This window comes from Platichthys flesus, chromosome 1, assembly GCF_949316205.1.
Source record: "Platichthys flesus chromosome 1, fPlaFle2.1, whole genome shotgun sequence".
Classification (NCBI taxonomy): Eukaryota; Metazoa; Chordata; class Actinopteri; order Pleuronectiformes; family Pleuronectidae; genus Platichthys; species Platichthys flesus.
In genome coordinates this window covers 10,054,078-10,163,944 of record NC_084945.1, presented here as the reverse complement: position 1 = coordinate 10,163,944, position 109,867 = coordinate 10,054,078, and the positions used below count along the sequence as shown (strand labels likewise).

General features: G+C 41.9%; 5 protein-coding genes across 9 annotated transcripts; 4 read left to right on the top strand and 1 right to left on the bottom strand.

Annotated features, from left to right (window-relative positions):
• The first annotated feature begins 4,896 nt into the window (after positions 1-4,896).
• On the top strand, positions 4,897-48,216 carry LOC133943105 (ephrin type-A receptor 6-like). Its single transcript, XM_062381855.1, has 20 exons — positions 4,897-5,154; positions 13,816-13,880; positions 19,596-19,724; positions 20,302-20,451; positions 20,542-20,703; positions 20,792-21,020; positions 30,079-30,234; positions 31,066-31,416; positions 38,493-38,617; positions 38,859-39,021; positions 40,463-40,568; positions 41,451-41,521; positions 43,039-43,164; positions 43,615-43,800; positions 43,910-43,971; positions 44,837-45,046; positions 45,149-45,298; positions 45,439-45,632; positions 46,148-46,297; positions 47,189-48,216. Exons 1-20 carry the CDS (start codon positions 5,076-5,078, stop codon positions 47,301-47,303), a joined length of 2,979 nt encoding a protein of 992 aa, XP_062237839.1. The 5' UTR covers positions 4,897-5,075; the 3' UTR covers positions 47,304-48,216.
• Positions 48,217-48,796: 580 nt separating this feature from the next.
• On the top strand, positions 48,797-53,905 carry arl6 (ADP-ribosylation factor-like 6). 3 transcript variants are annotated; one of them, XR_009915903.1, is made up of 9 exons: positions 48,797-48,968; positions 50,190-50,343; positions 50,591-50,652; positions 50,752-50,820; positions 50,916-51,010; positions 51,170-51,299; positions 51,534-51,589; positions 52,030-52,105; positions 53,698-53,905. XR_009915903.1 is itself a non-coding variant. In XM_062381839.1 (8 exons), the coding sequence occupies exons 2-8, from the start codon at positions 50,224-50,226 to the stop codon at positions 52,053-52,055; spliced, it is 558 nt and encodes a 185-aa protein (XP_062237823.1). In that variant the 5' UTR covers positions 48,797-48,968; positions 50,195-50,223; the 3' UTR covers positions 52,056-53,905. The 3 variants fall into 3 exon arrangements, 2 of the variants coding, with proteins under 2 accessions (XP_062237823.1, XP_062237815.1); XM_062381839.1 differs by having other exon boundaries at positions 50,195-50,343; positions 52,030-53,905; XM_062381831.1 differs by having other exon boundaries at positions 52,030-53,905.
• A 3,257-nt stretch (positions 53,906-57,162) lies between these two features.
• Positions 57,163-62,179, top strand: LOC133958462 (high-affinity choline transporter 1-like). Its single transcript, XM_062393262.1, has 8 exons — positions 57,163-57,377; positions 57,631-57,744; positions 58,062-58,217; positions 58,325-58,473; positions 58,758-58,901; positions 59,044-59,197; positions 59,928-60,145; positions 60,262-62,179. The coding sequence occupies exons 1-8, from the start codon at positions 57,194-57,196 to the stop codon at positions 60,934-60,936; spliced, it is 1,794 nt and encodes a 597-aa protein (XP_062249246.1). The 5' UTR covers positions 57,163-57,193; the 3' UTR covers positions 60,937-62,179.
• Positions 62,180-72,145: 9,966 nt separating this feature from the next.
• LOC133942635 (BTB/POZ domain-containing protein KCTD12-like) lies at positions 72,146-73,958 on the top strand. Its single transcript, XM_062381818.1, has one exon. The coding sequence runs from the start codon at positions 72,255-72,257 to the stop codon at positions 73,044-73,046; it is 792 nt and encodes a 263-aa protein (XP_062237802.1). The 5' UTR covers positions 72,146-72,254; the 3' UTR covers positions 73,047-73,958.
• An 8,392-nt stretch (positions 73,959-82,350) lies between these two features.
• Positions 82,351-109,474, bottom strand: lmo7b (LIM domain 7b). 3 transcript variants are annotated; one of them, XM_062381790.1, is made up of 29 exons: positions 109,442-109,474; positions 109,206-109,300; positions 105,998-106,068; positions 105,582-105,651; positions 104,173-104,279; positions 102,978-103,008; positions 99,655-99,768; positions 99,402-99,567; positions 98,767-98,914; positions 95,692-95,751; positions 94,865-95,033; positions 94,164-94,324; positions 93,827-94,010; positions 92,908-93,492; positions 91,805-92,122; positions 90,654-90,768; positions 89,842-90,003; positions 89,534-89,700; positions 89,349-89,412; positions 87,460-87,485; positions 87,229-87,336; positions 87,030-87,119; positions 86,071-86,258; positions 85,874-85,918; positions 85,694-85,746; positions 85,439-85,610; positions 85,155-85,340; positions 83,650-83,725; positions 82,351-82,948 (listed from the first exon to the last, which is right to left on the bottom strand). In XM_062381790.1, exons 2-29 carry the CDS (start codon positions 109,272-109,274, stop codon positions 82,895-82,897), a joined length of 3,759 nt encoding a protein of 1,252 aa, XP_062237774.1. In that variant the 5' UTR covers positions 109,275-109,300; positions 109,442-109,474; the 3' UTR covers positions 82,351-82,894. The 3 variants fall into 3 exon arrangements, with proteins under 3 accessions (XP_062237774.1, XP_062237783.1, XP_062237791.1); XM_062381799.1 differs by having other exon boundaries at positions 83,628-83,725; positions 109,442-109,473; XM_062381807.1 differs by lacking the exon at positions 95,692-95,751.
• Positions 109,475-109,867: the final 393 nt, after the last annotated feature.

Below are 109,867 nucleotides of genomic sequence, written 5' to 3'. Positions count from 1 at the left end.
ATTACAACACATTTTATACTTGGCACCCCCTTTTTTAAGGGACCAAAAGTAATTGGACAAACTAACATAATCATAAATGTAATTGTCACTTTTAATACGTGGTTGCAAATCCTTTGCAGTCAATGACAGCCTGAAGTCTGGAACCCATAGACATCACCAGACAATGGGTTTCGTCCCTGGTGATGCCAGTCCTCTACTGCAACTGTCTTTAGTTCCTGCTTGTTCTTGGGGCATTTTCCCTTTAGTTTTGTCTTCAGCAAGTGAAATGCATGCTCAATTGGATTCAGGCAAGGTGATTGACTTGGGCAAAGAATTACATTCCACTTCTTTGCTTTAAAAATTCTTTGGTTTCTTTTGCAGTATGCTTTGGGTCATTGTCCATCTGCACTGTAAAGCGCCGTCCAATGAGTTCTGAAGCATTTGGCTGAATAAGAGCAGATAATATTGCACAAAACACTTCAGAATTCATCCTACTGCTTTTGTCAGCAGTCACATCGTCAATAAATACAAGGGAACCAGTACCATTGGCAGCCATACATGCCCACGCCATAACACTACGTCCACCATGCTTCACTGATGAGGTGGTATGCTTTGGATCATGAGCAGTTCCTTCCCTTCTCCATACTCTTCTCTTCCCATCATTCTTGTACAAGTTGATCTTTGTCTAATCTGTGCATAGGATGTTGTTCCAGAACTGTACAGGCTCTTTTAAATGTCATTTGGCAAACTCTAATCTGGTCTTCCTGTTTTTGAGGCTCACCAATGGTTTACATCTTGCGGGGAACCCTCTGTATTTACTCTGGTGAAGTCTTCTCTTGATAGTTGACTTTGACACAGATACGCCTACCTCCTGGAGAGTGTTCTTGATCTGGCCAACTGTTGTGAAGGGGGTTTTCTTCAACAGGGAAATAATTCTTCTGTCATCCACCAAAGTTGTTTTCCGTGGTCTTCCGGGTCTTTTGGTGTTGCTGAGCTCACTAGTGCGTTTTTTTCTTTTTATAAATGTACCAAACAGTTGATTTGGCCACACCTAAGGTTTCTGATATCTCTCTGATAGGTTTGTTTTGATTATTCAGCCTAATGATGGCTTGCTTCACTGATAGTGACAGCTCTTTGGACTTCATAATTAGAGTTGACAGCAACAGATTCCATTTGGATGTTAATACCCTCAAACTAAAGCTGAAAGTTTGCACTTAAAGTACATCTTGATTGTTGCACACAAAATCCATTGTGGTGGTGTACAGATCCAAAAAGGTGAAAATTGTGTCAATGTCCAAATATGTATGGACCTAACTGTACATCACCCACAATGCAACTCTACCACTTCAGTCAGAGAGAATACTGCTACTACTACTACTATTGCTACTACTACTACTGCTACTACTTATAATAACATCACTAATAATAATAATAATACATCTGGTTTTTAGCTGCCTTTCACAGCACAAGGTCACTTTACAAGGCAGAGTATAAAAAAATAACAAAAAAATAAAAAAATATCAAAAACATTTTCCAGGATCTGGGTGTGTTCTGCTGGTATCAGCCCCCATAGCCTCCAGCTGTGAGCCTCCAGTAGAGATGAGGAGAGATCTGCAGAGTTGTGGGGAGTCTTTCAAACTTCACACCCTGGGGTATTTTCAGACTTGCAGTCCTCATATGCCCCAAATGCTGCGGACTCCAGTGACTTCACTTCAGGCAATTTAAGGCAATTTCCTGACCCGTTGACACATCTCAAGCCCCAACCTCATGTTTTCACCTCCTGTTTTATTTTCTAGTAATTCTGTTCTCCCTTTATTTCCGACGTCATCACTTCCTGCCTGAAGTGTCGGTGTCTCTGCGTCTGTGTGTTTCTCTCAACTCGTCACCAGTTTCCCAGCTGGAGCTTATGAATATCCAAATTTCATGGATCTGGCCAACGTTGTTGAGATGTCGTGTCTGGACAAGTAGGCAAAAAAACAAACAGTTGTCAAACAGTTGTCCAAGAAGATGATCCATTATCTCTATATATACTTATTTTATTCTGCCAAGTTTAGCAGAGTGCCAACATTAGTCCCTGGAAAGCAGAAGCAGCAGTATCACAGCACTTTGATTTCGTTAGAGAAATAAAAATAACCTGGAATAGGAGGAGAAAGAGTTTATGGTTTATTTTGGACTAACACTGCCTGTCCTAGCAGATGGCACAACACACGTATTCCTGATTTAAGATCTGAACACAGTCAAACTTTAAAACAACTATAAGGCAAAAAGTTTCCACAGATTCAAAGCCCTGAGTCGTCTGGTGTCTCTGTCCGTGGTGCTGAAACGCTGCAGTGTCCAAGCTGCCAGCTGCGATGTACTCAGAGAAGAGACAGCCTCTATCTTCGATCTTTTTCAGACAAGCTAAATTGTCATTAACATACATGACGCTACCCTATATCTTTATTTGTCTTGAAAAAAAGACAGACTTTTCTATAATATTGTTACCACAGCTGACTTGTGACTTTTTTCTAAGCTTTCAAAAAACACATTTGAAGTTTCTTCTGTGTGTTCAAGGTGAATACAATCAAAAAAGAAAACAACTTAGACTGGAATGCAACAGGAAGGCAGTACAAGTTGCTGGATTCACAGGAAATGTCTCACAAAGACATCAACATTGAAACTTTTGGAGCCCCAGTCGGCAACAAGTCAACTTTTAAAGTCAACTGGATATAGGTCATTCTATCTGTGTCTATCGTCACCTAAATGTCGACATTCACTGGGTATTTACAGCAAAAAAAAATTATGTAGAAGAGCAGTAACATACAGCGAGAGCATTTCTTCTTAGCAACCACATAATTGAGCGAGACTTGTGAAGTGGTCTATTTAAGCCGCTAGGATTTTGTTCATCTCTCCCTTCGCTTGTCAACGCCTCTGATGCCCCAAGTCAGCGTTACGTCGACTAAGCCCCTCCGCCTCCGCAGCATCAACCAGCAGGCTCCGACAGGGTGGTAAAGATAATGGCTCATCCCTCCCCATTATATCAATGATAGTGAATTCTGTGCCCATCAAAGTCTGTGTTCTGCTGCTCCTGATCCCAAAAATCCCAACGTGAGTGGTCTGACTGAACTAGCATTGTTGAATTGTATGCACTGAATACTGCAGTGCATCCAGGAATAACTTGAGCCGTCACTTTAACAGACAGTAACTGATTGATGTCACCCAGCGGTCCAAGCAGCTGAGCTGTGACTCTAGTGGCGGAAAGGTTATTATACGTTCACCGTGACTGTGGGTTGCCTGGGAACTTCTATTGTGTTAAAGCTCACAGACCATTAGTCAGGACAGGCAGAAGTATTGGAGGGAGGGAACTTGTGGGTTCAGAGGGTTTGTTATTGATGAGCAGGAACTGCAGAGACCTATCAACTGTATTGTGACATAAATGTAAAACATGGACATTCACAGAAGCAACTTAAAAGAATAAGTGTTGGTAATAGGTGATACTGTTTTACCTTTTTTTGGAAATCATCAAAAGTAATCTCAAACCTAAAATATAGAATGTGACAAAGGGCGAAACATATTAATGAATTAATGTTGTGCTGCACAAATGTATTATGGTGCGAGTTACATTCAATTACACTCCATAAATGAGCTGCATTTTTACTTACAATGCATTGAAGTGATTCATAATAACATGTACATGAGTGTTTGTGTGTGTGTGTTTGTGTGTGTACTTGTTTTTGTTACCTCATTAGGACCTTCTCCTGTACAAACACTGAACACATTGTGGGAACTTGTCCTTCTTGTCGAGCCCCTAATGTAAATTAAATTAAATTGTAAATTAGCTGAGAGGGAAGACACGTTTAGATTTTTAGGTTTACATTTAGGTTAATGTTAGGTTTTGGTTGGTATAAGTTTCGGTTTAGATTAGGTTTAGGTCTGTCTCCAGGAACTCAATGTAAGTCAATGTAATGTCCTCTAAAGTCATGGAGACAGGCTTGTTCGTGCGTGTGCATGTGTGTGTGGGTGTGTGTGTGTGTGTGTGTGTGTGTCTGTGTGTGTGTGATTGTGATTGTGTTCCTGTACGTGCGTGTATACCTTCAACCCCCACCATGCCCTGTATCATCTGGTATCTGTCTGTCTGCTCGCCTTCCTCCCCTGCCACCACAAATAGGAACTGGCCCAGACACATTACTATTCCTACAACATAATCCAAAGCAGGTATAACCTACATCATAGCGCAGGGGTGATACAGTCGGCCAGTAATGGCTTCATATTTCCTTTCACCACCACCACCTCCTCCTCCTCCTCTTCCACCGAATCAATAACAGAGCAGGAGCCCACACATGTCTGCTCCTCCTCCCCCTCCTGCTGGTTCTGGTGCTGGGGGAGGAAACGGCCAACCCGCGCGTTTTATGTGATGTAAAGTGAGGAGTGAGGACCAAGTTTGATTAGAACGCATTGACTTTGCTCGTAGATCTCAGACCGCTGTAGAGGAAAGTGTGTCTTCTGCGCCAGAGTGAGAGAGAGAGAGGGAGAGAGAGAGAGCGAGAGAGAGAGCGAGAGAGAGAGAGAGAGAGAGAGAGAGAGAGAGAGAGGGAGAGAGCGATGCACGCAGAGATACACAGAAAGGGGCGAGAGAGAGATGTCGGTGTCAGAAAGTGAAGCTGGAACTCCGGGATTCTCCCTCGTTTTGGGATAAACACGTTAAATGACCAATTTACGCACTTTTACGCAAACACTCCAGGGAGAAGTTCGCTTCTGGGCACTTTCGGGACAGTCCGCGCCTGTAGATGTTTTGAGATTTACAAACAGCTATACTTCACGATTATTTCTTATTTTGTATTTGAACTCCCTGCACCTGAGGTCGTCGGGGTTTCCGTGCGCAATGGCTTGTTGTTTACGTCGTGTGTCTCCCCGTCTCCGCATGGAGGGATTCGGGATGCTCGGCTGAGAGAGAGACAGACAAACACAAGTGCTGTGGATCCGAAAGTGACCTTCTGAGAGTCGATACCGGGAGAAGATCTCTGCAGCCTCTTTCATGAAACCTCTTTACCTTCTCATCAATTTCGGAGTCTGCGCTGCGTTTTAGTCCAGAGCGCACCTCCGTGTCTGACTCAACGATGAGCTCCGTTGGGAAAACCTGCGTGTTTCTGTTGCTGCTCAAAAGTGTCCTGTCGGACCCTGGAGCCACGAACCAAGGTGAGTGTTGAATCTACCTCCGACCACAGACAGGGAGCAAGAAGCATCCATTAAACCATACTACAGCTCGTATTCCTATAAAAGTGATGGACACGTGAACAAAACACAAACTTACACAACACAATGCAGTCTCCTTAGTGCGCAGTGATAAAACATGGAAACCATTTGCTTTTTATAGATACAATTAGCATATGTATAGAAAATCTCATAATATTAGTACAGACTGTGTATTTTTCACAACTGAAGCTGTGACCACTTGGTGTCTAATGGGATTTATTTCAGCTCCTCATGTCTTTGCCCTCGCATGTTGTTGGTCGATAAAGGATGACAGCTGGATCAATCTGAAGTTGGTGAAATAACATCAACAGAAATCAAATTAAAATTCTCAAAATATGCAATTTTTCCCAATTTGTTGGTGGAACAGAAATATTCAGTCTTATCTTCAGGAGATTTCCCAGTTGTCTTAATCATTGATACTGTACAGTTCACAGAACAGAGTGAACGTGCAGGGATAATACTGTTTTGCTTCTTTTTTTTTACCCCAACTCTGCTTTAAAATCGATTTATTCACAAAGAATTCACCTTTAAGATTAATTTGCAGCCTGAACATGAACCTGAAGCTGCCGGGTTGCTCTTGTCTCCTCTCTTGGTTTAAGCAGGAACTCACAGTTGATCTATATATACTCCAAATCATAAATACTGTATAAACATTCACCATTGACAGAAACATCAATGTTTCAGTTTTTTCTCCTATGTACAATGTCCAAAGTAAACCAGTCTGACGGTGAATTTATCAAAGAACACACATTATGATATAAACAGACTCACAATCCATGTCGTGTGAATCCAGCCTTGCTTGTGGTAGTGTTGTGTATATAATCACAATCACTGACATTGAATAGTTGACGACAGATGTCAAAGAAGCTGAATATGCCAATGTTTAAGGAATCTCTTCAACCCAACTGGACTTATATTATCTTTGTTCTGAGATGTATAAAATACACACATTAACATGTTTAAAGAATCAACATACATGAGAAATAAAAAGCTCACATTCTTAGTGACCACTGAGTGTCACAGATAATGTCGGCTCTTCTGGTGCTTTTGAGCTCCGCCTCTGTCTCTGATGAGTCCTTGTACTCATGGATGAAAATGTAAAGACCTCCGGCCCCTACACAGTCCCGGCAGGATTCCTCACACGCTCTTGTTTCTATACTTACTGCGAGAAACATGAATTTCATTACGCTCATTCTGTGGCTGAAATTAATTACGTGAGAATAATTTCCCACTTTTCAGAATCCATTTCCAGTCACACGGAAACATATCAGAACATGATAACGCTATCTCCCCACATGAATCTCATGGGTAAATGGTTTTCACAGAATGTAATCGCTTCTTGACATCTTCCACTTTGCACGTTTGCGGGGGATAATTTAATTCTCCTTCCTGAATGTTTAATGTATAGGGTGCACGTTTTCACCGGCACACATTTTAAAATCTGCTTCAATTGTGTGTGTGTGTGTGTGTGTGTGTGTGTGTGTGCGTGTGTGTGTGTGTATGTGTGTGTGTGCTATATCCAGAGGATGTCTGTCTGCCTGTGGTGGTGGCTGATTTGAATTGAAGGGGAGGAAATGCACACAGGGGAAACTTGAAAAAAAAGGAGACAGGTTTAATATATGGTGAGAGCCGGCTGATATATGCTCAGTTAAGGTGAAATTTATCTGAGTGAGTTTTGTAATGGGTGTGAATCCCTCCTGGGCTGAGAGAGACTGAGAGGGATGAGATGCAGTCTTCATACAACAGCTTATTTATTGTTTGTATTGTTGTTTGAGGTCAATATAAAGATAATTGTACTATAAATAATGTCCAAAATATTGGGGAATTCTCCTCTAAAGCTACGCAGTTTATGTGATGTCTTAAAATCGACTGTTCTCTAAACTCCCGACTCCTTTAGCTATTGTCGAACCTGTTTGACTTTCTACGCTCGCACAGTTTCTGGTGATGATGCAGATTCACCATTGGAATTCTCAGTTATGATTAAAACTTTAAAGACTTTTCCAGCGGGCGACCCAATGAAGTTGAAACCTTCAGGGATCGTGTACAGGTACTTGTCTCCTAGCGTGTTAAAGCACAAGGTACTAGAAACTGTGTGTACCAGGTAAAATGTCTAAAGAGCAGTTGATACAGCTAAAATAGAATAAAATAGTAAGCAATGTTCATTATGAGGGGTAGTTACACTTGGACGACACGACTGCTCCCCAAAAGTGAACCAAAGCATCTTGATCGCCATCTGGTGGCTGGCGCAGTATATATACGGTAAATCCTCTAATAGTGGCCTGTATTCCATTAGCGGCCGGGTCTCTAACATTGACCGGGCTTGCTATCGGCGGAGGTAAATAAAAGCCGGTCTCTAATAGTGGCCGGGGCTATTAGCTATAGCTAAGCGCTAAGCGGCTCTAGCGCTAGCGTCAACAAAGCTTGTTGAATCCTCTGCCTTGCAAACAAACATGTCCTTCAATCCGTTCAGAATGTACTATAGTAGACTACAACATTATCAGCTCAACAGGATGCGTTACAACAAAATGTGTCCTAATGGAAACAAATGCAGCAGAGGTGTGTGTATATGGTACCTGTAGCCTACTTTTTCAATAAATTAACCTAGTATTTTATAGGTTCAAATAGACACAAAATCTCTTTTTTATTCATTCTACTGGTAGTCTATTTTGCTCAAATAGAAATAGAGGCCTGCCTCTAATTCTGGCCTCCTTCCAATAAAGGCCTGGGTCGCGATGCACTGGAGTCAAATAAAGGCCCGGGCATATATTAGAGGATATACGGGACATGTTTTATATAGGTTTTATAAAACTATACTTGCTATAAAAAAACTATACTTGCTGCAATATATAGGTTTTGGTCCGTTAAGTTCTTATTAGACTGAGCTTTGTTCAAGTGTCAGTTTTCTGATAAGTTTGGTTTTAGAGGGATAACTCACAGAAAGATGAAAAATCACTCATTATCTATTCACCAACAGATCTGAAGACGGTGTCATTTAGACCATGTTTTTAGCATAAATATACGGCATGGTACCAGAGGAGGATATCTGTGGACATTTAGATTAAAAACAAAGTGTAAATGATATAGTTTCAAGACTAATTTGACTGTCAGGGCTTAGGGACACTTGGATGACACCACAGGATCAGTATGGAGGCATTTTATGTTATTGATATTTTTTTTTTTTACGTTTGATTAAGTGGTTGCCATTAATTTCAATTGTATTGGATTTGGCTGCAACACCTGTTTACCCCTGAGACTCCAAACGTGTTTTGTGGACTCAAACACTTCACCCATCCATCCATCGGCATAGTGGTGAGGGGATAATAAGTGAAGTTTCTTTTTTGGGTGAACTATCCCTTTAATGAGCTATTTTGATGTAACACAAAATGAAGTGAGACTGACTCATGATTGGTCGAGCGGGTGTCACTCACTATAACAGATCCATCCCATGATCACTTTACTGCACAGACTAAGATAGCAAAGTAGTGGGATATATTTTGGCCTCATTTCATATCCTCATAGTAGGAGGAGGTGGAGACGTGCCATCTATCTTAATACACAGTCTATATTCCAAGCCAGTTCTACAAACAAGATGTTTCAGTCTCATTTTCAGTTACTCGTGTGTGATGGAACAGAGGTGCTCCAGCTGACTGCACAGGTTAGATTTGGCCCATGTTTTAATGCTGTGACATCCACAAATACAATGAACATATTTCAAAACCACTGAAACCAGCTGCCTTACTGCACATGTATGTGCCTATCCATGCACCATTGGGATAGGGGACAAATATTATAGCACTAATCTAACTTACCGAGTGCACTTTTCAACACCGTGGAAGCCGTGAACGCAGCACTTTCATAGATGAGCTCCTCACAAAGGAAGGAGTGAAGACCAATTTTCTCTTCGGCATGACAGCTAACCGTTAGCATACTAACAGCTTCTGTAGGAAGAGTCTCTGGGACACGAAGGCCAGCAGCACATTGTGTGATTGACACATAGACACACCAATCAGTGTGGACTTAGGACATGTGATGCCTTGTTTCTGTGTTTATTTTGATTAAGTGATAATAAAGGGGGACAGAAGAGGATGAACTTCTGTGTTACAGATTCTGATTAAAACTGGGATGATTTTGAAGTGAATGTTGAAAACCTGGGACATTTTAAAAGGATGAGTCTCCCAGACAATTTCATCCCAACAAAGCAGTAGCATTTATGCAGACACTGCACAGTCTCCCTCTTTAATAAGAGGAGGCCACATCACCCGTGTGTCAGGTTCAGGTGTATTAGTTGCTGCTGTCGACTTTTATTTTCATGTCGTACAGAAAATAATGATTCCTCCTCTCACAATGGCTCCCTGAAACCACATCCTGGAATCTGCAAAAAATAGAAACAAGATGCTTCACAGAAATGTCCGTCTCTCCAGAGGAGCTCAGCCCAGCGCTTGTCTTCCCGAATATCCTCAGACAAACTTTTATGTAATTGAGGACTCTGACTTAATGTCTGGCTCTTCCATTCTGCTGAGGCCCAGGTTTCAGGGAGGTGTCATCCAGCAATACACTGCAATTTTCTGCAAACTACTGCTGGGCTGTGAAGACTGTTGTTGTTGTCAGCGGTGTAAACGAAAAAAGTCTACGTGATGCATGTGTGACCTCCCAGTGATTATAGTGTGTATTTTTTGGGAGTTGTGTGTTTTTCACATGGTGCAACTGGAACAAATCCATGCCCTGCACTCCGCTGACATAACAAAAAGATTTGTTGTTATTACACAATAGGATGACAACACAATAGAGGTCAGGGCTGCAATAGGTTATATTATTACAGCACAGTATCAGGGTAAATGCTGAGATTGAAGATTGATAACACTGCCAGGTCGGTATCAGAATTGTGAGGCTTGAGTCAGGAGAGGGTTAGCCTAGCTTATTTTAGCATAAATCCTGGAAGTAAGGGATCTTAGTCTGCTTTTCTACAAAGACATTTTTTTTTCTGAGCATCTGTACCTCCACACTAGTTGCATGTATATATATATATATATATATATAATAATTTTTTTTTAAATCATTTTCATCTGTACACAAAGGATGAGAATTTCAGAAAACTCTCAGACCTTTCGCTTTCAAAGTTAAGGAGAATATTGTCTGGGTCAGACACGTTCACAACAACAGGGAAATGTCTGGATCATTCAGGCGAGGAGCGGCGTCCGGGCGGGGGATGCAGGAGACAGAACATAACGTTTGAACTCCGCTGCGGACATCACGTTTTTTTGTTCACTTCAACACCGTTGACAGATCTTTTTGTCCAAAGGGCTCAAATCTCAGTGTCCCTCCAAGTTGACATCTGACTCTTTTTCCTCCAGATATTTGTATTCTTCCCGTTTCACGTCGGCCAAGTATCAGTAACGTCATCAACTCCCCGACTCGCTCACTGTGAATTTTCCCAACCTTTTTCCTGCTGCGTTCCCACATGGGCTCACTCTGACATTTCTTTGACATTTTACAAGGGGGCCGGCAGGAAAAGATCCGGAAAAATGTTCAGAGCAAGTGACTCAGACATTTCTCACTCGCAGGCCCTCCAGAGAATTTCCAGAAAAGTTTGGTGCACTCCAGCGGCTACAGTAACTTTCAAGAGTCTTCTCGTTACTGTGAGTTCATTGAACAACAAGTAGAGAGAAACTGATGATTCAGTGAACTGAGGTCAGTTTGAGGATTCAGTATTAAAAAGATAAATTCCCTCACTTACTGAAAACATCAACTTGTAATATTGGTGACTGTCTCTGTTCTATTACATGTCACAAAATAAACTCAGCCAACACACTGTTAGACAGATCACTTTAACACACTTTATTTTCTAAAATGTGACAATTTTCCTGTGGTCAAGAAAATTCAGAGAGGAGAGTTCTGCATTAGTTTGTTTCCATAGACGATACCCAGACAAGAGTAATATGATTTGGCCTCCTGATAAATGCTGGTCGATGTGGTGTGTGTGTGTGTGTGTGTGTGTGTGTGTGTGTGTGTGTGTGTGTGTTTGTGTGTGCGTGTGCAATTTGAGTGAGAAAATCTGTGTATCAAATTCATCTTGGGTGATATATTATTTCCTGCCTCCAAGGATAGTTGCAGGAATTTAATTATTTTATGTCTACATTAGTCTCTGTGCATGTGCTTGTGCATGTGTGTGTGTGTGTGTGTCTGTGTGTGCATGCACAGTATGTCATGGTGCGTGTGTATGTGTATAGGAGATGAACAGAAATCAGTGAAGGCAGTTGCTGGAAAAAATTGGCTGCTGTCAAACATGGTATAGAACATTACTCATCGGTCTTGAAAGATTGTTTTTCTGACTTTGTCAAAAATCAATGTCTCTGTCTCACCTCCTCTGTCTCACACTCTCTCTCCCTCCCTTCCCCTCTCTCTCTCTCTCTCTCTCTCTCTCTCTCTCTCTCTCTCTCTCTCTCTCTGTGTCCTGGTTTTGAACCGAGCCAAGGCCAAGTTATTATAAAACCAGCCCTTAATTACCAGCAGGGGATCAAGGCTAATTGAAGCCTCGGTAAATATTGAAGTGCTTCATTTAGTCTCTCCAAAGTCTCTCTTCTCCTGTATCTTAACTTATTCTGACAGCTGAAGCGACCACGGTCTAGATTTGGCAGAGTCCGCCGTGCGTTTAAATGACAGGTCGTCTGAAGATTCGACAGTTTTGTCTATAATGTGGACCACTGAAGTTGGATGCACTTTATTGATAGAGATTTTAATTAACCGCCTGTGTGGAGACAAAGGAAATTGCACATTCATCATATCAAACTGATGCAAAGGCTGAGCTGTGACCTGAGTGCAGACAGTGGGAGACTGTGACGCTTGTATGTACAAAGATAACAAGCCCCCCATAGACTGTAAACACAGCTGGACGACATGTGTATTCACATCCTACCACTTTTCATGAAAAGAGGCCAAAATATCGGAACATGAACCAACAGATAAACTTAACCAATCACAAATCAGTCCCAGAAAACAACATGAACAAACACCTGTGTGACAAGAACTACCTAAAGCAACAGAATCCCTCTTTGAGAAACATTTTTCGCGTCCTATCCGTAAACATGGAGCAGGCAGGGTTTATGACCTATACTGCAGCCATCCACCAGGGGGCGATGGATAACCTTTGGCTTCACTTTTTTGGAGCTGTCACGTCCTGTAGTTAAGTGCTCTCCCAAAAGACACCATCACACATCTGTCTTTCTAAAGGATCACTGGCGTATTTAATTATACTAATAAAACTTTATTTCTGTAGCACTTATAGACACATGGTAATAAAACAACACAGAAGAAAACAAGACAAAAGAAAATGCTCACAGGATGACATCACCGCCATAATGTATTGATTCTCCTGACCAGAGGGTAATAATATCAAGTGGTCACAAGTTTGAACATATAAAATATAATTTCGTTTTTTAAGAGCTGCTGTGCTGCCGTGTCTGAATTCAGCCGACAGACGTGAACCCACTCTTGACCCTGAATCAAAGATAGAAGTGAGCCTGAGTGTCTCTCGTCATGAAAATCACGAGATCCATTCAAGCGTCTATCGTTTGCATGTCGGGCGTTTTATCAGTGTGTCACACAGGAAACCGATCTGATTATCAAGTGACCAGAATGATGAGGGACACTGGGCTGCCAAAATAAGCTGCCATTCACCCATTCAAACAGACACTTACACAGTTCATGCATGTGCAATGCAATGTGTGTGGTTTCAGTTTGCCCAAGGACACTTAGGCACACAGAATGAAGGAGCCATACATCCACCCGCTGTGCCTCCTGATGCACAGACGCCCGGTTACATGGTTACAACAGATTAATTACAATTACTAAAACGCGACAAATGTGATTTCAGATCTGTGACATGAGAAACACTCCTGCGTCTTGAATGAAAGATGTCCCAGTCACCTATCACCATCTCAACCTCCACACTCATCACCTCACTGCCTGCGCAACATCATACTTCCTGTAACTGGGACGTAAACTGGCGTGCAATCGTCCAACCATCATAGGTGTTATTTCTCTGGATACTGAGCTGTGCTTATGCACTAACTCACTCTTTACTTGTCTATTTTCTGACTGTATTTCTTTTAAATAAGTTTTAATGATGTCGTATTGTGTTTAGTTAAATATTCAACGCTTCCATACAGTCCCTCGACCTTTCTCTGCTATTTATCTTTGGCTCATCTTTGACGTCCCGGCACAGAAAACTGCTGACCTCTGAGAAGGAGAGCACTAATCTTCCAGACTGCACCTATAGATGGAGGGCGGGGCTGCACTGCCCGGGACTCTCCTAAGAGCTGTTATTTCATAGGTGGTTGAATCTGATAAGGGCTTTACAGCTCTGTCAGCTCCTCATTGACAGTTTGATAACTGTTGTGCGCTCGCGTCCTATTTTGTCACCTCCATTTCTCTCCTCTCTAAATTCACTGCCCAACCTCTCTGGCACTCTCCCTCTCTTCCTCTTTCCCTCGCTCGCTCTCTCCCTCTCTCCTGTCACTTTCTGTGCTTGTACTGTCGCTCTCTCGCCCTTTCTCCTCCATTTTACATGAATCTCATTTTATTTTTTCTCTGCCCCGCTCTCTCTAGTGGTTCTGTTGGACACTACAACAGTGCTGGGAGAACTGGACTGGAAGACCTATCCTGTCAATGGGGTAAGTGACTTTCCGCATGTTCTAAAAGGCTGTAAGAAGATGTTTGTCTCTACTTTAAAAGTGACCAGTCAAACACATAAAACAAAAATTAAATGAATCAATGAAATGAAACAACACAATTTTTTAGTTCAGTAGAGCAAAGATTAAAAACCAAACCCTCCAGGCAGATTAGATAAAGTTTATAGATGTAATAAGTAACACTTCTTCATGAAAATGTCTTCACATTTTATTCAAAGTAACGTTTTAGTCTTCTTTGTCATATCCGCTTCTCCATATGGTTTTACCCGTCTCTACTTCTAGGACAAGTAAAAACTAGCCAGTTTGCCAGTCAGCTGTTTTTTTACCTTCACTGTTTGTACTGGTTAATTGTAGTGGTTAGTTGTCATGTTTATTGATTGCTGTCGGCTGCCTTACATGAGCAAAGCTTCATTGCCTCGCCTATGAATGTGATCTCCACCTGCTAGATTTTGAGTGATGCCAATGAAGACAACCAATCCCATGATCCTTTGCTGCTGTACGAGACCCTATAGCAGCCGCAGTCACATATCGTACATTTAACTCAGATAGAGACAGGAGACAGCACAAGCAGAGGGAAGATACCAGTTCAGTTGTCAGATCATGACCGGATCAAGTAATTTTTCAGAACATGAAAACAAATCTATTTATATTGAAATCTATCAACTACTTATATTTCAGTTTTTGTGTTTCAAAATTAGTACGTAAAATCGAATAAACCAAAGGTACAAGGACCACTGGGGATTCAACTTCACTTGATAAGCTGTTTAAACAATCACATTTTAATGTAGTCCTTCTCCTTTCGAACTCCTTATCTCCAGACTGATACTTATTGGCTGAACTTCCAGAAGTCTCGACAAACATCAAGCTTGATAGTATAATCTCCTGTCATTCTTAAATGGCACCGCAACTTAACAAATAAATTAACTTCTCCCAACTCCAGAAGAAAATAGAGTGGCCTTTGTTGGTGGCAGCCTTAAAAAAATATTTTTGTCATTTAGTCAATTCTCATTTTACGAGCCCCAAACTTTAGTTGGTCCTGTTGACCTGCTTCTCTCAGCTCCATTAATGATTAAATCACATTAAGCTGAAAACAATGTTATTGATTTCACAAGTTAGACTGTTCCTGAAACACAGAAGATGAAATAAAACTCTTCTATTCGTGTCTCATTATTAAAAAAATGAAACACGACAGTACGACTGTGTGGAATGAATTCAGATTCAATCAAGCTTTTAGAATATCTAGAGATTAAACTAATTTAACTGTAGCAAGTAATTCTTACAAGGCTCAGCCTGCAGGGGAAACGCTGTAGATTTCTCTCTTACGCATATTTCAGCCGGGATTGAGCAGCAATCAGCAACAACAATAACTTCCCCACAATGTTGTGTCTAGTTGAGTTGAGGTGGTAGAACGACTGCTTGTGCTTTCAGGCTATTATTAAAAGTGTAATAAATCCTTCACAGCAAAACCAATAAATAGAAACAAAATATTGAGATATTTTCACGGCCAAATGCCAGGATTGAAACAACTTCTCCTCCCTTGCACGCAGCCTGAACGGGGTTTTTTCTATGGGGAGCAGCAATGCCATTAATTGCTTGAACAAAAACACACAAGCCAATACCAAGATTCAAATCAATAATTCATCACAACTACAGAGATTTAATGATATTTTCATAACACCTCCCTCTCTCTGTCTTCCCTTTACGCTGACAATGACAAACTGTCTTGTTTTAATCAAAAGCTCAGCTTTGAACCGGTTGAAGCTTCTCCGCCATTGTTGTTAATACAACAATAACTGTCTGTGCAATGTGGCAGGTGTGTGTGTGTGTGTGTGTCGGTGAGCTTTCTTTACAGCCAGATGTCTTCTTTAACACCTAATGACAAGAACCATTGACAACCAGACTAGAATGTCACTGCGCAAAATTTTTTCAGCGAGTTCTACAGATACGGGGGAATTTTTCATCCAATAAACTTATATGAGAAAAGCTTTTTCTTCAGGAAATTAGTTTGTATGCATCTTTTTGGAGTTTGTCACTACAAGGCTATTCAACTTTTACGCTGTTGCAGTTAAAGTCAACCGATGAAAATCACGGTCGACTGATATTAGATCTGCTCTTCAACCAATCGATTGGTTCCCGCGAAAAAGAACTTCTAATCACACTCTCCACCTGGTAGACAAATGAGCCCAAATGAATTTTAAATATGTACTAAATTAAGCTTTGTGAGCAGATCCCTCTGCCAAGGCTAATGCACATCTCCCCATGTCGAAGCAGTGTCTTCCATCGTCCAGACTGTGGCGACCCACCATTTTCATCTTTGTCCCACCACAGTTTCATAATGAACCGAAAAAAAGTTCTCATAAAAACACATACAAAATCTCTGACTTGATGTTTTGCTCTATTAATACATTGTATAGCTATATGAAGCGTGCTTGCTCATGCTATCATCCACAAAGTTGTTACCGTCCATGCAGACAGTTACACCACATTGTTTCTACTGCAGTTGTAAGCAAACCTACAAGTGACATGCAAGTGTAGTTCTGTCTTTCTTCTGCACGTGAGAGTGACCTTCATGTGACCTTCATGTGACCATAAATTGAATAGCACCTGTGGGAAAAGCTGCAAAGAAAGGGATCCGCCCATTTAACAGTATTCTAATGTCTTCTGATGTGAAATAATTTTGGCAGTTCATGTCTCATAGCAGATAATTCACAGACACTCCTCTTCACCTCTTTCTTTGTTGCAAAGCTTGTTAAAATCCATTTCAACCTAAAGAAATATAATCCTGCAGGTCTCATTGTTGTGTGAGTGTCGTCGTGACAGGTTTTATTTCCTTTTTGTGTTAAGTCATGAATCCAAATTATATATTAGGCTCGAGAGTGCATCATCTGCAGTTTTCCAGATCTCCAGTATTTCCTCACAGTGTAATTGTCGAAGCTAAATCAAGATTTTTCTTTCCTCGCGGTTTCCAGAAAACCTGCTGTCGCACTCTGATATTGCCACATTAGCGTGAGTTCAATACCTTAATTAGTCCCACCCCTTGTACTTAAAACCGGGTTTGTGTCGGCTGCAGTCTGCTGAGCTCGGGGCCATTCGGCAGAGCGATTAGCGGGTGCACACCTGATTGCCTCGAAGAGCGTGGGCTGCAGCCCATCTTTCAAACTCGGGTTCGCATCGGTTTTCTCTGCTCCGAACTGTGCCACATCCCAAGGGTGCATTTTAAAACACTGAAGCGCCCCAGAGTGACAAATCACCATTTTTCTGGCGTACGAATGCATAATGGAACGCCAATTACTTACCGCTGATCTTATGCAAACCAGAAAGTCTGCTCCCGTAACAGACACAAAGTTTCTGTATCAGGGTCTTTGAGGAGAGTCAGTGAAACAATATGATGAACAAGTGTATCTGCTGAAGTGTGTGAGTCTTACAATTCTCTTCAGTGACCTCTGCAGCATTTACACTTTTATGAAGTAGCAGAGAATCGCAGACATGGCAGGCAGGCTGGAATGTGGCAAAGCAATGAAGACATATACAGTATTGAATAAATAGATAAATAAGATGTAAACAAACATGAGACAATATTGCACATATTGGGTGAAATTGCATACACTAATGGTCATGGTCTATTGTAATGTATTGTGAAAGTAGATCATACTGTTTATTGAACGCAGTTGATGGACACAATACTTAATTACCGTTATTCATATACTGTAGTTACCAAAGGGATTCATGGTTTTAGACTATTACAGACTAAATGACTCAATCATAAACCAAGACATTCTCTCCATTTTTATATTCTGCTACTTTAACTTTAATATCTCCCATTGTATTGATAGTATGAGTCCACTTAACATCATAAAGACATGAGCTCTGTGGTATTGTGTGGCTGGAGTTCCAAATGAAAGAGGCAGCGATTATGATTGATTAATCATTTGGCCCTTGGGTGTCACATAGAGCTAATTTAGATACAATAATTAACCAAGATTAATTGCCTTTTCACACTCCGGTCAAGGTTAAAGTGTTATTTAATAAGTTACATTTGAGAACGCTCCACCTCGATTGTTTCAGTTTCCTCTGGGTCAACTCATTCTGTCTGTCAATATACCTTTATTAGTTTTTATTTAAGTACATTCAACACAATTAAGAACCGTGACTGTATGTCTCTCTGTGTGTGTTTCTGAGTGTGTGTAAGTGTGTGTGTGTGTGTGAGCACGTTAAACACAACATGCAGCTTTGGATTATTTTCTCCTATCTAATGCTCCATTATGATGATATCCCAGATGCTAAACAATTAGTTTTCTACAGTGTTTTCCATTCAGCAAACCAGCTTTCCTCCATCTCCAGTGTGTGGTCTGGAAATCAGGGAAGAAGGTTCAGTTTTCTGAGTCTCTGAGGAAACTGCCAGAGAAAAAAAACTTCCAGAGGACGTTTACATGTCCACTGAAGAGGTGGATCATGACATATTACTGTTTCGCACTTTTGAGTGCAACTTCACTCTGCAATTTGGTGTCAAATTGTATTTTTTAAAATGTTGAACTTGATGAGAAAGACACAAATGCTTCATTAGATTGTTGAGATGTGGCTGCATAGTTTGGATTATTCAGCCTCTGATGTGACTCGAAACTGGGCACCCTATAAGACAGAGTTGGGGGTGTTATTGTTACATTAATATTGCATCAATGCACAAAATAAAAAAATTTAATAAAATAATTGGTTAAGCAATACCATGACTGAAAAACACCCGCGTTCCTTTTTAGTTAAGTTTATTATAACAAGCCTTTGCAAACATGTATGACATGTATCTTTTGTATATGATGCTGGAATTGGATGTTCTGTTTCACAAGCTAATAGTATCTCCACATCCACAGTTTTATCTCCATTTGAAACTTAATCTATGATTTTCTAACACTGACCTAAAATAAAATAATATTTTCATCAAACATATTTGCAGAAAAATTGATTTATTATAATATTTTTCATGCAGTGTATTTCTCTACCATGGCCTTCACGGGACAGACTCCAGCAGAGCAGTTCTTGTGTCTCTCATGTTCCTCATGCTCTGGAGATATGATTAAATGTCCCGCTGTGTAACTGACACAATCTCGGCTGTCGTGAGAAAGTTCTGTCAATAAACGTTAGGGCTTCTGAGGCTCTGATCATCACAGCGTTAAAGCGGAGCAGACAAATGAGAGAGTCTGGCTGATGCAACAGCTTGAAAACATTGATGAAGCCATAACGTCTCCGAAGCGTCATGTTTCTTGAGAGGTTTCAGTATCGTGTAGAAGAGGATGCACAGGTTGATCATTTCACTCAACTGCTATAAAACCAATAATATGACTATATAGTAACCCACAAATAACTGTTTTTTAAAAGGTCACTTCACCCAAATAATGATATTATCTGCTAATGCTGGTAGGAAACTTGTTGTCAGGGACTGTCAAAGGAAATATTAGCAAAGGATGTATTACACCCAAACATATTAAATGCTAAGGAATGAAAAATAAGCAGATAAGTAGAAAACTGGGCCCATTAAAATAAATCAACCAAACAGAACTTTAAATACAGCTTAAAAACACAGGACATCAACAAAATCAACTGACCCAACATATGAGTCAAAGGGGAAACAAAATAGAAGACAAATAGAACTTGTACAAAGATAGTTTGTCAACGTACCAATATTTGTTTCCTATATGTTCACAGTGGGATGCGATCACAGAGATGGACGAGCAGAACAGACCCATTCACACCTTTCAGGTCTGCCACGTGATGGAGCCAAACCAGAACAACTGGTTGCGGTCTGGATGGATCCAGCGGCAGGCGGCACAGAGGGTCTGGACCACATCACTAACACTTCCTCAGACTTATGTCTTAGGACAGGCCAGGCTGTGTCGAACTGACAGGGGGGAATGCAAACTTCTATTTACAGAAACATATGGGGAGGAAATAATGGCAGGTAGATGCGCCGTATAGTAACAACATGACTTCACTGTGATGGAGAGAGAGGTGGATTTCCATTACAGTCCAAACACAAGAGCCCATGAGAAATCAAAGATAGTGCAGGGCTGCTTTTTTTTACACATTGCCCGGAGTGATGCTCATTATGAGCTGATGCCACCACCACATGTTCAAATAACCTGCCTGTCTAGTTTTTTTTATCCGTTTTATAATTGTTTTTAGGTATTCTACCTACTATATGTTTACCCTATAGACGAAACGCTACGATGCTTTTCAACCAATTGTTTTTGTGGAGTCTCATTGGTTATATTGTTATAACACCAATACCAGATGTTATAAATATCAGACCATTAGGATTTATTCTACAAACAGAAATTTGTCTGTGTAAAATGTGTAATCACCCTTTAGTTAATGTCAGATCATTTGTCTTTTTATGTCCATTTTAAATCAGGTCTACGTGGAGATGCGTTTCACACTGAGGGACTGTAACTCCATCCCCTGGGTGTCTGGCACCTGTAAGGAAACCTTCAACCTGTTTTATCTGCAGACAGAGGAGTCTCTCCCCGCGGCGACAAGGTTTCGCCCTCTCGACTATGCCAAGGTTGGTTAACTTATTGGAAGATAGCTCTCTGCTACGTTACATTCAGTAGCAAGGACCTGTGCTAATGACGTGGTGGCTGTTGGCTTCAAGGTGGACACCATCGCGGCAGATGAGAGTTTCACACAGACAGATCTGGGAGACCGTGTGCTCCGCCTCAACACGGAGGTCAGGGAGGTGGGGCCCGTGACACAGAAGGGCTTCTACCTGGCGTTCCAGGACGTGGGCGCCTGTATTGCTCTTGTGTCCGTGAAGGTCAGTGAACATCGTGATGTGACTCCTCTTTGCGTGAACTACAGCCAAGGAAAACTTGAACCTCACACTTTTCTCCTATGCACCTCAGGTCTTCTACAAACGCTGCCCATCGACTCTACGGAACCTAGCAGCCTTTCCCAACACGGTGCCGCACATGGACTCGTCCTCTCTGGTGGAGGTGAGGGGAGCCTGTGTGGAGAATGCAGAAGAAAGGGACACACCCAAACTGTACTGTGGCGCTGATGGCGACTGGCTGGTTCCATTGGGCCGCTGTGTCTGCAGCATAGGCCACGAGGAGACGGACGGCTACTGCCGGGGTAAGAAGCTCCTTTGGATCATTTGTATGTGCATGTGTGTGTTTGTAATAATTTCACTAGCACAATTATAAACTGGAATAACTCTCAGTACCTCCACCAAGGCCCCAAAAAAGTCAAAGCCAACTTTTTTGATCAATTCTGCCACGTGCACAGGACATAGACGGGAAATGCTGTTTCTCTCTAATCCCTTTCGTAAACATTTATGTAGGGAGAACATATAAGTATGCAATATACTAAGTATACTCAAAGAAGAACACAACACAGTACGCAATCAGAATGCACGGGGTAGGACAGATGTTGTGCAAACCGGATTTTGTGCAAAAATGGTTTGAAAAGAGCAAAATACAAAAAAGACACAGATGTAGTATAATAGCAGCATTTGCAGAATCCATGTAGAGTTCAGTTCTTGTTGTTTCAAGGTGGTGAGTTGTGTTAGTTGATCTTGTAAGTGGGGTGCCGGAGTGGTAAAGTAATTGTGTGGGGGGTTGTTCTGTTTTAGTCCTTATTGGCTGAAAAAAAATCCTCTCCAACCCCCTGATCTGGATCTGCATCAATATTTAATGAGTACCTCCTACATCACATCCTTCCACCAAGTTGCATGGAAATCAATTTTGTTGTTCTTGTGTAGTCTTCCTTACAAACAAAACAAACATGCAAACCAATGTACATGGGTGAAAACATTACCTCCTCGGTGGAGGTAATAAAGCTGCGGATAGAGAGAGGGGGACAGGAGGAGAAGAGAGGAGAAGAGAGGGGGTTGCATCACACTGACAGATCTCCAGGGTCTCCCCAGTCATCTGCAGGAGTCTACAGAATCGCTATTCCCTCCTCCCATTCGAAGATCCTTCATCCTTGTCTGATCCTCTCCATCCTCATCTTCCTTCATCTCCTTTCAGCTCCACCTCCCTGCATCATCTTCTCTCCCCTCTTGTCCACTTGGTTTATTCTCACTTGCCCCCCCCCCCCCCCCCCCCCCCGTTTTTCCATTCCTTTCTTTTAACTCTCACTCTCTCGGCCTTCCTTTACTTCTGTGAGACCCTGAACAATGTGACGAAGGTGAAGAGATAAGCAGTTTTTCTTGCGACGCCTCCTCTCCAATTTGTTGTATCAGCATTGCCTATAGTTGTGGCAGATTACCAGCAGCACAGATTAAGAAAAAAAAAAGAAGTCAAAGCAACTGTTCCAGATAGTGGCTGGCCTGGTTTCTCAATTAGACTGTGCAGACAGACTTGGAGCTAGCAGAGCTAATTGCCTCCATTTGTTACTTTCACAGCTAATTTATCTCACACCTCGTCTTTTCCAAAACTCCTCCAACTCTTTTTCATTTAAACGAGGCTCAGACTTACTGTAATTAAGGCGAGAGCTAAATTGAGCCACACTGCACGATCACAATCAACTAGCGCTCTGCATTGCTTACTACATTTTTGCAGATTTACAGACATCTCCGCCGGTCTGGGTGAAATTCACGGAGTGCCCCCGTGGAGATGTGGTAACTCAGGTTATTACAGAGGGAACTGCAACAGTCATTAGTGCAGCAGATATGTAGGACAGGCTGTAATATCTCCTTTATTTGCTCTTCGGGTGCAATTTCTTCTTTTTATCCTCTTCACTTTTATCTGCTTCGTACTTATACTTTTTCTTGCTCGTTCTCAATCATTTGAAAGATGTGGTTAAACGACACAGACGTCAGAAGCGATCACTGATGTCACAGCAGCGGAAGAGCAGGGCTCTAATGGTGTCCCTCGGATATATATGTCCTACATCTATACTCCCCATTCATCCCCTTTGGCCGACAGTGGTTGCTTCTCTCGGTTGAGCTGTGGCTGTGGCAGTTTCAGGGGGATGTTGACAGCCATTGCAATGAATAGTCAATAGTCAATAAATCTGACTTTGAAAACAATGTTTGTCTGTTTATTCAGTCATATGATCTGAAAACTATTACAACTTATGAGCCTCAATTGACTGACACCTCAAACTGAGATAGAGTTATAAGGTACTAACTTTAATATATATATATATATATAACTCAAAATGCTTTACATTACAGTTTATTGCTCTTCATCCATTCACATACACATTCACAGTGTATCTATAGGCAGCACTTTTTTCTAAGACTGGAATTTTCTTGAAAATCAATTAGGAACCTTTAATGGATTTAACTCGACATAAAAATCATTGATTTCTTGTAAAGATTTTTGACATGGCTGCTCCCAATAAGTGAAGCCAAAGTGATTGCCCCCTGGTGGCTGCCTAAAGTATAGGTATTAAATCCTGCCTCCTCAGTGTCAGCGCCAAACATCATGATTGCCAGCTGAGTCTTACTCCTGATTAGTCGAGCATGTGTTTGACGGACCTTGCTCCTGAGACTTCATCCCTGACCCTCTTATTTCAATATTTTTGTCCGAACCTTGTGTACCCACACTCCAGCACAGCAGCTTTGACATCTTAGACAAGCTGTTCCCCCTTGTGTGACTGGTTTCTCTACCTGTACCGGACGTTCAGGTTTGTAACTAATATCAATCGTATCTTCTGACAATGACTCTGAAAGAAAACAAGTGTGTTTCCCAAAAAGGTTGTTCCTTCAAGATTCAAGCCTTTGTGAGAAATAACACTGTAGCATGCTGACTAAGGGCTGCCAGAGATAGGACTATGCTGTATTTGCTCAGCTGTGCAGTATTATGCTGTGTTATAGAAATACAAGGTTATAACCATCAAAAATGTCTCAAACAGCATCTTTAAACTCACTAAGATTACGGTTAAAAGAAGTGATCAATAGTAACGACACCTCTTGACCTTGTAATCAATGATTTATGGCTTCGATTTCTCTTCCCCTCGTCAACTGGAGGTCTTGCAGAGCCGGTGCTGCAGTGACGATGTGCACTTTGCAAGTAGTTGCAGGAAGTTTAGACGTGAACTTGCGGTGACTTCTGCTTTCTCCTCGTTTTCATTTTGGAACACTGCTTCAAAGGCTCCTGTGATCAAAGCTGTCTGAGAGGCAGCATGGGGAAGAGCGAAAGAGGGGGAGAGAGAGAGAGAAATGGAGGGAGAGAAAGAGAGCGCGCGCGATAGAGAGTGAGAGAGAGAGCGAATAGGGAAAACCCCAACGCTCCCAAATATGAGAAGAGCTCTGCGCCTGCACGTACATCTCTCCCTCCCAGCTGCCTAAACAAAGGCGTCAGCGCTTATCAAACCCGGCTTTCCACCCCAGCAGCGCTCTGCCAGACTGTTTTGACATCTCAATCGAGCGCTTTATTATGCTATTCCTTTCATTCAGTGTCAACAACAAGAGGATTAGTCAGAGATGGGCTGGTTATATCATGACCTAGATAAGGCGACATCATAGTACCAATGCTATTTGTTCCACGTCCTTTTGTCACAGCATCATATTCAGGACGCAGTGAATTGTGGGGGAGGCTAATAGAGACATCTTTAGAAAATATATATATTTTGTCAATCAAATCTCGGTTATTGCACAGACAAGAGCCACAACCCACCGGCAGACGTTCAGGTGCTGGAAAAGCTTCTGAGTTCAAATATTTTGGTTTCAGTTAATACCTTTAAAGTGACAATTCTGCCGCTAACACCTCCGATAGCTTTCATAACAACACAGCCTGGCTTCTCCTCTTACTGTACAGATGAATAGTGAGGATCAAACTAACAAACTAACAAACGGAATCTTTTTAGAGTCACAAGATTAAATCCATTAGTCTTTTCCCGTTTTCTGTTTCCCCATGACGATCCAAGTCAAAGGTCCCCAGAAATCACCTCTGCCGTCTCCAGAGGTCGTCAGGATTGATTCAAGCAGGCAAGGTGTAAACTTAGATTCAGGTAGAAGTGGAATCGGAAATGAGGGAGTCAATACGGATCCAAGTCACCGGTTCCCTCTTCTGTCCATTAGGGACTCTGTTTACTTTGGCTTTTAACGCCGCTCAGACCGACCAGAGCATCACTCATTCTCTGTGAACTTCCCATCTGCACATCAAAGCTGAAAGACCAGGGTAAACACAGTCTCTGTCTCCATCTGTCTCTATCACCGTCAGCCAAGAGACAATTTTCAACTCAGCACACCCAAACAACTCCCGATCTCTCCTGCCTTGTTTTTCAAACTGGAAAGCAAAATTCAAACACTTCTGTCATATCAGATCTTCGACACTGACCGTCTGCACTGTTACTCACAAGTGATCGGATCGTACTAGTGTCCAGACCATCACCTACGTGGGTTGCTGTAGTAATCATGAAGATGTCAGTATCTATACAGACACCCTGGATTCCACATTGTTGCGTTGAGAGTGATTCATTGATATTTTGAAGCACAATCTGAGCAGCCAGAGCATCTGGACTTAGATACATACGCAGAGATGTGATTGGAATCACATTTCAAACCAACAAATGTGGTTTGGATCTAATTTCTTGTAGTTTTTTGCTGCCCTCAGAATCAATCCAGAAAGACACACAAGTCTTAAGTTGACATGTCATTACAGTCCTGCGAATGTGCAGCTGCTGTGCTTCCTTTGACCAAACTTCTGTCACTCATCTATTGAAACTCAAATCCGATGCATGCTCTTAACCTGAGGCCGTAGTGTAAGCTCTGCAGAGTGCTTTGAAAAGTGTCTTTTTTAAAGCTCCTGTGATCAATATTTATATGAATCTAATTGCTATGTATAATTCAAGAGGGATCGCTTGTAGTGATGAACCCGGAGAGAATTATCATCCGGCTCTGCAGCTCTCCTTCACTCTCTCCCTCTTTCAGATAATTATTTTCTTTTGAGTTTTTACTTACTTCCTGCTCCTGTACCTTGTGCGTTGAGACGGCAGGCAGCTTTTTTTCAACCAAAAAGCAAACTTCATTGCAGATTACCAAATAAAGCACACAATTAACTACTGTCTGTAAACATAGTGGAGAATATAGCTTCTGAAGAGCCGAACAGTTTGCTTAGGAGGTGGAGGAGACCAAAACAGAGCAAGAGACTCACCTCATTACGGGCTCGTTCAGATTTGTCTGTTGTCTCATGACACTCGATGTCAAAAACTGAAACTGTTGTTTACAGTTCATTGTATTGCCAAATATGACTGCAGGTTTCCTTACTGAAAATAAACTTCAATTTTATTGTATCAGCCACTAAATGAGTGATTTTCAATTTGTGACTAAAGAGTCAAAACAGACGCCATACCATCCATACTATCAAAGCTGGTAAAATGCCATTATCTTAGAAAATAACAAGCTATTTAAATTTACAAAATAAATGTGTTGCATTTTTAGTTTATGATTAATAAGCCATTATTTTTATTTGATTGTTTTTCAGGGAAAAAGTATAAATTAATTTTTCTGGTCTGCTTCTATAACGTGAGGATTTGCTGATTTATTTATCATGTGTATGATAGTTAATTGAAAACTTAATTGATTTTGGACTGTTGGAAGGATCAAAGACATCTGTCCATGTCTCCTTGGGCTGGAGAAAAAGTAGAACTGACACCATTTTCTTTCATTTCATCAGCCTGACGACTTGTTAATTGATTGTCAAAATAAGTCTTAGAATAATGGATGATAAGGCTGGTAAAACAGAGTCTGTACTGTTGTTTTGTTTTTTTATCTCTGTGTCTACAGTGTCTGCTCTGAGTAGGAATATGTATTTTGTGCCAATATTGTTCCTTTCATGAATAAGAAAGCCAAACAACTGATAGTGACCTAATTGAATTTCATTAAATCTGTGTGTGTGTGTGTCTGTTTGTGTGTGTGTGTGTGTGTGTGTGTGTGTGTGTGTGTGTGCGTGTGTGCGCGTGCGTCTGGATGTTTTCAAAACTATAAGTATTATAATTGCTTTTCGGTGGTGATCTTCCCAGTTCATAACAGAGAGCAGCAAGTAGCTGGAAACTGGAATAAAGGTGTGTGTTTGTTGCCTTTGGCAGGAGCTGTGTTTAGGAGGAAGGTAATAACCAAGTGGATGAGGTTCCTCAAAAATTGGAAGTCGAGTGAAAAATGACTGTTCCTCATTAGGAGCTTACCGGCAATGTGATTGTGGAGTTGCATTCTGTCTGTGTTCATATTTTCTCTCATATACTCAAGTATTTTGACTTGTCCATGGAGATTGTACATTATACGTATTTGTTTTCCTTCTTGCAGGTTTGATTTTGACTGAATCTTGCATCTGATCTCTCATTCAAAGTGGTCATTGTCTTTTCTAGTAACTGATGTTTGACCTCTTTAAGGAAATATAAAAGAAAAGTACACAATATATAGCTGTGTGGAAAACGAATTGGAATGGACCGACACTAATTTGATTAACTGATCAAATATACCCATAATCATGATGAGAATAATCTGCAATAAAAGTGACTTTTAGATGCAGCTATGAATCTCTAATGAGAGATTTTTGTTTTAACTGTTGAAAAAAATAAACTCAAAGCTACCATTGAAATGAATCTTGGTTTTAATTGTTTTATGTTTTGCCTCATTTGGACGAATGAATCCCATTCAAAATACAAAAAAAATAAATACTAACCTGTCGGAGTGTGAACCAGACAGTTATTGTATCAAAGCAAACAACGATGTGCATCACTTTAGAGGCTCTGGATTATTGACACGATATTATTAGACGTGCATCATTGGCATGAGCTCAGAAATTGAAGTGTTGAATCTTATTTTTTAGTTATCGCAGTTATCACAAATACTGCTTGGAAGTTGCAGCTAGTTAAAGCTGAGAATCCATAAATTTAACAATTTTTTTTTTTTTTTCTATCGTGCACAGAAAGGCCAGGCAGTTCATCAGCGGTCAATTAATTCAATTTCACTCTTTGTAATTCACAGATTTATTATTGTTGTTTCTGTTGCTTACAATACACTACACAGATATTTAATTAGAAGCCTATTAACATAATATCAAGCTCTGTGATTTATGCACACTCTTCCTACCAGGAGCAATTTACTTTAATGTTGACTTTATTTCAGCACTATAATAGTAACAGTAGCACTTTACAAGGAGTCCTTGTTGCAGTACTAAACACAGGGCAGCAGTTGGGAGTTATTCATGGGAAACAGTATGAAACTGTTCATACTGTTACTGAATACTCTTACTCACTATTACATCTTGTGCTCCTTATGATAACATCTTTTGAATATATTCATTTTATAACGTGATTCACAATATCCCTCTTTACCGCGAGGTCTTGACTCTAGTCTGTCTTATAAGGGGGGTATTTATTTTCTAATTTTGAAATTATTACCCCACCCACGCACATATATTCTCATGCAAATCACTATGCAATGAAACCATCCTGAGATTTCCCAGAATATGAAATAACTGCACCATTAGTACTTTATATATTTGTATTTCAGTCAGGGGCTAAAGCGACAATCTGTAATGGTTCTGCCATCTTCAGATAAGTCTCAAGGGAAAGAGAGCAGGGACAGAAAAGTGGGAGCTGAGATGGGAGAAGGAAAGATTATGGGAAAGGAGATGAAGAAAAGGAAAAATGTCAAGGTGCTGAATATTTAAGAGAAAAACTGCAGTGATAAGGACGAGGAGCTGGTTCAATAGATGGCAAAGGTAAAATGGAGGAAGTAATGAAGTAGTAAAACTCAGTAATACTCACGTCAGCGGGAGATTTTCAACTGAATGCAGCTTATAATTGAATTTTATAATGCATTATTTGTATGTTAATAGCTCTTTTTATTATCTTCCTTACAAACAATGCAAACTCTTCTCTGTTTGTATTAGAAGAAACCTGAACGTGGGGACTCTATTAAACCTGCTGATTCCAACAAATGGACTCCAGAGTCTTTTCCATGGCTTTAGATTGTTATTGTATCCATTTAAACCTAAATTCACCGTCTGGACTCCTGAAGAATGTGAAATCCCTAAACATGTGTATTGTTCATGCATTCAAAAAACAAAAGTCATATCACACATATCTTAGAGATTCTCATTCCAGTTTATCCTTGCAGCTGTACTGAGACTTTATTCCAGCAAAGATTCACATGTTACATCCTATAATCTAACTAATTTGTCTTTTAGGTAAAAAGATAATTCTGCCAAACCCATTGTTTATCACAATGTATATTATATCTGACTTTGTAAGCCCTCTGACTGGGAGGCGTGTGCGTTCAGCAGAGAAATTGTTCCAGGAACAAACATCGTGCGAGGGCTCTGGTGGGAGTGAAGCCGTTAGCTCACTCTCACACCTTCTTCAGTCCAGACCTTTGGGCTGCTCGGTTCAGTCCAAGACAAAATCACTGACGTGAAACTTCAGACAATGCTGTGGACCAAACTTTTGCCCAAAACTTATACACCATCAGAGATTTGATGTGTTTGCCGTGTGAATTCATTTTTGTTCAACAGTTTGGACTCTCGGACCAGCCAGCATTAAATAATAGAAGAAGAGAAAGACGCAGATGCAGGAAGTCCAGTAGTCTTCTCCTTAATCAATATGGTGTTTCAACGAGGAGGACGTTCATTAAGCGCATTTGAACGTATGGCACCTGAAGTCATAGTGATGCTGGTATAATAAGCTATTACCATAATGATATGGGTATATACTGGTATCAAGTGATAAAGTGATGGTGATATTATGAATTAAGCCAGGGTGTTGTTAATGTGCAACCATGTGCTTTTAAGCCTATTCAACATGAAATCTATCTTAATGTTCAAACTGTATTACAGTGTATGAAGCATGAATGTGGTGCAGTGAAACTCTGCTTGCACATAACTCTACACATTAGTACCAAGATTTAGTTGTTCTTATTTGGTAACGTGTTTATTTTAAGACTTATCTGAATGTTTGCGTTTGCCATTCCTTATTCCCCAAATGTGCCTTTTACAGGTGTGTGCTATTTGTTAGACAGGACAATGGGCAGCACCATTAGCATGTGGCTTAGTGAGCTAATAAGGATTTGACAGTGATTCATGGCAGCTCGGGAAATGGGGTCAGACCACAGGTGAGGAGCGCGGCAGCTGGAGCTGTGAATTAAATGTATGTGTGCTGAATGGGAATGCAGTCGCATGGAGAACATTAACATTGTGTAACCCCCCCCTCTCTCTCCTGTGCCTCGCTCTGTCTCCAGCCTGTAGGCCTGGATCCTTCAAGGCGTTCGCCGGGAACACTAAATGCTCCAAGTGTCCTCTGCACAGCTCCAGCCATGACCAGGCGGCCACCATGTGTCACTGTGATAAAGGCTTCTACCGGGCCATTAAGGACCCCTCCACTCTGCCCTGCACAAGTTAGTGGATTACTCAGAAAACATCTGTCTGCATGAAAAAATATATCTTTTGTGTTGGTTTTGTTGGTTTTGTTTGTTGCTGTGTGATCGAGCTCAACTGTGAAATAAATCATCTCTCATAGTCTACCTTTTTCCGTGGATATGAAACTGTGGAGCTGTATCCACGAAATTAAAGAAAGTTCCGCGCGGGGTTGTAACACTTCAGGCACTCTGAAGTCTCACACCACCCGCACTCCCACACGCAGATTTACAAAGACACCCTCACAACTTATGCTCTGACTACTTTGAGAAATTTGAAGAAAAAAAGAGAAAAAATATGGACATTTTTGTCCAAGAAACTGACACGAGATGCTGGAATGAATTCCCGCAGGATGTGTTGAAAGTCCACCGCCCACGCACCGAATGTACCTACAAACCATCACACACACTTCAGATTCAAATTCTGCTCGCTGGCTGCTCGAGGGCCAGACTGTGGTGATCGTGTGGCCGCTGTCGCCTCTTCCTCTCTGAGGTCAGATGAGTGGTGTGTTCTGTGTTCTGAGACTTTTAAGTTTGATGCTGATACTTTCATATTTTTGCAGTAAGGAGTTAGGAGTTTTGCAGAATTAAGAAAGCCGACAAAACAACTGACGTTCAAATCCAATTTTTTTGATAACAGCTCTGCCAAAAGGTCCACGGCTCTTCTTTCATTCAAACAGACAAAACACCTTATATTTATAACAACAATTCTATCTGATCTGCTTTAAAAAGAGAAACTCTACCTTTTAAAATTAAGTGGTTATCAGTGAGTTAATTCTTCCTCCCCTCTAAACACTCTTTCTTTCTCTTCAGGGCCTCCGTCAGCTCCCAGGAACCTGGTCTCATTGATCAATGACACGGCGCTCTTCCTGCAGTGGATGCCTCCCGGTGATACAGGCGGAAGGAAGGACCTCACTTACAACATCTTGTGCCAGCGCTGTGACGGAGGCGACGGCGACAGTGGCGTGACTCAGTGTGAGCCGTGCGAGGCCGATCTGCGCTTTATCCCACGGCCACATGGTCTGACCGGAACCTCTGTGGCCATACTGGATTTTGCGATGCACACCAACTACACTTTCCACGTAGAGGCCATGAACGGTGTGGCCGGGCTGGGCGTGGCCCCGCGCTCACTGGCCAATATTACCGTCAACACGCATCAAGCCGGTGAGTTGTATTATATTTCATTTTTTAAAGTTGGGATCACTGGCAACTTTTTTACATCAACCCCCAAAAATCCTTATCGGTGAGGCTCTACAACAGTATATTTATCTCTAAAAGGATAGTAAAGGTTATATTCTGCATGTATTTGCAGATGTTATACTGTATTACCTGGTCCATACGTCAGGAATACTCTGTTTGCATTGCAGCTTGTAGCAGCTAGATTTGTGTTTTCTCTTCCTTGAGCACCCTCCACTACTGTCACTACTGTCATTATCTCCTCTTCCAACTTAATGTGTCAGTAGGTGAAGCACATTTCTGACCTCTGAATAGCTGACAAAGCCACTGTCACCCGAACCAGATCTTAATTAGCTGAGCTGAGCTGACCTGAGGTCAACCGCAGCCCGAGGTCCTCAAGACACCATTGTCTTGGGCTTGAATTAGGGAAAATAAGAGATCTTAAGTTCAGCGACTGAAACCTGAACCTTATATATCAAGGGCAAGAAAATTGATGGAAAAATTGATGGAGAAGGTGGAGATGAAGGGAGGAGGGAGAGTGGATTAATAAGTGATGGGAGGATGTATGTGCACATTTTCTTCCCTTTCAGCATGAGCTGCAAGTCAGTGGTGAGATGAATCTCTGATGAGAACAAGACTGATGCTCATCACTCATCAGCGGCTCAGATATAAAACAGGGAATTGCGGGTATATCGGTGCTAAATCATCTTTGTGTGCAATAATAGGCCGCCTTAATTGCATTATCATGAAGATTGTCAGAGATTATCATTTGTATTCTGGCTCACCAGGAAAAATAGATCAGAAAAAGATTTGATGGAGATGAATGAGACGAGTGAAGAAAACAACAAAGTGACTGAAAGACGCCTGGTCTGAATTACAAAGTCCTCCTTGTGGATCAAGTGTGGGACAGAGTGGGGAGCAAGCCAGCAGTGGACACACTGGGAATACAGATGTCCCCAATAGGTTTATTATTTTTTCAGTAATTAAAATGTAAAATCATGAATAGTTAAATTTTCTTCCATTCCTTACCAGCCTTTCTGCATTGGAATTTCCACAGGGATTTACTTTAGTTGTGTTTACGCTCAGTTTTAAGAGGTCATCTCTTGTGGCTCCGTCTCTCCTAATAGACACTGCATCATTGAATTAAAGTCTTATTTTGTATAAATAAAACGTGCTGATAGGCTGTCGTCATGCCACGGAAACCAAATGTCACATCACATGTGTCGAATCATACCTACCTCTCTCTCTCTCTCTCTCTCTCTCTCTCTCTCTCTCTCTCTCTCTCTCTCTCTCTCTCTCGGGTGAAGGCAGCCAGACTGATGCCAGGAAGTTGAAATGCTAAATAATCTCAGCGGAGGAGGAGCAGCTGCCTGTGGGGCTGTTTCCCTGTGGATGTTTAGACTGGATTAACTTGTCAAACTGCCTTTCCTCACGGAGGGTGTGCACCGACAGATTCATGCACCTATGACATTTACATGCACATTTGCTTCCTCCATGTACTTGAAGCCGTGCATATGCTAGTCATTTCCCAGCTCTCCCCTTGGTGCTGTCCGCCCTCTATTTGATCTATTTATGCACATAGTGGAAAATCCAGCAGTAAGTTTCTCACTACAAAATAAAACCATTTGAACCCTTCACAACCCTCTATGCGGCCGTACTCGTGATTGGACAGACCTGCGATTGACAGGCTGCGAGGTGATTCATGTAATTGACTCTGATGTGATGTCAGTGATGGAATGATAACCAATCAAAAGCAGAAATAGCAATTAACTCGCTTTTTCTTTTTCCAGCCAGAAGCAGTGAGAGGATTAACTTTCTGTTGCCATGTTATCTGTTTGTAAATTGCGTATTAATGCCTCATTATGCTCTTAATTATTCCGAGCCTATTAATCAGACTTACTGATAATTTCTCTTCCCCATTTGCCCGAGTGCTTGTCTAACTTTGATAAGTTATGATGCTCAGTAAAGTAAGATGTATGATTTGTCATCAAGCAGGAAGCTCACTGCCTCTGACAGTGTGGTTTAGTGGATTTATCGTCGGGTTGTGTCGCTGCAAGAGCCGAGCGATATCCGCTTTGTCACGGAAAAACACCTCTGATCATTTCGAATGCCTCTTTGTCCACACTCCTCCACACTCGGGCTCACTTTGGAAAACAGGATACGGGTTTCTCTGATTTTTGCCGGTGCTGTTGTCCCACCGGCTCTCGGAGGCAGCAAGGCAAAGCCGAGTGAGCGGGCTGATCTGTGTGTTTATGAACAGTGAGCTGCACTCGGCTCAAAATACACTGTAGTTATTGCTCAGCGGAGCGTCGCTGACTGAAGATTCCTCCCACAAAGTGCACTGCAGCAGTCTGAGAGAGGCACAGAGAAATCAATGCAGATCTGTGTGAGGCTGCTGCACGGAGGTGATCACAAAAATAGGTCTGTTAAAAGTGGAGCTTATGCAAGGTTTGAAAAAACAATACCAACCAGGACCAATGTTATTTTCTGCTTGACTGTTTGGACTGAAGATCAGACTGAGAGACTTTACATGTGTTTTTGTTCAATGTTAAATCTAGTTGTTGTGTCGGTGCAGGATTCAAATATAAGTTGAGTTACTAGGGATCAAACCCTCATCACAAATGTGCGAAGTAATGAAACGCATCTTTGCAGGAACAGCTGCTGCTTCAAATTGTTAAAGTTTTTCAGTTAAACTCCAATCTTCTCATTTTTAAATTCAGCCAAATACTTAAAAATGTCCCGTAATTAATAATTACTTACATCTAATTCTAAGTGATACTTCTATATTGTTCTCTGACTGGTAACTGGTAATATGTGACTTATGTTTGCTCAATGGTCCGAAAAGTCAATTACATCCATATACATACATGTGCAGCCTGGGGTGTACAGTGTGATTATAACTTTAAACTTTATTACAGGTGGGATCAACATATTCACCTCCTGATTTGACAGAGTCTGCTGGTGCTGCTTGTTGTGTGGTGGCTGCTCATGAGTTCACTGCTTTTCTTCTAACATCTTTTTCTTCCTCCTCGAGAGGAACTGGTGACCTTGTCCTGTCAAAGCCTCTTTCCAGATCTGGAGGTGTAGCTTTTTTCTTCTGCAGACTCCTCCCTGATTTGTACTTGGAGCATTACGTGAGACTGTTTAAGCAGATCCACCGGGGGCATTCAATTAGATTGGCTCGTTTGCCTTGTTTGTTTGTTTTTTTCCGATTGACACCGAGGTTTGGGAGAAACCATTCACACTTACTTTCACACCTCATTTCATTTAGAGTCTCTAACCTTACCCAACCCCAATCTTAATATCTTTGGACTCTGGGGGGGGTGGGGGGGGAGCTGGAGAACCTTGAGAAAACACACGCACACATGAGGAGATCATGCAAACTCTTCAAAGAAAGACCCCCGGCCAAACTGGGATATGAACAAATGGGGTCCTGAAAGATAAACTCCCTTGTGACTTCTGAGTCAATTTAATGCTTATAGCACCTTTTTCTTCTGTTTCGAAAAGATCCCATTAGCTACCTTGTCGACCTCATGATTATGTCAATCAAGATCGAACAAAGTTCTCACATGTTTAATCCACGTGTGAACACTTCCCAGTGTTTTGCGGTGTCCTGATTCAGGAGATTTTGTTACTTGGCTCTTTCCCCCTTCCCTCCTGTGGATTCTCCTCTGTTTTCATCTTCCCTGCTCTGGGAATACGGCCGACTTCTATTTATATGCCAGGGAGACGCAACCTCCTGGGATTATAGCTCTTTACAGCTCTCTCTGCTCTCTCTCTATCTCTTTCTCTCTCCTTCCTCCCCATCTGTCCTTTCTGTACACGTTTGAGCTCGTATAGTTGAGGGTTAACCTATTTTTACATGTTTCCAATAAACCAATGAGACCTTATAGATTCTCTTGAGCTGTTTGAAATGTGATTGAACTGTAATGACAGTGATTGTTCCCTTTGAACCGCTCATCTACAGCGAGGGGATTGATTTCTCCTCAAGCTGGGACGGCGTCACGCATGAGAGATTGTTTTGGGGAGTTTCCCCCTTTTTTGCAAAAAGTGTCAATACTCACAAAGATGGAAAAACACAGTGACACAGTGACAGATACACAACATCATACTGCATTGTGCAGATGGAAATCACCTCCTGTAATGTGATTCTAACCCTGTAAGTGGGTTATACATATTTATCTGGCTGGAAGCAGCTGATGCCAACCGCAAAATATCACCATTCCTAGTTTGAACATGACATTTATGGGAGCTGTTGTTGTTTATATATGTTATAAACCGATTCAGTCGAATGGAAAGCGCATGCACTCACACATTTTCTCAGGAGTTTACATTTCGAGGTGGATTCGTGCTTGATTTTGTGGATTTTGTGCTTCTATGGTTTGAAATTGAACACATGTACTCATGGTATGAGTTCAAGTCTCTGTTGATACATCACTGGTGACCAAACGTGACTGGTGCTTAGACTCTGGACATCTCTGCTGGTCTGAACATGCATTATGTATGTCGGAGCTGCTCCTGCAGATTAGACCATGTTCGCCTCAGGTCTCCTCAAAGTCTTTTGCTTGGATACAGATGTTTCACTGTGTGTTAGTACTGTGCACTTCAGCTGAACATTTTTTTCAAATACATCCACCAAGGCAGTCTTGTCTGTTTGTTGGTTGGTGTTTTTCTTTGAAGGACTAGCAAACCATTTGACATATTTCCAGGAGACGTTGTGGAAGGAAGCAGTATGAGTCAGGGAATCAGGGGATGGATCCAGGATCTCTTTATTACTTTCTTTAACATTGGGAGCTATGGTGTTTTGAGATTTAGTGATCGGGAGCTCAATGAAAACATATCAGGCACATTTAGGGGAGCGACATCCATGAGTGTGTGTGTAGTTTGCTGCATGTTGATTGGATTTCAGGGGAAGGTAGGTGGAGGTGTGCACTCTGCTGAGTTGTTATCGAGTTCCAGCTTGCTCTTTCGGTTTCTGGAGAATGTTTTTTTTTTTTACTGTTGCTCAATTATTCTGATTATGTCAAATTGACCTTTAGGAAACTGCGAGTGGCATGTTCTACCAATTTTATGACATTTTCCCGGCAAAACATGAATTGATTGACGGATTAAAAATAAATGCTGTATTAACCGATCATGACAATAATCTTTGTCCTACCGTCTGAATTTGCTGTTGTTCAGGAACACAGTGTAGTCTCGTCAACAGATCCACAGCACACTCACCTGTCCATTCTTTCACCTGATAGAAGAGAAGAACAGGTTGTAATAATGAGTGCAGCCGACACCCCGCTGGTCATTATTACACTCGAACCTGCAGTTATTCAGATGTGACTCAGATGACATTTGCAAAACAACTCCCTGGAGTTTGTTGTTGACTTGCCTGGGCACCTTTGCGCTGCAGTGCTCTGTCAGTGAATCCTGTTTGTGGATGTGTCTGCTGTTGGCCATTAGGAACTGCAGCAGGCAGCCAGACTGAGATATTCCCACTACACATCCCGGCGCTCCGAGCGGCTCAGCTACCACCTGCTAGCAGGAAATAAGGGCAAATGTTACCTGGAATAACATGGCTGACAGCAGATGTGTGATCTGGCGCCGCAACTTCTCCAATAGACTGCACGGCCCGATGACTGAGAGCCAGTCCAAGAGTGAGTTAGGAAGGATGCTCACCATAGTTTCTTATTTGCTGTGAGTTGCTCAATCTATTTGTATTAAACTCGGTTTTCTGTGTGTGTTTGTCACATACAAGACATGTTTGGAAGTTTCAGATGCTCGAAGGAATGCACGTTCAAACACTCGAGTCAGGAGTCTGAGTTTTTTTTTATTGTAATGTAAAAGTCAGACACACCTTAAATCTACATAATTGTTACCTGGAGAGCCCATTTTTGCAGCGGTCAGCATCAAACTCTTGCCTCCTGCGTGCACCGTTCTCCTTTTTGTTCTTTTCTGTTTTGTACAAGTTAAATTGGTTGAGCTGCTGGACCTTGAAGCGTTCGTCTCTGCTCGAAAATCCTGACTTCCTGACCAGCTGTGAAAATTGTATTTCACCCCAACCCCTCATGTAACACAGTAACTTTCTGAGGTGTCCCAGCCTTCTTTGTGTCTTGCACGAGGACAGTGTGAGACATCTCTCTGGTCGGTGTTGGAATTTGTATTCCGTCAGTGATTTGTATTCCAGCACTGATCCTCCAGACAGCACACTAAACAACAGAGGGACTGGATCTATTATTTTGCCAAATCTCTTCAAGCGGGGGCTTAATGAATAATTAATGGTAAATATTTGAATCTCCGCGAGGTGATTTTTATGTCTCCTTAGCAACCTTGTGTAAAATGCTCCCTCCAAATTCAGCAGTGACGACAGGAATGATGAGCAGCTGCAGTTTGGTTAACAAAGATGTTTGTCTCAAACGTCATATTAGAGCAGGGCCGTGAAAGGTTTATTTCTTGGTTTACCTTTCTCTTTGGGTATTATCCACTAAGACATTGTTCAATGTTGAAATCCTTCAAACGGTGACTGGAGACACATTGCAGTCGTGTCCCTGAACTCAGTGTGCTCACCTCTCTTAGATAAGTGACCATCGGTTCCTCATTCCTGCCATAAAACCTCAGATCAGTTTAACTTTATTTGCATTGGTGCAAAGTCACAACACATCTCTCAAGGTGCTTCCTTGAGTAAGGTCCTAGATCTTACAATACTTTAGAGAAACCCAACAGCTTCCACAATGAGCAGGGAGAGAAACCCTCCAACAGAACCACGGCCATCTGCCTCAATTGGCTGGGGTGCAAGGAGAGAATCTGTTTAATTGTTATAACTGATAACTGTTGCAAAGACATTATCAATTATTATCCAGCTGAAGTTTCTCTCGTTTTATTTACTTTTATGTCAAAGTTCCCTCTTTGGCACATGCAGGTTCATTAAGGAAAATCTAGGTCAAATAATTTTCCATATTTGTTTTTAGTTTAGAAGTATCGTGAAATGACCAGTGTGCACATGTATACTAGTGCATCAGAATGTGGATTTTCTCTTCTTGGCTCAACCCCCTGCTTCGCTCTGACTGCATCATCAGGTCCAGCTCTGGTGGGCGTCATCAGAAAGGACTCGGCCACTCAAACCAGCATCGCTCTCTCCTGGTCAGAAGTGGAACTGCCTCCTTCCGACATAGTGGATTACGAGATCAAGTACTTTGAGAAGGTAAGGACGTTTTTTTTTTTTTGTGAAAATACACAAGGCCCTTTACAAGCAATGTTACAGAAATTGGAGAAAAAAAATTTCCCCATCCACCCCCTGATCTAGACATGCATCAAAATGTAAAAGAGGTAATTCAGTAATGTGCCTTGTGCAATGATCTGCCTTCATAGCTTTTGTTCAAACATTTAATTGCCAAAGAGTACTTTTGTCTACCAACTCTTATGATGTGTTGTTGCTTGTCCAGGATCAAGAGCAGCTGAGCTACTCATCGACACGCACCAAGTCCCCCAGCGTGGTGGTCACAGGCCTCAGACCATCCACTGTGTATGTCTTCCACGTGCGCGCTCGCACTGCTTCTGGTTACACCGCTTACAGCCCCAACTTTGAGTTCGCCACCGCATTAGAGGGTAAGACAGCGTGGGGGGGGGGGGGGGGGGTGTAAAGGAGCAGCGGCTTTGCTTTGTGTGTGTGTGCGAGGCAGGAATGACTCTGACATCCAGTTGATTGGATTGGTGTTGAGATCCCAGTAGATATGGAGTTTGGTTTGAATGCAACGCATGGGGACAATAAGAGGAGTCATCTGTGCTGATCAACAACCCTATAAAACCCCAGGAGACAATTCATGGTCATTCCTTGCTGTGGATCAGTGAAACTCATCAGCGCCTCCTCGGGCATGCGCCATTTATTTAAATGTTTATAAGCTCTGTAAGTTCCTGACTCAGGCTGTGCAGTTGTGCTTATTACAGTTTCCATGCACAGGTAACACTTGGATGATTCTAACCCTGAAATATGCAGGGATGAACACATTCACACACATTCACACACACACACACACACACACACACACACCCATACACACACACACACAAACACACACACTCTTTTAGAGATGAGATGTCCACCTTCACAATCTCATCATCCCAGGACCAATACTTCGGATGCAGGTCCATTTACATAGTTGGATTGTGCCTCCACATTAAAGTCACCTCCTCTCCTCTCTTATCTAATTCAACCAATGCAGTGCAGTGAATTAGACCTCTTTCATGCTCCTTGACCATTTATTTAATTTTATACAAACTGAATATTTTTGGGTTCATCCAAATATATGAATCACTGAATATATGTGTCACAACATTTACTCTGCACATGTACTGAGGCTCAGCCACTGTTGTGATGATGGATTCAGGGATCAGGAAATATGTCTGTCTCCTACAACCCTTCAGATTTTGTTAGAAATAAAGAAACACAGTTACACTTAATGGTAATAGTTGCAAGACACAGAAGACCACAACAAAGGAGATTCAATTATATTATTAACTCTCCCAATGCCACGTCAAGTCAAGTTCTAATGTGAGCTGTTGTCAAAACATAATGTACTTTTCATCATTTGCCTTTGGGAAAAAATTGTTTGGTGTGTCAGAGGTAGAAAGGAGTATCCATGATGTTCCAACTTACCAATAGAAAAGTAAGACACAAAATGGTTTTAGAAAGATTTATGTGTAAACAAATCCAAGTCTGAATGAAACCAATTAGAAGCATGTGTAATCTGGTTTATTTGGATTATAATACAGAGCAGAAGCAGATTACTTGATGTGTGATTTAAATGTGGTCACATCATTCATGTGTTAAAGAATAAGGACACAGTCAAATGAGAGGATCTCATCTGTTGCAAGTTCTCTAGTGATAAATATTGACAATGTTTAAATGAGCGACATGGAAACTAAAACCATTTACCAAGAATACTGACCATTTCCAATGTAATGTGTCAATCTTCTGATTTGAGCTATAATCTCAACACTGAAAGATCTCTTATAAATTTTCTTTCTCCTCTGCTCTTGTTCTCCTCAGATCTCGATATCGCTGATCAGGGTCAAGTTCTGGTGGTCGTCACTGCGTCTGTAGGAGGTTTCTCCCTGTTGGTTATCCTCACCCTCTTCCTCCTCATCACTGGACGGTAAGACGCCATATGTGCCTCTCTGGTTTCACACACACACACACACACACACACAAACACACACACACCTTTGTGCTTCACATAATCTCCAGAGTGGGGCTACAGCCTGGAGGTCTGTTAATAGACTCTCTTAAGCCACCAAGCAGACACTCTTATTTTCCAAATGGCTGAACCAATTTTCTGCCTAATTACTCAGCATGTAAGTACCAGCAGTTTGCTCCATTCCATTAACTTCTGCAGACTGTTGTCTTCAGTCTGGTTCACCGGACTTTGCCGTTAGTGGCACTTACTAATAAACAGTGAAAAATGACTCAGACTCTGTGCAAACTTTGTCTGGATTTTTACTTGTCCAGGTTTTTAATTGGGATCTGAGGTGGTTATCTTTGGCTCAGGTACTTTCTTACTGTGCCTCGTGTCAAAAAACTTTTGGATTTTTTAAACGTGATATTTAAACTCCAATTCATCAAGATTCAGCTTAGAATTCATACGTTTTTTCCCCATTTTGTTTATGTATATTAACTTGTAGATAACCTTGGCATTTTCAAACAGCTCCAAGCCTTACATTTATTCAAAGTTGGGAAATGGAAAATTTTATAGAAACACACAAGCTGCCTTTTATTTTAGAAGAGAAATATTTGCAAAGCAAAATGTGTGTGATATAAAAGGCAGACGCCTAAAGGTTCAGTTTGGGGAAAAAGGTTTATTTTGAACAATTTTAGGCTGTTTTCCACTTTTTCTCATGAGGACAGTAGATAAGTTCGATATCATATGTTTCTGCTGCTAATTCACTCTGTTGTATTGAGGTTTATCAGCAGAAAGATATAAGACAATGAGTAGATGAGTGTGATTTGTACTCTTTGCTAATCTGGTTAATTTGTACAGGTGTCAGGGCTACATTAAAGCCAGGATGAAGTCAGAGGAGAAGAGGAGGACTCGCTTCCGCAGTGGACATGGTAGTGAACACAACTTTTATTTTGTTTGTGTGTGTGTGTGTGTGTGTGTGTTGAAGGTCTCGCGGGGTTTGTGCCCTTTATTAGTTGACTAGATGAGAGCACTAGGTTAATGCTAACATGCACCATCTATCCATCTCAATTTTGTTCAGCTTCATATCATCATATATATTTTCGTCCAGTGAACAGAAAGTTGTTTTGCAGCTCACACTTTTTTCTTATTTACAATTTCCTTATCAGTGCTTATCTTACTTAAATTACCCCAGTCTTGTCAGCTCAAATATGCTTTTATGATTCTTTTCATCAGATATTATGAAGATACTTTGAGCCGTTGTAGTTTTCTAAGTCTGTGTTTGTTGTTTGTTCTGTGCTGTTGTGTGCTGGGGAGGCATCACCTCAGCAGGGGGACGCCAGCAGGCTCAACAAACGGCTGAAAGAGTCTTGTTCTGTTATAGAGCCGAGCTCAGACACTCTGGAGACAGAGGCAGAGCGCCGACTGCAAAATGGAATATTTCTCAGGCGAAGCTTTCAGACCTGAACAATACGAGCTAACTCGGCTATAAAGTACACCCGGTCCCCAGCTCGTCTGCACGAGGTGTAACAGGGGCTGCTTCAAGTTATCATTTGTGCCAGTTATAATGCACAGCGCTCAGTGTGACATCATCCCCAGCCTGTGCCACAGAGGAGCAGGTTGAAGTCTGGCTGCCTGCAGTGTCTTCATACACGGAGCTCTGAGGCATTCTCCCAACTCTCTCTGCTCTCTTTCTCCATCATTCGACAAAACTGCAGAGAAACCTCGTAACAGAATAGAAAATACTCCAGTGATGATGGACTCAATGTCGTTGAATCGAGAATGAACTTCTCTGGCACAACAAAAAAAAGAAAGTTAACTTCATGCATTTATTCATTCATTATGTATTTGCTTTACTTTTTGTGGTTTTGTTTTAAGAAATTAATAAGAAAACCTTATATCAGAAACAAGTTTACTTCCTAGATAAGACATAGATCACATATGGAACAAGCATTTTTAAATCTGGTCACCCACAATTCAACAGTGCCAAGCTAACTCACAGACCTTTAACACTGACGCACTTCCTCAAGCTGTACTGTACAGGTGATTGCGTTAACACATTTATTTCCATACTTTGTACACACCGAAAAAAACACATTATCTGATTTGGTTTGCATTTATCTATATCTGCACATATTTTGTACTTTTAAACACATCAGGTCCAATTTTTCCATCCATCAATTATAAAACTGACACGACTGTACCACGTGTTGATACGATTCAACAATGTCCTCACTGCAAAAGTGCTCCGCAGGAAAGCACATGTAAATATTCCATATTTAAAGTTTTGGAGTTGTATATCAAAGTTAAGAATATGTTCTTTCTGTTATATTCCCCCAAAGTTGTGATTTAACATTTCATGAATTTGCTGCAGCAGAACTATATTGAGATTCTACTCAAAAACCATGTGTAAAGTATACCACTGTTGGTTTCTCTTCTTGTCTTCCAGTCCCCTTTTCTGGAATAAAGACGTACGTGGATCCAGACACGTATGAAGACCCCACTCAGGCTATGGAGGAATTTGCCAAAGAGATAGACCCCTCGTATATCTGCATCGAAAGAGTGATCGGTACAGGTACAATCAACACCAATCATTATCTTCTGATAATGAGTGATCTGTAATTACCAAGAAAATACTATTTTGTATCTGTATTATTTTCCTGAATTGGTATGTAACATGAGCATATGTAACAAATGTTCCAGAGGCAGCTGACTTGCACCTCTAACAGAAACACTTAACACTGGGTAACAATTGTATTTTATGAGAAATGTTAAACCTCATAAAGTTTTACTATTAAATTAATACATCCACTTGGCAAGCTGATTTTAAAGTAGTTTATTATACTGGGCCTCTGAGGGGCAGATCCACTGTGGCTGACTGGGAGCAGTAATGTGCTATGGTTCATGTAATCGAACAGATTGTGTCATTCGGTCCATGAAGGTGCCTCCCATTTGTCTGTTTGTTGTAACATGGGCGCCATCTGGTGGAGGCGGTGTGCAATGACCTATTCTCAACACGTTGCAGGTGAATTTGGAGAAGTGTGCAGTGGTCGTTTGCGTGTCCCTGGAAGGATGGACATCGCCGTGGCAATTAAGACACTGAAAGGCGGTTATATGGATCAACAGAGGAGAGACTTTTTACGCGAGGCCTCGATCATGGGACAGTTCAACAACCCCAACATCATCAGGCTGGAGGGGGTCGTCACTAACAGTAAGCTCGGTGTGTGTGTGTGTGTGTGTGTGCACGTCTATCTTCTCTTTAACTTTGGTCTCTTTTTTCTGTTCACTGATCAAATCGTGTATGTCCACCTTTCCTGTAGGCAGACCAGTGATGATAGTGGTGGAGTACATGGAAAATGGAGCACTTGACTCTTTCCTGCGGGTGAGAAGAATATATGCAATATATGCTTAATAGATGAAGAACAAAACTTATTTCGTTATTTTTCTTGGTGGTACTCACACTGGTGGATACATGGATCATATCAAAGACCCTTAGTTGTTCTTATATGAACAAAAGCTTATTTATAACATGATCTGTGGACAGAGATTCTTGGGGCAGCTTCTATGCAAAAAGCCATAACCAAAACGCTTGAAGCACAATAGAAACATCTCAGCCCGGTAGCTTATGGTGGGAAGCAGATATCAAGTCTAGGTCATAATAATTCATGTCAATATTGTTGTGATCTTATCCCAGTGATTGGCAGCAAAACATAAAACCCATTGGAGGAATTTGTATTAATTTGGTCCAAATCTTTCTTTGGTCTAATGGATAAACAGTTTTGAATGTGTGAGTTAAAAGTCAAAGCTAAAGGTGACAGTGACCTCATGTTCTTTCAGAACGTGATATATCGATAACACCCATAGGGAAATTGATCCGGCAAAAATGTTTCACTGGTAGACGAGGATAACTTGAATAGAATTTGAGGTTGAGGTCCCTGTGACCTCCTAAACCGTTTTTGTCTTGTGAACTTGTTAACATGTTAAGAATCCCTAAAGAAAATCCTTTCAAATTTGGCTCAAATGTTTGCTTAGATTCAACGATTCAATAATTAGATTTGGGTGGCCAATGGTCAAAGGCCAGTGGCCTAACTTAACATATTTATGGCCTTTTAAAAATGATATTTCAGGGTGAATTTTTTTAAATTGTTTAACTCAAAGATAAACTGATTCACTTTTATTTTTTAACTAAGACGATATTGTCTTCCTCACACCTTACTTGTCCCCTCTCTTTCTCTTACCCACTCCAGACTCGTGACGGCCAGTTCACAGTGCTCCAGCTGGTCGGCATGCTGCGGGGCATCGCAGTGGGCATGGACTACCTCTCAGATATCGGTTACGTTCACAGAGACCTTGCCGCCCGCAACATCCTGGTGGACGACAACTTGGTGTGTAAAGTGTCCGATTTTGGGATGTCCAGAATCCTTGAAGACGACAGTGAAGCAGCCTACAATGCAACAGTGAGTGAGGATCGAACAGCTGGAGCAGAATTGTGAGGACGTATGGTTCTGAGCCTCTGAAGGTCTCCTTAACAAAACTTCTCTGTCACCACTGTTTGTAAGGGAGGGAAGATACCGATACGCTGGACGGCTCCGGAGGCCATCGCTTATGGAAAGTTCTCTTCAGCGAGCGATGTGTGGAGCTACGGCATTGTCATGTGGGAAGTTATGTCCTATGGCGAGAGGCCCTACTGGGAGATGTCCAATCAAGATGTAAGTCACTAATAACATTCTAAATTCCACAACCACTCAGGCTTGGTGAACACAGCATGTGATTTGTACTGAATCTCTTTTATGAGGGGTGTAACTGTGGGTGGTAGATACAACATTATGTTTACTGATGCTCCTCTCAGGTCATCTTATCTATTGAAGAGGGCTACCGCCTGCCAGCACCGATGGGCTGCCCCGTGACACTTCACCAGCTGATGCTGCACTGCTGGCAGAAGGAGTCCAGCCTGCGGCCACGCTTCGGCGACGTGCTCTCTTTCCTTGAAAAACTCATAGTCAATCCCAGCAGCCTGCTGACGTTGGTGAATGATGTTCAGAGGTACGTATCGATTCTCACAAACATTGTGAGAGTGTTTTGCGTGTTTTGGTCCACTGACTACAAGTTTAGTGACCTTCACAGTACAATGTGTTGTTATCTAAAGCATAATACATGGATATTTCCCAACTAGGAGTCTGCTTTCAATTTCAATAGGATATGAACATTACCTAAGAACAAAAAAACGTGTAAGAGATACTGGAAATAAGCCTGTAGGGTTAGTGAATACATAATTGTTGTTAGTTATCCCAGATTGGAAATGCAGTTCCCTATAGAAACTGGAGAGAACATTCAAGGTTGAGGTGATATATTCACTTTGATTCACTGCTGATGTAACACGTCGCACCGTGTGGATCGTCATCCGAGACTGCATGAAGTGAAACCAATGGATAAGTGAGAGGTAGAAAGTTCTGTATGTTGGGAAATGGTTTGTTGTAATGCAGATACAAGGTTTGCAGCTCACGGCTTTGAATCTGATTATACTCGTGCTCTGCTTGACTTTCTCTTTGTCATCCTAGTTTTTCCGAGTCTCCGGAGGACATGCCAGACTACCCCCTGTTCATCTCCATCGGGGACTGGCTCGACTCCATCAAAATGTGCCAGTACAAGAACAACTTCCTGGCAGCGGGATACACAACACTGGATTCCATTTCAACCATGAGTATAGAGTGAGTGAAGCCAATCGCACAGAGTGCAGCTACGGTATCAAAAAGTACATCAACCCAAGAGACAGGTAGTAGAGTAGCAGCTTAAAAAAGCTGGGAACAATGTCACAAAGGGACAGATTTATTGTTCCAATAATGTCAACAAAAAAAAGTATCTGTACCATAAACTCTATGTGAAAATGGATGTCTCCACTCCTTTCCACTATCCAGAGATTAAGCCAATAAATATGACGGTGTAATTAAGAATGTTCCTTCAGTCTCAGCTATCGTCCACGACAATGCAGCCATTTTTTTTGACAATATCCCCTAAAGATACCTTAAATGACAGGAACTCTCTTGAAAAATAAATTACCTGATGTGTAATTTTTGGTCCTTCCGAATTTATCAATAACACAATGCGAGGGGACAGAGAATGGTGAAGACACTCAGCAAAGGGCAAGATTTTCATTGGGTCTATTTCTGATCCGTTAACATGGAGGAGGCAGGGTTCATGATGCTGTAGTTAAGCCAACCACCAGGGGGCAATCAAGACACCTTGGCTTCAATTTTGTAGAGCTGTCATGTCTTTATATACAGCCTATGATTTGTACAGCTTGTGTGTATCATGTACCCTGATTTTAGAGGTTTTTTCTTGATTTTGATGATAATGCTATGATATGTCACGTGTCCTGGCTTTAAAAATGTGTATTAAGCCTCAGCGAATACTATTGTTACAGTGTTTTGTTCTGCTGTGCTGAATGTTTTTATTGTTCTATCCAACAATTCATTCAAATGGGCTTTTTGCAGGTCAATTTAATGTGGACAACTTCACTGCATGTTTTGCCTTGATCTCTTAGACATTTTGCTGCTGTGCCATGATTATTCAAACTGTATAAATCTTCTTCTCCCCCTCAGCGACATCAGGCGTATTGGGATCTGTTTGATTGGTCACCAGAGGAGAATCATAAGCAGCATACAGTCTCTGCGCCTGCAGCTTCACCACATCCAACAGAGTGGCTTTCAAGTGTGAGGCCACTCCACAAAGACAGACTTTAAAAGTGTGTGTGTGTGTGTATGTGCGCAGGTGTGCACTGAGCTGGAGACAAACCAATGCTCCAACACCAGACATTTTGGTGTAACTGACACCGCTTGTGCTTGTGAGAAAGGAGTCCATCACTAGACCACATCTGGTCTAGATAAAACACACTCATCATCGTATGGCTCATTATCAACACAGCCTCCACAACAACCAACCTCTGTCTGCGTGGGCCAAATGCGGTCTCTGTGTTATCTCAGCTATCACGAGCATTCACTTGAATTTAGGACGTCTTCTCTCCAGTGTCCATTCAAGTGTCCACTGATACCTCTTCTCTCTCCAAGTGACAATCCGATGGTTTCTATGGACTTTGAAAGGTCTAGTGTCTGTGACCTCATGACCAGAGAAGATGTGGATGTACCAAGGTCACATGGGGATCAGAGTGGGATTTTAGTAGCAACCTTTCCAGCTGGTTTATGAATCGCTTCACCAGTAATAAAGATTGACAGAAGGATGAATACAATCATGTTTTTTGAACTGAAGACCGCTGAATGTCAAAAAGATTTTATAGAGATGTGTACGTTCTATCCTCATGATAATGCAGTATGTCTTGTACAAAGAGTCTTGTGAAAGTCGTACGTTTTATTCAGTATGTTTGTTCCTTAATAAACAAGCCTATTTTAATAGTTGGTTTTCTCTCAGACTCAAACCAGCTCAGGCACCAGACTATCAGTCAGGTAACCATGGACGCACAGAGTCTCTCAAACACACACTCACACATGCACAATGACGTTGTCGTCTTAATTGTCACTCAAGGGACTGACACGTTTTCTGGACATCAAGAGTATTGTCAAGCGATTTGTCAAACAGTTGCTGGGAGGTTAATTATGAAAGGCTCGATGGTAAACCTAGCAGTATATTCTTTATGTTATAAATCTACTCTTTTGGATAACATGTGGTATACTGTTTTTATTTTCCATGATACGGAGGATTTGCATATGTCTACTTTAAAGGTACAGTTCAACGAAAAATGAAAACTCACTCATTATCTACTCAGAACTATCCCGATGGAGGTGTGGACGACGTGTTTGAGTCCACAAAACACTTTTGGAGTTTCAAGGGTAAACAGTGCTGCAGCCAAAAATTCAAAATGGAAACTGAAGGCAAGCAAAAGCAAACACTTAAATATCAAGCAATGAGAAACAATTAGATTTACATTATGATCATAATAAGTCTTATGATAAGACTTATTATGATCATAATTTGTATTTGTATATCTAATTATGATCATATCTTATGATAAGACTTATTTTGATCATAATTTTTATTTGTATATCTAATTATGACTATAAGGCTTATTCTAATTCTAATAAAAACAATGTATTACTGGTACAACTACGGATGATCCCACGCTGATTCGGGTTTTCCTACAGAGCCAGGACTCTCCCGTGTTTGGCCTGTGGGTGGCAGTGTTGAGTCAGCTCAGCGGTCTCCCAGCAACAGCATGTAAATAACTCGGTGTGTTTCCCTCTTCGGACTGAAGCACGTGACCGAGGAGGAGAAATGAATGAGACGCGGGTTTGAACCTGGTTATTTGATGGACTAACCGGAGGGACGCGTTAAATCATCCAGAAAACACGACCCGAGGCCGAACTCCAGGTAAAACCCAGCTCCTACAGCACCGCGCGGTGAAGGATAGCACCCAGCTAATGATAGCTACACCCCGCTAGCGTGTTAGCGTCAACTGTGATGCTAACACTGAAGTTCGAGGGTTTAACGTGTTTCCCTCGTCGTGTCTAATACTTGTCGCTTTATTTTAAACCGACATCTTTATAAAATTGCCTCGGGGGGACTCGTACATGTGGGACACCGCTCAGGAAGCCGGAGGAGCTAACCGTTAGCTACTTAGCAACATTAACAACAAGAGATTAACCAGACAGCGACTGTTAATTACGTTACAAGCCGGTAAACATGTTAGCTTAAGCCAGCGGTTAGCAAATAAAAGTCGTCGGGTTAATATCACCTGCTGGAAGCGGGGGTTAGCCTTTGCTCTGCGGCTAATGGAAGCACTTACACACAGGTTAGTGGTTTCAGGGGAGGAGGTGTGGGGATGGACACCTGTAGAGTCTCTGCTGAATCTGCTGTGGTGTAAATAATGGTGACACACTGTGAGGAGGGAAGAGTAACATGTTTATTCATTAATGGTTGACATCATACTTGTGGATGTAACATTAACATTGTGTATAGAGACTAGCTATATATGTACTGTTACTCTGTGTAATAATTTCATTTTTTTTATTGTTTTAGTTTGTCTTAAGGTCTTGTTTATTATGTCCTTCTTCCCTCTGTTAAGTTATTTGCCTTTTTATATTTGCACATGGATCCGGGATGAGTGCAATTTCATTCTGCTGTGCTTTATTTGTTGTATGGCAATGACAGTGAATTAACTTAGAGATAGAGAGATAGAGTATGTTTATGTCTTTATGGAAATTTAAGAAAGACCCAATAACAATGTTTTACTTCAAACATTGACACACTTTTCTGTTACGTTACAAAGCGATCGTGCCTAACTTTTTGTACTCACAAAAAGCAATTGGTGCATATGTAAAACAGTTTTACAAATGCACACGTCACAAACTGAGTAAAACATGTTACAATTCCATGTGTCGATTTTTAACTTAATTTCTGAAAACCAATGCAAGTAATGAAACAGGAAATCAGTCAGGGCACGTATTTGACCTTTAGCATATTTGTAGATGTACAGTATGTGTTGATGTTCTGATCTTCCTAGGACTCCTTTAAAAATGCTCCCCCTGTTTAATCCATAAGAGAGGTGTTACAATGTGAATGTTATGGTTTTAATTGTGTTGTTTCTTGAAGATCAGACAGACAGCTGATGGTTGCTGACTAGCCAATGGGGCTGTTTGACAGGTTGGCGGGATGGCTGGGGCTGAAGAAGGAGGTGAATGTTCTGTGTCTCGGGCTGGACAACAGCGGAAAGACCACGATCATCAACAAACTCAAGCCGTCCAATGTAAGTCTGTTTCTAACATTAGTAATGTGTGAAATGTTATTCATTCATTTATTACAAATGGGGCATTTCTCTCTAATCCAGTTTAATGTGATTCCATGAATTAGAAACGGAGCACTTCCATACTCCACATCTCTGCACCATTTGCTTTTGTGTAATTATACTGTGTGCATATATCATAAAATAGTATGTTGCAACCTGTACTCCTAATTGAACCTGCTGCTGAGGAAAACGTGCATTTGTCCTTCAGGCCCAGGCACAAGACATCGTCCCAACCATTGGTTTCAGCATAGAGAAGTTCAAGACCTCCAGGTATAGCTTTTTATGTCTTTTTCCATTTTTCCTTTTCCAGTTGTATTTGTCTGTCACAAATTAATATGCTCTCATTTCCTCTGCTCTTTCCCCTCATAGTCTTTCCTTCACAGTGTTTGACATGTCAGGTCAAGGCAGGTACAGAAACCTATGGGAGCATTACTACAAGTGAGTGTGCAGATGGAACATAAACAACAATCTTCTTTGCCAAGTACGATGTAGATAAAACATATCGACTTCTCAAATCACTTTGTTCTCCTCAGGGAAGGTCAGGCGATCATATTTGTCATTGATAGTGCAGACAAACTGAGGATGGTTGTTGCCAAAGAGGAACTGGACACATTACTGAATCATCCCGGTAAGTTTGATTACATTTTTCATTTTGAACATGATCTTGCATAGGTTTAAACAGCTGTTTATCTCCCTCCTGAGTTATAGCACTGTGTAAATTTAAGATCATTTGGCATCTTTGGGATAATTAATATACATTTTGTTTTTCTTCTGTGTTTCTCCACAGATATTAAACACAGGAGGATCCCCATCCTTTTCTTTGCAAACAAGATGGATGTCAGGGATGCTCTGTCGTCAGTCAAGGTCTCCCAGCTGCTCTGTTTGGAGAACATCAAAGACAAGCCCTGGCACATCTGGTACGAACACACATCAACAACTATCTGCTTATTAATTACTGCTGCATTCCGGTGTCAGTGAGAGAATGTGTGTATCACTGATGAACTGTAGTCTGCTCTGAAATACACTCTGCACAGCGCTCACAGATTTATCTCTCATTTAACACAGCTATTTTAAATAGAGGTTTGGTTTCTTTCACAGTGAAAATAGTAAGTTATGGCAAAATCATAATGTATGTTGTTGATATGTTTCAGTGCCACAGATGCTCTGAAAGGAGAAGGATTACAGGAGGGAGTCGACTGGTTGCAAGGTATGATGAGAGTTCAAATAAAATAAAATAGTTTAGTTTGTAAGGCTGCATTCACGGTTCACACGCATTTCCCTTTTGTGAAAAGAGGGGTGGGGGGGGGTAATGAGGTGAGGAACCTTTATTCAGGGGTAAAACTCAGTCTTTAATCTAAATTTAATTTAAACAAACGAGAACCCACCACATTTTTGGTCTGTTAAATCAACTTAAAATGAATTTGACCTCTGAACATAATGATGGACTCATCAGTCGCCATTTTAAATGATTTCTTTGGGTCAGGATCTTAAGGGCTTTTGTATACATGACACTGTAGTGGGTTTGGATTATTCTTCAGTCTGAGGCCAAAAGTCTGAGGCCACTTTCTCATTCACTTGAATTTGAATTTGTTTTAAGGTAATGTCATGTTTTGCTGATAAAACCTGTTCTTTCCATTTATTTTCCAGATCAAATCAAAACATTGAGAACATAAGGGCCCGAGTGAAGACGCTTGAAGAAACAGCATCGGTTAAAGTCTGTCATGTAAGATGTGTTGACCTTGTTTTCAGATGTACAGGAAGAGAGCAATGTTTTATTAATAAGTTATTGAGGTGATTCTTTGACATGTTTGGTTCACTGGAACAATCAAAGCCCATAATCTCATTTAGAACAACAAAATAATAAAAAATCCTGAATTAGTGAGACTCATACAAGTAGAGGAGATAATTTTAGGCACATTTCATCAGTCTGAACAGCCATTTCCAAAGGAACAATAACACTTAAACATGTACTTCTATTTACATTATCCCTCCCATTCCTTCAAACAGCTGTTTAATATCTCTGTGTATCAGGGATCATGATGCTCTTCAAAAAACTCAATGTGGTTGGTGCTGTCTTTAAGGAGCATGAAAACCTAGGATGTGTTGTAGGGAAGACATGTTAGTTGCTGTGTTGATTTAGCTCTTACAGTATCCCCCCCGTCTGATAAATGGTACGTGCCAGCTTCCCAAAGAGAATTGTGGCAGATTTAAACTGGCACGTCATTATACCAGTGATGTAAACTGGGATGTCACATGTCATATCATTAGTAAAAGCAGCTCTCCAGCTTATATGTAGAGCCGTCTCACTGTCACATGAAACTGTTTTCTATGGTTTATCCTTACTGCAGCTAAGACTTGATGCAGCTCTGCTCTTGTTTTGTGAACACTGCTCTTTTTTTTTGTAGTTGTGAAAATATTTCATAGTGTTAGCCAATTCAATGTTTTTCGGGACGCAGTAGATTCTGTTGTAAATATTGTTACGTGTGGCCCAGTGACTATAAATAATATTTAACTTAGCTGGAACAAGTGATGAATGAATGTCAAGTTAGTTTGCCTGATTTTCAACTAGTTTTTATATTTGCCTTATTTCATTTGTCAAAGCAAAGCACTGTTTTCAAACAAAATGATCATTATAGTTGACTCATGGTTAATTAAAGTATATAATATAGATCAAATATCTGCTCAGTCTCCTCATATTGCAAACTGTTGGTCCTCTTCTTTAGTCTCGGACCAAAAGCTGGATTTAATAAATGTACAGATCACAGAGTGCGTTGCTTCTTTTTCTTTCTGATGGCATTTGCCAAACTCCATCGCCTCAACCTCAGCCATATAGCAAATAGTTGTTATATCTGAATAGTCTTTATACTATTCAGTAGTAGTCGTTATATCTGAACTAACTGAAAATGTGTGGAAATAATAGCGATTGATTGTTTATAATATTCTGTAGTAACTTGTTCATGAATGTTTCATCTGTAAATCCCATTTTAATCCTACAGTTATCAAAACTTGTAGAAGATGCAACTTGTAAAACTCCGCAAATATTTTTGCCACCAAAGACACTTGACACTGACCTGAGACATTAATATGAGGGTAAGATGGATGACAGGAGATTTAACAGCCCTGTTCACTTTCCATGGTTCCAAATTAAAACAGTAGAATGTACAACCTCAATGTATGAGGAATGATTGGAATCGATTGCGGTTTGATTTTTGAATTTAGTTCTGTGTGTTACTTTTATCCCATTCATATAATACATGTATTTTTATACCACTGGGTGACAGCCAAGTCCTAAACATTCAATTCCTACTTGTACAGGCTTTAAAGGCGTCGTGGTGAATCTGGAACGTGTTCTCTATCTGTAATTGGAGGACATTTCGGAGTTGGGATTTTTCTTTTTCGTGTCCTCCAGACATTGTTTTTAAAAACAAGGAGCACAAGTTCACTTTAGCTGTAGATTGTTCCCTCACATGAGCTGTGTGTATTTTGATTATTACACTGAACGTGTAATAAAGAATAAATGGGGTGCAAAATATGAAAACATGTCTCGTGTTTCCTGAGGTGCGAAAATAATCTCTCTCCTTCTCTCTCTGTATCTCTCTCTCTCTCCATGTCTCTCTCTCTCTCCCTCTGTCTATCTCCCTCTCTGTCTCTCTCCCCCTCTCTCCCTGTCTCTCTCTCTCACTCCCTGTCTCTCTGTCTCTCTCTCAAACATCTTGAGCGCTGCCAGCAACAGCTGCTCATTAGACCTCGAGTTCTCTGGGCCCTGAACAGTTTACTTGGTCGAACATAAACATTCAATTACGCAGGTTCTGAGGGTTTGTGTTGTTATGTTGCGCAGCACACGCTTCATATTGTGAAGTGTTGTTTGTATATGTTGTATACAATGACATGATTGTGGTCATTGTGAACGTGGCTGCTTTCAAACCTGCAGAGGCTCAGCGTCAGTGTTTGGTTTGAAAAGGTGTCATGGTCATGTGGCAACCATCTGTCAAACCATATTGCCCGATGTCATCTGGAGGTTTTAGCTTTTGGCACCAGTGTAGCACAGAATCACTCGTCTGATGTCAAAAATAATTTCATTAAAAGTCAGTGATAGTCTAATTATTCAAATGTTTCAAATTAGCTGTGGGGATTTTCTCTCTTTATTTGTATGTTTATGTTAATTTTAATAATAATAGGCTTTACACACAGTTGACCCCTTCAAGCTGAACCAAATAAAGTTGTAACCAAAATAAATAATATGGATATGGTAAGAATTAAACAATATATATGATTATATACTTTAAACCAAATATCGTCACCCTCTTCAACTAATGGCCCAAGTCATTTTTCAGGTTTTTCAGACAAACACAAAAGCATTAACCAAATATTGAATACATGATATTTATTAATAATTTCACTCAAAAAGATTATGACAATAGATGACTATTGACATTCTAATAACAACATATGTCAATTATGTCTTATTTCTATGTTTGACCTTGATCTCCTTGAGTTCTGGATGGTTACTGATCACACCTTCAGAGGACTCATCACTGGATGGGGTATGGTCTGGATCTCTTATGACATCATCAGCATCAGATATCTCCTCTTCATGGTGTGGATGTGTCTTCTTGGCATCTTCAACAACATCAACGGGAGTGTTAAAGGTTTCATCTTCTCCATCTGAAACAGAGTCTTGGACTGGTACCTGCTGCTTCATCTCTTCAACGACTGCCTCATTGTCATCTTCAGTGGATGAGGCCTGATCGGTGCATCTCCTTCCAAAAGGACAACAACATTTCAACCCTTTGAGGTGTGCATGGTATTCAAGTCTTTCTTAATTAGATCATGTAGTGTGGGAAAAATGAGACAAATAACTAGATGAAAAGACAGAAAAGAGTTCATAACAAAAAGCATTTCACTTGTAACAGCCACAGCTTCATAGATAAACATGATCTGTTCAACTGAGATCTAGGCGATTTTACCAGAGGTGGCCAGCATCATGAGAAGAGGATTTAGGCAAACAAAATGAATTTATTTAAAAAAAATGACGTAGTCCATTATTTTTGGAAGGTGACGATATACCAGATCCACGTTGGCCTCCATTCGTGTTGCTGAAACTGTTCTGCTGCCTTGCCAAAAGGGGGCGCAGTTTAAAATAAACTTGACTCCCTCGCTCCTGGTGTGTGACTAAACCTCGACTTCAGCAAATAACGACCGTGTATTTTCTTCCTCGGTGAGTTTGTGTGTCTTCAAGTGTTTTTCTTCTTCTCTAAGTCAGGCGGTATCATTATATGTGCGCGTTGCTCTTCAGGATCCATCCTAATTGGGGATCCTGTCAGTTTTGACAGCAGCAGCAGCAGATTAAAGGTGTTCAGGCAGCAGAGGCCCCTTAAGTGGACACAGTTCATTGATATGTATCCGCAAGTGAAAGTGGCAGATACAGTTCACTTAAATGGTGTCTAATTGCTCAGAGGTATAAAGAGCATTTCAGTCTAAGAATTCAGGCTCAAGCCTCAGAAAACGTTGGTGTAGGTTAGTTAATAATAAACCCATGGGAGTCGGAGCTGCTGTGAAATGCATCTAAAAGAAAGAGAAAAAAATCTATTAGTATTTCATTTAAGTAGTTAAGCTTGACTGTTCTTTATTTTAATTGACGCATCTTGTCACATGTTTCTTTTGCGCAATGAGAGGAGCGCGTCCAGGATTCTCATCCTCTTCAGGCGCGCAACACCAGCTCATGTTGGTGCAAAGTTAATTGCGCTTGTAAGGTAACATGCCGACTGAGGGAGAGTGACAGCGGATAAAAGGCCACGTGAAGTATGGCTGCGTAATTAGACGGCTGTTACGCACTGAGTCTGAAGGAGCCGGAGCCACAAATCATTGATTATCTGATGCGTAAAAATGTGACGTTGATATAAAAATTCATCTCGTGTAATTCCGTGATTGAGTTGTTTTAAAAAAAAAAACAGCGAGACGTCCATATCCATCTCAGTAAAGGAATCTCTCCCACCCTCCTCCAGTCACATAAACCGGCGCTCTGACGCGTTCCCATGCGCGCTGCTCGTTTGGTTCCTCTGACGTGCGTCTCGGTTCCTCTGACTGCACCTGCGCCCTTATAAGCCTCGGTCAGTCACCCAAGAGACCGGGTTTCATGTGACTGGTCCTCATGTCGCAGACAAGCTCTTCATAAACCCCGCGGCTGTTCTGATCTCCCTTCTCCGCCTCAGGTCCCCCAGCACATGACACCAGAATCACTTGAGGTAAGTTTTAAATGTGTATTTCAGGTTTTCTTTATTTTGTCATCTCTTGTTCTATATGGTTTAGCAAATATATATATTTTTGTAATGTTTATATCAGGCAACATTCTACAGGGAGGTCATATTTGTACCTGAAAGCTGTGCGTAATTTGAATTTTGCGCATGTGTCCGGATAGAGACACAAGTAGAGAAATCGATAACAAAGGACAGATTCGATGAAAAAAACACAGCTGCATTCATTTAAAAACAATTCCGTCATATTTCTAGAGTTCATTCTTAAATATTTACGACGTTATTTTATATTAAGAAGCCGACGTGTGGCACTTAGTGTAGTACTTTCCATAAAATAAGAGAAAAACGAGAGCGCATGACATCTTCTAAATCAGCAAAGTACAATGTTTCTGTTTTTCAATCAGTAAATATTGTTCCACGCTCCTTATTACTTATTACAAACGCTGTAGTACTGAAATCGCAATTGATTTATTTTACTTTTATATCTGATCTTTTTCCTCCGTGCGTCCAAGCAGGTCTCCATGCCTGCCCGTTCCTAGCGGAAGACCGGCGCGACAATGACCATCCATGCAGAGGGGCTGGTGGCTATCGTGATCTTCTATCTACTCATCCTGGCCGTGGGCATCTGGGCGGCATGGAAGAACAAGCACTCCGGGGAAGCGGAGGGCACCGACCGAAGCGAGACCATCATGGTCGGCGGGAGGGACATCGGATTATTCGTCGGTGGATTTACCATGACAGGTGAATTTATCCCAAGCTCTGGCGTCATGTTTCCACAAGAATAACTTGAACTCCTTTTAACTTGGAAAATCTGGTGATTTTAATTCAGTCCTCATACTTGTATCAGGATTTAGAAAGGGAAATATCTCACATGTTTTCCTCATGGTAGAAAACAAAACTATACGAATGGATGTAATTGTTGAATACAATATTAAAGTGATGTGACTCTTTAATCAGATTTTCTCAAGTTGTGACCTTGTGTTGTGGTTTTCAGCCACCTGGGTTGGAGGAGGATACATCAATGGCACAGCTGAGTCTGTGTATCTGCCAGATTCTGGTCTGGCCTGGGCGCAGGCTCCCTTTGGATATGCCCTCAGTCTGGTTGTGGGTGAGTGATGCTATATGGATTTATACTTGTATGTATGTGCATATTCAAATCCACACATTCATTCTTGTGGACTAGATATCTGTTTGAAGTGATGTGAATTGGATTCTCTTTGCATCCTTCAACTGTAACTCTGTTCAGAACAATCCTTGTGAATCTTGTTGCCCCCATTTATTCAAGTATATGTATTGTTGTGGTTTTGTTCATATATAATAACCATAAATATCTGCTAGAAACGGCTGTTCAGATGTATAGCCCCCTCAGTCAGGGGTTGTGGAGGGTCACTATGAATTCTCAGACTTGTGCCCCCTGTGTCCCAGGTGGTCTCTTCTTCGCCAAGCCCATGCGCTCACGAGGTTACGTCACCATGCTGGACCCGTTCCAGCAGATCTACGGGAAACGCATGGGCGGCCTCCTCTTCATCCCTGCACTCATGGGTGAGATCTTCTGGTCGGCCGCCATCTTGTCCGCTCTGGGTAAGTTCACAGCTCCACCTTGCTTGTTGAAGTGGATGGAATCTAAATGTTTCTTGTGTGGCATCGTTCACAACAACTGTCCATCTGGTTTGTCCGCAACCTTCTAGGAGCTACCCTGAGTGTCATCGTGGACATCAACATCAAGATGTCGGTGGTTATCTCAGCGCTCATTGCGATCTTCTACACCCTGGTGGGGGGGCTGTACTCTGTGGCCTACACTGACGTCGTGCAGCTCTTCTGTATCTTTATCGGCCTGGTAGGTTCATGTCGATCCCTGCATCTAGTGCTTCTGAGTAGATTGACATTTCTTGATATCGTGTTCAAATATGTCAAATCACATCTTACGGTGAGAAATACTATGAAACCTCAAAGACTTCTCTGCATAAAATCTAGAAATTATTATTTCTGCTATCTACATCCTGCTCCATGTATCTTCTGGGATCAATAATGTTTGATCTTATTTTATCTTCGGAGCTTGAGATCCAGGGTTGAGTCCAACAAGCCTTTGATTGGATCCTTCTTGTTTCTGCTCGTCCACAGTGGATCAGCGTCCCCTTTGCTTTGACCAACCCTGCGGTGACAGACATCAGCATTACTGCAGTGAAGCAGGTGTACCAGGCGCCCTGGATAGGTAGCATCCGCAAGAGCGACAGCTGGGTCTGGATCGACAACTTCTGCCTCCTGGTACGGAGGCCGCGACTGATCCATCCTTTTCATCAGCGCCATTAGATATTAGATGTGATTTTGAGCTAAATCACGTTGACCTGTTTATTTTGGACTTCAGTTTCTGTGAATGCTCTTCAGTGGTCTGCCATTGTTTCTGCAGATGCTCGGAGGAATACCATGGCAGGTGTATTTCCAGAGAGTCCTGTCTGCCTCCTCGGCCACGTACGCCCAGGTCCTCTCCTTCATAGCTGCATTCGGGTGCCTCGTCATGGCTGTGCCCTCTGTTCTCATCGGAGCCATCGGGGCCTCCACAGGTTAGAGAGCTCACATCAGTGTGTGTGCTGTGTGTCTGTGTGTGTGTGTGTGTGTGGGGGGGGGGGGGGGGGGGGGGCATGTTGCCCTTAGATCTGAGATTGGCTGGTAAATAGCAGCTGGTTCGCCTCATCCATAATGAAGCAGCCGTCCATTTAATAACCAACACTGCTTGTGTAAATATTACATTAGAAGGAGGCAAGGGACCAAATTAGAGGTTTGATCTCCAGATTGTTAGGCAGCAAATGTCTCAGTGATCGACTGAACACGCAACTTTTTTTTTTGTCCTAAAAGTCAAATAAGAGTTATCCTCTCAAACTTAGAAAAACTGAAGGGAAACTTAACCCGACATTGCAACAGTGATATCTTCATTCTATAATTATATGGGGTCTTATTTATTTGAGCCTCAGACTTTGATTAATAGGTTTAATGAGCCAAGATTTCAGAAAACAATTAACAAAATTATTTCCATTGCTCACATATGTTGTTTTCTAATGCCTTAACATGTTTGCTGCAGTTTCAATGTGATTATGCCCACATTATATACTGATAATAAGTAACCTATGGCTTAAAAATTTATTATTATTCATTGTATATTTTAACAAATGTTTAATTTAGAATCAGCTAGATTTCTGAGAAATCTGAAAAAGTAAGAGTCCCTGAATTGCTTATGTTACAGTGTGAATATTGGATTTGTCTTTTAAAGGTCTGTTAAATCTCTCCCTCACTCAGACTGGAACCAGACATCATATGGAGCCATACCTCCCATAGAGAAGGAGGAGGCAGACATGATTCTGCCCATCGTGCTCCAACACCTTTGTCCACCATTTGTCTCTTTCTTCGGCCTGGGTGCGGTTTCTGCTGCCGTCATGTCCTCCGCAGACTCCTCCATCCTCTCAGCGAGCTCCATGTTTGCGAGGAACATCTACCAGATGACGTTCAGACAGTCAGTGAGTACACTTGTGTCATATAATATACTAGCCCAAGTCACTTTTCTGGATGACCATTATTTGATCTATGAAAACCTCCATCCCTTTTCCACTCTTCTCTGTTTTTCCTCATGCAGGCTTCTGACCGTGAGATAGTGTGGGTGATGCGTGTCACCATCTTTGTGTTCGGTGGCCTCGCCACAGTGATGGCGCTCGTAACTGGGACAGTTTACGGCCTCTGGTACCTGAGCTCAGACCTGGTGTACGTCATCATCTTCCCGCAGCTGATCAGCGTGCTCTTCGTCAAAGGCACCAACACGTACGGCTCGGTGGCCGGCTACCTGTTCGGCATGGTGCTGCGTATAGGTGGAGGCGAGCCCTACCTGCATCTGCCTCCTTTCATCTATTACCCCGGCTGGACTCTTGAGAACCGGATTCACCGACTGACGGGAGAAAGCGAGGAATTTGTCATTCAGAAGTTTCCCTTCAAAACCATCTCTATGGTCGCCTCTTTTCTGGGCAACGTGGCCGTCTCCTACCTGGCCAAGTACCTGTTTGAGAGCGGCAAGATTTCACACAAATACGACTTCCTCGATGCGGTGGTGTCCAAGCACAGCGGGGAGATTATGGACAAGACGACGCTTGTGACTCGGAGCAACAACATCGGGCTCTCGGAGATGGCGTCCGTGAAACCGCGCCTGAGCGTGACCTTGGCAGCGGCCTTCACGCGCCGTGACACAATGCCAAAAGAGATGGTGGAGGAGGAGGAGGAGGAGGAGTCCAGCTCAGACACCTCCCACCACGATGAATAATGACAAACCCCGGAATGTGATTTAAAAAAAAAATGATGATGTGACTGAAACTGACAGAGAACTGGTCACTCCGTCCAAAAACAGAACAAGCGAACATCTTACCTTTGATCAACAAAGGAGCAAATCCTGCTCGTGGTGACTGGATAACAACCAGACGTCAGGATCTAGATATGTAGCGTAGCGGCTTGCTGATTGTCCAGTCATAAAGCTGTCTTCCTGTGAAGTACATCACACACTTACACTCATGAAGTTCTTTAAGATATTGGGCTCTTCTTTCTTCATCTGGTTTGAAGACACACTGTTAAGAGACGCGTTATTTCATTTATTTCATCTTTTTTGCTCACTGAAGACAACTGCAGTAGGAGAAGCTGAAAAATCTGTGAATATGAAAAAAAATGACTGGAACTTTATGAGAAGTGACTGACAGCACAATTGAAGAAGTGTATACTATTATTTAAAAGCAATAACACATATACACAATTTTAACACCTGTACAACAATTGTCATAAAAGTCTGATTGTGAGTGGGTGGAAGAAAAATGGAGGAAAAAATTTAAAACAGGATATTTTATCGCTTTAATGTGTAATATCAAACTTACTTCCCAATTGTAACACTGAGACACTTGGGTTTTGATCCATTGATTAATTAACACATGAAATAAACTTAAACATCATAAAACCAAGAAGCTAATTCAGTTCGATGCAGCGTTCACAGGCGATCATGTCTCTCGTGTATTTCATCAATTATTCCTGTAAAACACGTTATATATCTGTGAATCAAAGAAAGGAACAATCCATTTATCATGCCAGTAAGAAAATAAAGCTAATATCCCATCTGTAATGTCAACACTTTAATCAGTGAACATTTGTATTTTAAAAATGATCTTGTATTCAGCTGCCTTAACGACGTTCAAAGGTAGAGATCCGCGGCTCTGACTGGACTCTGGTCAGACTGACGCCATCAAAGACTTGAATATGAATGTAACCTCTAGAGAAGATTATTATATCATGTAGTGTATTTGGACAAAATGTTTGTGTATTTGTTGCGTTTGTGATTTGCAAAGTCGAGCAGTAACTGTTGTTATCAGCAGCGTGCAGATGACTTTTTCTCTGTGGCGTGTATGTTTGTAAACATGAGGTTATAAAAAAGAGCGATACTGTACATATATATAAATATATAATATATAATGCCAGTTAATATGATTCAAGTAAGATGGAAAGGATGTTTATTTATTTTTGATGTCACAAAAGATGAAACAATAAAGAAGGAAATTATTTCAGGAAAAATTGTATTTGTATTTTGCATTTTCTGTTTATCGACTCCACTCAAAAAATTGGAAAGCAATTTGACTTCATCTTCAAAATTGCCCTAAATTCGATGTTTGCATGCAAAGTGATATTTTGAATGTCTTTTGTTGTTATTGTCTGTCACAAGGTTCTGTTGTGTTGCAATGAGTTCAACCGATAACTGACTCTTCACTGTCTTAATCTTAGATTTTTATTATTTTAGAGGCTTGAAGATTTGATTTAATGAGTCATTTACAAAAAGAAAGAGCAAAGGTTTAGAAAAAATCCTGAGAAGTAACAATTTTGTGTTTAAGGGATGTTTTTATTTTCTACTTTTCATTTTGTGCTCTCTTTAATTTACAGCAATTTTAGATTAGATTAGAATCACTTAAATTATTTCTGCATTTCATTTATTGTACATTTTTAAGCTGAAGGGAATTTTTTATTCAGATTTTTATCAACTTTGTTATTTTGAAAATTGGAAAACATCTGCCGCGAGAGAACGGCTGGCATCGAATGTACGGCTCTCTCTTGTCTGTCGGGCCCCTCAGCTATCAGGAGGCAAGATGGAGAAAGAGAACATGTCTGAAAAACGTGACTGAAATTACAATCGCTTGGCTTGCATCTTTGTCCCCCTCCATGGCCACAGTGAAAGACTGTCTCTTAAAATAGCTCTCTCTCCCTGGTTATTTACATTACCTTAAGTGCTGTACTCTCTAACGTCTGAGACTCGGGGAGGAGCCACCCGGGTTGGGCGGGGTTACTGGTGGTCAGCCAGGGGAAGATGGACTGCGTGTAGCTAACTGGCGCCCATTGCCATAAAATTCCACCAACCCCTGACGCTCGAGGAATGACGTAGGTGCCCCACCCGTCCACTGCACCTCCTTCCTCCATCGTCTGCGTCCTCTTCGGTGTCCTTGAGAACTACGGCCAATCCCATAAGAAGAGCGTGGGTGGAAACAGAGAGAGAGAGAGGAGAGGAGCCCATATCCATTCATAGAAAGTACCTCACAGAGCACTCATGATAATTAACAATTATGAAGAAAACTGTCGCTTGTCCGAAAGTCAATCCAGTTATTTAGGGCTTTACCGATGGCGAGGGGGTTGTTGGGGGAGGGTTTTGACGTAGGAGTCTCCTCTGGAGAGCATTTGGACAGAAACCAAAATGGATTCATTCATTTACAACCAGTAGATATTTTTAGAACGTCCTATATGATGCCTTTACGTGAGTCACTGGTATTTGGCCAGATTTTCTTTTCACTGATCTATGACTAATAATTTCTCTGACATTGGATTTGACAGAAAATACTTTTCTAAATGTTCTCAAATGGATCCGATAAAGATCTTCGAAGGATCACGTTCATGCGAACTGAGGATTATGGTCCCGACCTGGTTCGGAAGAAGATTCCTTGAGCATCTAATAAGATCCTGAACAAACAACCAACACTAACGTTATTTTACACTCTTTACTTTATCTGTTACAGCTGTCTGCTCGCATTTCTTCATGGACTTATTTTGCTAGAGACCAACCTTAGCAGATAACAAGGGAGTTCTGGGAAGCCAAGTCCCACTGGCGCACTCTGCCTCATTGTGGAGGTGGAGATGAGATACAGAGAGCGGACGCTGCGTTCAGATAAACATCTAACTTGGCGGAGGCTGGGATAACTTCAGAGAGAAGACCTGAGACAAGGTGACTGTCCAGGCCTCACACTGCCTGCTGGGAACGTTATCATTGATCAGTAACTCAGTTTATTCATTGTTTGTATGTTTATGTCTTGGAATCGGATCCATATTTGCACCAAATAACCTGAGCGCTGCTGTCATTTATTTAATTTACACTAATATAATCAGCATAATTCATAAATGAGGTGAGTGCAACGGCATCAATCATCCATCCATCCGTTATCTATGATGCTTATCCTTTTGAGGGTCATGGAGGGGGGGCTGTCAATCAACAAATGTGTAATATAAATAGATCCACTACAACAACAGCACAAACAGTTTTCCATCGGGATCAATTCCACGGTACAAGACACAATTTAACAAATAAGTCCAGTAAAGCCATATTTACACACATAAAACACATAAAATAAAACAACAATAAATACAAATAAAAGCAGGTGAATGTAAATCCATGTCGTGTGTTTAATTTAAAGGGGCACAGTATTTGGGCTCAACACATTCTGCAGCACATAATCCATGACACCCTGGGAGAGGATGGAGGGCTCTAAAAGTATTTTAAAGTGAGTTTTAAATATGATTTTGAGTATCAGACATGTTCCATCGCGACACAAAGCATATCTTCACATCTGAGGCTGAGGCACCGCGGTCACATCGGCCGGCCGCTGGTTGAGTGACGTCTCTTGAGATTTTATTCACAAGACGACCAATTGAAACACTGGGACAGGGTGATGGAGAGAAGGAGAAGAAAATGGAGCTTTGAGAAGGAAACAAGTGAACGTTTGGGTGTCTCAGTGTATGTCAATGTTGATCATTCCTGAATTCTGACTCGTTGGCACTGTAGGTTTTAAGGGAACAGGCTCATGCACGTGCACACCCAGCATACATACGATAATGTCAAGTCTCATTGTGTCCAGCCCCTACATCTCTCCATCTCCCCCATTAGTCCCTCCGAGCCGCTGAGGAGCATCTTTAGCAAAATGAATATAGCAGCTGCTCTAATCGAATGAGCCGCGAGAACCTAATTATAGAAGCAGCCATGTTCCAGTCGGGCCCGGCTGCAGGTAGAACGTCTGGGACTCACCACAGCAACCAGACCGTCGTGCTGCAATCAGCAAACCCACCGACTCCCAATGAGTCAGAGCCACAAATCAGGTTCAGAGAGCTGGAACTGGAGCGTGGAGTAAAACCAGTTTCTCAGCCCCTTCAAGGCCACGTTTTAGAAGTGGAGGAGAGACAGAGTCAGTGGGTGATCGATCAGAATCAAGTTTCTCAACTGGACCTGCGTGTGATGAGAGCCGCTGCTGCCGGGATCGAGAAGGAGAAACAAACAAAGCTCTTATATGTGGAATTCGTGTGTATGAGCAACAGTGCGGTGGCCCTTAAGTACAAATCATGAACTGGGAAAATAAAAGCAAAACATTAAATAAAAAGCACAACGACAATTCAAACAACACAACAGCAAATCACAAACCAACAACAATTTGTTTGTGTGTTTTCCAATTTGTAATTTTGATTGCACTCTAGGGCCGACACATAACAGACATGTCAGTAAATCCCAATGTCTTTTCAGTTTTTTTCTCTTTTGACATTTTTGCATTTTCCCAAACTTATAATTCATTCATGTTAATTCACGTTAATATATAAAAATGTATTGTTTTAATAAAACATTTTACCAAACTTGCTGCTAAAAACAGAATTCGTTTAAGAATGAAAAAAAAACTTAAATGTACTTTCTTTGATTCATAATGTCTTAGTTGTTGAGTGAAATGTTGTTCAATGTTGTTACCTACACCAGTGACTGAAATATCAAATATTTTTTGTCTTAAACATACTAGTAATATTCAGACTTTTTAAATATTGCATTAGAAATAATTTAGTGTGAAAGCTAACAGCATATTCAATGAATACAATATATATTTTTTATTCTTATTTTAGGCACAAATTTCAGCATAAATTGTGACATTTTTTTTATTGCTGTATAATGACTCAGCAAACAGGTTTTTTTCATAATATCTAGTCATAATACTAAATGAATTTGATGTGAATTTGATGCTGTTGGGATAAAATATTTGATGATAAGGATTGTAATCTCTAAGTAGATACTTGTCATTGGGAGTGCTATGTGAGACTCAAAAGTCTAAAGCAACTGTAAAATAATAACGGAACAGTGATTTCTCTATTTCTCCTTATTCCATCTCATGTGTCCGTATTCATACGACGGCTGTTCTGTGTTACAACATGTTCTCCCTCAGCGCTTCTCTTTTCTAAGGAGAGGAAGGCAGGGGCACACAGGTTCATTTTTTCATTTCTTCCCATAGAAAGTCAGTGGGGAGAATAATGTAGTGGCCACGGACACACATACAAAAAGCAGACATTAGCCCCTGGGGACCTGTTCACTCTGCAAATGAAGAGGAGGGAGGGAGGGAGGGAGGTGGGGCCAACATGAACCATTCACACACACAAGGGTCCTGGACCGGATGGTCGTGGGGGGTGGGTGACACAAAGTGACAAAGCGGGAGAGATGTGACATTTCTGAAGAAAATGCTGTTTGTACGTTGCATCATTTTATTTACATACATGTATTTGAAAGCTATGGTCATTGGTTCCTATGACACTGCAGGAGGTGCAGCATTCAGGGGCCGTGATGGAGAAGCAGAAGAGAAGAAAACAAAGGACAAAGACAGGGAGAAAATGTTAGGAGGGTCGTGGTTCCTCTTAGCTCATCACGACGCACAAGAGTGTCCAGCCCCGCCCTGTCTTATATGTGTGTGTGTGTGTGTGTGTGTGTGTGTGTGTGTGTGTGTGTCTTTAGTATCACAATCAGTCCCCTGGTTGAGTCTGAGCCAGAGGATCCATTAGGGCTGATTGAGGAGCACAAGGGTGCAGATTTAACCCTGAGAGAAGGTGACAGGACCATGCAGGCACACACACACACACACACACAAACACACACACACACACGCACTCAAACACACACACACACACACACACACACACACACACACACACACACACACACACACACACACACATAATTCATTCATCAAAAGCACAATGGAAACTCAAGCCAAAAGCAATGCCACTAGGAATGTAAAGACACACACAAGCACATTGTCACGACATTGTCCACAATTATGATCATTTCACAATATACATGCACAAAGTCTAGCACATTCCAGACCGCCTTGAAACACGTTTACCCACAAGTCAAACACAATTTTAACATGAACACTAAAGCAGCACGGGGGGGGGGGGGGGGGGGGGGGGGGGGGGTCATCCTCCACCCAGTGGGAAGGAGCTGCAATAGCGAAATCCCACTCATACACACCTTCAACCAATTGTGAGTCGGTCTCGGCTGTCAATCATGATGTTTCATTACATTCGTATAGGATCAATAACAAATTAAAACCTCACTGAGAGTTCTTGTTACCTCAAATGACGGAAACTGTATTTAAGACACATCTATCTGTTGTGTGCATGTTAGTTTGGCCCATCTGCTAACATGGAAGAGTCAGGATGTATAGTCTATGCTGTGGCCAGCCACTAGGTGGTGATTGAGAGACTTTGACTTCACTTTTTAGGGAGCGGTCATGTCGTCCATCTTTGTGTGAGTCATATGTTCTAAAGTGCATTTGAATGGGGCTTAGCTTCCACAAAACAGTGCACAAATATCCAACTGAACAAAGTGAAAACCTTAAAGGCACCAAACAGCAGAAACACACAACTGAGCATTTAGCAGATAGAGACAATTCCCATTACACATAGAAACAGAGCCAATGTTATAATTAATTAGGCCAAAGAAAAATGATGATGAGGAACATGTCAACCCTTAACCGTTAGACTAACTATTTGTCAATGCTTGTTTCTACTGCCCTCAAGTGGCCAATAAAATCTGTTTCTGCGGGTTTAAAGAGAGAATTCACAGCCCTGAGAATTAGGCTGTACACGTGTAGTAAGAGCTAACTGTCACTCATCACTTCTGGTTACCACTACTGAGGGGTCAGAGCTGAAAATAAGTGGTTTGAAACTTACCGGCAGTGTTGATAAGTACAACTCACTATAAAGAAGACTCTGGTTAAACTGTGCTTTCATGAGAGGTTGTAATGTGTCAAACTATTATTGACTAATTTGGCAAAATTTAACAGTGAACAGGCACCTAGTGTTTCATTGTATAATATCAGAGTGTGTATCAGTTCAAATTGTTCAATTCAGTTCCAATAAGGAGCCTTGTGGGAAATCTCCTGTCACATGTTCCCTGTCTGCTGTCATCATATCTCTATATAAACACCAAGATCTGTTTGCTCATTGCTCACTAAAGTTGTTCAGCCTCCAGATCCCTCCTCCTGTCCTGCATTGAGTTGTGTCATCATACGTCTGAACAATCCTTCAATTCAGAGGAGGGAAGGCACATAAAGGGCCCGGGAAAAGAGAGTGAATAAAGAAGATAAGAGAAGGTTTCAGTGTCTCGTCTCTCAGAGTGTCGGACAGCAGCAGGGGGAGGATCACTGGAGAGGAACCGAGCGAGGGTGAGAGACGGGAGACAGCACACGCGTGAAGGGCCGAGTGATGTAGTGAGCTCAGGGAGGAGGAGTGTTGATGAGGAGGGGACGCCGGGGGTCACACTCCGTTACACAGCAGAGAGACAGTGTCGGGCTGGGTTGTCACTTCAGGAGGATGTCTTATGTCACAAGCAGGAGGTCACATGACTGCTCAGAGTGAGGGACAGGTACAGGACACACACACACACACACACACACACACAGATGTCAAAACAGCTGAAGAACTCAGTCACAGGAATCCGACAGCGCCTCAAACACTTTTAACATTTTCAACCATCCTTGACGTGTGTGAGGAGGTGGGGTGTTTGTGGGTTTAACACACATTTACAGCTGCAACAAAGTATAGTAAGAGGTTAATTATATTATTGCCCTTGGAAAACAACAAATAAATATATTCTCCTTTCTAGAATTCACTATTAGAAACTTAGAAACATGTCTGCTGACCACTAGATGAAGCAGACGCGGCGAAAATAAGTAACCTCAACATGTCAATTCAACTTTATTCAAATTGATTATTTCAAAGTAATCAAATGCAATCCAAATTTATTTGCAGAGGAATGGAAAAGGAAAACAAGATAAAAAAAGTAATCTGGACATTTATTGTTGCTGATCTTATAACTGTGTCTAAATACAAACTTGGGTTCTGGTTAGTTTTCCTCCTTTCAACTGAACTTACCTCCACTGAACTTGTGGCCCTTCATCTGTTTGAGTCTCTTATGACAGATGACGTCACTTGGAAGCAACTTGGAACATATGAGATAAAGAGTACATCACAACATCTTTACACAGAACTTGCTTTTTATGAAGATAAGCAGAACCAACAGATTTATTTTCCATCTCTCTCCAAACAACCAATACATATAAAAGGCCTGAACTCTTGATTGTGCAGCAAAACAAAAATTATAATGTCTTCGTGTGAGGGTCAACAACACTAATTTGAAACGTGAAGTAACTGGAACAATGACATTGAAGGGAGGGGTCTAAGGAGGAATACTGCCCAAGACGATGTCCCGATTTTTTTTTTACACTTGATCAGTAAATGAAATGCCAGACATCTTCTAGTAGCCTTCATTCTCTGGAGGAGACGGTTGGAGAGCTAAACTTTACACTTTCCTCTGTCCAATTATCAGCCGCTAGACTGTGAGGAAGACGGTGACCTTTAACGGCGATGACACAGACATAACACAGAGAACGACAACGCTGGGGTTACTGTGTGTGCCGACAGAAAGGAGACAGAGACGTGACCATTCATTTCTTTACAGCAAAACAAGAGTATTTTTTTCAGCTTTTAACTAATGGAAACAAATAATAATAATAATAAAATAAACTTGGTAGCACTTCTAAATGAGTAAAATCCAGCTCAAGGTGCTTTATAAAAACATTTAATAACAAAATAACAACATGATTTAGTACTGTAGGTTCTGTACTACATTAAAAATCTCTGTCAACAAATACATTCGGAATACAACCTGCTTCTTCACTTACTGTCCACTAGATGTCGCTCTAACACAATGATTTAAAAGTCTCCATTGGGGAAAAACTAGGTGAAGCATATAGGAGGAACAAGGAATAAGGAAACAAGTTTGTGTGCTTTCATTTGCCAAAAGTGGACATGATGTTATTACCACTATGGATCATTATGTTTTTTTTTTTAACAAGATCTGGATTATTTAATGTCTTCCATCTGTATCTTCTGTACCTGGTCTGGTCACTGAATCAAACACATTAGAGTTGTCATGAACAGCCTTAACTCCACAAAGCACAGAAGTGTCTTTATCATCAGTACTTATTGGCACCTCATCATCACAGTGGAAACTAAAATGTTTTTTTTTCGGTCATCGACTATGTTTTCTCTTCCTCGTTTGAACTCATTTGAATACAGAAGTTGTTTTTTCTTATAAATATCCAGATGTTCTAAATAACTTTCACTTCATCAAAGCACACTGTAACGTGCCCTTGAATCAGCACAAACATAGTTTATTGTACAACTGTATCGACAGCAATTTCACTGCGACACCATTCTGACTGGTGTTGATTACTTCCTGTGTCATTATGCTCCATTTTTTTTGTGAGCTGCAGCTGAGTCACTAAATGTTTATGTTCTCTCAGAGCTAGTTTGCTTGTGAGCAGATGGATACAGATGGATCCTAATCACGAGTCGCTCTTATGAGCATCTGACGCTCTTTGTGAATCAAGCTTAATTCAACATCCGATGATAACACAACCATTTTACATCCTCTGCTGCGATGATGAGCAGTATTGTCAGTGGTGTGTGTGGTGAAATATGAATTCAGCCCCAGCTGCAATTCAAGAGCAGTTCCAAGAGCTGTTTGGTGTTAAGCTGAAATCGATCCTGGGTTGAGACTTATTGTGTCTGAGGAGGAGTGAGGCCTCTTTACGATTTTGGAGACAGCACAGATCAGTCAGACCGACTTTATCTTTCCTTTAAAGGTACGTCATTCTTGCTTTAGTGCAGGGGCGAACCCGCTGAGTGCCCTGGCCAACCCATTACCTCTCGGCTGTAAACTGAGGGATCACTGGTGAATCAGAATTATAAAAAGAATTGCTCCAGGGGGCAATAATGTCATGGAACTTTACAACCTGAGTTTTGAAATAAAACCACAGCCACCGAAACATTTTAGCAACACTTTGATGATTACACACATATATCAACACACGAATAACGCATTAGAAAAACAATCACAAAAGGTAACAAGTGACGATTAATGCAAAGTAAAACCACAAAATCTTCTAATTGTAGCACATTGTACAGCATTACCTACAGATTTAACCTTGCAAGGAGCTTTGTACCGGAGACACCACATGACTGCCGGCAGGCGGCTTGTAAACAGACCTCAGCGAGCCATAAAAGGACTTTCTGAGCTTTGCAAAAGTGTTACAATAATTAAAACCCAGTGGCTTAACATAGCTTCTGTTTGATAATTATGTAGCTGCATGGAGAATTTTTGCTGCAATACCATTAGCTGCCACTGAACAAAATTTTGCTGCAAGGCTGAGCAGCGTTCCGGCATCATTTTCTTAACATAAATCGACGTGATACTGAAGCAATGCACCAACGTAACCCGAACCCACTGCTAATGTGTAGTTCATCTTTCAGCTTTGAGTATGATATAAAAAAAAAAAAAGCTTTTTTAACTTTAATTGTGGATTTATTATCACAATAGGGTACTATGGCCACTTAATCTACGATTTTGAGATTGAAGTCCTAATATTACAAAAATAAAGATATCTTATGAGAAAAGTTTACGTTTTTATGATTGACTTTTTACAGTTGGAAAGTTTGAAAATTTTCGAGAAAAGGTTGTAATTTTTACAATTGGCTTTTTCCTCATTTAAGTGCAACCTCATTATTTTAATGTTATGACTTCTTATGAATATTGTCATAACATTCCAACTTTATTTTTGTAATATTATGACGTTATGCTCCCCCCCCCCCCCCCAAATATGACCTGAACACTCCAAAATGTTCCTTACAGTGTAATACATTTATATTTTATATAAAATGTTTGGCTCATGTAAAAACTCTTTGACTTGTCATTTAAATGATGTCTAGAATGATCTTCTGTATCCTACAGGTTTGTAGAGTCTGAAGTTGAGTTTTCCAGTGAACAGTTAAACTGGTGCGGTCCGTCCTTCTCCTCCTCCCACTCAGCCTGGACCGTATAAACATGACAGCACCGCGAAGAGGAACCTCCCCAACTGTGCGCCCTCGTCCGGGAGCCTACAGACACACCGACGGGGTATAACAGTAACAAGCCTGGGAGACATCATGGCACAGCCCGGCAGCCAAACTTCAACTTTCCCGGAGATAGTGGAGCTGAACGTGGGCGGGCAGGTGTATGTGACCCGGCTGGAGACCCTCACCTCGGCGCCCAACTCTCTGCTCTGGGCAAAGTTCACCCACAGCTCCCCGGGCGAGCTGCCCAAAGACAGCAAGGGCCGGTTCTTCATCGACCGGGACGGCTTTCTCTTCCGGTACATCTTGGATTACTTGCGGGACTCGGAGCTCTCCCTACCCGAGTTTTTCAAGGAGCGGAGGCGGCTGCAGAAGGAGGCGGACTTCTTCCAGCTGCCGGAGCTGTCGCGGCTCCTTGCGCCGGGTAAGGACGGCTCGTACACGGAGGACAGCGGGGAGCCGGAGGAGGCTGAGCTCAGCAGCCCGGTCACCTCCTCCTCCGACCGGACGCCGCGCTCCCCCGGGGCCGACTCCGGATACATCACCGTGGGGTACAGAGGCAGCTACACCATCGGTAGAGACATCCAGGCGGACGCCAAGTTCCGCAGGGTGGCCCGGATAACCGTGTGCAGTAAGATCTCTCTGGCCAAGGAGGTGTTCGGAGAGACCCTGAACGAGAGCCGGGACCCGGACCGACCCCCGGACAGATACACCTCCAGGTACTACCTCAAGTACAACTTTCTGGAGCAGGCGTTCGACCGGCTGGCCGAGGTGGGCTTCCACATGGTGGCCTGCAACTCCACCGGGACCTGCTCCTATGGCGGCAGCGACCCGGGGGAAGACAAACTGTGGACCAGCTACACGGAGTATGTTTTCAGCCGGTGAACGGACCCGAAGCAAAGGGATTATAAACCAGTATCATCTACCATCACCACCAGTTGATTTAACATGAAAACCACAGATGCAGATTCAGCCTCTTCGGATCTGCTCTGTGCACCCAGAAGAAAAGTTTCCCCAACTTAAAAACATACTTCTTTTGTAACACACGAATAAACAAAGTTTGTTTTAAGTAAAGTTAAAAAGTTATACCAACTCAATAAACTTATTCCTAGTTGAGAAAACTTTGTGTTACCAATTTAAGTAATATTTTTGAGTTGGTAAAACAATTACATTTTTCAGTGTACTGTGGAATCATACAGCCAGACTTCACTTTTCTGCCATTTTCTCTTGTCTGCTAAATGAAAATTTCCCCAAATTCCAATACAAATTTCATTAATTAGTGAGAATTAAAAACATGACGTCTTTGTCACTTGATCATAATGTTAATGGATTCATATTGTGGCTTTCACAAACACTGCTTTCTTCCAATGTAGAAGGAAAGTTTAAGTGTTTTCTGGCAGAAATGTACGGCGCTGGTTTCTGCTGATCCTCACTGAGCTCTGTGTACATTGTCACGTTGTTGAGAGGCTGCAGATGTTCTGAGCACATTATCCAGGACACACATGTTCTGTAAATAGCTCGGATTTCCACCTGCAACTCCTTCTGTCCTCCTCATAACGTTCAAGTCTTTCCTTTTTAGGAGCTGATGGATAAGAAAGACGGTACAATGATGTATTTTTTTATATATATTTTTTGCTTCACCTGATTATCGACCTCACGTCATCACCGCTTTTTTCAGATTACACAATGGGACTTCGTCACAGTGTTATGTTGTCATCTATGCGCTGTTGTCGTTTCTTCTTTCTCTCTCAAAATACAAAGTAACAATAAATAAAGTGTGACATGTGTAACACTTTCCACCGCATTGTCGCCTTGAGTTCAGTTCCACTTTTTACGATTCATGTCTTTTCCAAATACACTGACGCTTAAGAATTACATTTTCCCCTCAGGTCACCAGTGGCTCAATGATTTTAAATCAAGATATTTCAGATGTTTACACCATTCATGCATCAGATGGAGTTGACCTCACTCGAGGATGCTTTTGTTGATGTGCACGTATTAGCAATGAAATCTTACCCCTAAGATATGATGCATCTACCAAATGACCAAAGTACAGGATACAATGGCAACAAAAAGAGATGATGTAATAACTGTATAAACCTAACACAACATCTACGTGATATCGAACCTAATATGACCCCAAGTCAGAAGTTTTCTATTAAAAGGCTCTAGCATCCATCATCACACAAAAGTCACACAGAAAGGAGGTTTATCATACAAAGTGATGATTAGTTAAAGTCATATGTGTTTCAAGACAACAACTTCTTTATTCACACAGAGGTCTTAACCAGTTTGAGCTAAAACACAGATAAATGCATAAAGACTGTGGCCAAAAGGAGAACTCGGTTATATATCTGTCCGAGCAGAGCAGAGCAGTGTCCTTCGCTGCAACAGAAGAGCTCTGTTATCTCTCCTGGGCAGGATGCTTCGAAGGGGGGGGGGGGGGGGGGGGTTGTCTCTCTGGCTGACAAGTACAGTAATCAAATGTCTGTTCCCTTGTGGGATACTGGGGCACACATCCAAGATATCCCAGGATAAGGTTTAACACAAAAGAGCATTTGTGTGGGCTGTGTGAACTTGAAACAGAAATGCGTGAAGAAGAAAAAACTCCGGAATGAATCGGTTATTTGTTCGATGTCCGAGAGCACTTCAGCTGGCCCTGTGCAATGCATTAGAGTGGATTTGGTTCCCAACTCTCCACTGTAGCCACACGAAGATGCATGAATATGTACGCGTCCACATGAATGTTTTCACACTCCTCCGAGAACCCAACCTCCCACGCACCCCTCTGCTACCAAGGAGCTTCAAAGATAGACGTGTCTACACAAGAGACCCGGTATCTGCCGTCAGCTGAAGCAGCCATCTGGACAGGAAAAAGGAAGGATCGGCCGCAGCTCTTCCTCCAGTGTGATCTCCAGAAACAGGACAATGTACTTGAAACCCGACGACTGACTCTCTCCCCAATGAAGACAAATGTGTCCCCGTCATACACTCTACTTTGCGTATTATTGTGGAAAAACCGAGGCGAAGGTGCCCTCCAGTAGCCTCCATCATCTACATTAGACCGAGACCGCATGAGATGAAGGGAACAATTGTTGCTGAAAAGACGCATTAAACACCTAATTCAATTTGAATGTCCTTTTTATGTTCCTCTGAGGGGATGAGTTAGTCTGCCAGGCAGCTATTTCCAATACAGGCCTTGTTGTGTGTGCGTGTGGCGTGTCGTGTGTGTGTGAGTGTGTGTCCTCAGTGAAAAAACACCTCCCAAAACACATTTCACTTGGCTGTTGTTGTTTGCTTCTTTTTTTTCTGTAAGAACACTCCGTCAGCCAAATGCTAAAAATGTGCGCACACACAGACACACACACACAAACACACACGCACACACACACAAACTCACACAGTAACACACAGAGCGCAGCAGGGAGACAGATAAAAAGAGCCAAATTAACCAATTTGCAGAGTGGGAGATAACACTGACACACTGGCTTTCGTCATATCTGCCTCGTGCTAAATCTTTCCCACTTCCTCTCACAGTCTTACTGTGACCTCCGTGTTTCTAATGCTGTTTATTTTATTTTTATTTTATTTTATCGCCCTCTCCTCTGTTATAGATAAAGTATATCACACTGATTACAGAGAGAATAACACATGAATACATGATTCAAGCTGTGTTTCTCTTTGTTCAGATCAGGCGTGAGGACAGAAAATAAAGAGGATGAACAGTTAAACGTTAGAATATTCTCCCCTCATCTCCATGTCGTCTCAATCGTCCTGTTTACAGTGGAGCTGCTTCACAGTGAGTAATGACGCCGGCGCTGCATTTGCATTTATTCGCTCCGTATTCTGCAGGATCCCCCAAGTACTTCAGTTCTGTTGTGAAGCACAAGCATGAAAAAGGATGAAACCCTCTGGGACTTTTCTGTGGTTTAAAAACTTCCCCCCACTTGAGAAATAACTTTTCACAGTGGATTTAACAATGAAAAAAAGGCCAAGATAGGTCATAGAAAGAAGTGAGGATATGATTTTCCCACATGACTTTTCAGAGGGGTGAAAGAGGTTAAAGTATTCGGCTGGGCAAAATATAAACTGCAGCCATTAGAGCCCATGTAAGCAGTGCATCAACAGCAAAATATTTCACAGTGTACAACCACAATCTAACCACAGACAAGTAGCAGGAACACAAATAGGTTAGAAGTTTCTCTAAAATTATGAAATATTTGTTTAAATCAATTATTGAAGCAAAAAATAAGCAAAACTACGAGATGTTTGCGGTCAAAAACTATACTTTGCAATATCTGTAGGTTTTCTGGTTCATCCATCCAGCGTAGACTGCTCGTCATCATTGTGGGTCGCTGGGAGAGCTGGAGCCAATCCCAGCTGACATGTAGGGCGTGAGACAGGATATCAGTGGGCCAACACACAGAGACACACAACCTTTCACCCTCACATTCACACCTCAGTTAATTTAGAGCCTCCACTTGACCTTACCCCAATCTGCATGTCAGGGACTATTCAAGATTCAAGATTTTTATTGTCAAATGCACAACAATAACATTAAGCAGTCGCTGGCAATGAAATGCTTGAGTCTCAGGCTCTCTTCTAACAATGCTCAAGTAATTACAACCTATACAATAAAATAAGATAGAAATAGTATGAAAAATAGAATATCAAAATAGGAAATAATACAAATAAAAATTATAATTCAAACCCAAAAGCCTCGGCTCAACCAGGAACCAGAACCACCACGTCACCCCCTAACACTTCTTTAGTGGTTTCAGTCGTTTTTGTAATCCCCCTTTTTTAATTTGAGGGCACAGGGCACCTTCTTGCTGTGAGGCGACAGCTCTAACCGCTGGACCACTGTGTCTCTATATGTGACCAAATTTGTTCTGCAGCTTCTTCACAGATCTTTACTCTCCTCAGTTATCTTGGTTTGAGAGCGAACACTTCACAGTTTGAATACTCCCCCCCCCCCCCCCCCCCCCCACATGTTTAACAGGAAATGTAAAGTACACACATTTGTAACAGACCAACACGAGGGTTACATCACTGCAGACTGTTTGCTGACCATCGGCAAACACACAGTAATTGGCCCGTGCAGTGAAACGCGTGTGTTACCAGGCAGTGAAAACAATAAGGGTCCATACAACCCTCGAATCACAAACAGCCCTCGGGATAGCGCTCGACTAAAAATGAAATGTGTGTTTGTGTCTCATCGCCATGCATATGATGCATTACTGACCTTTTCCCTCTCTACAAAGTTCTAAAGCACTTCACAAGAAAAAACAAACCTCCTCTTTCAGAAGTCCTTCCCCGGAGCAGTCGACTGGCCGAGCCATTAAAACGCACTTTAAAGCCACACTCCATCATTTGAAGGCGTAGCTATGCACTCGAGTGGTGACACACTGATCCGTAGCTATGTGACGCTGATCATTTTCAGCAGCATGATTCGGTTTTACAATCTGACAGTTTTGTTGTTGTCGTGATGGATTGCAGCTGCAATTGAACTGATTTCCTCTTCAATTACAAGATAAGCAGATAGCGAACTTTGGGGTTAAGGTTTTTTTCATTATTACTCGTGTGTGTGTGCGTGTGTGAGTCCAAGTCCAAGAGGAAATTAAATCACTGCACCAGAATAAAGGTACGAAACAGGAAATGAAAGCAATAATAAATTCTAGTCAGAACTTTGCTCTGCAGTGTTGAGGATGGCCTGACATAAGACTGGAAAAAGAAGTTTTAGCAATAAGACAGGAAGTACACACACGTCTTTGTTCTGTCTTGTTGTTGTTAAGCAATACAACGAAATACCATTTTCTAAAATCACGCCCAGACAAAACCTTCAAGTAATAAAATACAAATCCCCACATAACCTCCTGTCTTACAACTTGCAGCTGCATGAAAGTCACGTATTCTTAGAGAGTCAGGATTCTTTCATGTTTTAACGCAGCTGTGTGCAAGCAATGGGAAAAACAAACCTATATATATGTCCAATATATACATTTTTGAAAAACAGTGTATATTTGGTGCAAGAATTTACAATAATCTGGAAGTATGCCAACACTGTCGTCTTTTGTTCGTGTTTTTTCATTTGAATTCCTTAATTCCTTAATTTCGACAATTTAAGTTTTTTCCTTAACAAGGACTTTGGTAAATCATGGGTTAAACTTCAGCTAGTTGGCCTGCTTGAAATTATAGAATATGTTAGAGTTGCTTAAAACTTCGCTTCTGAAACAGGTAATCGATAAACAAATATATGACTTGGAAATGGCTTCTTCTGCCATCAGGCAAAAGGTGTTTGAAAAAACCCAGGAGTGTCTGAGACAGAGAGACAGAGATTAAAATGTGTGATCCTCCAGTGGCCATGTTAACTGTCTCCTCCAAGAGCTCAGCCTCAGTGCCTCTGACCGTAAAGCTCCTTCCCTCTGTCTGCTCTGTGTGGCTGTGCCGGGCAGAGGGAGGGTGTAAATGTCGCCAGACTCCGCTGAGCTGCTCTCAGCTCCCAGCAGCAGACCGGATATTGGTGCAGCTCCCAGTGACAAAGCTGAGCCTTGCACTGTGCCGGTAAACTAAAAGGTAAAAGGCTGCCAGCATCAATCAGCTGCAGGGAACACAGAGGAAGAGAGGGAGCATCCGCCCCCCCCTGCTGGGGCTGCACCAGGCTACCTTTCACGAGAAGTGCAACCGCCTCCTCCCTCCCTGTCAGGTCTGTCTGAAAGGGCAAGACATGGAGGAGGCGGATTCAGAGTACACCACTGAACCATCTTTTCATTCTCAGGCCTGCAATAATTTAAGCTGCAACACCAAATCATATATATAGAGATCATATCTGTACTTGGTGCGACATGTTCCAACAAAACAGAGACGAAACATGAGGAATTCACCTTCATTTGCCTTTGCACCTTCTGTGGTTAATCATTTCTGGACAGTTCCTCTTGAGGCCACAGGCAAAAAGCAGTGGAGCAACTGCACTCTCTGGTCAGTGCCCGTGGTTTACCATTTACCACGACATCCACATTGAACTAATCCTGGTGACTTGGTTCATCATACTCACTTCCACCTGTACCATGAACTGGTTCACATTTGTAGGTTTAGAGTGAAATGACTCAATTATTGACTGCTGGATTTCCACAGGACACTCAGCTCCTTGCCGTGTTGAAGAGGCTTGTGACCTATAGTGCAGCCAGCCACCAGGTGGCGATCACGATGTTTTGGCTTCACTTTTAGGGAGCAGTTATGAAATGTTAAGATGCTGTGCATGGAAAATTGTTGAGACATGATTGTATATATTAGCATCATAACTTTCCCTCTTAAACGTTCACCTTGTTTAACCTCTGCACGCACTCTGCAGCCCCAACATCATATTTAGTCATGATCACAGCTGAAGTGAGGATTTAAACAGATTCCAGGTCTTCCAGCCCGTCTGTCTGTTGAGGCTCTGGACAATGTTAGAGACAGTGACGTCCCAAAGCGAGGACAATGATGTCTGCAAGGCACAGACCCGCCCACCTCTCTCTTCTTCCTCGCTGCTCTCTCCCTGGTCCAGTCACACAGGGGTCGTGGTGAAATGGTTGCTGATGAGTGACAGGTAGACAAAGGGGTCAAATCCACATTTGCAATAATTTCCTGATGTCATCCTGCTTCCTCGTCGTACTGAATAAACAGTGTTCTCTTCAGCTTTTGTGATGTAATCTCCACAAAGACACAGATTCATAGAAGAAAACCACCAAGCAGAAGTTTCTTTCTCAATTCTTTTTCAAAAGAAAATCTAAATTTATAGTGGCTGCCTGACTGTGGATGTGAGGGGACTTTTAACCAACATAGCATTTTCGGTCAACCAGACATAAAAAAATTTGTGGGGTTTATGAATGGAAAAGTTCTTTCCCTGAAGCTGAAAGCAGTTTTCAAAGAGTAATACATATATTTGAGGGCTTCTCTCTGGAAAAAAAAAATATTTTGCATAGTATCCAAGGTTGTTTTTCTTACAGCCGAAGGAGGCACTGGAGGCTCCAATAGTTCTGTCATGGGTCATGATTTTCCACTCAGCTGCTCGGCAATTATGCCTCAAACAAGGAAAACAGTAACAGTAGCTTATATAAAATCTCCTGCTGACTATCAATGCAGATCTGCCCCATGGTGCACTTCATGGTTACTTTGTTCCGTATTCATTTGTCGGTTAGAATTAAAAAAAAAAAAATCACTTCTGCATTATTCTACAGCTGTTTGTGGTCCAGTTGTTTTTTAGCAATCGGTGAGATGAAAGTGAGGTCTTTGTGCCACTTTTCATTAAGCACTGCAGGTAAGGTTGAGCTCATTTCTATGATAGGATCCAGAAACAGTAACAAAGCATTTCATCTGTGCAGAGATCAAACAAAGAGATGGGTCTGGATTCGATCATTCAGGAAAAAGCTAATTTTCAACTAGAATTTAAGAGTTTAACTTTTAATTAATTATTAACTATTACATTGAAAGGAATAGCTGATACCACGGTTCTGTAAACACCACCCACTCAGTCGGCCTAGTTAATCTTTTAGCTCTCTCATTTAATAGGATGTTCAAGCCTGCCTGTTTCGGACCCCCTCTGTTGTTTCCGGGCTTACTGGGACAGTGATATCTAACTGGGTCAGGCCGGAGTCATGAGAGTCATCCCAAACATATGGAGCATGTCAGAGAACAGAAAAATGTCCATACTCAAGTCTGTGGGGGACTGACTTCCCTCCTCCAAAAAGATCAGGTCACAGTAAAGCAGAAGAAAAAAAACATTTCCATCCATCAGGCCGACTGCTGGACGACCTCAGTTTAACGTCTCAGTTTGACTCCTTTGGTGCAGAGAGAGCTCAGTTCTCTCAGTCAATAAAAAGATGTCTCCAAGGCAAGAACGTTGTAGACACGGCTACATTGACCGGGACAACACCTTAGATATTTGCCACTCATCTGCAGAAAAGTGGCATTAAACAAAACCTGAGTGTTCAGAAATGTCAGACGGGGGTGACTGTCGAGTTTGTGCAAGCTGTGGGGAATACGATTTGCATTTCTACACAACTTCCTTAAATGGATGAAATGCTGCTTTTATGCTGCTCCACTTCTATTTCCTCAGAAACAGACAGCGTTCATGCAAACTAACCCTCATTTAATCAGGCAGAAGCCGCCTATAACTTTTAAATAACCACATTTCAGAACTATTTTTGTGCCACAACCACAAACTCAAACTTAGTTCTCGAGCAGAGCATGAATCTACCATTTTATGAAATGTCACTTCCTCAAAAGAAAAAACAACGTCTGAGCACACAAACTATCTCTCTTCCCTTTTGTCACTTAAGTCTTGTGTCATCCATTTCCTGCAGCTGGTGCCTTCACTCAAACAAAAACGTTGTAGTTCAAATGTCTTGCAGCACCTCACTTCAGCGGTCTATAAAAAGTGAAACTGGAGTCCATTAGTTACTGATACCAGAGTTGACTTTACAGCACTGAGACCTGGACTGTGTTCACAAGACATACCATAGACGATAAGGTCTCTGTTTATCATGTTTGACATGCTAACATTTATGGGAAGGTTTAATTTCATGATAAAAGACTCTTTGTCTGAGCAAACCCTTTATATAGTAGTTTCGTGTGAAAGAAAGGGGAAGGAGAATAATTTATAAAAAAATAATGTATAGTCGTAGTATCTGAACAAGATGTTTCATTGGTGCCGGATTTATGGTGAACAGCAGAATTAATTTAATAACAAATAACATAAATAGTCCATTGAGTCCAATGTTTTCTATGACTTGTTAAACAAATGCAATATGTTAGACATTGGAAGTTTAAGTAAAGGTTATAGTCCTTCGTATATAAGAGCATTTAAATAAACGTGTTTACCCTCAACTCAGTTTCTTTCGACAGCATAAAAACGCATGTAATTTGATAGCTGCTGTAAATGATCCCTTTGGATAACATCGCAGTCAGCTAGTCATTAGTTCAACAACAACAAGCTCCAGTGTTTGTTTCAATATAATAAAATGTGAGCAGTGAACGAGACCATACAGAAGTCAAAATGTGCTTCGGCAAGTCAACAACATTTTGAAAATGTTCAGTCTGCGTGAGTGTTGTGTTCTTATTTCCATCAAAGGGACGTCTATTTCTCCATGAGCCCAATGATGCCATCATGTGGCACATTAATGAATAACAAGATCAAAGCATTTACTGATAATGTTCAGTGCACTTTATTTACAAAATAATTTCAGTTAAGACGCCCATTTTCATGTGAGAAATACATATATGTAAACCACGGATTTATTCACCCCAAAGTGCACATGGTGAGATTTCAACAGAACAGTGTTTAGAATGTGCCACCATACATGACTTACATCAACAAGAAATATCTGTATTTAAACACACTAACGGGCTCAGATTCAAGACAGCACAACGATTTAATGAACAGCATCACTAACACTACAATAAAAGCATTAACCAAACACTAATTACAATGATAATAAATCTCTTTACTGCTTTATTTCATATATTAATCTACATTTTCTGGGAAATAAATTAGCATGAAAAGAGACAGGAAGTAGCACAAAAGAGACAGGAAGTAGCACATTTGATTAAAAAGCAACGATTCAGAATCTTTGCTTGAGGATCCACAGAACGTCAACATCTTAAATTCACCAACAGTTACTGTAGGAGACAAAGGTCACTGCTCGGCTGTGTGGACTGTTTCCACTGCGCCTCCACAGATTATATTCGGCTGCTCACTCTGTGACCTGGAGCACTGCATGTCGGTCACAGGAAGGAGGAACCAGTGTCTGAAAGGTTAATTCACAGAGTTTTACTTGACTGGAAGTTTTGTTAACAGAGATAAATCCAGTTCAGTAACATTAGGTTTTAGTGTATGATCGGGATTAATTTCCATTTTTAAAGACGAGGAATAGGCCATACAATCTATAAAGCTGGGAATCTGCAGCCTTCAACGAGTAAAATGAAAGACTTTAAGACCTTTTATGAAATGTAAGACCCATGTCACATACGTCAGATGAAGGAATATCAAGAATCCTAGAATTACTTAACAATTCCCTGTAATCAAAGATAAGGTGAAGTAGCCTTATAACCTTGGATAACTCCTAAGCTGCAGGCAGACAGTAGGTATAGTCTCTCACGGCCACAGTGAGCTGTGATAAATTCTGAGCGGTACGTTTTATTACAGCACGTTATTATCTGCATCATTAAAAGCTATGCATGCGGCCAAAATGTGTATTAATGTATAATTAAGACACTTAATTAAGACAAGATCTAGTACATAATATATGTATAAAGTATTTAAGAATTTTTCAATTTCGATTGATTTTTGAATTTTAGATTAGACTCTGCAGAAACCCTGTTTCACCTGAGCAAAAAATATAACAATCTGGAGTGTCTACGACCATAAGGAACAGAAACTGAGGGGCGGGTGACACGTTGAGGTCAATCATGGAGATCGATACTCACACTGGACTTGGTCATAACTCACAGTGGGGCTTCCAGTTGCAGTTTCGAACCTAGACTCCAGTTTCAGTTCCTCCGAAATATCGGAGGCAGCCCACACACTGAGGAAGAGGAGGGAAGTGAGAAAATAATCTATTTAAGAGAAATCCAGCAGACCTGGGAACGTCATTTCACCAGATTGAACACAGCATTCAACTTTATTTTGGTATATTATCAGGGTACACACACACACACTCTTAAACTTCAAACCCAAGGATATCTCAAGAACCCAACAGGCCTACTGCCTATAGAAGACCCAACAGAGCAGAGTGTGAGATTAATCTCTTTTACAGCAATAGGGATTTCTTTAATGAGAACTAGCAGCTTTACAAATACTCAGATAAAAAAATATTTGAATAAACAATGCTTGGTTACAGTGATGGCAGATTGTGGCCTCCTGCCTTTTCCAACACAGCAAAACAATATATTGAGACATAATTATGTGGAGGAGCAGAGACTGAGGAGGAGAAACTTGTTCTATTATCGTTTACTTATTTACTCACTCTAAATCGAACACAACTGTCAAAAACTACAAAACAAAACAAGTTATTTGAAAAGTTCCAAAGCATTCATTTCCATCTCTCTCAAACATTTGAGGATTTCAGGGACCAGTGTGAATCCTGTGTAGTGTATACATATTCTGAGTGCTGTGGGTGTTACTCATATGGAGCAGAGAGTTGTAGAGGTGAGTCAGCTTTTACATCTACATGCAAAAACCTGGTGGGGCTCTCTGACAGCCACATTTTAACAAAGACTGTCTAAAAGCAAAGCAGTGGGCTGTCTTCTTCCTCTAGACCAATCAGAAGACTGGAGATGTAGAGAGAAATAACAGACACGACAGAAAAGTGGAGAGAGAGTGTAGACGGCATGATGGGAATATAGTTCTCACCCCTTTCTATTTGTTTGTTTTCCAGCAAGACTACCACTAAACGTGGAATGATACAGAATGGGTCAGAAGGAAGAACACATTCAATTTGTGGCTCAAGGGAGTCAGTCCTCCAGTCTTCCCCATTACGCATGCCCAAAGTGCCCTTGGGCAAGATACAGAGCGCCAAATTACACCCGACAGCTGTGCTATTCTCAGAGAAAAAGTGCTTCCCGTAGAAGCACTATATGACTGTGTGTGTGTGTGTGTGTGTGTGTGTGTGTGTGTGTGTGTGTGTGTGTGTGTGTGTGTGTGTGTGTGTGTGTGTGTGTGTGTGTGTGTGTGTGTGTGTGTGTGTGTGTGTGAGTGAATGGCCATCATGACTAGAAAAGGGCTTTACAAGTACAGGGCATTTATTTATTAACTTGCCGACCAAAGTTAGGAAAAAAAAGAAGATATTTATGCACAATGATGTGACTGCACCTTAACCCAGTCACGACCTCTCACCTGGAACCAGGTGAAGCAGAGACTAAGGGCTTCTATTACCATGGCTGCTGCACATGTAAACGGTGTGTTAGGCCAAGATGTAGAACATAGAGAAAACAACACAAGAGACAGTCCATTACCTGCCGTGATGAGCTGGGTCCATGGATACATATTTCCTGGATAAAATGGCTCCGGTGCTGTAGCGGGAGGAGCAGTTCCTGCTCGGGGCGCAGGAACCTGCAGCTGAGTGTGGACGAGGGAAACCGAACGTGGCGGATGATACTGGGGGGTGACGCAAAGAGTCCAGGTCGTCCAGAGACTCGTACCTGCGGGGAAGAGGTCACGATTCAGAAACATCAGGGAATCAATCAGGTACGGTGCAATTTGAAATCAAGTTTCCACGAGATACAAAAACAGGAGCCACCTCTTCAGAGGATCCATGCCGTAGACTGGTTCCTTGGTAAAGCTGCTTCTGCGCGGACGTATCCAGCTGTTGTCGGTCAGGAGCTGAGTCCTTTTCTTCATCTCCTCCAAAATCTGCTGCCTGTCCTGCTCACTCTTAGACAGGGACTGTCCTTTTCTTTTCCTCTGATCACCTGGAACCAGTCAAAGTCAGAGGGGTTAGGTCTGTCCATCACCAAAACAGGGGGAGACATTATGACAGAGGGGGCAGACCAACCTCGTATCTGTTTGTGGGAGCCAGCTAAGGCCGGGGAGGACAAAGACTTCGCCCTAAGAGAGAGACACAGACATCATTCTGCAGAGTTTGTCTTGGGGGGGTTTTCAGGGTCTACACAAACTGATTTCATGCTGATGTTGGCTTCAAGGCAAAGACACACTGAGCTTATCGTGTTCTGACCTGTGTGCAGTAGACAGCTGAGCAAAGCCACAGGATTCCGAAGCCCTGAGGTGCAGCGTGAACAACATTACGAGCAGTCAGAAATAAAATGTTGCAACATGAAATTGCACAAAAGATTAACTGCTACATTCAGCGAGGATAGAAGAGATCTGACACATGCTGGTGGTATTACAACAGGCAGAGAAAAGTGAATTCACCAGTCTTGTTCAGCGATGGCTTCCCTCTGCTGGCCGTGTGCATCACTCTGAGGTTTACGTCCCGATTCGTTCAGCTCGTCTCCGTCAGGCCTCTGCTCTTCTCGTGCAGCTCTGTTTGACAGGGCATTCACATGGAGCTGTGTTCTGGCAGGGCCCACACCGCCATTGGTCATCTGGAAGCTGGTTTGCTTCAAATACATGGAACAAAAATATAGTTTATAACATAAAAATGCCTGAAGGATAATTTTGACCAGGGCCCCTCCATCAGTATTCCTAAAACTGTAATAAGAGAAAAACTGGATAGAAATTAAATGATATTCAATATTGATGAAAACTCAGAGACCCCATAGCTCTGCCAAGGACATGAAGTCCCCCTTATAACACATTTAAATTCACTCAATCTAGAATTTTTGGATCTGCAACGGATTTCACACATTCATAATATTTCAGTCCCCTGAACAATTTCTCAAAATCCATGAACTATTATCAGACAAACCATTCCTGATCTGGAGCTGCAAAAAAATGTAACAAATTGAATGAAAATTTGATTGAAAGTTATCATAACATAATAAGTTGTTAAAAAAACGCCCTATTTCATTATGTAAATAAAGTGATGAATATTGCCGGATCCATCCTCTGATCCAGATTCAATTGATTCTTTACTGAGCCATATCGCATCCTTCCACCAGGTTTCGTAGTAATTTGTCCAGTCGTTTTTTTCACAATCCTGCTAAATAACAGACAAACAAATGTAGACTACAACATAACCTCTTGAGTTTGCCAATTAAAGTCCAATCATCCAGGGGCCACAGATCAGTCTTTACACTTGAGGTTATCATTGAAAAGCACTTTCTGTGATGACTTTATAGAGCCACATTTCATTATTACTCATTATAAACAGTGTTAACTTAAAAATGGTCTGCAGCTAAGAAAAGACTCAGAGGACTGCACAACATTACCACCGACTTCCTGCACAAGTCCCCAGTCGCATCCTGTTGTGCCCTGCGCCACTCGGCCTCCAGTCTCTCCTGGTCCCGCTGGTATTGCTCCTGAAATGAAAAAAAATAACAAACAGGCCACATGATGATTATTATGATTAATAAAAGCAATAAAACTCATTTTTGTGATTCTGTGCTGGGAGAAACTTAAGTCTCAAACCTGTAGGAGGCGCTCCTGCTCTTCCTGCCACTTCTCCTGTCGCCGCCGATCCTCCTCTCGGTCCCACGACCAGCTGGATGGGGAGGGGCTGAGGGACGGCACCTGGAGCTGGAGACACGCAGACAGACTGTGGGCTGCAGCATCATCACAGAGCAGTGCACAGACTCTTTGAACAACCACACCAGAGCGTATGTCTGAGCAGAGCTTTGATGAAGCGGTGCGGTAACTTACATCAGATATCGCAGATTCGGAACCTCCTGGGTGAGAGAACAACATGTGAGCACAGAGAACGCGGTGTGATGGAGGTCACACAGTCACCACACGGAGGCCAGGGACACATCAGCTGAGTCACACATGGGAGGATCTCTCTTATGTCTGCGTCACACTTTAGTTTGATCCCCGATAAATGCTCTGCTGAATCTTTCTGAGCCCGCACAAAAAACGTTGATAGTCACACAGTCATGACAGTATGAGGAGAGGTGAGGGGTTCAGGGTCTTGCTCAGGGACATTTCAATGCACTCTGGAGGAACCGGGAATTGATCCAGGAACCAGAGTCTGGCTCATCCTCTTTTAAATCCCCTAAAATGTGTGCTTTCTCCTGGCTCCCCAACCAACTAGTTTAATCATTTTGTGAACGTTTTATTTTTTATCCTGTTTTACTCACCACTAACTTTTTATTTCTGGATATAAAATATTTTTGATATTTAAAAGTCAATATAAACCAAATTGCAAACATGTCCACAATAAATGTATAGTGTACCTGTACAGACCTTGATTTGCAGGTATCTGTTTAACATATGATCAGAACTATCAAACAGGAAATGAGTGGTTAAGATTAAACCTGTGAGAGTCTGCTAATGTCTCCCCAGCCTAAAGACGCTGCACACGACTTCTGAAAGCAAACAGTTAAGCAAACAGCTAAGCATGCTATGGCAATTAAGAAGAGTAGTCACACTCCATGACCACACAAATGGGCTTTGTTCATTTGCAGATCAACTCCACAACAGATATTAGCCTATAGCATCTATGAGTACAGAAAAAAAAAGAATAACACCACATACAATGAAAACATTTACCACATAAGTAAACCCATGGGCTGAATCCTGCAGAGCCTGAAGAGAGACGCCATTGCAGCAGGACACACATCAGATTCATTAACAGCCACGAAGAGCAGCGTCACAAACCAGTCATTGTGCAAACGAATGAGGACGTAACCAATTAAAACGTAAAACCCAGTCAGACAGAACATTGGAACATACAGTAAGAGAGGGACCTGCTAACAACACACGGGACATTAGAGACCTGATCGGTGCTGCCAGCTTTTTGATGCAGATATAAAGTGGGCATTAATTCATGGTGATGCTTCTTTTACAGTTGTGTGTTTGAAGGCTTTGAATAAAAGTACTGATTTTGCAGGTTGCAACAAGTTCATGTTGAGTATAACCGATATGAAGTCGTATCAGAATCCTAGAATCTCATACACCTCCCCATATTTGAGGACAAAGTAGAAATGCCATGTTTTATCTCAAACTACAGGCAGAGACAGAAGGTATCTGCCAAGATCAATTCTAGTTACGATTGTAGATTTATTACAGCGTGATAATATTTGTATCACTGAGAAATAACTAACACACTTGCTGACAAAACACAAAGTATGACGGGAAGTAGCGTTGCATGATCTTTAACAGAATAAGACGCAGCTAAATTAATTCAAGACTTAGGAGGCAATAATTTACGTCCTAAATTCAGATTATAAAATATTAGACTTCTAAGAACCAGCTGTTTTCAAGTTGGTCCTAAAGTAAAAAGGTCCTTAATCCCCATCTAATACTGGTGCTTCGTCCAATTTCTTATATTCCTTTCTAAAATCGTAGCATACTGAGGATATGCATTTGATGCCAAACACTTACCCAAGCCAAGCTCCAGCCACCAAAGCTACAAAATTCAAACTGGATTTTTACCTCTCTGTTTGAAAAACTCTGCCCTCCTTTTCTGATTGTTCCTAATCATTATATTAACATCTAACATGGGGAAAGGGAGAGAATTACAAACTGTATCCGAGGATTTATTCCTACAGATGATGCGAGTCATGTTTTGATTTTGTAGTCTTTGTTGTTACCTTTACTTTTGGCCGTGCTGCGGCCTTCAGCAGATCCTCCATCCAAGACTTCACCTTGTTCAACCTGCGCAGGTGAAAGAAAAACCAAAATCGACCTCATGACCCCCACTAATTAAACTGCGCCACCAGAAGCTTTGTGCATCCATTGTTGAAAGGAGTCGATAACTGGCTGAAGCATTGCTCACGCTGTCTTTGTGCCCGTTGAGTTTCAAAGCTGCGGTTTCTGTAGAGGCAGTGCGGTTGGCATGGTGATCGGGACAACCTATCAGACCGGGCGCTGCGGCCGTCAGATTGAGGGTCATCCTGCTCCTGCCTGGCTGGTCGGGATGACTCTTCTCACTGGAGCTCCAATCTAATGACAAAGACCAGCCGTCACAACCGAGGCCACGGGATCCACCAACGTTTGGGATGCAAGTGGTTAAATCATCAAAACATTTAACCACCAGGAGGTAAAAGACCAAATGGATCTCTTTTTTTGGGCTCATTATCTCACCCTTGTTGCCATAGTGTCTAATGTCCATGCTCAGATTGCCGGTCTGCAGGGCAGACGTCATTTTATCCTTCCACTGGTTGTAGTTCATGTGTGCCACCGCCACTCCGTCAACAGCCACAATCTCATCATCCACACGCAGCTGGCAGAGCTCCGCTGGACTGCCTGAAGAGGGATGGACGGAGGTGGTGGGGGTGAGGGGGGGGCAGGCATCAGGACCATGAAAGAAGAAGAGAGCGTGGACAGCGCGGCAGAATTTATTTGCTCAGCACAAAGTGAGAAACAAGCAGTAATGGGAGGACAAGGTTGCTGCTCGCGAGTCAAAAAGTGAGCCTGTCAAGCAAAACTGCACAGCAGCCAGTTCAGTGACACCTCTCTCACATCTAATTAAACATTTATGGTGGAGCTTTAAATCACACACACACATCCGGAATGAGAACCACCCAATGATCATTTCTCCTCTCATGTACATCATTATCATAATCGCTGTGGATGATTTGCACATTTCTCCTTGTATGCATAATTCTGCACTCTTATTTAGCTGCACTATCCTTTTGGCTCTCAAGACATTGACGCACCGACATCGTTTTTATATCTCCAGTCTGTAACCTGAGCAGCCAGTGTGGTGTGTGTGACTGTTCCAAAGCGCCGGCTGTGTGCCAAAGCAAAGCGAGACGCGGTAAAATAATATGCGAGCACGTCGTAGCAGACAATGTTCGACGGCCTAATCGTCACACTATTTCAGTCCATCTACAATTAATAATTCATGTTACAAAATTACAGTGATGCAGAGTTCAATATAGCGAACGTCTTACCGGGCTGGATGAACTTCACTCTCGCTCCTGTCGAGTCCCAGTGAGTCTGCAAGCCGAAGTCTGGTACCCTTTTGGGTTTAAGGGTAAGGCTCACTCTCATGTTACTGTGATCCACCTGAAACACACACAAACACACAAACGTTAAGGTGACACCCTGTGATCCAATGTCCTTTACTTCCTGCTGGAAATCAGAGACTTGAGGGCCTGCTGAATAAATACAGGGACACTCTTATAAGTGACCACTTTATAATTTTCAGGTTTTGTAGTCACATGCAGATTCATTCATGCTTGAAGCTTTAGTGAATGCTGGTAAAGCATTGAAAAGGTATCTTAGCCCTTGACGTCAGATGGTGCACATATGAGACTCAGGCTGAATGATGTCATTGTCATTGTCCAGAGTGAGGGTCATGGTACTTTAAGGCTGCAACAAGATTAACAGTGAAACTAATTATTTTACTGACATTTAACTTGTCGGCCCAGAAAAGGATGAGTGCATCTAGAAAGTGGAAACTGGCTCACCCAATTAGATACTATTGTTTTTAAAGTGCACTGTGTTTTTCCTGCTATGTCAAAACATGTGTGGGTGAAAGAGACCTTAAGACCCAAGTTTGACATAATACTAAGCTATTTGGAATAGCACTTAGACTTCCTATCAGGGCCAGAAATATTCCTTGTGAAACCATATTTTAACTCTTTGAATCCAGGATCTATGAATTATTCTGAGAAATCAACGCAAATGTAGAAAAGCGTTGCAATATTAAATAAAGTGAAAATCCAATTCCTGGATCTGCAAAATTGAAGAACTGAATGGATTCTTCCTCGGGTTCCCCTCTGCATGCCTCTGTGATAATGACATTTTAGGCTGTGAAAACTGTGACATGTTTTTAGATTAACTTGTTAAGTCAGAATAAATGATCAGCTGAAGTAGTTCAGTGTCTAATAATTGTTCCAAGTAAAATCTCTTAAACACTGTGAAACTAGAGTTTAATACATGAAACAGATGTGACAATCCCTCATCAGAACAGTTTAAACAATTAGAACCTAGTTAAAGACATCACAGATGTTCACAGATGTTCACAGATGTCCACAGTTCCAGTGCATTAATACAAACACACGACACTAATGCTGTGTGATGTAAAACAACAGTTCACCTTGGTAGTTGTCGGCAGAGTGGCGCTGTTGTAGTGCTGGGCCTGCAGGGTTGAATGAGGTAGTGGCTGGGTCTGGGTGCAGGGCTGGTGGTGGAACCCGTTGGTCTTGAGGGAGGACTGAGTGGAGAGACTGGACCCCCCCGCTCCCCCCTCCACCACCACTTGATCTGAACCACTCTGCTTCACCTGGCTGGTTTTCTTCAGTCTGAGTGAAGTCCTCAGGTGACTGGCTGCAGTCTGTCTTTTAAGAGAAGACTTCGTGGGTGGATAAAGACATTTTTCTTTCTCGCTGTTCAACTGCAAACCGCTGCCGTCCACCTGCAGATGAAAAAAAAGACAAAGAACAGGAGGATTTCTTCAGAGGGAAGGTGCAGACGCATGTGATCGCACCATTAACTCTCCAGGCAGACGTGAGAAATAAAAGTGTGTTATCCTGTAGTGAGATGACACTGTTCAGACTGTGGAGGCTGAATTCCTATTATTAATGAGGGCAAAAGAAAAAGGTAACACAAGCCCCCCCCACACACACACAGGAAACACTCTTATTATATTAACTTGCTAGAGTCCATGTGGCGGACTTACGAGTCCCTGTGCACTAAACGTACACAGAGTCAGAATAACAGCCGGAGAATTATAACCGTCTAGACTGTAAAACATTATGTGCAGCTGGCGGCTCTTTCTTTAAAAAGCTCCATAACTTCAAAAACACTGGAGAATATTTTCAGCTTCGACTGTAGAGATCACTGACTGTGTATAAGGATGGTCTTTGAGAAAAAAAGTGTACTTTGACTTTTTAGCTTGGTCCACGTCCCATCCACTAACAGACGAGGCCATGACCTGGGTGACGGGTGGCAATCAAAAAGCTTTGGCTTCACTTTTGGGGGGCAGTCATGTCGTCCATCTATATAAACACACACTAGTGACAAACCTATGTGTATCTACTGTTTATCTGCACCCTGTCCATCACCATGAGAAACAGCTGGAGTGTGACTTTCAATGTCTTCAGCGACAATGTAGGTCTAATTTGTTTGATATTGTACAGGGTATACTATGTGTCCACTAGGTGGCGTCTTACTGTGTGGAGACCATTTGGTAAAACTCACAGTGCACAGTCTCGGCAGGGACGACATCCTCGACTGCTTGGTCCCGAAAGGTCTCGCTGTGATCGAAGAGGAGAGACGGGACGAGCCCTCGGACCGCCGGTAGCCACGGGGCAGGCTGGCCGAGCCGGACCACGACACAGTTCTAGCCAAGTACTTGTAGGTAGCTGCGGTTTTCATAGCTGGTTCCCTAGACTTCTTAAGGCTCTCCTCCTGGGGCGTGTCCTCCAGAGACGTCTGATTCACTGGAGCAGGTCCGAAGGTGGGAACGGCTGGATCGACGCAGGGTGGAAGCTCCCTGTGATTCAACATAGATGCAGTGCAGGTGGATTTTGTGGCCTCCTTGGGCTGCAAGGTGGTGACCAGAGTGGAGATTTTATTCATGGGAACATTCGGGGGCTGAGCCGGTTCAGATGAGGGCTGGAGAGGAGCTGGTCTGCCCTGAGCTTTGACCTGAGTCTGAGAGCTGAACGGGAAGTCTACCGAGGGTGTGGTGGCTCCTGCTCCCTCTGAAGCCAGGGAGGGAAAGTGGGTCTCCTCTCCCAGGATGGTCCCATCGGAGGCAGGCATGGCGCCAACCAGTGATCCCTGAGGAGAGATAAAGCACAGGCACAGGGTTTTCCATGCAACAGCATAAAATGAAGATAGATTACACCCTGCCTTGCACTTTTCAAATGTTTTATTAGATGTTGTAAGGCATTACATCTCTGTTTGACAGGACAGAGTAAAGTGGGGAGGGGGGAAATAGAGCAGGGCCGGATGAAGACTCCCTACATGTTCAACCAACAGCTCATCTGTGGAGCGGGCACCACATTCAGCTATATCTATCAGATTAGTTTTGGTACTTTTACATGCATTACACAAAACAAATGCATTCAATAAAGCCATGGTGGAGAAACAGAGCACACAGCTGTAAACTCACCTGCGTATGGGCTGAGCTGTAGGTGATGAGCGTCACCCTGGGCCTGTAAGGTGCCTCAGTGGCGTAGCCGCGGGACAGCAGAGCTCGAGTGTGTGGCCGGAGATCGGAGCTTGAAGATTTGGACAGAGGAGCGGTGGAGTGGAGCCGGGGGGCGGGGTTACACCTGCGCGGTGGCGGCTGGTCACTGAGGAGTCGGCGTGTAAGGGAAGAGGAGCCGATGTAATGAAAGGAAGCAGAAAGCATGAGGGGGAGGAGGTGGGTCATATTACAGGAGTTCACTGAGGCTTTCCATGCACAGGGTTTGAGGGTGTCAGCATTTTGTATGGCAGGATTGTACCTCTTTAGCATTGCGCCGCGTTGTGTGTCGTTCTTTAAGTTGCTCACGGCCCCATTGGTCATGGACAGAGAGCACGCGTTGATCACATGCTCTCTGTCCAGCGACTTCCTGCGGTGGTCAGTGTTGGAGCTCCGGCGACGATTCTTCCACTTTGTCAAGTCCTGAAACAAACGTATGAGCCAGTGACTCCGGTGCTTTTGAGGATAAAACTATATCTTATCAGCACTGACAATATGCTTAAAGCTCAGACACATTGTTGTGACATAGAAAGTTCAATCTCGACCTTGGGCACCAACTCCCTACACAAGGTCCTGTAGTTGATCTCAAGCTTCTGATGGTGTCACATTATCCAGAGGATACCAACCCCCCCCCCCCCCCCCATTTCTTTGAATTGCAGATATTAGAGTCTCCACTTCTCCAAGAAGCTTCACTGTAATTTAAGCTTTAAGTCAAAAAATATTTAAATTTGTATTGAGAAATCTCTTCAAATTAACTGAACTGGCTCTCAGACGAGAACAGTGCTGGGATGTTCATTATGGAAGACTAAAAAGGAGAAATTGATTTGAATATTTCCCATGATTTACATAATTTCAGATAACAGGGGCTTCATTTTATCGAATGTGTCTGGAGACAGCGCCCTGTGTGTCCCTGAACTCAGTCTTGCCTTGGTTTTTTTTACAGACCCTGCCCACATGACTTACATCCTGCCACTGAGCGTCGCTCTCCTTGCCGGGAACGCTGCCCATGTCTGCGTCTTCTTGCTGCCACTCCTCGGCCGTGTCAGCGTCCTGGCCCCCATCGTGACCGGTGTTCTGCTTGGGAAGTTTACGCGCAGGGTAGAACATCGGGATGTCGCTGAGAGATTTACTCCTGTTTCACACACAGACAAAGAAACGGGACATTAAAATGAATAATGGATACGCAGAGCGGAGAGGCCATCTAAAACAACGGCGCATTATTTTAGTGTCACTTTAGAACATAGCGTTGCCGAGCAAGCGTGACGAACATACCGACTAGCTTCTACATGCAGACACACACAAATCACATGACGGGAAATAGTATCAACAGCAGCAACACGACACATTCTGCATTCAAACAACAGAATCCATAATCAAGTGCGAGGCGGGGGGGGGAGCTGCCATGCAAGTCAAACACCGCAGCAGTATAAATGGCAGCAGATGTTGCTGTCTGGGTAACACAACAGATTTGACTCAGAATGGCACCGCTGCAGGCAACAGAGGATGTCAGGCGTGCCATTCAGATAACTTACAGCAGCTTTTAGCGGCCGGGAAATCAAAACTGACAGAATTTGATCCGAGCAACCAGGACTGTGATTACAATCAGTCCCTGTGGTTTGTCATAAATTCCTCCGACAAGTCACCAAATGCTCCGTCTTCGGGAACAAGCAGGAGCCAGTTTGCAGAGTAATGTAACTCTGCAGCCAAGCGGAATACAAACCAGAGCAGACACGGAGGAAGCAGCGACAACACCAGCGCTCGGGTTTTACACCCAGAACTTTAGGACTCACCAAATCCAGCCAGGGTTGACCTGAACCGGAGTCTCAGGCCTGACCTGGTTGTGACATGCTCTACAGAACCAAAAAAAAACACATGAAGATGGATGACAGCCATTATGCTGAAGATTTGGTTTGATAAAAGCAGCTTTGGGGATGGCGTGGGGACAACATCTAACAAAGAGGCATGTAGTTTAAAAAGGGATACGACACAAATGGGTTCACACACAAATGATCTTGACAGGAAGATTGAGTTTGATGCACAGATTCACAGGCTGCACAGCATTTAAATCTGTTTATTGTTCCACATCAAATCATAGCACACGTAGACACAGGACAGCACACAATGTGTATAAATAACTTTTTTGTTATGCTACGAGAGTGCACGAGTCATCTGATTAACCATTATGATCTAATGAGTCACTCAGCACGTTGCCGTCAAAACGCCCTCAACATCATCTGTGCTATAACAAAAAAAAAAAATGGGCCACAGCGAACGCCTGATAATTACAACAGCACATTCAATTAGTCTGATAACGTCATTAAATATTTGAAAAAGCTTTTTATGTCTTTGGAAAAAAAAGTTCCCCTCTGAACCTTTCACATTTGTAAATTTCCAATGCATCTGTTTGACAATGTGGTACATGAGGAGCAGAACAGTGTTAGAGCTTGTATCAACAGAGTATGCAGTGTGTATTGTTGGTATTTGTATTTGGGAGATCATGTTCTGTAGCTTGAAGATTATTCAAAAACGACTTATTTTTTGGAGGGGGGGGGGGGGGGCGGCATGACCCCAGGAGGAACCCATTAAATATAGGTGCAGATCCGGATCAGGGGGGGGTTGGAGAGATACAGGACTTGTTTTACGTTTTAACATTGCCAGGGTGGTTTTCAACATTTTTATTGATTTCTCAGATAATAATGAATGTTCCTGATGAAAGAAAAACAAATCAGGCACGTTTAGGGGGCTGATCCATTTGTGAAATATGATGCAATTTTGATAGAGATTGAAATAAAAAAAATTGGATCTAGCAATTTCAAAAGCGGTTTCATAAGGGGACTGCTGGGCCTTTGTGGTGATAAGGTCTCAGCTTGACTTTAAAAAGTGCTTTGAGATAATGCATGTTATGATTTGGTGCTGTACAAATCCTTTTGAATTGAAAGTTCTCAGTGATGGTTTTGAGGCCCCCCAGTTGCGGTCGAGGTGTTTCGCCCAGTAGCAGACGTCACAAGGTCAAAGTCTTCCTCAGAAGAACCCAGAGCTTTGTGGCTAGAAATCACAGAAAAGGAAGAGAACGTGTTAAATCAGATAAGATATGATAAGTAAACAATAGTGTTTTCAAAAGGAGAAACAATGTTGAGGTTTTAGTTTTATCATCTAGCGTCAGTAGCACTTGCTAATGCCTGCACCAAGCAAACCAAGATTTAGTTTGCTTGAAATAATGAATTATACGCTTCCATTTAACGCTAAACATGAAACCACACGTCAGGTCAAACTGCAGTTATCTTAGCAAGTTATATTTGATGTTTAAGTATTAATTTAGCTTCAGCTGTTAAGTCAGACTCAAGCCTGCAAACTCAGCCATGTCATATTTCTGTTCAAGCATCACACCCACAGCTTTGAACATTAAGCAAAAGGCAACCGTTCAAAAGAGCCCTTCCTGCTCTGCCTTGTATTAGTTTTTACTTAGCTGTGCCCTCACACTGCCGCGCATCACAGAGCACTACAAGCAGCCCACCGACCTTAAGCCTTGCATTTTACGATACCAGGGTCTTGTCTGGGAGCCGAGGTAGATGGTGCGCACGCGAGTCTCCTCTTCGGGCGTCCAGTAACGAGGCAGGAAGCGGTCGGTATCGGGGTTGGCGGACATCTGACGGAGAGCCTGCTGCACCCGCCGGAAATACAAGTCATCTAGGACGGGGTCGGCTTCGGTCGAGTCGTCTTCCGAGTCCTCGTCGCAGAGGGCCCGCTGGAAGAGCTCCTCATCGAAGAGAGACTCGGGAGGAGTCGGAGCGAGTTGGGGTTCGGGAGAGACGGGGGGGGCATCGTCGACGCTGCGGCAAAGAGCGGTGTGTTCACAGCTGATGATCACACAGGCATCGCTTCGGGTGAAGTAAAAACACCAAGAGTCTTAGAAATGATCTCCCACGTCACAACGCTGCTTCAAACTTTAAAAAGGCACAAGTGTGACTGATGATTAATGTATGATCTATGCAAATTCAGAGTCTTCTGAGGATAAGCTCACAGGGTTACACAAGGTTCGTTCATTTTTTTAAGCAGCGGTGCAGGAGGGAGCATCTCCTGGTTCAACTCTTTGCATCGTCGTCTACTTCTGCAAAGAGCTGCTCCCGTCTGTTGGGCACTGATCTGAGCCGGGAGGGACGATGGGCTGTTCAGACAGTTGAACTCCTGCTCCCAAGTGGGTGTGGCAGCCTCAGGCCAAACAGCCCCCCCCCCCCATCATCTGCTACAAATCTGGAGCTGATTCTAACACAGCCTCTAGTCACCATAGTAACAACGACTAACTAGATAAAGTCAACAAGAAACTTACTCAGAGGCCATTTGGTCTTCAATCACCTGGACCGAGCTACTCAATGTTTTATAGTTTCTAGATATTCAAATGGAAAAAAACTGTTTTTGTTATTTGTATTTTAAAATCTCATAACTTCAAAACCCAAGTTTTAACCAGAAAATATGAGACAATATATTAAAATAATGTTCATTATAACTTGCAATGGCTTCTGTTTTTAAGTTGTTAAAGTTGACCAATCAGACCAAACTGTAAATCATTACGTCTTCAGAACAGGAACCGTTTTGACAAATGTGAAATATGCTCAATAAGTTTTACAGTTTATCAACATATAACTACTGTGTTTTTGTCCAATTTCTCATTCCACAATTAAAGACCGTTTATTTTTTATTTCAAAGAATTATATCTAAAAAGGTATGCATGTTTAGACTTACAAAAAAACTATGAAAAAACAAATTTACAGTGGAACAGAATGTGAAGAATGCAGATCAGCTATGGGTGAGTTAGTCACAGCATGTGAACTTGCTGTGTAAAGCAGCCACCACCACAGCTACAGTACCTGGTGAGTGGGCCGTCGCTTCCAATCTCCTCTCGTCTTTGCTTTCTCCGTAGAAGTGGTTGTGGGATATGACCCTTAGTCTGATGGACTGGGGGCTGTGAGCTCTCCATTCTGAAGACCTGCTCAGCTTCTGCATCACTTCCACAACCTGGAGATCATACAAACAAACATTGGTTTTGAGGAAAAGGACGAGAAACAAAAGCTTAACACCGACAGATATAGTTAAAATGAGAAAAAGTCTGAAAACCAGAGAAACACACAGGAGCCTACAGTGGAAGACTGAGTCTGCACACAGCTGAAGCCTTCAGGGAGATTTGTGCCAAGTATTTGACCCTCTCCCATCCCAGACACTTTTATCACCACAGTGTGGAACTTGACACAATCTATCACTGACGCGCAGCGACACCCAGCAAGGCAGTGACAAAATCAGAGGATCAGCTGCATCTAGATAAAAGTTTTTATATGGACATTTCTATACTAAGGTTTTTTTTGCAGTTTCACAGTAGCAGGTTGATCTTTACAAGAAGAAAAATAACAAACTAAGAAACTACATTTGTGCCCAAATTCAAGATTCATACTTGAAATGGTGAAACGTTCACAAACTGTTGTATAGGAGATTATAAAATGAAATGTACCTTCACTGTTTTGGCGGAGGGGCCGGGAGTCCGGAGAATCAACACAGTCCACAGAGTTCTCCCTCTTATAGCTCCGTCTCATACGCTGACGTTCCTCCCTCTCCGGGTACCAGCACTCTCTGTACCCGCCGTCTCTCACAAACACGTTACTGCCCTCGTCTAGGGACTGGATTTAAAAAAGGGCCGGCTCAGTATGAATAGAATAAAAACCAAAAAAGGATTACAAACCACAGAGGCTAGAGGAGCAGCTTACCTTGGACAAGGCCAAACCTAAGAGTCCTTCAAAGGCCTTGAAGTTGAGCTGAGGTCCACTGTAGAACGCGTCCAGGTGAGCTTTGCGGCCCAACCAGTAGATGGTGATCAGAACCTGAGGAAGATCACAGACATAAACATGAACTACATAAGTGCCTTTGATCAGAAACGGAGGAAGATCCAAGGCATAAACATGAAGTACACAACTGCACTCTCCTGTTAAAAGTACACATTGAACTTGTTTCTCATCTTTTCAATTCCAAACCGCTGACAGCGATTTCTGCTGTTACTTCTCTACTCTACTTACTACTCTCCAGAACATCATAAAACTAAACTTTCAACTTATTCCGTCAGAGATGAAGGACAAAAAAGGCAAAGCACCGATGCTACAATGACTCACCTCTCTGCCTGAAAACCCCACAGAACACAGTTCAATCAAAGTGCCAGCCCACCCCCACCACTCGGACAAAAATGGCCGTCAGCTTGACAGACGGAGCGAGACCCTTTTCCGCCCTCATTTTAAAAGTGACAGCCAAGTGCTGTTGTTTGTGACACTATCATTTTGCAGCCTCTCCCCTGTCACAGCAGGTCGGACAGAGCTGCCAGTTTGTGCCTGGTGTTTCTCACCCAATGGGGAAGGACAGTACACTGTGAAAGTCCTGAGGGGAAAAGCTGACTAGTGCTGCCGTCAGGAAAGAAGAAAGACAATAAAGAAACCCAGTGGTGCTATCTGTATGCTACCACAGACAATGCTAACATGATAAAGTTAGAATGTAATGTTCATCTTGAATTAGTTTGACTAAAATGGCCTTTTTAGGTGGTGTGAGATTTAAAGGCCGAACAATCCTAAACAAATTTTTCTAGTTTTTAAATCAAAAACACAAAAGGGTGAAGGAGTCTGGTAATCTGCACCAAATTTGATTATACCAGATAAGATTTCCTGAGAAATTGGCACAAACAATGAAAATTGCCCCCTTGAATAAATCTGCACCAAGTTAACTGGGCTGGTCGATGGCCCATCCCTTCACCAAGTGTAGCGAAAAAAGGGTTCAGTACTTTTGTTGACAAACAAACAAAAACAAAACGAGGAATTGACAGCTATTATTGCTCGACAAACTAGAATTCTGACATAACAAGAAAAGTCAGTGGATCATTAAAGTGACTCAAATTCGTCCTGAGGGTGTAGTAATATGTCACAGTTGATTTTTGTGGTTTTTCATTAAAACCACAAAAATCCACCTCATTCAGTCAAGACTTTTGCAGCATAGTTAGTTTTCTGAATCTACATTCCGACCTAATTACCCAAGATCTGATTAAATAAATATGTTGACGATGAAAAGAAAAGTCTTTAACAGCCTGTCGGAGCCTACAGGCAGATGCTGGGGTGGTGGAGGGGTTGAATCAACAGACAGCGATACTGACGCAGGGGAGCAGAGGCATTGAGAAGTTTAAAATTAGCCCATACAGCATTCAACTTGAGAGGGTGTTGACTCTAAAAGTTAGAACATTACAATGACATTTCTAAGAGCAGTGTAGGTCTGGCCTGTATTTTTTGTCAATCCATCCAATATCAGTCCGGAAGAAGAGCAGTGGACGGACTGATCAAAAATGTGTCTGTGGATAAACCAAAGGGCTTTTGTAGCCATTTCCCTTCTGTCCCTGAACATATGACTCACTGTCCCCACAGCATCAGCCATGAGAAACACTGTTTAAACACATGGTCTTTAAACGACCCATTCAAAACCCCCATCCACGGTCCAGAACACGCGTGGCATCAGCCAGCAGACACCCGTCAACCATGAGTAGAGACAGGGAGTGAAGGCTGTGAAATATGGGCCTCTTACTGGTATTTAGAGTTTGCAGCAACTAAAGCGTTTTGGACACCATTTATTTCTCATTTGCCTCGAGGCGAGGGATGTATTTTTGACGTACTGCCCCTCTTCTCCCTGGCAGAGCGGCAGCCTCTGCTGCTCTGGGAGAGGCACAGCACAGAGTCAGACTTCCCCCCCGTCTGTCTCAACACGGTCATCGTAGAGCAGACTGAAAATAAAGATCGATGCTGGGCCTGGAGAAGATTGTAACGGCTAAATATTTGATAGCATAATGCAAGTTAAATGACAGATGAGAATTGAGTGCTGATAAATGCATGTGTATGGATTACCAATCATTCTTGATCAGTCTCTGTAGCAGCTGCTTTACCGCTCGACTGAAAGCTAAATACAGATATTATTTCACTTCTAGCCATTGTAGAGAAGCAATACAATTAAATGTGGGAGACTTTATAAATAAGAAAAACTATGAACAAAGACGTGCAGCTTGAAACATAATAATAATAAAAAGAGGAAATTATGAAGATTCAAGGCAATTTGAGCCACCGACGCTAAAATTAGTTCAACTCTAGCTGTTAACATGTACTGTATGAATAACTCTGCTTCTGTGGGTGTGTGTATGTGTGTGTGAGAGAGATTGGAAACCTGAATGGAAACTGGCTTTCAATGGCTGCAAATTGACCCTAATTGGTTGATTCAAAGAAAAATGCTACAACCATTCCAAAGAAAGAGCGCTGCAACAAACAGCCTCATTACAGAGTCCCCGTCGTCGGCCATTGTGTGATTCAAATGAGGCTCCGCAGATAACCAAACCACCTCGTGAGCTGCGGAACATGTAAAATACCAGCGGTGCACACAAGCGTGCACATGTACAGCCGTCACATGTTTGCACAGTAATTACTGTAGGGAGCAACACGTTTACAGATACAGTTTAAGGCCCAGTGATAAAACATAAGTCTTCCCATTTGGCAGAGACCAAGTGGTGGGCAATGCCAGCTTATTGTGATGAGCCATGAAACAAGCCCCTTGACCATCGTTCACTTGTGATTCTGGAAGAGTCTTGATGCTGATGGGATGTTGGCATCAGGAGCTGGAACCAACGTGATACAAGTGCTGGTAATTGGGTTGATAAATGAGATGTTGGCGTCGGACTGTCTCTCATGTTGTAAAGTGATTAGAGTGTTAATGTAAAACTCATCGGCCATAAGAGGGAAATCAGAAAAGACAATCGCCTCGTGAAACACATTCAAATTCACAAGACCCTTGTTTTTATTTTTGCGCCGCACCAAATTGCTCACACTCATAAACAGGGCTGATTGTTTTGCATCAAGATTCATGAATTATTCTAACAGAGATTAACGAATGTGTGGAAAAAGGCCCAATCTCATAATGATACATGGTGAAAAAAATCCTGTACCGCCCCAAAATATGAATAAGTAATCCTACTAAATAACAGAAATTGTGCGGAGGTAATAAATTGAGAATTCAAACTTACATTTTTCAGTCTTCTGCTGCTCTCATCACGTCTGAAATTAAAAATAAGAGATAAATCATGCTGCACTTTTACAGTAAAGCTGACATGAAATAGCTTTGCCTGTGAAAATAAAGATAAAGAGACGACATTTGAAAACTTCTCATTTGCAACTCTCAACTTATCAGGATTAAAAGACAGCAGGCGATCGACTCGCACAGCAGCCGCTTGTTAGGCAGAGCTCAGATCTTTATAAATGCAAAGAAGCTTTGATGCTAAAGCACCAACCTATAAAAACAGGTGCTGCAGTAAAGTGTGTGTGTGTGTTCCATCGTACATTACGCAATAGTGCTTCAACTGCTTTCATGAGCAGTGTGAGACGACTGTAGCTGCGTGACATAGGGCATTATCCTGGTGGAAGTAGCCATTACAAGACGGTGAATTGTGGCCATAAAAGGCTGCACATGCTCAGCAAACAACACTCAGACGGGCTGTGGCATTCAAATGATGATTGCCTGGTATTAAGGGCCTGCGAGTGTTCACAGCCTGGACTCTTGACAACAGGCAGGTAATAATGGATTAACGGCGCTGATGCCAAATTCCTATTAGCAGCAACTGAGATCTAGCTCTGGTGATGTTGTGTCCATTGCCGCCTCAGATTATTGGTCATTGCTAAGGAGAGGAGCCTGACGTGGTCTCCTGCCGCGGCTCAGCCCCTTCGCCTCAAGGTGCGACAGGTTGTAAAGAGTGGTTATCTGAGTTACCCCATTCTTTCAGCTCAAAATCAGTCTCTTCTGACCTCACTCATCAATACACTGACCCACAGATCTGCAGCTCACTGGATGTCATTAAAGTAAACTCAGGAGGTTAACAGTTTCAATGAATCTTATACAAGTCTCTAAAATCCCATTATTTTTTCTATTCTGATGTTTTAATGTGAACATTATCTAGGGCTGTGTTTGCACATTAATTATACAAACACATATTGGACTTTGCTTATTGCCATCGATCAAAATGGTATTTAGATAATCGGTCCTCAACTGATTCGCTTGAACTAATATGTATTGCACTGCTGCTACATGATTGGCTTATTGGATAATTGCATGAAAAAGGTCCGACACATTCAAATCATTGTGGAAGCACATTGGGTAAATGTGTGCTTCTCTGTGGTGGCTTGATCACATGTGTGCACACACACGTCTGGAGTGACAGTGTTCACCTGAGAGTGACGCGAGTGGACAGGTCTTGCAGGTCTCCTGGATGAAACAGCTGGGACTCGTTCAGTCCCAGTTTACCGCAGGCTTTCAGGAACACGTTCACATTGTCCTGGAGGTTCAATATAGAGGACACAGTTAAAGAAATAAGAGCATGGGAAAAGAATAAAGTGGTTGGTGATGATGTTGATTTAACCGGCATCATGTATGTAAAATGCCACAAACCAACCTTTTGTTAAAACCACCAACAATAAGCACTTAAAATAAACTGTTCTCAGATGCATTTCCTCTAGAACTGTGGCCTCTGTTAATAATTAACAATTTATCCATTAATCTGAACTCTTACTAGTATTTTTGTACATGAAAGTTTCCTCTCATATTTAGCACAACTGAATGTGAATGAATTTAATTCTACATGTACCTATATTATTAGTTTTCATGATCAAATATCTTGTAGACATTTGAACTTTAAACTGCGTTTTATATCATTTGTAAACAAATCCTCTCAACGCGACCATTACCTGAAATGGAAAATGTCAATGCATTAGATCTCATCAGCTTTGGCCAATAAACATAAACTGTGGAGGCTAACTGAACTTGGCTGTTGTCTGGAAACATTAAACTTATTTTGCTTGGTGCTGCACATAATTTAATGTTTAGAGAGACACTTTGTTGCTGCAGGTTAGCAGCAAGCTAAGCATGAACCACCAGAGACTTCCCTTCCACTGCATCGGAGCTTGAACAGCGACACCACCCAGGGAGAAGCAGCCAACATCTTAGCTTGTTTATACATTAATCAATTTAAACAACTACGTTACACGTCAGCAGTCATGTTCCAAGAACCTTTAAATTGCAGTCAACAGGTTAAACATGCAAAACCACCAGTAGGGTCCTTTAGGCGATCAAAGGTACTGGCAATTCTCTGCTGCACCTCACACAAGATAAACAAACATCTAAGGATCCACTGCCGGGCTCCCTCCAATCACCTGCCCCTGATGGATGGTTGGAATTGATCTTTTTCTGCTCTTGCTTTGGGCAGTTTTAGCAATTATACTTGTATGAAGCCATCAAATTACAGCCCGAAGGGAAAATAAATAAATCTGCATGTGTATTCATGCCTGATAAAAAAAAAAAACATGTTCAGCAGTTAGTTTGTGGTCCTCGATTCTGGATCATTTGAATTGTGGCAACACCGTCTCTCGGTGCCTTGGACAGGAAACCACACAATGTGTCAGACTTCCTGGCTAGCAGGTTTCTTCTTTTCTTTTGTGCTCTTAACCAATAATCACAGATTTGAAATGCATTATTTAAATATGCCAAGTATATTATAATTGTCTACAGGAGTCAATTATTAACGTAAATATTTCACACTGTTCAACACATTACGGCAGGAAAACAAAACACAAACACTCACCAGGCCAGCGATGGGAGTAGACAGCCTGTTTACTCTTTTAATGATGCCGGGTTTCAACTGGTTGATCAAACTAGAAGTCAAAAAAATAAAGTAAACAGTTTAAGAACATTTTGACTTTGTGCATCCTGTGTTTGAAAATCTATATATAATGTGACCACTCTAATTCCTCAAGGGAAGCTGAATAATCTTGAACTTCTAGTAAAAAATAAAATTCATTATGAAAAGAAATTTAACAATAAAAATAAAATTAGTGAATTGGCTCGTATATCAGATTGATTGCATCGTAGGGTGAAGAGATTTAAGCCCATTTCTAATTTGTCCATTTCATGTTATTTAATTATTGGAAAAATTGCTTTTTTGGTTTGTTTAGGGAAACTAAATTTCACAAACATCCAAGTTCGAGCATCATTACTCACTCGCAGAGCAGGACTCCATTCTCCAAGGCAGCTCGGAAGTCACTGCAACCAAACAACTTTCCAGTCACCACCTAAAAAAGAAGAAAGCATATTGATTGACCATTGCATTTCATTTTTATCCCACCATAAATATGCATTCAGTTGTCTTATTTATTTAAGGAGTAACTACTTCCAGTTTCCAAGACGGTCTATGTATTAACACAGCCTCCAATGGTTGAAACAAATCAGACAAATATCTTTTGTCATTTTAACAGTAAACACAAAAACCTAATTAATTTGGTATTGTGAAGTTTTGGCCAAAACTTCTACAAACTACTGGACAAAGTCAGATGCTCCCAATGTGACAGCTAAGCATAAGGATATTACATCATTTATTTAGACAAGCATTTCCACAAACACCCAACTTTTTTGTTCAAAACAAAGAGTCCAACCAAACCCTGATGATTGCTCACGTCTGCAGTAAACACGAGGCAAGAGGGCCTTTTGTAATGAGGCCATAAAAATGGGGCTATTAAGGTTCAACCGAAGGCCCCAGAAGACTATTCTTCTCACTAATTAGTCCCCCCAGGAATCTACGATCACAATTCACTTCTGGTGGAACTGGGCAGCGGGGCTCCGAGCGCAGGCCTCTCGGTGGAATCAGACTAACAAAGCAGTGCCAGATGAACAAAAAGAGAAAAACTTTTGGTCAAGATGCTGTGTGTTCCACAAACTCAAACTTTAATTGGTCATTTCAATAAGCAACTTCCCAGAAGAAACCACGGATCCAACAGACCTGAGTGATACGTTTGTTACATGCAAACTTTTCAGTTTCTCAAAAACAAGAGGATAAAAACTGTGCCATTAAAATATAAATGCATCATTACTGAATCTGTGTGATTCACTTCTAACACGTCGCTCATACGAACATGTTAAATCTAGAGCCACCACAATAAGATGATTAATTGATTAATCAACTCAGGAATTGTTTTCACATATGCCAAATATTTGCGGTTTCAGCAAGGCAAACGTGAAGATGTGAATCTTTTCAGCGTCTGACATGAAAAGAGAACTAATCTTCTTTGGAGTTTGGATTCTAAGACAACAGTTTGGGCTTTCAGCATTTTTAACTCTGCCAAGGAGGTCCTTTCCACTCCTGTCACTTTGTTTTGAGGAAAAATCACAGAGAAAAAATAAACTACTACACAACTTTCCACTAGAAGAACCAATTCAAGTTTGGATCAGATCCTGATCAGGGCCCAGTTTCTTGAACATCTTTTCTACATTTTCACTGTTACCCACATGAGCAGTTAGTGTACATTCTTTTCTTTATAGACAAACGATTAACTGAGAAGAGAACCAGCACATTAATAGCTAATAAGAATGATTTTTAGTTGTAGCCTTATGGACAGTAAAAGGAAATTGGTTAAGATGGAGAACACTGACCTAAAACAGAAAAGCACCCGATTGTAACGCTCTGGGTTTCACCAGAAGCTAATGACCCGTTTACATAATGTAGAAGAGGCCGATCCAGTCCCTTCTCATTTCGGTCCAGTGGGCACTGAACAAACATATATGTGTAATTGCTGCATGTACTGTGCTGATGATAAACAGGAAAAAAAAATTTGACACATGGAAGCTTATTATACTCCAATCTATTGGAACACTGGGATAATAGAGCAAACATATTGACACCATTTAGTATTTCCTTAAAAAGCTGCATGGCCTGCTTTTCTCCTCCCTAAACACACAAAAGAACACACACACACACTCCCACAACCACACAATTCATCAGTGCAGGAAAGTCATCGGGTAAAATTGGTATGGGCTTACTGCCAACGGAGCTCTGGACAGAATTCTCACAATGATCCACTCATACGATGGACATTAATGGCCCCCATTAAGCAGTGGTCAACACTCACAGTGCCCATAGTTTACAAGTTGTATTCATTTGTTATGATTGGAGGATTATGACTCCTGCAGCGTTAGGACAGGAGCAGCAGCCTGATACCGAGAAAATGCAATCGCTACAAAACCACATCCTCTACAAAGCGTGCGACAAAACCTTCCTATCACACGACGACAGTTTGTGTGCAAAGAGCCGGAGCCACATCTCAGCAGACAGACAGTTAAGAAAACACACAGATAATGACGTTCTCTAATCATCTGCTCTCCTATGTCCCTCAAATGTTCTGAGTCAACAGTCAAATCAGGTTTATCTGGTGACCACAGAGGATTCAGTGTGTCAGGAGCTTCTCTTACCCGATTCTTGTCAAGGTGGAATTTGCATTTTAGACTACAGAGACAGTCAAGGTATATGTGTGTTGAGTCTGAGTCATTCAAACTATATGAGCATCAACATGTTTACAGTTGAATTGCTAATGATACAGACCACAAACAAGATTTTGTTCTTGATTCTTGTTCTCTGAAAGTGTTTGGCTAATATTAAAACTCCTACCATCTCCACAAAGAGTTTAACATCCTGTACTCCTCAAATCTATCCATATCATTGTCAATTTCACTCTAGCAATTTAAAACACCAGCAACTTATTACAGTCAATATTTTGCACAAGTTTTGTGTGTCTTTATTGACTACCCACCCATCCCCCTATATGTCCAGAACACCTATGTGAGCATAGAAATACAACAATTGCCATAAAATCGTATCAATTGACCTAAAGCTTGAAAAAGGCGTGGAACCGCATTGATGGCATTAGCAGCACCAAGTCATTTGGGTTGGTGGGTGAGGATAATCAAAGGATAACAGTCAACCTGAGGACCTGAGATCAGCTGCAAGGGCTGAAAGCATGTAAAGCTTTAATCCTCCTTTGAGCAGTGATTTACGGTTGATAGACATCATCCATGTTTTAAATGTTTTTTAACTTTGTTTTTTTTAATCACGTTTAACAAAACATATACATTTAGATTGTACATACCCATTGAAAACATATTTATTAGAAGCACGTTTTTATCCCATCTTAATTTACCTTTATTTCTTCCCGATTTTGTTGTTATTGTTTTAATTGTTTTCATAGCATCTGAGTCATAATTAGTTTTTTCTATTCTTGGCTTTGAACTGCACTGACCTGTATGAAAGTTACCGTTTGATTAATTGGTTCATAAGAGGGTTAAACACCTAATTCCACGAGTTGTTTGCACAGGATTAATTAAAGGGAAACACAAACAAACATCTCAAACTTTGTTGAACAACCAGAAGAAAACAAAGAACCTGGATCCAGCGCTGGGCCTCGTTGAACGCGTGTGCACAGCTGACACTGGTCTGCTGACGCCACTCCATCTCTGTCCTCTGCACAGGTTCAGCTCCTGGGGAGAGTTTGTGTTGTTAACCACGAGGCACCGCTGCACAACACACAGACACACACACACGAACCGAAAGGAAAACTCCTCAAACAAGTTGAGTTCATGTCAACAAATCCGAGAGAAAGAGTCCGCGTGTCCACTCACCTGCAGCTCCACTGGGGACACCTCTCCGCTGATTGACTTTAACTGTCATCAGTCACCAGCTCTGTCTGTGCACCCATTGGCTAAAAACAAGTGGGATGGACAGTTTCCGCCCTCTTCAGAGCAAACTTTTCCTCTTGCTGGTGGAGGTTCATCAGAGTCATCGACCCTTTGCTGCCTCTGCTGGCCTAGAAGAGCAGGAGTCAGAACACCGTGCACAGGCCTGCACCTCAGGGGGTTTAAAGGGATAGTTCAGCCAGAAAAATGAAAAGCCCTTATGCACTCAGCACTATGCCAATGGAGGGGTGGGTGAAGTGTTTGAGTCCACGAAACACTTTTGGAGTTTCAGGGGTAAACAGTGTTGCAGCCAAATCCAACACAACTGAAGTAAATGGTGCCCAAGTTTTCAAATGTACGATGTCATTTGAT

Bases quoted from the DNA above. Each gene is read 5' to 3' on its own strand.
- LOC133943105 (XM_062381855.1), top strand. From the start codon at position 5,076: ATGAGCTCCGTTGGGAAAACCTGCGTGTTTCTGTTGCTGCTCAAAAGT. The intron at 30,235-31,065 runs GTTAGTGGATTA...CTTTCTCTTCAG, and splicing joins CTCCACTCTGCCCTGCACAA to GGCCTCCGTCAGCTCCCAGG. The intron at 38,618-38,858 runs GTAAGGACGTTT...TTGCTTGTCCAG, and splicing joins AGATCAAGTACTTTGAGAAG to GATCAAGAGCAGCTGAGCTA.
- lmo7b (XM_062381790.1), bottom strand. From the start codon at position 109,274: ATGGAGTGGCGTCAGCAGACCAGTGTCAGCTGTGCACACGCGTTCAAC. The intron at 90,769-91,804 runs GTGAACTGTTGT...TGTGTGTTTCAG, and splicing joins CTCTGCCGACAACTACCAAG to GTGGATCACAGTAACATGAG. The intron at 86,259-87,029 runs GTAATGTTGTGC...ATGTATTTGAAG, and splicing joins ACTTGTGCAGGAAGTCGGTG to CAAACCAGCTTCCAGATGAC.
- arl6 (XM_062381839.1), top strand. From the start codon at position 50,224: ATGGGGCTGTTTGACAGGTTGGCGGGATGGCTGGGGCTGAAGAAGGAG. The intron at 50,344-50,590 runs GTAAGTCTGTTT...TTTGTCCTTCAG, and splicing joins ACAAACTCAAGCCGTCCAAT to GCCCAGGCACAAGACATCGT. The intron at 51,590-52,029 runs GTATGATGAGAG...TTTATTTTCCAG, and splicing joins GGGAGTCGACTGGTTGCAAG to ATCAAATCAAAACATTGAGA.
- LOC133942635 (XM_062381818.1), top strand. From the start codon at position 72,255: ATGGCACAGCCCGGCAGCCAAACTTCAACTTTCCCGGAGATAGTGGAG.
- LOC133958462 (XM_062393262.1), top strand. From the start codon at position 57,194: ATGACCATCCATGCAGAGGGGCTGGTGGCTATCGTGATCTTCTATCTA. The intron at 58,218-58,324 runs GTAAGTTCACAG...GCAACCTTCTAG, and splicing joins CGCCATCTTGTCCGCTCTGG to GAGCTACCCTGAGTGTCATC. The intron at 60,146-60,261 runs GTGAGTACACTT...TTCCTCATGCAG, and splicing joins AGATGACGTTCAGACAGTCA to GCTTCTGACCGTGAGATAGT.